The sequence below is a fragment of the Salmo trutta genome, chromosome 10 (genome assembly GCF_901001165.1).
Source record: "Salmo trutta chromosome 10, fSalTru1.1, whole genome shotgun sequence".
Classification (NCBI taxonomy): Eukaryota; Metazoa; Chordata; class Actinopteri; order Salmoniformes; family Salmonidae; genus Salmo; species Salmo trutta.
The window spans coordinates 29,487,536-29,596,853 of NC_042966.1; the positions used below are offsets into that span (position 1 = coordinate 29,487,536).

Genomic DNA, 109,318 nt, shown 5'->3' on the forward strand with positions numbered 1-109,318 from the left:
TCGAATTGTGCTTCTAACCCTAACGGTTCTCCCGCTGTCACCCAAAAGCACCTGCAATTTAGGGCCAGGCTTTATTATGGGCCTACTTTTTTCATGGTCGCTGCGCTCAGACCGAGGCATCTCGTTGAACTCGGCACAGCCTAGAGTGTCACGACTCCCGCCGAAGTCGGCCCCTCTCCTTGTTCGGGCAGCGTTCGGCGGTCGACGTCACCGGCTTACTAGTTGCCACCAATTGATGTTTCACTGTTCGTTTGGTTTTGTCTTTATTGTGTACACCTGTTTTGATTTCCCTAATTATGTTCATTATTTAAACTCTCTAGGGTAGGGGGCAGTATTTGCATGGTCGGATAAAAAACGTACCCGATTTAATCTGGTTATTACTACTGCCCAGAAACTAGAATATGCATTTAATTGTTTGATTTGGATAGAAAACACCCTAAAGTTTCTAAAACTGTTTGAATGGTGTCTGTGAGTATAACAGAACTCATATGGCAGGCAAAAACCTGAGAAGATTCCTTACAGGAAGTGCCCTCTCTGACCATTTCTTGGCCTTCTACACTCTCTTTATTGAAAACTGAGGATCTCTGCTGTGACGTGACACTTCCTACGGCTCCCATAGGCTCTCAGAAGGCGGCAGAACGAGGAATGATGATTTTGCAGGCCCAGGCTGAAAAACAGTAGCGCATTTGGATAGTGGTCGATCAGAGAACAATGAGACTGGGGGCTAGTGCACGAGCCGACACCATGTTTTAATTTTTTCGTCTTTGAATGAAAACAGGGTTTCCCGGTCGGAATATTATCGCTTTTTTACGAGAAAAATCGCATAAAAATTGATTTTAAACAGCGGTTGACATGCTTCGAAGTACGGTAATGGAATATTTAGAAATGTTTTGTCACGAAACGCGTTGGGCGCGTAACCCTTCGTCACCCTTCGGATAGTGTCTTGAACGCACGAACAAAACAGAGGATATTTGAACATAACTATGGATTATTTTGAACCAAACCAACATTTGTTATTGAAGTAGAAGTCCTGGGAGGGCATTCTGACGAAGAACAGCAAAGGTAATCCAATTTTTCTTATAGTAAATCGGAGTTTGGTGAGGGCCAAACTTGGTGGGTGTCAAAATAGCTAGCCCGTGATGGCGAGCTATCTACTCAGAATATTGCAAAATGTGCTTTTGCAGAAAAGCTATTTTAAAATCGGACATAGCGATTGCATGAAGGAGTTCTGTATCTATAATTCTTAAAATAATTGTTATGTTTTTTGTGAACGTTTATCGTGAGAAATTTAGTAAATTCACCGGAAGTTTGCGGTGGGTATGCTAGTTCTGAACGTCACATGCTAATGTAAAAAGCTGGTTTTTGATATAAATATGAACTTGATTGAACAAAACATGCATGTATTGTATAACATAATGTCCTAGGCGTGTCATCTGATGAAGATCATCAAAGGTTAGTGCTGCATTTAGCTGTGGTTTGGGTTTATGTGACATTATATGCTAGCTTGAAAAATGGGTGTCTGATTATTTCTGGCTGGGTACTCTGCTGACATAATCTAATGTTTTGCTTTCGTTGTAAAGCCTTTTTGAAATCGGACAGTGTGGTTAGATTAACGAGTCTTGTCTTTAAAATGGTGTAAAATAGTCATATGTTTGAGAAATTGAAGTAATAACATTTCTAAGGTATTTGAATATCGCGCCACGGGATTCCACTGGCTGTTGAGTAGGTGGGTCCCACATACCCTAGAGGTTAACCCTCTGCATTTCCTGTTTGTCTTGTCGGTGATTGTTTCCTGTTTTGTGTTGATGGAGGGGTTATTTCCCGATCCTGTATTTTTGGATTTGGAAGAAGTTTTATTATGAATTTTGGTGCACAAGTATTTTGTTTACACTCATTCCATGTGTCCTGCGCCTGACTCCGATACCTCTTCTAACTAGTGCATTACATAGAGATTATGGTAATGCCATTCCGGGCTCTGTGTGTCTTTAAGCCCCACACTGTGTCACTCCATCCTTTATGTGTGTGTGTGTGTGTGAGAGAGTTTTTTCTTTGACATCTGTTGGGAGAAATGACTGATTTACAGTTCATGAGGGTTGCTTAATCACACAAATGAAGTTGTGGAAAGATCTGACCTTTTAACTCATCGAAACAGCCCCTATGACACCATTTTAACTTCTTGGGGCTATTTGGGACGCTAGCGTGCCACCCGTGGCGCACCCTATCAACAACAGGTGCATTTCAAGAGCGGCAAATTTGAAACCAAATAAATGTCAAAATTCAAATTTCTCAAACATACAACTAACTATCTTACACCCTTTGAAAGATAAACATCTCCTTAATCTAACCACTTTGTCCGATTTCAAAAGGTTTTACGGCGAAAGCATAAAGTTAGGTTATGTTAGGAGAGTACATTGACAATAGCTGTGTGTAATGTATTGTCAATTCAAAGACAGGCGTCACCAAAACCATAAAATCAGCTAAAATTATGCACTAACCTTTTACAATCTCCATCAGATGACACTCCTAGGACATTATGTTAGACAATGCATGCATTTTTAGTTCTATCAAGTTCATATTTATATCCAAAAACAGCGTTTTACTATGGCGTTGATGTTCAGGAAATCGTTTCCCTCCAATAACCGGCAGTCAAGTCATCACAACAAAATAATTAATTAATATTAGAAAACATTGGTAAAATATTATATTGTAATTCAAAGAATTATAGATTTGCATCTCTTGAACGCAATCGACTTGCCAGATTTAAAAATAACCTTACTGGGAAATCACACTTTGCAATAATCTGAGCACTGCGCCCAGAAAAATACGCTTTGCGATACAGACTAACCGCCATGTTGGAGAGATCTAAAATCGAAAATACTATGTAAATAATCCATTACCTTTTGATTCTCTTCATCAGATGTCACTTCCAGGAATCCCAGGTCCATAACGAATGTAGTTTTGTTCAAAAAAGCTCATCATTTATGTCCAAAAAGCTCCGTGTTGTTAGCACATGATCTAAGCCAGCCGGACTTCACTTCACTTCACGAACGGAAAAAATATATTTACGTTCGTTCAAACATGTCAAACGTTGTATCGCATAAATCATTAGTGCCTTTTTTAACCAGAACATGAATAAAATTCAAGGCGGACGATTGGGTTCTCTTTTAAAACGTATTGGAACGAGAGTACCCAACATGAACTCGCGCGCCAGGTGTCTAATGGGCCATCACCGTTCCAAGGCTCTTGTTCGGTCAGATCTCACAGTATAAGACTCAAAACACTTTGTAAAGGCGGGTGACATCTAGTGGAAGCAATAGGAAGTGCCAAAACATTCATCAGCCCCTTTGTTTTTCAATGGCATAGGCTTAAAGTCAATTCAACACATCAGGTATCCACTTCCTGTCAGAATCTGTCTCAGGGTTTTGCCTGCCAAATGAGTTCTGTTATACTCACAGACACCATTCAAACAGTTTTAGAAACGTTAGGGTGTTTTCTATCCATATATAATAAGTATATGCATATTCTAGTTACTGGGTAGGATTAGTAACCAGATTAAATCGGGTACATTTTTTTTATCCAGCCGTGAAAATACTGCCCCCTAGCCCCAACAGGTTAAGGCACTTCTGGTTGACACTGGAAGCTGAAAGTGAACACATATCCTCCTTGGGTTAGACTCTTATAGAATTTTGAGTTTTAAGTCTTTACGTTAAGAACTGACTTATTTACAGAGGGTCGAAAGACTGTGTGTTATTTCACAAAATCACAGAAAATCACAGAAATCTCAAAGAGCTCCGAAACCCGCCTTAACGTATTCATCAGAACACGCTGCAAATGAATCTGTAACATTTTTGGGAAAAAACTCATTTTTTTGAACATCACCAATTGTACATTGTCCGATTTCTCCTAAATTCCGATAGATAAATGTCTGGTTCTTTTTTCCTGAATCCATAGGTTCATGTACTTTGACGTGAAGCAGTCAAATTAGCGCTCTATTGTTGTTTTTGACCTTTAACTTCGTGGGGCTATGTGGGACGTTAGCGTGCCACCCGTGGCGCACCCTATCAACAGCAGGTGCATTTCAAGAGCGGCAAATTTGAAACCAAATAAATGTCAAAATTCAAATTTCTCAAACATACAACTAACTTACAGCCTTTGAAAGATAAACATCTTCTTAATCTAACCACGTTGTCCGATTTCAAAAAGGTTTTACGAGGAAAGCATAAAGTTAGGTTATGTTAGGAGAGTACATTGATAATAGCTGTGTGTAATGCATTGTCGATTCAAAGACAGGCGTCACCAAAACCATAAAATCAGCTAAAATTATGCACTAACCTTTTACAATCTCCATCAGATGACACTCCTAGGACATTGTGTTAGACAATGCATGCATTTTTAGTTCTATCAAGTTCATATTTATATCTAAAAACAGCGTTTTACTATGGCGTTGATGTTCAGGAAATCGTTTCCCTCCAATACCGGCAGTCAAGTCATGACAACAAAATAATTAATTAATATTAGAAAACATTGGTAAAATATTATATTGTCATTCAAAGAATTATAGATTTACATCTCTTGAACGCAATGGACTTGCCAGATTTAAAATTAACCTTACTGGGAAATCACACTTTGCAATAATCTGAGCACTGCGCCAGAAAAATACGCATCGCGATACAGACTAACCACCATGTTGGAGGAATCTAAAATCGAAAATACTATATAAATAATCCATTACCTTTGATTCTCTTCATCAGATGTCACTTCCAAAGAATCCCAGGTCCATAACGAATGTAGTTTTGTTCAAAAAAGCTCATCATTTATGTCGAAAAACCTCCGTGTTGTAGCGCATGATCTAAGCCAGCCGGACTTCACTTCACTTCAAGAACGGAAAAAATATATTTCCGTTCGTTCAAACATGTCAAACGTTGTATCGCATAAATCATTAGGGCCTTTTTTAACCAGAACATGAATAAAATTCAAGGCGGACCATTGGGTTTTCTTTTAAAACGTTTCGGAATGAGAGTACCCACCATCAAATCGCGCGCCAGGGTGAATGATGGACCATCACGTTCCATGGCTCTTATTCGGTCAGATCTCACTGTAGAACACTCAAAACACTTTGTAAAGGCTGGGGACATCTTGTGGAAGCAATAGGAAGTGCCAGAATATTCCTAACCCCCTTTGTTTTTCAATGGCATAGGCTCAAAGTCAATTCAACACATCAGGTATCCACTTCCTGTCAGAATCTGTCTCAGGGTTTTGCCTGCCAAATGAGTTCTGTTATACTCACAGACACCATTCAAACAGTTTTTGAAACTTTAGGGTGTTTTCTATCCATATATAATAAGTATATGCATATTGTAGTTACTGGGTAGGTGTAGGAGGCAGTTAAAAATGGGCACATCTTTTTTCAAAAAATTCTCAATACTGCCCCCTATACCCTAACAGGTTAATAAACAGATCCCTGACCATTTCGAATCCCATCGTACCTTTTCCGCTGTGCAATCCGGTTTCCGAGCTGGTCACGGGTGCACCTCAGCTACGTTCAAGGTATTAAACGATATCATAACCGCAATACTGTGCAGCCGTCTTCATTGACCTGGCCAAGGCTTTCGACTCTGCCAATCACCATATTCTTATCGGCAGACTCAACAGCCTTGGTTTCTCAAATGACTGCTTCACCTGGTTCACCAACTACTTCTCCGATAGACTTCAGTGTGTCAAATCGGAGGGCCTGTTGTCCGGAACCTCTGGCAGTCTCTATGGGGGTACCACAGGGTTCAATTCTCGGGCCGACTCTTTTCGCTGTATATATCAACGATGTTTCCCTTGCTGTGGGTGATTCCCTGTTCCACTTTTACACAGACCACACTATTCAGTATACATCTGGCCCTTCTTTGGACACTGTGTTAACTAACCTCCAAATGAGCTTCAATGCCATACAACACTCCTTCTGTGGCCTCCAACTGCTCTTACGCTAGTAAAACTAAATGCATGCTTTTCAACCGATCGCTTCCCGCCCGCCCGCCTAGCATCACTACTCTGGACGGTTCTGACTTAGAATATGTGGACGACTACAAATACCAAGGTGTCTGGCTAGACTGTAAACTCTCCTTCCACTCATATTAAACATCTCCAATCCAAAATTAAATCTAGAATCAGCTTCCGATTTCGCAACAAAGCCTCCTTCACTCACACCGCCAAACATACCCTCGTAAAACTGACTGTCCTACCGATCCTCGACTTCGGCGATGTCATTTACAAAATAGCCTCCAACACTGTAAATTGGATGCAGTCTATCACAGTGCCATCCGTCTTGTCACCAAAGCCCCATATACCACCCACCACTGCGACCTGTATGCTCTCGTCGGCTGGCCCTCGCAACATATTCGTTGCCAGACGCACTGGCTCCTGGTCATCTTAAGTCTTCGCTAGGTAAAGCTCCGCTTTATCTCAGCTCACTGGTTACGATAACAAGACCCACCCGTAGCACGCGCTCCAGCAGGTATATCTCACTGGTCATCCCCAAAGCCAACACCTACTTTGGCCAACCTTTCCTTCCAGTTCTCTGCTGCCAATGACTGGAACGAAATGCAAAAATGCAAAAAAATTGGAGACTTATATCTCCCTCTCTAACTTTAAACATCAGCTATCTGAGCAGCTAACCAATCACTGCAGCTATACACAGCCCATATGTAAATAGCCCATCCAATCTACCTACCTCATCCCCATATTGTTTTTATTTACTTTTTGCTCTTTTGCACACCAGTATTTCTACTTGCACATCATCATCTGCATATCTATCACTCCAGTGTTAATTTGCTAAATTGTAATTACTTCGCCGCTATGGCCTATTTATTGCCTACCTCGTCATGCCATTTGCACACACTGTAACGGGGGTCGTCTAATGGGGACCAAGACGCGGCGTTTGACGTGCTCATATTCACTTTTATTTAACTCTCAAACAACAAAACAACAAAACGACCGTAAACAGTCCCGTCAGGTGCAACATACACAAAACAGGAAACAACCACCCACAAAACAGGAAAAAACACCCCTACTAAATAGGACCTTCAATTAGAGACAACGAGGAACAGCTGCCACCAATTGAAGGTCAACCCAAGAAACTTAAACATAGAAATTGACAGACTAGAATAAACATAGAAATATACTAACATAGAACATAAACCAAAAACCCCCAAACACATAAAACAAACACCCCCTGCCACGCCCTGACCAAACTACAATAACAAATAACCCCCTTACTGGTCAGGACGTGACACACACTGTATATAGACTTTTTTCTATTGTGTTATTGACTGTACGTTTGTTTATTCCATGTGTAACTCTGTGTTGTTGTTTGTGTCGCACTGCTTTGCTTCATCTTGGCCAGGTCGCAGTTGTAAATGAGAACTTGTTCTCAACTAGCCTACCTGGTTAAATAAAGGTGAAATAAAAAAATTATACATATATTTAACTCATCCTCTGCAGCAGAGGTAACTCTGGGTCTTCCTTTCCTGCGGCGGTCCTCATGAGAGCCAGTTTCATCATAGTGCTTGATGGTTTTTGCAACTTCACTTGAGAAAACATTCAAAATTCTTGAAATGTTCCGTATTGACTGACCTTCATGTCTTAAAGTAATGATGGACTGACGTTTCTCTTCACTATATATATATATATATATATATATATATATATATATACAGTATCAGTCAAAAGTTTGGACACACCTACTCCTTCAAGAGTTTTTCTTTATTTTTACTATTTTCTACATTATAGAATAATAGTGAAGACATCGAAACTATGAAATAACATGTATGGAGTCATTTAGTAACCAAAAAAGATTATTCAAAGTAACCACCCTTTGCACACTCTTGACATTCTCTCAACCAGCTTCATGGGGTAGTCACCTGAAGGACATTAAATGTGTGTGTGGCCATTCTAAAATGTGAAAATGGGTTTGGTGAATTCATTCTGAAAAAGAGAACATACACACATACACACACTGTGATGTCCCTACTCCCTAGCTGAGGGACAGCGCAGACTCACTCATTAATAATTATTCATTAAAAGGGTAGAAGAGTAGACGGGTGGCACATGGAAAACCGGTGTCTCAGACCAACAATCATTCATCACACTTCATTAACGGCTGGGTTAGAATGTGTTAGCAAACGCTCAGCCTCTTTGTTTCAGCTAAACACTGCAGATGAATTCTCTGTTCATACAGGCAATTAACTTGAATGTTATGCACAATTACAATGTCGCGTGCTGAAGCATGCACGGCGTAAGATAACTCTGTGTGAGCTTGGTAGTTTGGTAAGATTGGTACACTGTAGACTTGGTGGTAGTTTGGTAAGATTGGTACACTGTAGACTTGGTGGTAGTTTGGTAAGATTGGTACACTGTAGACTTGGTGGTAGTTTGCTAAGATTGGTACACTGTAGACTTGGTGGTAGTTTGCTAAGATTGGTACACTGTAGACTTGGTGGTAGTTTGGTAAGATTGGTACACTGTAGACTTGGTGGTAGTTTGGTAAGATTGGTACACTGTAGACTTGGTGGTAGTGTGGTAAGATTGGTGCACTGTAGACTTGGTGGTAGTTTGGTAAGATTGGTACACTGTAGACCTGGTGGTAGTTTGGTAAGATTGGTGCACTGTAAACTTGGTGGTAGTTTGGTAAGATTGGTACACTGTAGACTTGGTGGTAGTTTGGTAAGATTGGTACACTGTAGGCTTGGTGGTAGTTTGGTAAGATTGGTACACTGTAGGCTTGGTGGTAGTGTGGTTGCTGCTTTCCTCTTGTTTTATGCACAATCACAATGTCTCATGTTAGAGCCAGGTGTAGGTTAAGATTGGTAGTTTGGTTGTGATCTGGAAGTTTGCTTTGTTGCTTTATTGACTTATTTGTTGGATTTACAGATAGCTTGACTCCAAACGTTCTCTCTTTCCAGGATTTATCTACAGTGTCTATAAATATTGAAGCGACCAGTAGACTTCCTATTGACAGAGCACTATGTCTCTGTGTCATCCCTTTGTAGTGTAGGCTGACTGGCTGTGTGGGGCCATACATTTTCTGCCACTGTGTGTGATTGGCGGGGTAATGAGTTGTGTTGTATACCAGTATATTTGTCTCTGTTCAATCAGGTCATTATTGTAAAAGACAATGTGTTGTCAATAACTTATGTAAATACAACACTAGAGGGATTTGTGAGTGAATGGATTGTTTGTATAGAATGGAATGCATCAGAATGTTGAGGGTTCCAATAGTAATCATTATCTCTCTACTGTCACGCCCTGACCAGGGGAACTCTGCTATTTTGGTCAGGGTGTGGTATTTCTATGGTTTATTTTCTATGTTTTGTTATAGCCTTTCTTTGTGGTTTATTTCTATGTTGGGCTCGGGGGTGATTTCCAATCAGACAGCTGTCGCTAGTTATGTCTGATTGGGAATCACATTTAAGTTCCTTTCCCCCCCCGATGTTTGTGGGTTGTTGTCTCTTTGATTTTGAGCAGCTAACGTTTCGGTATTTTCTTGATTTTTGTGTACGTGTTTATTTCGGTGTAAAAGAATAAACATGTGTTCGCTCCCAGCTGCGTTTTGGTCCGCTTCCTCGTCACCAGACGCCGAACGTTACAGAACAACCCAAAGGAAAAACATGCTCCTTATGTGTGACTCCCAATCAGCAGCAACGAGCTTCAGCTGTGCCTGATTGGGAGCCACACACACGGCCCAAAACAAAGAAATACCAAAACATAGAAAAAGGAACATAGAACGCCCACCCAATGTAACACCCTGGCCTAACCAAAATAAAGAACAAAAAACCCCTCTCTATGGCCAGGGCGTTACAGTACCCCCCCCAAAGGTGCGGACTCCGGCCGCAAAACCTGACTCTGAAGGGGAGGGTCCGGGTGGGCCTTCTTACGGCGGCGGCTCAGGTGCGGGACGTGGCCTCTGCTCCACCCTTGACGTCGCCCTCTTAGGTGGCGCACCTGGCCGCGCCGAAGGTCTGGTGGGCGACGCTGACTGCGCCCGGCTGGCGGGCGACCCTTGTTGCGCCCGGCTGGCGGCCGGCGATGGTTGCGCCCGGCTGGCGGGCGACCCTGGCTGCACCCGGCTGGCGGGCGGCGATGGTTGCGCCCGGCTGGCGGGCGACCCTGGCTGCTCCGACGGCACTGACCCAGGATTCACCAGGCTGGGGAGACATGACAGAGGCCTGGCCCTAGGCGTAGGCACAGGACTCACCGGGCTGGCGGGCGTCCCTGGCCACTCTGGCAGTTCAGGACAGTCTGGCCACTCTGGCAGTTCAGGGCAGTCTGGCCACTCCGGCAGTTCAGCGCAGTCTGGCCACTCCGGCAGTTCAGCGCAGTCTGGCCACTCCGGCAGTTCAGCGCAGGCGGGAAGCTCTGACGACTGTTGACTGGCGGGAAGCTCTGACGACTGTTGACTGGCGGGAAGCTCTGGCGACTGTTGACTGGCGGGAAGCTCTGGCGACTGTTGACTGGCGGGCAGCTCTGACTGCTCTGGACAGGTGAGACCCACTGGAGGCCTAGTCCTGGGAGGTGGCACAGGACGGACCAGGATGGGGAGACCCACTGGAGGCCTAGTCCTGGGAGGTGGCACAGGATGGACCAGGATGGGGAGACCCACTGGAGGCCTGGTCCTGGGAGGTGGCACAGGATGGACCAGGATGGGGAGACCCACTGGAGGCCTGGTCCGAGGAGGAGGCACAGGATAAACCGGGCTGTTGGGGAGCACTGGAGTTCTGGTACGGACACTCTTTACCCACACTCCAGGCTGAATGCCCACTTTGGCCCGGCACAGGCGGAGAGCAGGCATTGGGCGAACTGGACCCTCCCAGCGCTCTGGAGACACAGTGCGCAACGCCGGCGCAGGATAACCTAGACCGAGGAGGCGCACTGGAGACCAGACGCGCTGAGCTGGCACCATCCGCCCTGGCTCGATGCCTGCACTCGCATGGCACTTGCGGGGGGCTGGTATGTAGCGCACCGGGCTTTGAACGCGCACTGGGGACACCGTGCGCTCCACAGCATAACACGGTGTCTTACCAGTACCACGCTGCTTCCGGTAAGCACGGGGAGTTGGCTTAGGTCTACCACCTGACTCTGCCAATCTCCCCGTGTGCCCCCCCCAAAAAAAATTGTGGGGCTGCCTCCCGTGTCCGTTGAGCTCCCTTGCCTCGTACCAGCGCCTCTCAGCTCTCGCCGCCTCGATCTCCCACTGCGGGCGGCGATACTCCCCAGCTTGAGCCCATGGTTCACCTTCGTCCAGTAATTCCTCCCATCTCCAGGAATCCTGAACGATCCTCTCCATCTTCTCCAAAGTCCATGAGTCCTTCTCCTGGTGCCTCTTCTTCCTCTGCTGCTTGGTCCGTTTTTGGTGGGTAATTCTGTAACGGCTGTCTGTAAGAGGGAACCAAGGTGCAGCAGAGGATGTGCTCATCATTAGAATTTTAATTCAAATAAACAAGAGAACACTTCAAAAGGAACATAGAACAACCCACCGAACCAGGACCAAGCAGCGGGAGGATAAGGAGCGTGAGAGATGGGCTCGCGAGGGGAAGGAGTTCTGGACCTGGGAGGAGATCATGTCGGGAAAGGACCCTGGCGGAAGGATTCCCAGGTCGAGGAGGTGATGCCAGCCGGTGGAAGGAGTCGCAGGCGGCGGTCGAGGAGGCCCGGAAGACACCCCCAAGAAAATTTTGGGGGGGTGCTAATGGGGTGGTCCGGAAGGGCAGAGGAAGAGCCCAGACCACTGCTCTCGTGGGGGATAACGGCGAAGGAGGAGGCAGAGATGTGGCAGGTCCTGGAGGACCTGCGTAGGGACAGCGTGGAGGAATAGCCTTGGGTGGCAGAGGTGCGCACGGTATCGCCAGTGCGCCTGCACAGCCCAGTGCGCTCTGTGCCAGCGCCCCACATTTGCCGGGCTAGGGGGAGTGTTCAGCGAGGACGTGTTGTGCCGGCTCAGCGCTCCTGGCCTCCGGTGCCCCTTCTCGGTCCGATGTATCCTGCGCCGAGGACGCGCACTGTGTCTCCGGTACGGCTGCACAGCCCAGTGCGTTCTGTGCCAGCGCTCCACACTTGCCAGGCTAAGGTGGGTGTTGAGCCAGAACGGGTGATGTCAGCTGTGCACTCCAGACCTCCAGTGCGCCTCCTCGGTCCAGGATATCCGGCGCCGCTTATGCGCACTGTGTCGCCGGTGTGCGGTCACGGTCCAGCACGTCCTGTGCCAGCACCTCGCCCTTGCCGGGCGAATGTGGTGCGTGTCCACAGTCCAGTCCGGCCCATCCCTGCTCCCCGCACCAAGCCAGTGGTGCGTGTCCCCAGTCCTGTCCGGCCCATCCCTGCTCCCCGCACCAAGTTAGTGGTGCGTGTCCCCAGTCCTGTCCGGCCCATCCCTGCTCCCCGCACCAAGTTAGTGGTGCGTGTCCACAGTCCTGTCCGGCCCATTCCTGCTCCCCGCACCAAGCCAGTGGTGCGTGTCCCCAGTCCTGTCCGGCCCGTCCCTGCTCCCCGCACCAGGTTGGTGGTGCGTGTCCACAGTCCTGTCCGGCCCATCCCTGCTCCCCGCACCAAGCCAGTGGTGTGTGTCCCCAGTCCAGTCCGGCCCGTCCATGCTCCCCGCACCAAGCCAGTGGTGCGTGTCCCCAGTCCAGTCCGGCCCGTCCCTGCTCCCCGCACCAGGTTAGTGGTGCGTGTCCCCAGTCCTGTCCGGCCCATTCCTACTCCCCGCACCAAGCCAGTGGTGCGTGTCCCCAGTCCAGTCCGGCCCGTCCCTGCTCCCCGCACCAAGCCAGTGGTGCGTGTCCCCAGTCCAGTCCGGCCCGTCCCTGCTCCCCGCACCAAGCCAGTGGTGCGTGTCCCCAGTCCAGTCCGGCCCGTCCCGGCTCCCCGCACCAGGTTCGTGGTGCGTGTCCCCAGGCCTGTCCGGCCCTTCCCTGCTCCCCGCACCAGGTTGGTGGTGCGTGTCCCCGGTCCTGTCCGGCCCGTCCCTGTTCCCCGCACCAGGCCCACGGCGCGTGTCCACAGTCCGGCACGGCCTGTGTCCGGTCCACCGGTGACCAGTCCTGTTCCGGTCGGCGGCTCCGCTCCGGAGCCTGAGCATGCCGCTCCACCGTGGTCCAGTCCGGGCCAGAGGGGTAGGGCTAGGGTGGAGGCAGGGGGAGAAACACGCCCGGGGCCAGAGCCTCCACCGAGGGTGAGGCGCCCACCCGGGTCCCCCCCCTAATAGACTTTAGGTTGGTGCGCCGGGAGTACGCACCGTTGGAGGGGGGGTACTGTCACGCCCTGACCAGGGGAACTCTGCTATTTTGGTCAGGGTGTGGTATTTCTATGGTTTATTTTCTATGTTTTGTTATAGCCTTTCTTTGTGGTTTATTTCTATGTTGGGCTCGGGGGTGATTTCCAATCAGACAGCTGTCGCTAGTTATGTCTGATTGGGAATCACATTTAAGTTCCTTTCCCCCCACGATGTTTGTGGGTTGTTGTCTCTTTGATTTTGAGCAGCTAACGTTTCGGTATTTTCTTGATTTTTGTGTACGTGTTTATTTCGGTGTAAAAGAATAAACATGTGTTCGCTCCCAGCTGCGTTTTGGTCCGCTTCCTCGTCACCAGACGCCGAACGTTACATCTACACTGGAAAACAGTGATGATTGTTGCTAAGCGGGCTAACCTGCTGTGATAAAATGTAAGATATGGGACCTGAGGTCTGATCATTATTTTGGCTAACTAGATTTAATCAGATTGGGTTTGTTCTTATTGTCAATTCCATTTCTATAGCCCTCTCTCATTTATAGTGAGAGATATACACTCAGTGTACAAAACTTTAGGAACACCATCATAATATTGAGTTGCAACCACATTTGCTCTCAGAACAGCCTCAATTGGTCAGGGCATGGACTCTACAAGGTGTCGAAAGCCTTCCACAGGGATGCTGGCCCATGTTGATTCCAATGCTTCCCACAGTGTCAAGTTAGCTCGAGATCCTTGGGGTTGTGGACCATTCGTGATACACACGGGAAACTGTTGAGCGTGAAAAACCCAGCAGCGTTGCAGTTCTTGACACACTCAAACCGGTAAGCCCGACACCCACTACCATACCCCGTTCAAAGGCACTAAAATATTTTGTCTTGCCCATTCTCCCTCTGAATGACAGGCATTCACAATTCATATCTAAATTGTCTCAAGTCTTAAAATCCTTCTTTAACCGGTTTCCTCCCCTTCACACAGATTGAAGTGGATTTAACATGTGACATCAATAAGGGATCATAGGTTTCACCTGGATTCACCTGGTCAGTCTATGTCATGGAAAGAGCAGGTGTTCTTAATGTTTTGTATACTCAGCGTACGTAGCTAATCTACACATCAGTGATCCCGATCTCTGCCTTTAGCAGGCTGTTTTCATATAGCTTTCGCCTAATGACCAAAACCCATAAACACATAAACAGACTAAATAGTAATACCACAAGCTGTGTCCCAAAACGCAGCCCATTTCCTATATAGTGCACTACTTTTGAGCAGGGCCCATAGGGTTCTGGTCAAAGTAGTGCACTATGTAGGGAACAAGATGCTATTTGGGATGAAACCTTGCTGTTCTCTGTGGAAGAACATGCAACATGTTCTACGGAGGGTACAGTAAAAATATGAGAGACACTTGGCTACCTCTCCCATTACATACAATAGTCTCTTGATTACATGTCCCTGTTCTGTGTGTGTGTTTGTGTATGTGTGTGTTTGTGTGTGTGCCTGCGTGTGCGTTTGTGTCTGTGCTTATGCATAATGACCAAAACACATAAATAGATTGACTAGTACAATGACACTCTTCTCTGGAAGAACGTGACACTTTCTGTGGAGAATATGTAAGTGTACGTTTATAGCAAATTAAGCTTGGATGCCTCTCCCATCACATACAACATTCTATTGATTGCATGTGTTTGTTCTCAGTATAGATCTATCTCTGACTTGATCATTACCGTTCTCCTGTTGTGTTGAGAATGTAGCACACTGTATACAGCCCAGATTCATTTACTGCCACTCTTTCTCTGTTTTATCTCTCCGCTATCTCACTCTTCTCTCATTTATGTCCTCTTCATCAAGCTTTCCTCTCTTATAGTGTATCTCTCTCTCTCTCTCTCTCTCTCTCTCTCTCTCGCTCTCTCTATAAATTAAATTAAATTCTAAGGGCTTTATTGGCATGGGAAACTGCTCTGTAGTACACTCAGCCTCAGTAGTTGTAATGCTTGATGTTCTGTCCTCTGTCATAGCCAAGAGAATGTCGTTCAGCTGTTCAACAGTCAGAAGTATTACGCCTCTGTAACGCTCGTCGTCGGGTGATAAGGAAGCGGACCAAAACGCAGCTGGGAGCGAACACATGTTTATTTAGACACAAATAAACACGTTACCAAAACAGACAAAGAATAGACGAACCGTTAACTTGCTCAAACAAAAGAGGCACCAACCCACAAACATCGTGGGGGAAAAGGAACTTAAATGTGATTCCCAATCAGACATAACAAGCGACAGCTGTCTGATTGGGAAATCACCCCCGAGCCCAACATAGAAATAAAACAAAGAAAGGCTATAACCAAAACATAGAAAATAAACCATAGAAATGCCACACCCTGACCAAAATAGCAGAGTTCACCTGGTCAGGGCGTGACAGCCTCAGCATCTCACTGGAAGACTAAGGGCTCTGTTTAATCTGTAAAGCGTTTTAAGATTCCGCGATAGAAATGTAAAGGTAATTTCAGTTTGAGACGACATATACAGTGTTTACCGTGAATGCAGTCTCCGCTAAAGCGGGAACATTGCTTTTAAATTTGAATCACACTGTAAAGCTGAACTTCCACAATGCGGATTGAATAGAGTCCTTAGATTGTTGGAATGCAGACCCGCGGTGTATTTTTTGTCTCTTCATTCTGTCCTGTCTTCTTCCTCCCTTTTTTGTATTGCTTATATAGGGACAGATAAAATTAATACCTTGACATATTGGATGCCCAACAGTCAGATGCATTACTATCATCGTACAGCAATTTACAGTGCTTTCCTCCAAAGCTTTAGCCATTAAAATACACAGCTGCTTCGATAAGATACAGCTCTTTTGGTTGGAGTTCCAATGCTCCAGAGTTATTTATTTGACAAATTCTAGGAGGGTTTAAGTCAAGGGATTAGTGTCCACATTGTCTATTAGTTTTACATAAGGGAAATAACTGGCACACTGCTTCAGACTTGATCCTGTTATTAGTTTCTACTGCTATCCCTTATCAGTGGACATACAGTATTTGGTTATAGAAGGCTACTTACTGTTACTACTCTTTTCTCATTACTGGTCAAATAACACAAAATCAAATCAAATAAAATAAAATGTAATTAGTCACACTCGCCGAATACAACAGGTGTAGACCTTACAGTGAAATGCTTACTTACAAGCCCCAAACCAACAATGCAGTTTAAAAAAATACAAATAAGATTAAGAAATAAAAGGAACAAGTAATTAAAGAGCAGCAGTAAAATAACAATAGCGAGACTATATACAGGGGTCAATGTGCGGGGGCACCGGTTAGTCGAGGTAATTGAGGTAATATGTAGGTAGAGTTATTAAAGTGACTATGCATAGATAATAACAGAGAGTAGCAGCGGCGTAAAAGAGGGGTTGAGTGGGGGGGAATGCAAATAGTCTGGGTAGCTATTTGATTAGATGTTCAGGAGTCTTACCATGCAGTAGCAGAAATAACAGTCTATGACTAGGGTGGCTGGAGTCTTTGACAATTTTTAGGGCCTTCCTCTGACACCGCCTGGTATAGAGGTCCTGGATGGCAGGAAGCTTGGCCCCAGTTACAGTGGGGGGAACAAGTATTTGATCCCCTGCTGATTTTGTACATTTGCCCACTTACAAAGAAATGATCAGTCTATAATTTTAATGGTAGGTTTATTTGAACAGAGAGAGACAGAATAACAACAAAAAAATCCAGAAAAGCGCATGTCAAAAATGTCATAAAATGATTTGCATTTTAATGAGGGAAATAAGTATTTGACCCCTCTGCAAAACATGACTTAGTACTTGGTGGCAAAATGCTTGTTGGCAATCACAGAGGTCAGACGTTTCTTGTAGTGGGCCACCAGGTTTGCACACATCTCAGGAGGAATTTTGTCCCACTCCTCTTTGCAGATCTTCTCCAAGTCATTAAGGTTTCGAGGCTGACGTTTGGCAACTCGAACCTTCAGCTCCCTCCACAAATTTTCTATGGGATTAAGGTCTGGAGACTGGCTAGGCCACTCTAGGACCTTAATGTGCTTCTTCTTGAGCCACTCCTTTGTTGCCTTGGCCGTGTGTTTTGGGTCATTGTCATGCTGGAATACCCATCCATGACCCATTTTCAATGCCCTGGCTGAGGGAAGGAGGTTCTCACCCAAAATGTGACAGTACATGGGCCCGTCAAATGATGCGGTGAAGTTGTCCTGTCCCCTTAGCAGAAAAACACCCCCAAAGCATAATGTTTCCACCTCCATGTTTGAAGGTGGAGATGGTGTTCTTGCGGTCATAGGCAGCATTCCTCCTCCGAGTTGAGTTGATGCCAAAGAGCTCCATTTTGGTCTCATCTGACCACAACACTTTCACCAGTTGTCCTCTGAATCATTCAGATGTTCATTGGCAAACTTTAGATGGGCATGTATATGTATTCTTGAGCAGGGGGACCTTGCGGGCGCTGCAGTATTTCAGTCCTTCACGGCGTAGTGTGTTACCAATTGTTTTCTTGGTGACTATGGTCACAGCTGCTTTAAGATCATTGACAAGATCCTCCCGTGTAGTTCTGGGCTGATTCCTCACCGTTCTCATTATAATTGCAACCCCACGATGTCACGAGCGTCTAGGACCAGTAGATATGTGAAATCAGGAGCAGGAGACAGAGGGCCGGAGCAACTGAGTTTTAATAAGAAATACCAGTCGTAATAGCCGTTGGGCACAGGGCGTGTGGCGAAGTCCGCCAGGAGAAAACACTTTTCTCAATAAAAACAAAGAAGCGCACTGAAAAAACAAACAGCGCGCGGGGCGCAGCCCGGCAATATAATGACTTCTTAATCGGATACAATACAACTGTCCTTCGTGAACAAATGAACAATCCCGCACGAGAACCCCAACTGAAAATACACATTAAATAACCCCCCACTAATGACAAACACAAAACAGGTGCGGGATAGACAGACAAAACCAACAGACACAGAAACAACGATCGGTGGCAGCTAATAGGCCGGCGACGACGACCGGCGAGCGCCGCCCGACCGAGGAGGGGCGCCACCTTCGTTAGATACTGTGACACACGAGGTGAGATCTTGCATGGAGCCCCAGGCCGAGGGATATTGACAGTTCTTTTGTGTTTCTTCCATTTGCGAATAATCGCACCAAATGTTGTCACCTTCTCACCAAGCTGCTTGGCGATGGTCTTGTAGCCCATTCCAGCCTTGTGTAGGTCTACAATCTTGTCCCTGACATCCTTGGAGAGCTCTTTGGTCTTGGCCATGGTGGAGAGTTTGGAATCTGATTGATTGATTGCTTCTGTGGAAAGGTGTCTTTTTTACAGGTAACAAGCTGCGGTTAGGAGCACTCCCTTTAAGAGTGTGCTCCTAATCTCAGCTTGTTACCTGTATAAAAGACACCTGGGAGCCAGAAATCTTTCTGTTTGAGAGGGGGTCAAATACTTATTTCATTCATTAAAATGCAAATCATTTTATAACATTTTTGACATGCGTTTTTCTGGATTTTTTTGTTGTTATTCTGTCTCTCACTGTTCAAATAAACCTACCATTAAAATTATAGACTGATCATTTCTTTGTCAGTGAGCAAACGTACAAAATCAGCAGGGGATCAAATACTTTTTTCCCCCACTGTATGTACTGAGCCGTAGGCACTACCCTCCATAACAGGCAGTGATGCAACCAGTCAAGATGATCTCGATGGTGCAGCTGTAGAACCTTTTGAGGATCTGAGGACCCATGCCAAATATTTTCAGTCTCCTGAGGGGGAATAGGTTTTGTCGTGCCCTCTTAACGACTGTCTTGGTGTGTTTGCACCATGTTAGTTTGTTGGTGATGTGGACAAGGAACTTGAAGCTCGCAACCTGCTCCACTACAGCCCCGTCGATGAGAATGGGTGGTGCTCGGTCCTCCTTTTCCTGTAGTCCACAATCATCTCCTTTGTCTTGATTACGTTGAGGGAAAGGTGGTTGTCCTGGCACCACACAGCCAGGTCTCTGACCTCCTCCCTATAGGCTGTCTCATCGTTGTCGGTGATCAGGCCTACCACTGTTGTGTCATCGGCAAACTTAATGATGGTGTTGGAGTTGTGCCTGGCCGTGCAGTCATGAGTGAACAGGGAGTACAGGAGGGGACTGAGCACACACCCCTGATGGGCCCCTGTGTTGAGGATCAGCATGGTGGATGTGTTGTTACCTATCCTTACCACCTAGGGGTGGCCCGTCAGGAAGTCCAGGATCCAGTTGCAGAGGGAGGTGTTTAGTCCCAGGGTCCTTAGCTTATTGTTGAGCTTTGAGGGCACTAGAGTGTTGAAAGCTGAGCTGAAGTCAATGAATAGCATTCTCACATAGGTGTTCCTTTTGTCAAGGTGGGAAAGGTCAGTGTGGAGTGCAATAGAGATTGCATCATCTGTGGATCTGTTAGGGCGGTATACAAATTGGAGTGAGTCTAGAGTTTCTGGGGTAATGATGTTGATGTGGGCCATTATTAGCCTTTCAAAGCACTTCATGGCTACAGATGTGAGTGCTACGGGTCGGTAGTCATTTAAGCAGGTTACCTTAAGTTTCTTGGGCACAGGGACTATGGTGGTCTGCTTAAAACATGTTGGTATTAGGGACTCGGACAGGGAGAGGTTGAAAATGTCAGTGAAGACACTTGCCAGTTGGTAACGCATGCTCTCAGTACACATCCTGGTAATCCGTTTGGCCCTGTGGCCTTGTGAATATTGACCTTTTTAAAGGTCTTACTCACATCAGCTACTGAGAGCGTGATCACACAGTTGTCCGGAACAGCTGGTGCTCTCATGCATGTTTCAGTGTTATTTGCCTTGAAGCAAGCTTAGAAGTAGTTTAGCTCGTCTGGTAGGCTCGTGTCACTGGGCAGCTCTCGGGTGGGCTTCCCTTTGTAGTCTGTAATGGTTTGCAAGCCCTGCCACATCCGATGAGCATTGGAGCCGGTGTAGTACGATTCGATCTTAGTCCTGTATTGACACTTTGCCTGTTTGTGTCACGCCTGCTCCCGCTCTCCCTCCCTGACGCTTGAATGCGCCAGGCTCCCCAGCATTATGCATTCCTGCCACCATCAGTACACACACCTGCTCCCCTCATCTAGCACGTCAGCGATTCATTGCACTCACCTGGGCTCAATCACCTGTGTTTATTTCCTCCCCTATATCTTTCTGTTCCCTAACTCTGTTCCCCGCCTCATTATATTAATGTTAGTTTGTCATTTTGTTACTTGGTTCTGACGTTGTTCCTGTCCTGTTCAATGTCTGTTCCACATTAAATGTTCAACTCCCCATACCTGCTTCTCTTTTCCAGCGTCGGTCCTTACAGAATCCTGAAGCCATCAAACAAAGCATCGGGGAGTGCTGGCTTTCAGGTTGGTGGTGACGTCAGGTTTGGGGGCCGCCGGCCAATGGAACTGGGGGTGCCTAAGCCAGCTCATCAGGCTTCCACACCCTAGCTGGCTCGAGAGGTGCTCCCACACTCCCTCCCGGGTGCTCGAAGGCGCCAGGCTCCCCAGCATTACGTACTCCTGACACCCTCATTACACACACCTGCTTCCCTTGTCATGCACATCAGTGATTCATTGCACTCACCTGGACTCAATCACCTGTGTTTATTTCCTCCCCTATATCTGTTAATTTAAAAAAAAATATTATTTCACCTTTATTTAACCAGGTAGGCCAGTTGAGAACAACTTGGCCAAGATAAAGCAAAGCAGTGCGACAAAAACAACAACACAGAGTTACACATAAACAAATGTACAGTCAATAACACAAAAGAAAAGAAAAATAGAAAAATCTATGTACAGTGTGTGCAAATGTAGAAGAGGAGGGAGGTAGGCAATAAATAGGCCCTAGAGGCGAAAATAATTACAATTTAGCATTAATACTGGAGTGATAGATGTGCAGATGATGATGTGCAAGTAGAGATACTGGGGTGCAAAAGAGCAAGAGGGTAAGTAATAATATGGGGATGAGGTAGTTGGGTGTGCTATTTACAGATTGGCTGTGTACAGGTACAGTGATTGGTAAGATGCTCTGACAGCTGATGCTTAAAGATAGAGAAGGAGATATAAGACTCCAGCTTCAGAGATTTTTGCACTTCGTTCCAGTCATTGGCAGCAGAGAACTGGAAGGAAAGGCAGCCAAAGGAAGTGTTGGCTTTGGGGATGACCAGTGGAATATACCTGCTGGAGCGCATGCTATGGGTGGGTGTTGCTATGGTGACCAGTAATATGAGATAAGGTGGGGTTGCATAAATTATGTAATATGCCAGGGAGATATGTATACTGTAGCTAAGAAAGTAATACTATGTGTATGTTGTGTAGCAAGATGTTAGTTACCCATGTGCCTCACCCTAATAATTTGGTCTATTTTCACCTCTTAATTTCACCTACTGTTCTGACTTGGTGGTGCCCATGTAGCCTAAAACCTGTTTTTGAGAAATGTAATCATTGAATATTGTAAGAGCTTTCATTGTCTGCTTATATGCCCCCTTTATTTATCCTACGGTTCTGACTTGGTGTACAGGGAGAACACTGTAAGAACGGCAAAGACATATAGATGACCTGGAGAAAGTGGGTTTGACGACGGATATATAGTGAGGGCCAGCCAACGAGAGCATACAGGTTGCAGTGGTGTGTAGTATATTGGGCTTTGGTGATAAAACGGATGGCACTGTGATAGACTACATCCAGTTTGCTGAGTAGAGTGTGGGGGCTATATTGTAAATGACATCGCCAAAGTCAAGAATCAGTAAGATAGTCAGTTTTACAAGGGTATGTTTGGCAGCATGAGTGAAGGAGGCTTTGTTGTGAAATAGGAAGCCGATTCTAGATTTAATTTGGGATTGGAGATGTTTAATGTGAGCCTGGAAGGAGAGTTTACAGTCTAACCAGACACCTAGGTATCTGTTCCCTAGCTCTGTTCCACGCTTCAGGATTAATGTTCGTTTGTCATTTTGTTACCTGGCAGCTTCATTAAATAGTACCCGCAAAACACCAGTCTCAACGTCAACAGTGAAGAGGTGACTCCGGGATGCTGGCCTTCTAGGCGGAGTTGCAAAGAAAAAGCCGTATCTCAGACTGGCCAATAAAAATAAAAGACTGAGATGGGCAAAAGAACACAGACACAGGACAGAGGAACTCTGCCTAGAAGGTCAGCATCCCAGAGTTGCCTCTTCACTGTTGGCGTTGAGACTGCTGTTTGTTGGTACTATTTAATGAAGCTGCCAGTTGAGGACTTGTGAGGTGTCTGTTTCTCAAACTAGACACTCTAATGTACTAATCCTCTTGCTCAATTGTGTCCCGGGGACTTTCTATTCTGTTTAGAGACAGTTTGTGCTGTTCTGTGAAGGAAGTAGTACACAACGTTGTACGAGATCTTCAGTTTCTTGGCAATTTCTCGCATTGAATAGCCTTCATTTCTCAGAACAAGAATAGACTGACTAGTTTCAGAAGAAAGTTCTTTGTTTCTGGCCATTTTGAGCCTGTAATCGAACCCACAAATGCTGATGCTCTAGATACTCAACTAGTCTAAAGAAGGCTAGTTTTATTGCTTCTTTAATCAGGACAACAGTTTTCAGCTGTACTAACATAATTGCAAAAGGGTTTTCTAATGATCAATTAGTCTTTTAAAATGATCCACTTGGATTATCTAACACAACGTGCCACTGGAACACAGGAGTGATGGTTGCTGATAATGGGCCTCTGTACGCCTATGCAGATATTCCATTACAAATCTGCCGTTTCCAGCTACAACAGTCATTTACAACATTAACAATGTCTACACTGTATTTCTGATCAATTTTATGTTTATTTAATGGACAAAATATGTACTTTTCTTTCAAAAACAAGGACATTTCTAAGTGACCCAAACTTTTGAATGGTAGTGTACATAGTCTGCCACCCCTTGTCTTACCAGACGCCGCTGTTCTATCTTGCCGATACAGCGTATAACCAGCCAGCTGTATGTTGATAATGGTCTTCCTCGTAGGCTGTCGATTTTATTTCCCAATGGTTGCATGTTAGCTAGTAGAACGGAAGGCAGTGGGGGTTTATTCGATCGCTTACGAAATCTCAGAAGGCAGCCCGACCTCTGTCCTCTCTTCACGCAAATGTCGGGATTTGGGCCTGTTCCTGGGAAAGCAGTATGCCCTTCACGTCTGGCTCGTTGGACTCATTAAGGGAACAAAAAGCTTCTGCCAGTTCGTGGTGAGTAATTGCTGTTCTGATGTCCAGAAGTTATTTTAAGTCATAAGTGACGGTAGCAGCAACATTATGTACAAAATAAGTAAAAAAATAAGTTACAAACAATGCAAAAAAAACGAACAAAAAAACACAGTTGGTTAGGAGCATGTAAAACGTCAGCCATCTTCTCCGGCGCCATGATACAGACTAGCCTCCCTCTGAAAGGCTTTTTACACTACTGAGCCAGTCCTGGCTGAGCAAAACCAGTCAGTATTTGTAATGTACTGAGCTGGCCTTGTTACACCTCCACCCTAGTAGCTGGAACTGTGCCTAAAGGGACAATGTGAAAAGATCTGAGCCAGCAGAGTTTGATAAGGCTCAACATGACTTTGTGAACAGGGTATTAGTATTCAACCATCTGGAACACCAAGTAGTCTCAACACAAGTCATGATTGAAACACAAGAGTCAGATGCCCTGTCAGACACGATGCTAGGGTCACATATGCTATCTGTCTCTTTCTGAGACAATTACACTATTTCTCGGAGACCTACTGGTGTGTGTGTGCGTGCGTGCGTGCGTGTGTGCGTGTGTATTTATGTGTACGTGCGTGTGCATGCCTGTGTGTATTTCTGAGTGTGCGTGTGTATTTGTGTGTGTCTATATAGTCTGTCTGTCTGTCTGTCTGTCTGTCTGTCTGTCTGTCTGTCTGTCTGTCTGTCTGTCTGTCTGTCTGTCTGTCTGTCTGTCTGTCTGTCTGTCTGTGGTGTGCTTGATAGAACCCCACAGTGCAGGCCCTATCCCGATAGCCTTTCCACATACTGAATACTATCTCTCTCTCACATCTAATTGAAGTAGTCGTGGGAGAGCGAGAAGGAGAACAAGAGAGAATGGGAAGAAGGAGAACAAGAGAGAATGGGAAGAAGGAGAACAAGAGAGAATGGGGAGAAGGAGAACAAGAGAGAATGGGAAGGAGAACAAGAGAGAACGGGGAGAAGGAGAACAAGAGAGAACAGGGAGAAGGAGAACAAGAGAGAATGGGAAGAAGGAGAACAAGAGAGAATGGGAAGAAGGAGAACAAGAGAGAATGGGAAGGAGAACAAGAGAGAATGGGGAGAAGGAGTACAAGAGAGGAAGGAGAGTTTTGAAGAATGGAGACAGCTACAGGGAAAGTAATTAAGTCGAGACTTTAAAAGGTATGATTAGATTATGTATGTGGCCCAAATGGCACCCTATTGGGCTCTGGGCAAAATAAGTGCTATATATATATATATATATATATATATATATATATATATATATATATATATATATATATATATATGTATTGGGGCGACAGGTAGCCTAGTGGTTAGAGCGTTGGGCCAGTAACCGAAATGTGCTGCTTCCTAATATCCTGGGTTTATAGGAGAGGATGTTAGCATGCAGACACACACACACAGCCACACACACACACACACTAACTACAGGTTAGGATGTAAGACTGTTCAGACTTTTCTATGCGGGCCCTGTTCAAAAGTAGCACATTTTATAGGGAACATGTTACCATTTGTGAGGCACCCAATGTGTCTTGATGTTTGACATTGACTTAGTAGATGCTCCAATTTATAATAACTGTCATTACTATTAAGATAAAATTATTGTAATTCTGACAGGCAGGTTGATGTGGCAATTTCAGCCTAGAGAGCAAGCAAGGGTTAGATATAACGTCCAAGTCATTTCAGGCTTTTCCCCAAAGGACCAAAAAACGTAATCTTGCCAGATAAGATGAAAGTCTGAAGTGCCTAAACAACAATCAAACTATTGATCTCATCATGAAAAATTACATAATTACTGAAACCAGTTGGTTATATTCTGGTTAAATGACTTTTTCTGAACCAGAAAAACAGTTTTAAGCATCAGCTTTGACACAGAGCCCGTTAGGTCTCAGGACACACACGCACACACATATACACACACACACACACACACACACACACACACACACACACACACACACACACACACACACACACACACACACACACACACACACACACACACACACACACACACACACACACACACACACACACACACACACACACACACTTAAAAGCTAGCACATACACTGACAGGCACAGAGTATTATACAGAACTGGCACTCTTAATAGCATTTGGCTTGTCTGAAAGAAAGCAATGCTTTGTGTGTTTATAATTCCATTCCCCTGGGACTGGGGAGTTGTAGAGTAGAAAAGTAAACCTGACAGGTCCGCTAGGTGTGTGTGTGTGTGTGTGTGTGTGTGTGTGTGTCTGCTTGCGTGCATTTGTGTGTGTGTGTCTGCCTGCTTGCTTGCGTGCATTTGTGTGTGTGTGTGTGTGTGTGTGTGTGTGTGTGTGTGTGTGTGTGTGTGTGTGTGTGTGTGTGTGTGTGTGTGTGTGTGTGTGTGTGTGTGTGGCATGACTGGACTATTTTCAGAATTGCTCAATGGTGAGAAATATGCTGTGGGCCCTAGTCAAAAGTAGTGCACTTTATAGGCAATATGGTGCCTTTAGGGATCCATACTGTCACACCCTGATCTGTTTCCCCTGTCCTTGTTATTGTCTCCACTACCTACAGGTGTCGCTTGTTTTCCCCAGTGTATTTATCCCTGTGTTTCCTGTCTCTCTGTGCCAGTTCGTCTTGTATGTCCAAGTCAACCAGCATTTTTCCCATTCTCCTGCCTTTGCTATTCTCTTTTTCTAGTCCTCCCGGTTTTGACCCTTGCCTGTTTCTTGACTCTGTACGCACCTGCCTGACAATTCTGCCTGCCTTGACTTCGAGCCTGTCTGCAACTCTGTACCTCCTGGACTGTGAACTGGTTTTGACCTTTTGCCTGTCCACGACCATTCTTTCGCCTACCCCTTTGGGTTATTAAACATCTAAGACTCCAACCATCTGCCTGTTGTGTCTGCATCTGGGTCTCGCCTTGTGTTATTTTACATACAAGGTAATTAGCTGCTGGGCTGAGTTCCATGAGTTCCAGTTCCATGAACTGTCTGTTGAGTTCTTGTCAGGCAAATAAGTGGCCACGTTTCAAGCTGACTACATTGCAGACGCTTGCTAGATTTCTTAACGCCTGGATAGGTGTTTAACATATCAGCTAACCACATTGTACAATATGGCAATCTGATGCTCGACTGTGCAGTCAATGATGTGGCACGCAACCATTAGTTACCAATGTAGTCTAGTTGCAGGCATTTCCCCAAAGGACCAAATAAAGGAATCTTGGCGCTCAAGAGGAAAGTACTGTATTAAGTTTAAATATTAATATTTACATCTCTGAACTGTTTTACTGCATGCCTAACAATTTCCCTTCTGATCAGAAATGAACTGTTACTGTAGCTAACGTCTCTAAATGGAAAAACTGGCACAACATTTATATCAGGAGTAGGTTGCTCACTTATTACAGTGAAAAGAAAATAATCTGAAAGCAATTCAGTGACCTCTGATTGTCTTGTTACAATCTCTGTAATGGCTGTCGTCGGATTTAGACCAAAATGCTGCGGGGAAATGTGCACTCATCTTCTTTATTATAATCGGACAAGAAGGAGAACCAAAATAAACAGGTACACAAAGAAAACACAACGACTATTCACAGGCTGGTAAGGCACAAAGCTATACACAGAACAATCTCCCACCAACAAACACACACCTATATATAGGACTCTCAATCAGAGGCAACTAGAAAACACCTGCCTCCAATTGAGAGTCCAACCCCAATTAACAAAACATAGAAATACAAAAGACTAGACAGAACATAGAAATACACTAACATAGAACAGTGCCCAAAACCCCCTGGAATACATAAATCAAATACCCTACTAAACAAACCACCACCCCAAACCACATAAAACAAATACCCTCTGCCACGTCCTGACCAAACTACAATAACAAATAACCCCTATTACTGGTCAGGACGTGACAATCTCTGCATAGAGAGAACGGTGCTCAGGCGATAGGGGTTAGATTCTACTTGTTCAGCTAAGAAATCATCATGTTTAATTACCGTGAACAAAGTTAGAAGATGTACATTACCGCCTATTCAGGATCTTTGTGTTACACACTACCCAGTGTCACGATCTATATGTTCTAGAAATGATTTTGTTTTACAGCATCGGCCGATTTATAGGCCTACAATATAATAATTCATATATGTTGCTTTGATATGCACACCCACTTAACGGTGAGTGATGGCTAGGGAATAGCAGCATATGCACACTAGGGGATGCAGTGGTTATCTTGATACAATAGGACTGATGGAAACCTTCCCTACCTCCTAACTCCAACATGCTATTAAACCACTTCCAGGATTCCCCCCCTAACAAGCTTATAAATCTAATTGCATCCTTTGAGGGCAAATTCATTTCTTTTCTGTGGTAGAAAAAATTAACAAAGGGGCTTTTCGCCAACCCCAGTAAATCGGATTATAGTTCAGTATTGGCCCGTCTACAATAACTGATGGTTTTTTGTCCGGGCGGCAGGGCACCGCTGTCTGACGAAAGCTCGGCGCAGGGATCAGATGGACTGTCAGAGTTAATTTGAAACAAGAACGTTCTTTGTTGGACAAAACGCGCTGATGCAGGCCTAGTTCAAGTAATTGATGTCCTGTCAACACTCCAGTTCTGCCAAAAAATCATAAGAATCACCTTGTGTTACTGGGTTAGTTCGTTTTTATTCATGTATCCAGTAGCAATTTAGCATGTAAATCTTGGTGGGGCAAAAAAAAAAGAAAGGTGGATTGCATGCCAGCAAAGACACTACACAACACAACACTGAACAATACATTGCACTATAACGGTGACAAACGGTGCCCACAAACTGTTAGGGCCTACATAAACCTGTCCCAGCAGTCCCAACATCTTACCACTGCTACACCTAGCTGTCAGCGGAGCCTTGTCTGGCAGCCAAACAGTTCATTCAGCCTCATTTACTGCCTTTAAAAAAAACATTGTTGACATGGCTGACTTGCTTAAACTAATGTGGTTTCTAATAACAATTGAGATGTGCAAACTATCGCATAAGGGGACGACAAGCGGATAAGAAGCAATCCGTAATTTCAATTTACGACAATGAGCAAGCTAGGACCGATTTAAGGTTAGTCAATATAACTATTTGTTTAGCAAAATATGTACAGCAACATCATTCAGAACATGGGCCGTTCTTACAGTGCTCTCCCTGTACACCAAGTTAGAACCATAGGATAAATAAAGGGGGCATATAAGCAGACACATATAAGCAGCTCTTACAATATTCGATGATTACATTTCTCTAAAACAGGTTATAGGCTACAGTAGAACAGTCAGAACAGTAGGCGAAATTAAGAGGGGAAATAGACCAAATTATTAGGGTGAGGCACATGAGCTACTAACATCTCACTACACAACATACACTTAGTATTACTTTCTTAGCTACAGTATACCTATCTCCCTGGCATATTACATCATTTATGCAGCAGCATACAAGACATTTCTGGACTCGTATTGTTGTGCTTGGCTCACTTGAACAGCAAGGTGGCGCGGGGGTCCTCCGAGTTAACAGTTGTTTTGAGCTCGGCACAAATCATGCTTCATTAACACATGGCCAATGTTGAATGTTTATCATTTTAAACTTGGAAAAGATCCCCATAACCCCATATTTGGGACCACACAGCCACTGTCATCGATTCCTTCCAAACCACTCGTTGAATTTGCAATTTCCAACTTGTTGTGTAATGTTTACGTCCAACGGCCGATGAGCATGTTTTATCAATAATTTCTCTTCATTATTTCTCTTCATATGACAACGATTAAAAAGGATTTGCCAGTAGATTGTCGACTTGATTCATGAGGATGACTAGAATTTTCAATGTCTCCTCTTACACTTGGCAGTAACGTATGGTCCCCATGAGTGACAAAACACTGAGCCAATCTGGCTTGCCCCACCACCACAGAAAGCACTGAGCTAGGCTGAAACACCTGCATTTTGGAGCTGCCTTACTCTAGAAAACGAAAAAGACACCATGTTTCTATGCGGCTTTATTAACTCAATGATATATATTATTTTTTACATTGTTTGCAAACTGATATGTGACACGTATTAATGCCAAAATAATATGCAAAACAGGCAAGCGCCCAGAAAAATGTGGGGCTCAAAACGCCCTGAATGACTGGTCGCCACTGCATGTATCACAAGTACATATGTGTATGGGCAGAGGAAATGCTAATCCTGTGTTTCTATTTTGACCAGAGAACTGTCTGATATTATCAAAGCCGACATGTATTTTCACCTTTTACTGGTTTGACAGATATTATTTCAGCACCATGGACAACGCATGTCATGCGCATGCTTAGCACCATGGACATTGACCGCAAATGACCACCTTTCCACGGTCTCTGCACGTAGTGCAAAAATAAACGACCTGACACTGACTGGAAATATATAAGATACTGCAAATAACATAACCTGCAAGGGCAATTTTTCTCTACTAGATGACGCAGAGGCCCATCCATGTGTATTCTGGTCGAGAGATGATCCATGGTTTTCTGTTATAGAATATTAAAAACATTTTGCTTCGTTTCAGAAGAGAGAAAATAGATTTTACCTGGTGGGAATTGATAGTACCATGGAAATACAATCTCAAACGAAATGGTATCAAGAAGATATTATTTCTGGCAACAGTTGTAAAACCTTGATCTCACGTGTTAAACAGTATCATTAATTATAGAAAGAGAAGAAGAGCGGTGCAAAAGGAAATGATTTCTAATGGCTATACATACAGATAATTAGGCACAGGTTTTAGTTTCCACTGTGGCTGAATAAGCTATTATTAACCAGGTTTCCATCCAACCTTTTATGCGAGTAAAGTACGGCAGATAATAAAATGCCATGACAGGCCTGATGGAAACAGAACATTTGTCGGTAAATTTTCAAAATGTCGACAAAACAAAATAGACTAGGCGAGGTGGGATCTTTTTGCGTCGGTAAAAGGAATTATGTGAGAAATATCGGTGAAAACGCTTTATTGTGCAAATATTGATTTAATAACCATCATATCGAAGTAAACTTGGAGTGACGCGATGACATGTTGTGTGGTACTCCCACTACAACTCGTCGGGAAAGCATGCAGTTTATTAGGTTAACAGATTAAATCAATTATGATTCATTTTACAGGGTGGTGAAAGTGCAAGGTGATGAGTTTGATGCTCATTTCCAATAAATATCGAGGGTCCTGTTCTAGTGACATGATCATCGATGCTTTGCTGCAATTTGATAAATAAAAATAATCTAGCTATTTTGTTCATAATAATCTCATAATGTAGACTGTATCTGCGAGCTGTTGTCTAGAGCAGGGCTTCACAAACTCTGTCCTTAATCTCAAAAGGTATTTTTATGTGCACTACATCATCATGCACAGCTTTTTATCCTCAACAAGTCAACTTGATGTGAACACATCTCTGGTGCAAAAGTGTTTTTATGCAGATTTTAGAATATTCTCAAATCCAATTGGATTGAAACCTAGCTAGTGACACATATTTTTCTGAATAGACCCTTGACCCTGATCTTAAGTGTTGCTTCCACTTCATTGGCTCTCCAGCGCCAGAGTGACAAATGAGATTCCAGATTCCACAGGATTCACAGTCTCACCTCTCCGAGGGTCGTTTTCCACACCATCGGCTCGTCAAATCAGATCACGATCAATATTCCTATCACACCCTCGTTCCACCCTCCCACTCTCACAGGCTTTACCAGCCATTATAACATGGCTGACATACTCCCAGGGTGGGACATGGGACAGGCTTTGTATTGTAATTGGAACGTAAAAGCCAAATTAAAGGTTTTTTGAAAGTGACATAACAAGATGATTGATGTCACCATATGTTCTCACTCTGCATGCCAAACTCAGCAAGAGCAGAAAGACAGTCTCCATCATCATTCCTCTGCCTCCCTTTCTCCCCTGTCTTGTAATGTGTGTGCTCCTTTCTCTCCTCTACTCCTCTCTCCTCTCCTGCTCTCTCGTCTCCTCTTCTCCTCCTCTCTGCTCTCCTCCCCTCCTCTCCTTTCCCCTCCTCATATGCATTCATACATAGTAGGCTTCCCCCTCTCCTCTCACCTCTCCTACCTGTGTGCATGTGTCTCCTCTACCCTCCACCCTCCCAGTACCCCCTGCAGCAAGACAGGCAGAACAGACCTGTGACAGTGAGTCAAGGGGTGTGTCTGAAATATCACCCTATTCCTTAGTGCACTACTTTGGACCAGAGCCCTGAAATTAGTGCACTCTTTAGAGAATAGTTTGCCATTAAGGATACAGCCAGTGAGTCAGGGTTATGGTCTATGGCACCCTCTCACAGCACTTACAGTAATGACTAAACTGCAGCACATGTGCTCAATGTTCAACACCTCATCATCATTCTCCTCCTCCTTCTCCCTGTTTCCTCTCCTCCCTTTATCATCGTAATTTTCACCATCCTTCTTGTCCCTTTTCTCCTCTTCATTATGATTGTGTGTGTGTGTGTGTGTGTGTGTGTGTGTGTGTGTGTGTGTGTGTGTGTGTGTGTGTGTGCATGCATGCATCTGCGTGTATGTGTGTGATTATAAAGTCTCTGTTTACTCTGATTAATTTAGCTAATGGTGCATGACTTAGTAGCAGGGGTCCCCATGGTATAGGTAAGACAAGCCACATATTGAATTTGCGAGAGTGGAAAGAGCCGAGGGACTCCCTCTTTCCCAGTCAGAGTATGTTGCCTGTTGTGTGTTAAACATTGAGGAAACATCTGTAATAACAGACTCAGAGTAATTGGTTAGTTTGCCTAAAGGAAAGGGCAGACCCAAGGCAAGGCACTGATTTTGACAGAAAAGGTCCCTGTAAGGGAGACCAAAGGATTTGGTGGTATATCCTGTATCTCTGCCATTATATCAGGCTTACTTTTAATTCCTTCTAAAATACTAAACACTTTCTTTTCTCTCCAGTCCTGTCCCTCCCACCTCTCTGATTCCCAGTAATAGGCCTTATAGAGAGATACACTATAGTAGCCCAAAGGGGTGAACTGATCTCCTGTGACGTCACTTACTTTTACATTTTAGTAATTTAGCAGAAGCTCTTATCCAGAGGAACTTACAGTAGTGAATGCATACATTTCATAGATTTTTCTTTTTTGCCATACTGGTCCCCCGTGGGACTCGAACCCACAACCCTGACGTTGCAAACACCATGCTCTACCAACTGAGCCACACAGGACTACACTGTTATGCAGCCTAGATCTCTAAGATCAATATGAGGTCCATCTTCAAAATACATATATATGGGTTATATAATATGGCAGAAAGGACAGTTCACATTTACATTTGCCATTAGCTGTAGATACATTTTATTATGTGAATATATAAAGGAAATTCCTGATGGGTAAAATGAAATATTTAATGACCAGGATCCATCTAAGTTCATATGACAGCATCAACACCTATGTATTTGTATTTGTATTTATTATGGATCTCCATTAGCTGCTGCCAAAGCAGCTGCTACTCTTCCTGGGGTCCAGCAAAATTAAGGCAGTTTATACTATTTTAAAACATTACAATAGATTCACAGATTTCACAACACACTGTGTGCCATCAGGCCCCTACTCCACCACTACCACATATCTACAGTACTACATCCATGTGTGTGTGTGTGTGTGTGTGTGTGTGTGTGTGTGTGTGTGTGTGTGTGTGTGTGTGTGTGTGTGTGTGTGTGTGTGTGTGTGTGTGTGTGTGTGTGTGTGTGTGTGTGTGTGTGTGTGTGTGTGTGTGTGCATGTGTCTGTGCCAATGTTTGTGTTGCTTCACAGTCCCCGCTGTTCCACAAGGTGTTTTTTTTAATGTTTTTTAAATCTAATGTTAATGCTTGTGTCAGTTACTTTATGTGGAATAGAGTTCCATGTAGTCATGGCTCTATGTAGTACTGTGTGCCTCCCATACTCTGTTCTGGACTTGGGGACTGTGAAGAGACCTCTTGTGGCATGTCTTGTGGGGTGTGCATGGATGTCCGAGCTCTGTGCCAGTAGTTTAGACAGACAGCTCGGTGGATTCAACATGTCAATACCTCTCATAAATAAAAGTAGTGGTGAAGTCAATCTCTCCTCCACTTTTAGCCAGGAGAGATTGGCATACATATTATTAATATTAGCTCTCTGTGTACATCCAAGGGCCAGCTGTGCTGCCCTGTTCCGAGCCAATTGCAATTTTCCTAAGTCCTTTTTTGTGGCACCTGACCACACGACTGAACAGTAGTCAAGGTGCGACAAAACTAGAGCCTGTAGGTCCTGCCTTGTTGATAGTGTTGTCAAGAAGGCAGAGCATCACTTTATTATAGACAGACTTCTCCCCATCTTAGCTACTACTGCATCAATATGTTTTGACCATGACAGTTTAAAATCTAGTGTTACGCCAAGCAGTTTAGTCATCTTAACTTGCTCAATTTCCACATTATTTATTACAATATTTAGTTGAGGTTTAGGGTTTGGTGAGTGTTTTGTTCTAAATGCATTGCTTTTAGTTTTAGAAATATTTAGGGATAACTTATTCCTTGCCACCCACTCCGAAACTAACTGCAGCTCTTTGTTGAGTGTTGCAGTCATTTCAGTCGCTGTAGTAGCTGACGTGTATAATGTTGAGTCATCTGCATACATAGAAACTCTGGCTTTACTCAAAGTCAGTGGCATGTCGTTAGTATAACTTGAAAAAAGCAAGGGGCCTAAACAGCTACCCTGGGGAATTCCTGATTCTAACTGGATTATATTTTATAGGCTTCCATTAAAGAACACCCTCTGTGTTCTGTTGGACAAGTAACTCTTTATCCACATTATACCAGGGGGTGTAAAGCCATAACACATACATTTTTCCAGCAGCAGACTATGATCAATAATGTCAAAAGCCACACTAAAGTCTAAAAAGACAGTCCCCACAATCATTTTATCATCAATTTCTCTCAGCCAATAATTTATGTAAGTGCTGTGCTTGTTGAGTCCTTCCTTATAAGCATGCTGAAATTCTGTTGTCAATTTGTTTACTTTAAAATAGCATTATATCTGGTCAAACACAATTTTTTCCAGAAGTTTACGAAGGGTTGGTAACAGGCTGATTGGTCGGCTATTTGAGCCAGTAAAGGCGGCTTTACTATTCTTGGGTAGCGGAATGACTTTAGCTTCCCTCCAGGCCTTAGGGCACACGCTCTCTATTAGGCTTAAATTGAAGATGTGGCAAATAGGAGTGGCAATATCATCTGCTATTATCCTCAGTAATTTTCCACCTAGATTGTCAGACCCTGGTGGCTTGTCATTGTTGATAGACAACAATAATTTTTTCACCTCTTCCACACTGACTTTACGGAATTCAAAAGTACAATTCTTGTCTTTCATAATTTGGTCTGATGTACTTGGATGTGTAGTGTCAGCGTTTGCTGCTTGCATGTCATCCATAAGTTTGCTTATCTTGCCAATGAAATAGTAATTTGAGTAGTTGGCAATATCAGTGGGCTTTGTGATGAATGAGCCATCTGATTCAATAAATGAAGGAGCTGAGTTTGCTTTTTTATTTGCCATACCTTTTGCCTCATCCCTCTCAACCATACACTTTTTCAGTTCCTCATCAATCCAAGGGGATTTAACCGTTTTTGCAGTCATTTTCTTAAGGTGCGTGCTTATTAGTAACTGGAATAAGTAGTTTCATAAATGCGTCAAGTGCAGCGTCTGGTTGCTCCTCATTACACATCACAGACCAGCAAATGTTCTTTAAATCATCAACACATGAATCACTACAAAACTTATTCTATGACCTCTTATACACTATATTAGGCCCAGCCTTTGGAACTCTGGTTTTCCTAGATATGGCTATTATATTGTGATCACTACATCCTATGGATTTGGATACTGCTTTAAAGCAAATATCTGCAGCGTTAGTAAAAATGTGATCAATACATGTTGATTATTTAATTCCTGTGCTGTTTGTAACTACCCTGGTAGGTTGACTGACAACCTGGTCCAGGTTGCGGGTACTGGTTACAGTTTGATGTTTTTTTCCTGAGTGGGCAGCTTGATGATAGCCAGTCAATATTTAAATCACCCAGAAAATATACTTCTCTGCTGATATCACATACATTATCAAGCCTTTCACACATATTATCCAGATACTGACTGTTAGCACTTGGTGGTCTATAGCAGCTTCCCACAAGAATGGGCTTAAGGTGATGTAGATGAACCTGTAGCCATATTACTTCAACAGTATTTAACATTAGATCGTCTCTAAGCTTTACAGGAATGGGGTTCTGAATATAGACCGCAATACCGCCACTGTTGGCATTTCTGTCTTTGCGATAGATGTTATAACCATGTGACATGGGATAGGAGAAGAGAAGAGAAGAGAAAAGAGAAGAGGAGGAAGTAAAGGTGCAAGCAAATAGTGTTTCCAATGAGATTGGCAAATGTTTCTGTCTTTCTGTGTCTCCCTTCTGGAGCCCATGATCCAATCAATAGGCTATTCACCAAACACTGTCTTCCAGTAGCAGTGCCAGGGTAAAATCAGCAGGGAAGCCAATCCAGAAGAAAAAGCCATATTACACATTTGTTTCATTACAAAACCGGAGAGCAACATCTGTTCCGATGAAGTGCACAAAACACATTGCATGTAACAAACAGTTACAGCATGGTCGAGCAAGTTCATTTTTCCGGCATTTTTGGACTACTAAACAAATATTGATGTAGCACCACAGAGTTACCGCAAGTCGCAAACAAAATAGGAGCTGCCTCCACTATTCCAGCACCATTTCAACTTCAACATTTCAACATCATCAAATCACCTCTGCTTAGTCTAATACAGCGACAACTACAAGATACCAAAAACAATTTAGTCCAATCAACGTAAGCTGCATATGATGTGGCTGTCCATGGAACTTTTTTCTGTGCGTGTGTGTGTGTGTGCCTGCATGCAAGTAGAATTTTTTTTTAGTTTTTGTTGTCCGAGGCTACCTGGCTAAAATACTTGCTCGCTAACCTAACTTCCACCAGGCCAGCTAACATTAGCATACTACATCTTGCTACATGTTAAACTTGCATCCCCTCAGGCTTGGGGCACAACAATGTATGAATGTATGGTTGGGTCAGAATTGTCATTATAACCATTGGCCAGTACAGAGAATTAAGTAAAACCACAAGTCCAAATCCCTATCTCTATCCTTGGCTAATTTAGGATAGGGACAATTTTAACTAGCTAGCCACCAGAGGACAACAACACAACTAGATGCAACAATTCAAGTTGCATTCTGTCAATAATGACATTTGGCTTGTGATGTGATTGGTCTGAAGCCAAATCCAAATTGGCTTCCCTTAAAAAAAAAAATTGGTGTGCCAGGACTGTTCACAGCTGAGCTCGCTCAAGCGAGGCCAAATGCTCGCTGGCTTCCTTTGCATTCTTGCATTCGATGGTACATTGCAACAATGTCATACTTTTTCTGACCAGACAGCATTAGATAGATAAGCTATTCATTCGCTCGTATGCTTTCTCCAGTGAGATACATTCAGCCTCTTGTGAATTGAAGGACATTTATGAATCACAGAGAGAAGAAAGATACATGATTTTGTATGTTTTTTTTTTTTGGTAAATGTTTTGGTGAAGCCTGGCTTCCATTGGAATCCATGAATACACACCACTGCTGGCTTTTGCGGGTCGACATTGATTTTGGTAGAAAGTTTATTTAAGTGAGCCCCCCAAAAAAGTATTTGGATATAGAACGATTCATGCAGTCAGATATATGAATTTTGGGAAAAATTAAAACTGTTAGATGGTCTTATGGCGATACTAATTGCCTCATATGCTATGCATTCCAGATATATAACCCAAGACCACACACAATGTTCTAATGTAGCCTCGGCTACAGTTGAAAACGTTTAGAAGAGAACGATTGCTGTTCCGCACAAGCTCGGACTATTCTGACGCGCGCAAGGACGGTTGGAGCTCGAACTGATCTGAGTGCAGCTCTCCGCATCCTTTCTTTCTTGCGCATTCGGGAACGGCTGTGGTAAATGATGCGCGCCGCCCCCAACTCGCCTCCCCCGTGTGTTGAAAGCTGTGCGGCAGCGACAGCGGCAGAAGCCAAGTCGGGGTCAGTGTGTAGCCTATTTGATTTAGTGTTTCATGGAGCCTCTATAATCGGACTTTATTTTCCTTTTTAATTTACGGTCGATATCGGTGTGTCAGTTATTCGACAAGCTGTGTTCTTGTACTCGTGCTGATAACTATCTGTGTCAAAGACTTTGGAAAGACACAGTAGCCTACTTTAAAAGTGTGTCGCACATCGCAGAGTATGGGCTAATTGTTGCTAGTAGGGACTCATGCGTTAAGCACCGGGAACTCTTTGTGGCTCTCCATAGACACTGCCTACTGAAGACGTATTGAAAAGAAAGACCAAAGGGGGTTACTATGAATCATGTCTCGGGAACATGTGTGTCCATGGGATTTGGTCAAACGATACTCAAGAAAAAAAAGTACAGCTGGCTTGTTGTCAGAGGGCCATAGACTCAAATATAAAATATGTACCCGTTCAACTGCCATCAACTAAACCGTCAACGAATGTTTTGTAACAGAATATCACTTCAAGTTTGAGTGTTGATGCTTCCTCGTTGAAGATTATTTTTCAACCGTGGTGTCCTCTCCAGGCTCCCCCCTCCTCCGCATAGCCTACCGTGACGGTGGTGGTAGCTATGCTGCATGGGACACAGCGGTCTTCGGGACAGCTTAGTTAGTATAGCATGATCTCAGCAGTGATCCACAGATCCGATGCAATGTGCTGCCAGTGTCTGTTCTCGACTATCACTGTCTCATTAGGACCGCAGCTCCGCGTTATACCCGCATCAGATAGCCTGTCATGGGAAGATAGATTGAGGAGTTGAATAGGCGAAGAGAAAGAGGAAATAAAATGACCGAGATGCGCCCGCAGGAAATCGCAATGACTTCTTTCTATGTGTAGTAATTCGACCGTGTCAAATGGTAGTGACAGAAAGTGATATAATAGCCCACCGGGGATGAGCGGTTTGGTGCAGCAACCCAGCGGAGGATACTGACTGCATATCCGGTCCTATAGCTTGCACAGTGGTCAAGGGGAAGAGGAATAGCCGAACATATGATTAGATTCACTTTGTTGCATTACCACTAAAGATAATTCGATTGTTTTTGGATTAAGGGTGATGGGTAGCCTATTGCACTGATGTGATATGCTCTGGATACCGCCAAAAAAGTAATCGGTCCCAATCTAAGGAATAACGAAAGGTTCTATCTGTTTGGCTGTTTGGCGTATCCACAATTGGGGTTGGTTCTTCTCGATTGTCCAGCTTAGCCTATGTAATTGATGAAAAGGGAGACTGGCTTCTGTAAATGTCCTATAACGTTGCAATATCCTTTGAGATTTTCTAAGGAGTCTAGAGTGGGGCCATAAAGTTATTGGATGCTCTGTCCAACGCGGGGCGGGTCGCTGTCCGTCGCGCTAGTGGTGCTGAAGTCTGGATAATGCCTGGCCCGCGACTGCAAGGCTGCCGCTCCCTCCACATAAACGAAGACAACGGCCGCTTCTTGCTGCTCGCCGTCTTGATTATTCTGTATCTGCTGTGCGGTGCCGCAGTGTTTTCCGCTATAGAGCGGCCTTCGGAGGTGCAGGCGCATGACAAATGGAACAGAACACTTTTCAACTTCAGCGAGACGTTCAACATCAGCTTGGAGGATCTGAACTCTTTTCTACGGGAGTACGAGACAGCTATTGCCGCGGGGATCCGAGCTAACGCGCTCAGGCCGCGATGGGATTTTACAGGGGCTTTTTACTTTGTTGGGACTGTGGTGTCAACTATTGGTGAGTATAAAAATCGAGCTCATCAGTGATTTAATGCATTAATTTAATTCAGACAGAGTGGTGAGAAATATAAGTAAGAAACAAACACATGCAGAGACAAGCGTCAGTCTAAATTCATTAATAAAGAATTATCCTGCTTTGCTCACAATGCAGCGTGTACAATATCACGCTCATCTTCTGGGAATTTGCTGCACTTACTATGCCAACATATCCTTCCATTATTTAGACATGAAATGTTTTGATGTACATTTCGATTACGGCTTAATGTAATGCAACGGCTTATCTTTGAGTTCAGCTATGCATGGTCAGTATCCACAGAAATGATCCAAATCGTTATGTTTTATTTACAGTTTAGCTGCATTGCTTTTTAATTGTTTAAGTGTGTGTGATATCACTGTAGGACCCATCTTCAGATCTCCATAACCAATGTGTGTTAGCAACAGTGAGACGTGTGAGAGTGCTTCCGCACTGCATATGTTGGTAAACATATGGAGAGATGATGTCTCATAATTTGGCAAGGTCAGCAGTCCTGAGCAGTCAGCGATGAATTATTGGTTGTTTTCCTCACTGAGGAGCAGGGGGACATTGCATTGGCATATAATTCTCATCATCCAGTTTTTCAGATTACAGATTTTACTCTCCTGTTATCTTGTCCAAAAGACAGCAAATCAATATGTGTGGCATCCAGTAGAGGCAGAAGGCCTGCCTGTCCTCATGATGACATATCATAGACCTGTGGGTGTGTTCATGAAGAGTCTCTTATTCGTTATGATCTACTGTAAAACGCAAAACTAATCCAAGATCAGCACTCCTACCTACTCTTATTCATTATGATCTACTGTAAAACGCAGAACTAATCCAAGATCAGCACTCCTACCTACTCTTATTCATTATGATCTACTGTAAAACGCAAAACTAATCCAAGATCAGCACTCCTACCTACTCTGACATGCCTTCATTAATACGGCTCTATATAAATTGCATGTACCATCGCTTATACTACAGCGTGTAAAATGCCCAGATCAACAGTCTCGGACTCCTATTTTTCCACAGGCTTTCCTTAGAATATTGTCATACTAGAGCCACTCTATTATTCATATCATCACTTACTGGAAGATCCTGTATCATCACTGATTCTGCACCATGTAAAAGCCCCACATCAGTCTCCTATCGTCTTTTGCCACTTGCTTTCACCCAGTAAATGTACCGTATATGCATCAAAATTAAATCTAATTTTATTGTTCACGTACACATACTTTGCAGATGTTATCGCAGGTGCAGCGAAATGTTTATATTTCTAGCTCCAACAGTGCAGTAATACCGAACATTACAAAACAATACACACAAATCCCCCAAATTAAAATAAAGAAATTAAGAAATATCAGAACAAGCAATGCCAGAGTATGTGTATAGGATGGTGTGTATAGACATTATGGACAGTATATGAATAGAATAGGTGTGTACTGCAGTAGTTATATAGGATGGTGTGTATAAACATTATGGACAGTATATGAATAGAATAGGTGTGTACTGCAGTAGTTATATAGGATGGTGTGTATAGACATTATGGACAGTATATGAATAGAAGAGATGTGTACTGCAGTAGTTATATAGGATGGTGTGTATAGACATTATGGACAGTATATGAATAGAAGAGATGTGTACTGCAGTAGTTATATAGGATGGTGTGTATAGACATTATGGACAGTATATGAATAGAAGAGATGTGTACTGCAGTAGTTATATAGGATGGTGTGTATAGACATTATGGACAGTATATGAATAGAAGAGATGTGTACTGCAGTAGTTATATAGGATGGTGTGTATAGACATTATGGACAGTATATGAATAGAAGAGATGTGTACTGCAGTAGTTATATAGGATGGTGTGTATAGACATTATGGACAGTATATGAATAGAAGAGATGTGTACTGCAGTAGTTATATAGGATGAGCCTGGACTAGAATACATTATATGCATATGAAGTGGGTAAAACAGTATGTAAACATTATTAAAGTGATCGGTGTTCAATGACTCTATGTTCATAGGGCATGAGTCTATAAGGTGCAGGGTAGAGTACCGGGTGGTAGCCGGCTAGTAACATGGACTAAGTTCAGGGCAGGGTACTGGGTGAAGGCCAGCTTGTAGTGACTATTTAACAGTCTGACGGCCTGGAGATAGATGTTTTTCAGTCTCTCGGTCCCAGCTTTGATGCACCTGTACTGTATCCACCATCATGTAGCCTGTCATCACTAGTCTTCCAGCAGTTACAATACCCAGATCAGCATCCACTTCAGCCTCAGAACGCTGTTTCACCAATGGCATTCTATAGGATATTATTGTCATGGATACTGCATGGACTCTGCATCATCCAAGTCCTACTTTCCATTGGCTTGTAGCCAGAACATTGTCATAGGCCTACTAGAAGACGGATCCACCAGTGTGTAAATTAACCAAATCATCAGCCTCAGACTAAACCTTCTGTACAGGCTGGTAACCTACACACACACACACACACACACACACACACACACACACACACACACACACACACACACACACACACACACACACACACACACACACACACACACACACACACACACACACCTCCTCCATGTAAAATGACTGCGTCATCATCTTCCTTCAGCCTCACAATTCTATTTTTCCACTGGCTTTCACCCAGAACACCAGATTAGCCATTTTTCCAGTCAGGTGTTACATCTTAGCTGTGGAGGAGTCTTTGGCACGCAGGTGACACCCTATTTCTATGCCATTTGGCTTGGCTCAGCTAGCCCTGCTCTCCATTCAGCAAGCTCTCTGCTCTCCATTCTCCATTCTGAGAGGCACTGCACGTAACTCTGTATAGGACAGGACCCATGGGTGCGTTTTGGGAACATTTTGAGCAATAGGAAAACAGAATGTCAATGAGAATCCCCCCTGCTCCCCCTCATTTTAACATTTGCTCCTGCGATATGTCACTAAAGAGCAAGTGTGCCTGCCAGTGCAGCCTGAGGGTTAGTGATGGGCTGTGTGGCATAGTTGATGGTGACTGAGGTCCGGTGTGTGTGTGTGTGTGTGTGTGTGTGTGTGTGTGTGTGTGTGTGTGTGTGTGTGTGTGTGTGTGTGTGTGTGTGTGTGTGTGTGTGTGTGTGTGTGTGTGTGTGTGTGTGTGTGTACCCTGAAGTAAAGAGCTGTGTGACAAACCTGATGACCAGTGGGCAAAATGTGGCTTAATGATATCCTTCTCTATGCTTTAAACGTTTTTCTGGTTTTCATACAAACAGTATACAACCTGTCCATTCCCAATTCATACCATCCTCGTTCAGCTCCCCTGCAGAGTCTTGGGTCCATTATGAGTGTTTGAGAGAGTGTGTGTGTGTGTGTGTGTGTGTGTGTGTGTGTTTAAATACTTATTTTCTGTGAATTTTAGTATTTTTAAATAATGTGGCTCAAATCAACTACTTCTATTGGCAATATTTAAAGTATTTTCAAATAATTTCCTAATACATCGCCCGCTGCACCTCTCTCTCTTTCTCTCTCCCTCTCCCACTGGTAACCCCTGCTGACACACACACACACACACACACACACACACACACACACACACACACACACACACACACACACACACACACACACACACACACACACACACACACACACACACACACGCTGCTGCTTGAGACACTCATGTTGAAGAGCTCTCTGAGCTTCTACTCTGACACAGATACACAGTGAGACATATAGACAGTGACACAGATACACAGTGACACAGATACACAGTGACACAGATACACAGTGAGACAGATACACAGTGAAACATATAGACAGTGACAGTGAGACAGATACACAGTGAGACATATAGACAGTGACAGTGAGACAGATACACAGTGACACAGATACACAGTGAGACATAGACAGTGACACAGATACACAGTGAGACAGATACACAGTGACAGTGAGACAGATACACAGTGAGACAGATACACAGTGACACAGATACACCGTGAGACATATAGACAGTGAGACATATACACAATGAGACAGATACACAGTGAGACAGATAGACAGTGAGACATATACACAGTGAGACAGATACACAGTGAGACAGATACACAGTGAGACAGATACACAGTGACACAGTGAGCCATATAGACAGTGAGCCATATAGACAGTGAGCCATATAGACAGTGAGACATATAGACAGTGAGACAGATACACAGTGAGCCATATAGACAGTGAGACATATAGACAGTGAGACATATAGACAGTGAGACATATAGACAGTGAGACATATAGACAGTGAGACATATAGACAGTGAGACAGATAAGTAGTGAGACAGGTACACGGTGAGACAGGTACACAGTGAGACAGGTACACGGTGAGACAGGTACACGGTGAGACAGGTACACAGTGAGACAGGTACACAGCGAGTCAGATTCACAGTGAGACAGCTACACAGCGAGACAGGTACACGGTGAGACAGGTACACAGTGAGACAGGTACACAGCGAGTCAGATTCACAGTGAGACAGATTCACAGCGAGACAGATTCACAGTGAGACAGGTACACAGCGAGACAGATTCACAGTGAGACAGCTACACAGTGAGACAGATAAAGAGACTAACATTTCCCTGGCATGTCTTTATAGTAACACTCAGTCAAGAAGGAAAACTAATTTCCCACCTGCTTAGCCTATCCCTTTAAAAACACTCTCCAGTACTCTTTGTGTCTCAAGAACTTTCTTGCCAGGTCTCCCTCGGAAAATAGATTTTCAATCTCAACAGATCTTTCCTGGTTGAAAAAAAGGATTAAGTAAAGGTACAAATATGATGACATTGTAGCCTAAAACACAGATGGAGTTGGTTTGTACATAGACCCCAAGAATAGTCTGTAGCAGTATTGTGGTCAGTTCCAATTCACTTCAGTCAATTCAGTTTACTTCCTGAACTGAAATGGAATCAGGAGGAATCTTCTGGAAAGTCAATGCACATGGAGTCAGTGTACTCAAATATTTTTTCCAGGAGTTCTTCTATCAGGCCTGTTGACAGACCAGACAGACCATTCATGTCCTGAATAACCGGACGAGGAAACTATGGTTTACACACACGCACGAATGCACGCACGCACGCACGCACACAGTGCCTGGTCAGCCCATTACAAAGAAGACTTGAATACAAACAGACTGACTTAGCCTATAATACAGTTTTTTACAGTTGCTAACGAGCGTTTACCTATACTTAAGATACTTTTACTAAACTCTTAACACAGCAACACACCTACATCACACAATTAGCCAAATAGTACATTTTCTGCTGAAAACCACATTTTGTTCATTAAATACCAACTCTACATTTCAAAATGCAAAAACACTTTCTCTACATACACTAACTCTATCAAAACACGGCAACCCGACTCAATATCTAATCATCCTGTCAAAACACTAACACATGTTTTCTATCCAAGAGGAACATATAGTCAATCACAGCACAATGACTTTCAAAATACTAACAGTTGATGGCATTACCAAAACTGCATCACTTTCATGTTTCAGTTCTACCTGCAGACAATAGACAATATGAAATCCATAGGTTTTTATAATTCTGTTTCCTTTTACTGTAAACCACTCCACATTTTTTTGGTTGAGCTACTCCTCTCCCTGGTCCAACTACTCCTCTCCCTGGTCCAGCTACAACTCTGCCTGGTCGAACTACTCCTCTCCTCTCCCTGGTCTAGTTACTCCTCTGCCTGGTACAACTACTCCTCTCCCTGGTCCAGCTACTCCTCTCCCTGGTCCAACTACTCCTCTCCCTGGTCCAGCTACTCCTCTCCCTGGTCCAACTATCCCTCTCCCTGGTCCAGCTACTCCTCTCCCTGGTCCAGCTACTCCTCTCCCTGGTCCAACTATTCCTCTCCCTGGTCCAACTACTCCTCTCCCTGGTCCAACTATTCCTCTCCCTTGTCCAGACATAATTTCTCTCTCTGCTCCTCTTTGTTGTTCTGTATCCACATTGAACAAAATCAATCCAAAGAGTCCCCTTTGTACTGTGTATGTCTATGTAATTGAAATAACTTCAACACCTGGCTATGTCTCCGATTGAGATTGGAATCAGCTGTGGTTGGTCTATTTTACACAACTTACAGTAAATCAGCTATTTCTGATCGTTTCAATGATCTGTTCATTCAAAAATGCTTATCAGCTGTTTCAATATAGCTTTTGAGATGCTGTTGTTGCAGAAGTAGAGGCTTTATGCTGTATTTAAGGTTTTGAATATTAGGTCTTAATTTCTGGAATGCTGTGTGCAAGCATTTGTAAATGAGACAAAAAGATCCATAATGTTGGTATTGGGTAAGCTTGTATGTAAAGAACATTTAAGCATTTTAGAAACGTGTTAATTGACTGCATATTCTGTGAAAACAACATGAATTGTGATAACAGACAGATGTTGTGCTAACTGTGAGTTTTGAAAATGTGACTACAGATTGGACAAAAGGATGTTAGCGATTGTAAAACAGTGTATTAGAACTGTCATTTTTAGCTAATAGAGCCACGTTGATTGATTGTTAATCGGTGTGTGTGTGTGTGTGTGTGTGTGCGTGTGTGTGTGTGCCAATAGAGCACACATTTATAGTTAACTACGGATAATTAGGACAATATTTTTGAGGCCAACAGTGCATCAATAGTTTGTCATCTTGTTGTAAGTGCCTTTAAGTTGCAGTGATGTGGTACTGTGAGTGTGTGCGTGTGTGAGAGAGTGTGTGCGTGTGTGAGAGAGTGTGTGCGTGCCATGATGTTGTATGCCATTAAGTTGTGTGCCATTAAGTTCCAATGCTGTGGTGCTGTGGTGGCTTGGTGCTGTGGTGCTGTGGTGGCTTGGTGCTGTGGTGCTGTGGTGGCTTGGTGCTGTGGTGCTGTGGTGGCTTGGTGCTGTGGTGGCTTGGTGCTGTGGTGCTGTGGTGGCTTGGTGCTGTGGTGGCTTGGTGCTGTGGTGGCTTGGTGCTGTGGTGCTGTGGTGCTGTGGTGGCTTGGTGCTGTGGCGCTGTGGTGGCTTGGTGCTGTGGTGGCTTGGTGCTGTGGTGCTGTGGTGGCTTGGTGCTGTGGTGGCTTGGTGCTGTAGTGCTGTGGTGCTGTGGTGGCTTGGTGCTGTAGTGCTGTGGTGCTGTGGTGGCTTGGTGCTGTGGTGTTGTGGTTGCTTGGTGCTGTGGTGACTTGGTGCTGTGGTGCTGTGGTGGCTTGGTGCTGTGGTGACTTGGTGTTGTGGTGGCTTGGTGCTGTAGTGCTGTGATGCTGTGGTGGCTTGGTGCTGTAGTGCTGTGGTGCTGTGGTGGCTTGGTGCTGTAGTGCTGTGGTGCTGTGGTGGCTTAGTGCTGTAGTGCTGTGGTGCTGTGGTGGCTTGGTGCTGTAGTGCTGTGGTGCTGTGGTGGCTTGGTGCTGTGGGCTGTGGTGGCTTGGTGCTGTGGTGGCTTGGTGCTGTGATGGCTTGGTGCTGTGGTGGCTTGGTGCTGTGGTGCTGTGGTGGCTTGGTGCTGTGGTGGCTTGGTGCTGTGGTGCTGTGGTTGCTTGGTGCTGTGGTGGCTTGGTGCTGTAGTGCTGTGATGCTGTGGTGGCTTGGTGCTGTAGTGCTGTGATGCTGTGGTGGCTTGGTGCTGTAGTGCTGTGATGCTGTGGTGGCTTGGTGCTGTAGTGCTGTGGTGGCTTGGTGCTGTAGTGCTGTGGTGCTGTGTTGGCTTGGTGCTGTAGTGCTGTGATGCTGTGGTGGCTTGGTGCTGTAGTGCTGTGGTGCTGTGGTGGCTTGGTGCTGTAGTGCTGTGATGCTGTGGTGGCTTGGTGCTGTAGTGCTGTGATGCTGTGGTGGCTTGGTGCTGTAGTGCTGTGGTGGCTTGGTGCTGTAGTGCTGTGGTGCTGTGGTGGCTTGGCGGTTCAGTAATGACGACAAATGACTAAGATGTTGGAATAAAAAAACTGACAGGGACTCAAATTGACCGTAAAGATTGTTTACTGGTGGTTTGAGTGAGGGCCTCTGCACGAAGCACAGTTAAGACCTATAGTTAGAAGGGAAAATAACATTGCCGCTATGTTACCTTCCTTCAAGGTGCATGACCAAAGAATGAAACGGGAGATGAGGAAGATATTGTACAACGTTTGGAACACATTGGAAGCACATTTAAATATATACGTTTCATTTTGTAAAACCAACAGGTGCAGTGGATTAAAGTGCCAACCCACTAGGCACACAACCCACTAGGCACACAACCCACTAGGCACACAACCCACTAGGCACACAACCCACTAGGCACACAACCCACTAGGCACACAACCCACTAGGCACACAACCCACTAGGCACACAACCCACTAGGCACACAACCCACTAGGCACACAACCCACTAGGCACACAACCCACTAGGCACACAACCCACTAGGCACACAACCCACTAGGCACACACATCACTTCAACATCTACTTTGGATTTACATTTGATTGAGTTGTCAACTAACGTGAACTCAAATTTACATTTTAACCATGTCATTAGATTTAGATTAAAAGTTTGCCAAGGAAAATACAAATTCTCTAAATCCCTTTACTTTACTTTTTGAAAATCAGTTTTCCACATGTTGTCAGAAGGGAATGATCCATATTGTCAGAAGGGAATGATTCATATTGTCAGAAGGGAATGATTCATGTTGTCAGAAGGGAATGATTCATATTGTCAGAAGGGAATGATTCATGTTATCAGAAGGGAATGATTCATGTTATCAGAAGGGAATGATTCATGTTATCAGAAGGGAATGATTCGTGTTATCAGAAGGGAATGATTCGTGTTATCAGAAGGGAATGATTCATGTTATCAGAAGGGAATGATTCGTGTTGTCAGAAGGGAATGATTCATGTTGTCAGAAGGGAATGATTCAAGTTGTCAGAAGGGAATGATTCGTGTTGTCAGAAGGGAATGATTCGTGTTGTCAGAAGGGAATGATTCGTGTTGTCAGAAGGGAATGATTCATGTTGTCAGAAGGGAATGATTCATGTTGTCAGAAGGGAATGATTCATGTTGTCAGAAGGGAATGATTCGTGTTGTCAGAAGGGAATGATTCATGTTGTCAGAAGGGAATGATTCATGTTGTCAGAAGGGAATGATTCATGTTGTCAGAAGGGAATGATTCGTGTTATCAGAAGGGAATGATTCGTGTTATCAGAAGGGAATGATTCATGTTATCAGAAGGGAATGATTCATATTGTCAGAAGGGAATGATTCATGTTATCAGAAGGGAATGATTCGTGTTATCAGAAGGGAATGATTCATGTTATCAAAAGGGAATGATTCGTGTTATCAGAAGGGAATGATTCATGTTGTCAGAAGGGAATGATTCGTGTTGTCAGAAGGGAATGATTCATGTTGTCAGAAGGGAATGATTCATGTTGTCAGAAGGGAATTATTCGTGTTATCAGAAGGGAATGATTCATGTTGTCAGAAGGGAATGATTCGTGTTATCAGAAGGGAATGATTCATATTGTCAGAAGGGAATGATTCGTGTTATCAGAAGGGAATGATTCATGTTATCAGAAGGGAATGATTCGTGTTGTCAGAAGGGAATGATTCATGTTGTCAGAAGGGAATGATTCATGTTGTCAGAAGGGAATGATTCATGTTGTCAGAAGGAAATGATTCATGTTGTCAGAAGGGAATGATTCATGTTATCAGAAGGGAGTGATTCATGTTGTCAGAAGGGAATGATTCGTGTTGTCAGAAGGGAATGATTCATGTTATCAGAAGGGAATGATGTGGGAACAATATTCATTCAACCGGTTTGTGCACAATATGTGTATGTGATCCCTGTGGGAATTGATCCCTCAACCTACTGTGTGATGCAGAGAATTATTTATGGCAGGAAGTGGAACAGCTCTCTACAGGATGTCCAACATGCAGTGTGTTGTGTGTTGTGTGTCGTGTATGTATGTGTGTATGCGAGTATGTGTTCTTTCTCTTTTGTAGACTATGCCTTTATCTTCACCCCTGACAGCAACAGCTGTCTCAGCCATTGTTGGCTTGTCTGCCTGTTTGCACAGGACCTGTTCTCACCCACCCAGCTAGCAATGGCACAGCCACACACCCACACACTCAGCCTGGCTGTTATGTTCAGTTTAGTCACAGGCTAAATAGAGCCAGCCAGCTAGGCAGTGAAAAAAATAACTGTTTTGCCATAATGGAAGTAGCAGCACAGCAACCCACCTTCACACATTTAGGTCTCAGTGCTTATGGTGTGATGTAAAGCTTGCTAGGGAGTTCACAGCCACGGAGCTGCGACAGTCAGCGTTCCATTGTGACATAATGTTCACGCTTCAAAAAGAGACAGTCAAATGAGGTTGGTAAATGTGTAATACTGCGCCGCGCGGACTATCACAGCTCTCTGCAGCTCTGCGGCTTTGAATTGGGCTGAGCAGTTCTGCTAGCCTAGCATTAACAACTATGCTTGTTACCCCAGGCAGAGTCAAGGGGAATCAATGGTGGAGTTTAGATGGGGGCAGCATTAGTAGTAAAAAAAGAGCTAGCTTGTCCTCCCCTTAACCCCAGGTTTATGGAGCTGTGGAGCAGGTCGGGATGATGGAGATCCCTCCTTCCTTTCCTCTCCTCCCTTAGTAAGCAGTAGTGAAATGGAGCTCCTCCCCTCTATTCCTCTCCTCTCCCCTCCTCTTGTCCTCTCATCCCCTCCTGTCCCCTCTCCTCTCCTCTCCTCTCCTCTCCTCTCCTCTCCTCTCCCAGTAAGCAGCAGCAGTACAGACTGAGGACCTTTACTGTACTGGCTGCTCTGAGCCTGGCTCTTCGACCAGCCAGCAACTCAGCCTACCCTGTTAAATCATCATTAATGAGGGTGTCGGCATTGTCACTCAGCTAGGGAGTAGGGACATCACAAGGAGACCAAGCCACCTAATCTGTGTGTGTGTGTGTGTGTGTGTGTGTGTGTGTGTGTGTGTGTGTGTGTGTGTGTGTGTGTGTGTGTGTGTGTGTGTGTGTGTGTGTGTGTGTGTGTGTGTGTGTGTGTGTGTGTGTGTGTGTGTGTTGCAGTGCAGTGGTGCTCAGTGGCCCAGAGGCCCTGGCTACATTAAGGTTCTCTCTCCCAGGTGTTGCTTCATCCTGCTTTGGAATGGAAATATATAGATTGGCTCTGTGCACTTGGGTTTGTGTTTGTGTGTGTAGATTTGTGTTTGCGTGTAATCATGCAAGTGTACGTGTACTGGGCACTGCTGGGCAGCAACAAGTACTCCAGGAGTCTGAGGCTTTACAAGACTGAAAAATGTCAAATCAACTCTGCCGGAATCTTCGAATTTCTTTCTGTCTGCAAACTGTGTTCTAAAGGTCACGTGAAGTCTGCCAGAGCTGTGATGTTGACTTCCCGGAGGGTATACTGTATGTTGCTGTATTCCTTGGCTGCTCCGTGGTGTTTTAATTTAGATAAAGTGCTAGCCTGCTGAGCTGGGTCAAAACCATCTGCGTTGTTGTTGTTAATAATGTTACTGAGATGGAGGAAGGAGTCTGGGGAGGTGGCTGTGACATACTCTCTTTCTGTTGTTGGAGGATTTAGCCCTGTAGCAAATATCCACCTCTTTCTCCCTTCTTTCCTTTTTGGGCTGCAGGTAGCCTAGAGGTTAGAGCATTGGGCCAGTAACCAAAAGGTTGCTGGATTGAATCCCCTAGCTGACGTTCTGCCCCTGAACAAGGCAGTTAACCCACAAGGCAGTTAACCCAAAGGTTAAATAAAAAAAGAAACAATTTCTGTCTGTCACTTCTCTTTGCTGCTGCAGTCTCCCACTCTGTCTCCACCTCCCACTTGCAAACTGTCTCTCAACCTCTCTCTGTCTCTCACTCTCTCTCTCTCCTCTCTGTCTCTCACTCTCTCTCTCTCCTCTCTGTCTCTCACTCTCTCTCTCTCCTCTCTGTCTCTCACTCTCTCTCTCTCCTCTCTGTCTCTCACTCTCTCTCTCTCCTCTCTGTCTCTCACTCTCTCTCTCTCCTCTCTGTCTCTCACTCTCTCTCTCTCCTCTCTGTCTCTCACTCTCTCTCTCTCCTCTCTGTCTCTCACTCTCTCTCTCTACTCTCTGTCTCTCACTCTTTCGCTCCTCTATCTCTGTTTCTCATTCTCTCTTCTCTATTTCTCTCACTTTGTCTCTCCTCTCTGTCTCTCACTCTCTCTCTCTCCTCTCTGTCTCTCACTCTCTCCTCTCTCTGTGTCTCCTTTCTCTATCTCTCCTCTCTGTCTCTCCTCTCTATGTTTCTCACTCTCTCTCCTCTCTGTTTCTCTCACTGTCTCCCCTCTCTCTCTCCTCTCTGTTTCTCCTCTCTCTGTTGCTCACTCAGTCTCTCCTCTCTTTCTCTCACTGTCTCCCCTTTCTTTTTGTCTCCTCTCTCTCTCTCCTCTCTATGTTTCTCACTCTCCTCTCTATTTCTCCCACTGTCTCTCCTCCCTCTTACTTTCTCTCTCTCCTGTCTCTCTCTCTGTCTCACCTCTCTCTGTCTCTCACTCTGTCTCTCTCTGTCTCTCCTCTCTCTGTCTCTCCTCTCTCTGTCTCTCCTCTCTCTGACTCTCCTCTCTCCTCTCTCTGTCTCTCCTCTCTCTGTCTCTCCTCTCTCTCTGGCTGTCCTCTGTCACTCACTCTGTCTCTCCTCTCTCTGTCTCTCCTCTCTCTGTCTCTCCTCTCTCTCTCTGGCTGTCCTCTGTCTCTCACTCTGTCTCTCTCTCTGTCTCTCCTCTCTCTGACTCTCCTCTCTCCTCTCTCTGTCTCTCCTCTCTCTCTGTCTCTCCTCTGTCACTCACTCTGTCTCTCCTCTCTTTTCCCATGGTGGATATGCAGTAGATGGCCTGTTATGGCCTTTGATTGGACCATGTTCATCTCTGGGATGAGGTTATACCATCTTGTCTAGGTAGGCTAAATTCCAAACCAGACTTCATAGGTGTAAACATCTGAAAATGAAACTATGAACATAATGCTTATATCTACCCATTCCTCTAGGGGTTGATTTGAGATTCAGCCTTAGTGTCTTTTACAGTGTTTATCCACTGTGTCCTGTATCTCCATCTCGGGTTCTCTGTCCTCCCATTCTCTCTCAACCACCCATTTTCTCTCTCAGCTTCCATTCCCTCTGTTCCTCTTATGTCTCCTCTTCTCATTCTCTCTCCTGCTCCCATTCTCTCATTCTCTCTCCTGCTCCCATTCTCCCATTCTCTCTCCTGCTCCCATTCTCTCATTCTCTCTCCTGCTCCCATTCTCTCATTCTCTCTCCTGCTCCCATTCTCTCATTCTCTCTCCTGCTCCCATTCTCTCATTCTCTCTCCTGCTCCCATCCTCTCATTCTCTCTCCTGCTCCCATTCTCTCATTCTCTCTCCTGCTCCCATTCTCTCCTTCTTTCTCCTGCTCCCATTCTCTCATTCTCTCTCCTGCTCCCATTCTCTCTCCTGCTCCCATTCTCTCATTCTCTCTCCTGCTCCCATTCTCTCATTCTCTCTCCTGCTCCCATTCTCTCCTTCTTTCTCCTTCTCCCATTCTCTCTCCTGCTCCCATTCTCTCATTCTCTTCCTGCTCCCATTCTCTCATTCTCTCTCCTGCTCCCATTCTCTCTCCTGCTCCCATTCTCTCATTCTCTTCCTGCTCCCATTCTCTCATTCTCTCTCCTGCTCCCATTCTCTCTCCTGCTCCCATTCTCTCATTCTCTTCCTGCTCCCATTCTCTCATTATCTCTCCTGCTCCCATTCTCTCATTCTCTCTCCTGCTCCCATTCTCTCATTCTCTTCCTGCTCCCATTCTCTCATTCTCTCTCCTGCTCCCATTCTCTCATTCTCTCTCCTGCTCCCATTCTCTCTCCTGCTCCCATTCTCCCATTCTCTCTCCTGCTCCCATTCTCTCTCCTGCTCCCATTCTCTCATTCTCTCTCCTGCTCCCATTCTCTCATTCTCTCTCCTGCTCCCATTCTCTCATTCTCTCTCCTGCTCCCATTCTCTCATTCTCTCTCCTGCTCCCATTCTCTCATTCTCTCTCCTGCTCCCATTCTCTCTCCTGCTCCCATTCTCTCTCCTGCTCCCATTCTCTCATTCTCTCTCCTGCTCCCATTCTCTCTCCTGCTCCCATTCTCTCATTCTCTCTCCTGCTCCCATTCTCTCATTCTCTCTCCTGCTCCCATTCTCCCATTCTCTCTCCTGCTCCCATTCTCTCATTCTCTCTCCTGCTCCCATTCTCTCATTCTCTCTCCTGCTCCCATTCTCTCTCCTGCTCCCATTCTCTCTCCTGCTCCCATTCTCTCTCCTGCTCCCATTCTCTCATTCTCTCTCCTGCTCCCATTCTCTCTCCTGCTCCCATTCTCTCATTCTCTCTCCTGCTCCCATTCTCTCATTATCTCTCCTGCTCCCATTCTCTCATTCTCTCTCCTGCTCCCATTCTCTCATTCTCTCTCCTGCTCTCATTCTCTCATTCTCTCTCCTGCTCCCATTCTCTCATTCTCTCTCCTGCTCCCATTCTCTCATTCTCTCTCCTGCTCCCATTCTCTCTCCTGCTCCCATTCTCTCATTCTCTCTCCTGCTCCCATTCTCTATCTTACTCTCACTCTCTCTCTCTTTCACTTTCATTTCATGTTAATCAGTCATACAGTTTTTGGCCTGCCACTGCTCATACTGAAATTGCATGATATTGCTTTTTACTGCATTGTAATATAGTCTTGTAAAATAGTCATATCAGATAATTTTTCCTAATAGAGGTAAATTACTTCGCTTGAATGAAGATCAATTTCAATTTCATTCAGTCATCTAAAGCTAAATGAAATTGCCTCCATAGATAGTCCATGTTTGTCCTCTCCCTCTACGTGTGTGTCTCTCTCTCTACTCGCTCTCTCCCTTCTTGTCTCGGGTCAGGTTTGACACAGAACACACACACACGAACACACACTCTTCCAGGTAAGCAGGGGATCCAAGCAGCATCATCACTCATCCATAATATCACATAGCTTAAGGCAGTGTAAACTAAACTTTGCCACTGTAGCATCATTGACCCTATTTCCTGGCCATAATTCAACTAGATAATAGTGTCCAGGGAGTAAGTGTGTGTGACTCGGGGTGCAGATTGAACACTACCATCTCTCACAGTCTCACGTCAGAATTAGATGTTCATCCATGTTTCTCAAACGTCAAATTTCAAAGTGTTTAAGGTTAAGTTTAGGCATTCATTCAAAATGTTTAAGGTTAGGATTAAGTTCAGGCATTAATTCCAAATTCCTAAGGTTAGGCATTAACAACGAAGGGTTACGGAAAGGGTTAAGGTTTGGGATAGGCTTAAAACAAAAATGTCAAATACAACTTTCCATCACTGGATTTGAACTTTTGGAATCAGAGGCAGATGCTTACACCCATTCACCATCCCTGTCCACAACACCCTAGCAAAACCGAAACCTACTTGAAGGTGAAAGCGCTCAATGTTGCCCCTAGTGGACGGTTTCCACGTCATCTCCCAACAAGAGCATGTGAGCGAAGTTGAGTTGTTGAAAATCCCGCTCATCCCGCTCCATGTCCTTTCCAACCGCTCCTCTAAAAAATGCTCCGTGCTCACAGGAATAAAACTGCCGCTCCAAATTCGCTGCATTCATTAAAATCCCTATTTAACCAACAGCCATTTATTTTTGTGACTGCCTGGACCTACCATTTGGCTTTGAAGTGTTGAAACCAAACCATATGAATTTGAATGAAAAGTATTTGAATAAACATGAAAAGGTGAATGTAAGAAGCACACATCATTTCAAATAGGCTACATGTCATATTAAACAGCATATAAACTCCCTGTCTGTCACGTCCTGACCAGTAAAAGGGTTGTTTGTTATTGTAGTTTGGTCAGGGTGTGGCAGGGGGTGTTTGTTTAGTGTGTTTCGGTTTTTTGGGGGTAATGTTCTATGTTAGTCTATTTCTATGTCTGTGTCTAGTTATTCTATTTCTATGCTTAGTTTATTGGGTTGACCTTCAATTGGAAGCAGCTGTTCCTCGTTGCCTCTAATTGAAGGTCCTATTTATAGGGGTGTTTTTTCATTGGGATTTGTGGGTAGTTGTTCCGTGTGTAGCTGTGTGCCTCACAGGACTGTTTTTCGTTGTTGTTTTTGTTTAAGTGTTTATTTTGGTTTTCTTCTGAATAAAGAAGATGAGTATTCACATTCCCGCTGCGTTTTGGTCCCATCTTTACGACGAACGTGACACTGTCTGGTAATGAGCCAGACAGGGAGCCTAAGAAGGAACACCAATTCTTTTTTTTGTCAATATTATTTCAAGGCTATAGCCTACAAAGAAATACATTGTGAAGCATTTGCGAGTGCGACACAATAGGCTGGTAGGGACATAAAGCGCTCAGCATTTAAACAACATTTTGTTGTATTAAATCATTATAGGCTGTGACTTAGAATTAAATACAAATTGAATGAAACATGAAAAATGAAAAATGACTTAAAGTGCATTTGAAATCATTTTTAGAATACATTTTTAGAAACACAAGTCTGGCCAGTCTGTGGCTTTAGGCTCATGCGATGGTGCCTGGAAATCCGGCCAGCAGTGGAGAATATCCTCTCCTCACTTGCAGAGCCGCTAGGGTTGCTACACACCCTTTTGGCCACTCTTGCCAGGCTGAGCATGGATTTTTTATATATCAAATCAAATTTCAAATCAAATTATATAGGTAGGCCTAAAGGTTTTTAGGCAAAATAACCCAATCAATCTTGTGGATGTCGGGGTGAGATGGAGGTGCTATTAATGCGCAGGCAGTTTGACATATGTTAAAGCTGGTTCCTGTTGTGAGTCTATATTGCGTTCATAGAGGAAACTGAGGACTCGCAGGTGTAAATCGATCCAAATATTGTTAGCACATAAAATGCAAGTTTCTTTATTGTGTTGTATTCCTCTGAGCATGCCGCCCAAAACGCACACAAGGACTGCACTTCTGAGCACATCCCCTGATTTGTCTGGAATTCAATCAGCTCAGTTTGAATTGCAGCCTCATCCGGCGAGGGTATCATTTTCTTAGCAGGGGAGGAGAATTCTCCACCTGGGCAGACTGTGAGAGGATCACGTACAAATCCAATGATATCCTTGGGCATGCTGTAATCTTCAAATCTGGTGGAGAAGTTGTCACTCAGCTGCTTGATGAAATCTTCCATCACCTCTGTGACAATGCTGTGGACCTGGTCCATCTGTCTGTCTTTTTTTGTGTACTGAAGTGCAGTAGCCTTTCAGATGATCAAAGTCCAAATCGAAACACTCAAGCTTCCGAGTAAAGGCCTCAAGTTTTTTCACCATGTACAGTACATGACCGTCTTCCTTGTAACTGCAGATGTAACCTGTTTAAGTGACAGAATATGTCGCTTAAATGTTTCTGGGTCAGGCCTCTGTCTGGGTCGGGCCTCTGTCTGGGGCGGGAAGGCCACTTTGAATTGAATTATTTGCAAACAGCGACATTTTCAGTGCAAATAAGACACACTGGCTTGGCATTGGGAAAAGATGGTAAGATGAATGAACGCATATCTCTCTCTCCATTCCAACCTGAAACTTCAATTTTCATTATTCACCTTTCTTTTGAGACTTTTTCAGAGCGACATTTTATCTTGCTGTCAAGCTAACTGTTCTGAACGAATGTTGACGTTTAAAAAGTAGCGTAGCCTACACTAGGCTACGTAGACCTGTTTTCCCCACCAATCAACACACAGAGAAATAGACAAAAATAGTAATTGAATAGAGACATTGGTGATTTTATGAGCATAATCAGATCGAAGGTATTATGTTATTATCACTGAATTTATTATGTACTAATCAGATGTGTTTAACATGTTGTTCAATTTGTAGTGTAGGCCAAATAGTTGTGCTAATATTATATGATAATTACAATATGTTCTGGCCTGCTGACTATTTGCTCAGAAAAAAATTGTCCCGGGGCCAAACCTGGTTCATGAACCCTGGTATAGATAATAGAATGAAAATGAACAAAATGTTAAAGACATTTGTTTATAAATACTTTGCTACAATGACACACTTAGTTACAGTTGAAGTCGGAAGTTTACATACACTTAGGTTGGAGTCAATAAAACTCTTTTTTCAACCCCTCCACAAATTTCTTGTTAACTATAGTTTTGGCAAGTCGGTTAGGACATCTACTTTGTGCATGACACAAGTAATTTTTCCAACAATTGTTTACAGACAGATTACTTCACTTATAATTCACTGTATCACAATTCTAGTGGGTCAGAAGTTTACATACACTAAGTTGACTGTGTCAGAAGGTGGGTGTAGCTGGTGCATGAAGTCAGGCGCAGGAGAACAGAATGAGTGAGCAACGTACTTCACTCAAAAAATAAAGGCACAAGATAACAATACACTTGACCAAAAACCAACGATAAATATGTCACAGCACCCGTCTAAAAACCAGCCATCATGAACCGAACTGAACATATAAATAATCACGCACAACAAACATGGCGGAAACAGAGGGTTAAATATATGAACATGGAATTGGATAATGAAAACCAGGTGTGTAGAAGATAAAGACCTAACCAATGGAAAATAAAAGATGGATCAGCGGCTAGAAGACCGGTGACGTCGAGCGCCGAACGCCGCCCGAACGAGGAGATGGACCGACCTCGGCGGAAGTTGTGACAGACTGTGCCTTTAAACAGCTTGGAAAATTCCAGAAAACGATGTCATGGCTCTAGAAGCTTTTGATAGAATAATTTACATCATTTGAGTCATTTGGAGGTGTACCTGTGGATGTATTTCAAGGCCTACCTTCAAACTCAGTGCCTCTTTGCTTGACATCATGGGAAAATCAAAAGAAATCAGCCAAGACCTCAGAAAAAAATGTGTAGACCTCGACAAGTCTGGTTCATCCAATTTACAAATGCCTGAAGGTACCACGTTCATCTGTACAAACAATAGTGCGCAAGTATAAACACCATGGGACCACCCAGCTGTCATACTGCTCAGGAAGGAGACGCATTCTGTCTCCTAGAGATGAACATACTTTGGTGCGAAAAGTGCAAATCAATCCCAGAACAACAGCAAAGGACCTTGTGAAGATGCTGGAGGAAACCATTCCAAAAGTATCTATATCCACAGTAAAACGAGTCCTATATCGACATAACCTGAAAGGCCGCTCAGCAAGGAAGAAGCCACTTCTCCAAAACTGCCATAAAAATGCCAGACTACGGTTTGCAACTGCACATGGGGACAAAGATCGTCATTTTTGGAGAATTGTCCTCTGGTCTGATGAAACAAAAATAAAACTGTTTGGCCATAATGACCATCGGAAAAAGGGGGAGGCTTGCAAGCCGAAGAACACCATCCCAACCATGAAGCACGGGGGGTGGCAGCATCATGTTGTGGGTGTGCTATGCTGCAAGAGGGATTGGTGCACTTCACAAAATAGATGGCATCATGAGGGAGGAAAATTATGTGGATATATTGAAGCTAGATCTCAAGACATCAGTCAGGAAGTTAAAGCTTGGTCGCAAATGGGTCTTCCAAATGGACAATGACACCAAGTATACTTACAAAGTTGTGGCAAAATGGCTTAAGGACATTAAAGTCAAGGCATTTGAGTGGCCATCACAAAGCCCTGACCTCAATCCCATCGAAATTTGTGGGCAGAACTGAAAAAGCATTTGCGAGCAAGGAGGCCTACAACCCTGACTCAGTTACACCAGCCCACTTATTGTGGGAAGCTTGTGGAAGCTACCCGAAACATTTGACCCAAGTTAAACAATTTCAAGGCAATGCTACCAAATACTATTTGGGTGTATGTAAACTTCTGACCCACTGGGAATGTGATGAAAGTAATAATAGCTGAAATAAATCATTCTCTCTACTATTATTCTGACATTTCACATTCTTAAAATAAACTGACCTAAGACAGGGAATTTTTACTAGGATTAAATGTCAGGAATTGCTCTTTCTTGCTCTTGATCCTCATCTTTGTAAGTCACATTGATTTAGCACCTGTGTGTTCTGTCAGTTTCTTTATGAAAATATTTAGTGAACTCCATGACAGTAGCTAAAGCAAGGGGCTATAGCAGCACACAAGTAGCCAACAAATACATGCTGGGCCGTGCATGCCCTGAACTTGTGAAGTGAGCGATGCTGGAGCGAAATTGGAGCAGGCGAGAAGGCCCACGCTCCAGTAAAATTGGGCACACTCTGCTCCTCACTCCACTCCAGCTCCGCTCCGCTCACACACTCTGCTGCTCGCTCCACTCCAGCTCCGCTCCGCTCACACACTCTGCTCCTCGCTCCATTCCAGCTCCGCTCCGTTCACACACTCTGCTGCTCGCTCCACTCCAGCTCTGCTCTTCTCTCACACTGCTCCTCGCTCCACTCCAGCTCTGCTCTTCTCTCACACTGCTCCTCGCTCCACTCCAGTTCCGCTCACAAACTCTGCTCCTCGCTCCACTCCAGCTCCGCTCCGTTCACACACTCTGCTCCTCGCTCCATTCCAGCTCTGCTCCACTCACACACTCTGCTCCTCACTCCATTCCAGCTCGGCTCCCCTCACATACTCTGATCCCTGCTCCACTCCAGCTCCTCTCTGCTCACCCACTCCGCTCCTCACTCCACTCCAGCTCCTCTCCGCTCACATACTCTGCTCCTTGCTCCATTCCAGCTCTGCTTCGCTCACATAATCTGCTCCTCTCTCCATTCCAACTCCTCTCCGCTCACATAGTCTGCTCCCGATGGCTCAGTCATGGATGGGTGTCGAATACTGACTTGTATCACAGGTGACCTGACTGATTGAATAAGCCTGTTATTATGGTTAAGATGTCCCAGCTCAGGTGTGTGTGTGTGTTTGTGTAAAGCAGGTGGTTTTAGAGGAAGTAATGAAACAAGCAGACAGGAAGTTTGACAATTAGTTTATCCTCAATTAGGATGCAACTCTCTCACAACACTGAAAATATTTGCTTAGATATTCTTCGTCCGTACGCACTTTGTTGTGTGGATGCACAAACACACACACACACACGCACACACACACACACAAATAAACATACACTGTGTGCAAATAAATCCCCATCTTAGTTAAGTGCTGCTGTCTGGGCTGGCTTGAATTGAGAGTCCACACCTCCACATGCCCACAGATTTGAGCATCAAGCACACAACGCATGCTCACACACACGCATGTGCACACACACATACACACAATCAAAAAAGAGGACAAGGTCGAGTGAGCAGGATTGGAAAGAGGGGATTTCATCCCTCCATTTATCGCTGTCTTGTCCACCCCACTCCACTCCACATGTCTTTCTTCCTCTCTATCTATCTCTCTCTCTCTATGTAACTCTCTCTCTACAACCATATCTCACAACCAGGGAGAAAGGCTTGAGGTGAATCCATCAGACCAAAGAAACACCAACCACCGACTACAGAGATCATTACAGAGGCTCTCTCTCTCTCTCTCTCTCACACACACACACACACACACACACACACACACACACACACACACACACACACACACACACACACACACACACACACACACAGAGAGTGTGGAGCATCAATCTGTCCTGAGATGGGGATAAGGGGTAACTCACAACCAGGCGCTCTCTCTCTCTCTCAGTCTCCTGACTAGTCTCCCAGTCCTTGCCGCTGAAAACATCCCCACAGCATGATGCTGCCACCACCAAGCTTCACCCTCGGGATGGTACAGGTTTCCTCCTGACGTGATGCTTGGCATTCAGGACAAAAAGTCCAGAAAATCTGTTTTCTCATGGTCTAAGAGTCCTTTTGGTGCCTTTTAGCAAACTCCAAGCAAGCTGTCATGTGCATTTTACTGAGGAGTGGCTTCCATCTGGCCACTCTACCATAAAGGCCTGATTGGTGGAGTGCTGCAGAGATGGTTGTCCTTCTGGAAGGTTCTCCCATTTCCACAGAGGAACTCTGGAGCTCTGTCAGAGTGACCATTGGGTTCTTGGTCACTTCCCTGACCAAGGCCATTCTCCCCCAATTGATCAGTTTGGCCGGCGGCCAGCTCTAGAAAGAGTCTTAGTGGTTCCAAACTTCTTTTATTTAGAATGATGGAGGCCACTGTATTCTTGGGGACTTTCAATGCTGCAGACATTTTTTGGTACCCTTCCCCAGATCTGTGCCCTGACACAATCCTGTCTCAGAGCTCTACGGACAATTCGTTCGACCTCATGGCTTGGTTTTTGCTCTGGCATTCACTGTCAACTGTGGAACCTTATATAGACAGGTGTATGTACCTTTCCAAATCTTGTCCAATCAATTGAATTTACCACAGGTGGACTCCAATCAAATTGTAGAAACATCTCAATGATGATCAATGGAAACAGGATTTCGAATTTCACAGTAAAGGGTCTAAATACTTATGTTAATAAGGTATTTCTGTTTTTAATTTGTAATACATTTGCAAAAATGTCTAAAAGCCTGTTTTCGCTTTGTCATTTTGGGGTATTTTGTGTAGATTGATGAGGAAAAAGTTGTTCTTTAATCCATCTTAGAATAAGACTGTAACGTAACAAAATCTTGAAAAAGGGAAGGGGGTCTATTTACTTTCCGAATGCACTGTAGTGCACCACTTTCGACCAGAGTTAGAAGGGCCCTGATAAAAGGTAGTGCACTTTGTAGGAATAGGGTGCTATTTGGGATGCAACATTAAAGAGTTGAAAGAGGATGGTGGGTGTAAAGATGCCTCACAGCTACTGAGTGAAAGGATGAAATATAATTAATTAATTAAAATAACGTTTTTAATGAAAATATTTCAATCATTATTTGAATATGTTGGTAGCCCGTTGTATAAAAGTGATAATGCTGGCATTTCTAAAAGAGAAACTGAAACAGTGCATGTTATTATTATATCACTACAAAAATGTTATATTTTCATTTATGGGAAAACCATGTGATTTCACATTTTGCACGTGTAAATGTTGTGAAATGGGAAATTTGTCATGAAATCATGTGAAACCATGTGATGATATTTCACATGAAGTTTCAGATGTGGGTTTTCACATGATCACATAACCTTTCATATGTTAAATCATGTGGTTTTGGAACACTTCACATGTGATGATATTTTATGTGACATTTCACATGCGGATCATTTTCACGAACAAACAAAAATGAGTTGTTAGGTTGTTCCCGGAAGTCTCAGTGTTTCCAACATAGATATTTGACACACTTTGCCATTTATAATTGCATTGTGTATGTTTATTTCTACAGTAATTATTATTCAACATGTCCTCACCTGGGATTTGAACTCACAACCTCTTGGTTCACATCTTCCTGCCACCATGTCTGTGTCAATGACAGATTTTTCCTGTATTCCTTCACTTTGCACTTCAAAGTAAATCTCAGCTTTGTTAAAAATACACTCAAGAAGAACAATTATATTTATCATAGTGATTCAGGAGTAACATTAAAACAGAATAATATTCCCCAGCAACATTAGACAACTATACAGAAAACCCTCAAATTGATGAAATAAGTCAATTAAATCAATGAGAGAAAAGTCAGATGAACTGATCACAAAAAAATTGCAGCGCAGACAGCACTATTTTACTAATTGCAGAGATGTATTATACAGTAGGTAATACATGTGTAGGGGACTTCTGAGAATGCTACAGATTTTGTGGCACAGCAGAGGGTTCAGTATTTCTCAAATCCAGAGGTGGCAGTTCAAATCAGGTGGGGTCATGTTGAAAAGTCAGCACCAGGTGATCATGTCAAATGTAGTCTTACTGATTAAAGATGTTTACACTATTTTAGCTGAACACCATATCCCTAACGCCAATCATTTATAGAACTAACTCAAGATAGACTACAGCCGGTCATTTCCAATGGGAGTAAATTCATCATAGTGGGCAGAACAAGCAAGGAGGTGGGCAGAGCCAAGCACGAGCTAGTGAGAGCCTATTGTTAGGTTTTGATATGAGGTAGGTGAAGGAGTCAAGCGCAGGAGAGCAGAGATGTCCAAGGAGCGTCTTTTAATAGGCAAGTCCACAAAAAACAGGTACAATACCAATAACAACGCCCACGACAAAAAGAGAATACAGTTACTCACGGAAGGAGGAAAAAACAACGCTCCTCAAACTTACACACAATCGGTATATACGTGAAATAAACTTAGGCGCAACCTCAACGAGCAACCTGAGACAAATAATCCTGCACAAACCTAAGCAGGCAACAAGGGTAAAATATACACACAGAAATTAAAGCAAATGAAACCAGGTGTGAAAAAAATAAAGACAAAACAAAGGGAAAAACAAAAATGGTTCGGTGACGCCTAGTAGGCCGGCGACGCCGAGCACCGTCCGACCAGGGAGAGGAACCACCCTCGGTGGAAGTCGTGACACCTATTGCCTCGTTCTAGCATGCATTTGCATATTTCCGTTAGGGAACACCTACTCTGTGAAGTGCATGTGTGCAATAACTAAAGTTGCCCTTGCGCTCTTAAACAACGCAATTTTTAGAAACAAAGGGTAAAGTCTACAAATCTGTAAGTAACAGATTTTAGTTTTGAGAAGAGGAAACTGTATTGAGATCAAATGTTTCATCGATGTGAAAATTAGCAGAATGTCGACCAAAATCCATCTCGCTCCATCTTCTCCCACTGCCAGCCACTGGGCTTTCTCTCCTCACCATATTTGGAAGTGAGTGGAAATGCCAACCGGATGCTTCAGATTTATACATCCGGTGAAACATCTGGCTCCTTGTTCTATCTGTGACTTACCTTAAAACCACCATACGATTTAATTACTTCCCTTACAACAACAAAAAAACATGTGAAATGTATAGTTTCACATGAAATAGCTGTTTTCACATGTTGAGCTGAAATCTTCACATGTGAAAACAAAAGAGAAACATGTGAGGTCAGTTGTTCACATATGAAACCATATGTTCCCAATCACATGTATTACATTTAGAGAACACATGTTAATAGCACAACCTTTTCACATGTGATTAGAATACTTTGTTTCACCTCGCATGTGAATTGCAGATTCACCTGTGAAAACTTTCAAATGTTGTCACGTTAGTTTGATGGTATCACATGTTGAAATGTTGCATCCCATTTTATTTCATTTTCACGTGCTCAAATATTTGTACATATATCATGTTTTCACATGTTGCTTTTATATGGTGTCACATGTTATAACATTAACTTCACATAAGATCACATGTGAAATTTAAGTTTCCCCACAAAGTTATTTCTTACAAATCTACTGAGCCTCAATGAATCTTTGCAATTGGTGCATTTAATGTGCTGAGTAACAACATTCGATGTAAGTCAGGACAGGGGAAACTTTCCACTAACCCACATTTTTCCAAAAGTATTGTTTCTGGAATACTTGTAGATTCTGGAACACTTGTAGATTCTGACCAACATTCATAGATTCTGAAACCCTCATAGATTCTGGAACACTTGTAGATTCTGACCAACATTCATAGATTTTGTAACCCTCATAGATTCTGGAACACTTGTAGATTCTGAAGCATTCATAGATTCTGAGAAACACTACAGCAGGCTACAGCACTGCATGTCTGAATGGATTTCATCTGCCAAAAGAAAACCCTACAAAGTTCCCCTGTGTGATCTATGGTATCAATCCTTGCCAAGTACTTCCAAAAAAGCAGTTTCCTTTCCAAAACCCTGAGGTTGTTTCAAAGACTCTGGGAGGCCCTGAGAATAGAAAAAGGTAGCTGGAATGAGAAACTCACACCAGACTTGGGCTCCGTCTTAAGCCCCCTAGTCTAAAGGCCTGGGGCTGGGTTTCTACTAAGCAAACATATGCAATTGTTTTAAGACGGTCATACCAAGGTTAATTCAGCTATTGAATTAACCTTGTGTGTGAGAGTCTCAGCTTTCGATTGTGGGGTCATATTAGTTCTTAGCCATTCGGACACTGCAGATGTTTTCATGAGTGGACCGGTTTTCGGGAAGTCTCCTGGTCTGACAAACACCACTGTAGCTCTGCCACCTTCCACCACAGATGCGGAAGGCCGACATTGGTGGATGTAGTAGATTCAAATCAAATCAAATATGATTGGTCATCTACACGTGTTTAGCAGATGTTATTGCGGGTACTTACTTTGGTGAGTAAAAACTCATGCTTCCTACCCTTTAAAGTCTGTGTAGGATGGGTGGGAGGCAGCGTAATGGGTGTGTGCAAGAACACAAGGAGAAAGCAGTCTTTGACCACTTTATTAAAACAGGTTTGTCTTTGTCATTCGGGTAACATATTTTAGTTAGATAAAAAAAACGAGAGTCTATTGATGCACCGGTGTGTCAATTTTAGTAACATAATAAAGAAAATCCTCATCAAAATCCTTCAGTTTAAGCTGGAGATATCTGTTTTTGCATGGTTTGTGTATTATGCTAATTCGATTGACTATTGGTTCCATTGCGCCAGGCACACTCAATCAAGCCCAGATAAAGTATTTGTAATTATTTCAAACAGTATTTTGAACCCAGGTATGCCTCTGTCATTAGTAAGACTATAATATGATACAATAGATATGATAAAGATAATTTCATAATACTGTATGACCCTGACTGAGTACAGTAGAATATGTGTTGAATCAAACAGGTGTGTTTGCGCTGGTGAACAATACAAGAGTCCTGCTAGGCTTTTATTCAAACACAGCCTGGGCTGTGGAATAATACAAGAGTCCTGCTAGGCTTTTATTCAAACACGGACTGTCCTGTACAAACACTGTTATGAGCAACCCAAGGACACAGACTTGCCTTCACCTCACTGTATCTAGAGAAGCTCACCCTCTCATAAGAGTCCCATTTCACCAACATATCGTAGGACCACAATACATTTGTCTGGTTTTGCACTACAGTACAGGCAGACAAAGCAAATGGAAACATGAACGACAAAATGTTTTTTGTTCATTCATCATCATATGATTTTGATGTACAGTAGTATTACTTTTGCTCTACAGTTCAGGGCCCGGTTACCTGATAGTGATGGAACTTATGCTTACGAGTGTTTTAACAATGTATCTTTCCTACAATGGCCGAAGATGTAACATGCGTTTCTCAAAACGCCATGCAGAGAGAACAGTCACTAAGTGTTTCGTTGGAGCATGTGTCAATACTGATAGGATTGAAAGAAAAGCAGCGGTGCTCTTGGATTTAACAATGCTCCTACGAAGGTTCTAATGATGAACTTAGCCGCAAATGCTTTTGGGAAACCAGGCCCTGTACAGTAAGAGAGAGTGGGGTAAGTTGAGCCAAAGGGGTAAATTGAGCAACCCTTCTTTCTAGGAAACCATACACAAAATTTATAATTTGACCAAATATTTAGGAAGAGGTGATTGTTTCATGGAGTCTGTAATGGAAGAAACCATGGAAAAAGTGGTAAGCAAGTTAGGTCAAAAGATTTATTATCACCAAGTCATATGAATTTATTGTGTTAGAGGTTTCATGATACTTGTATGTAAACCAATGTAGATAATGTATCATTTGGGGGTCTATATAAGCTTCAATATGAGATCCAAAACCTAGCATGACAGTGCATCCTTCTAGCTACTCTGTGGGCTATAGTCAAAATGTTTGCCTTGGTTGATCCAATGGCCATGGGGTAAGTTGAGCCAATGCAAAGTTGTGCAAATTGAAGTGTTTTCTTCCCAGGCGTAATGCAAGGCATTGGCGCTGGGATATGACGTAACAACAGGGCCTGGACTATGTTAAAAGTGTTTTTAAAAAAGCACTAATTGTTTGATAGGTGTTAAGCCTGTGTTAAAATATGCTTTAAATTATTTAAAGATAAACAAAAAAAAAAGTGATTGTGATTGTGTTGAATTGTGTTTGGGAAATAAAGATAGATATGGTTTTTAAAAGGTAGTGGTAATTGAAAAAGAGTGCCACCTGGTGATCAGTGAAGTGGTGGTTTAAAGGGATAATGGCGCAGCAGGAGACATACTCAAGTCACTCATTTATTGCCACAAACACACACACGGTATTGAATTATAGTACTAAGGTTGGTAATGGTGGAAGTGGAAGTGATAGTGGTAGTGGTTTTCTATGGATAAGAAACAGAAAGAAACAGGTTGTAATTACAATACAATAGCAATGTAGGCTAGTACGCTAATATATTACCAGCAATGTACATAAGGTGCTAACAGGAGCAATGGAACATAACACAACAATGACCAGTGAACAGATGGTTACATTAGCGATGGAATTAGCAGTGCAATATTAAGTTACCAGTAGATAAATAACAGTAAATATCATATAAATGGCATATAAAGTGCAGTAAACGGCATAGCATTAGCCTAACAGCATAGGCACACAAAGGCTACAAAAAATAAACAACCAATAAACACAATTTACAGTGGCAAGTAAGTATGCTAATCATGCTAACAGCACCGGTGATGCTAGCTATGCAGTTAGGCAAACAGAACACACTATGTACAATGTGGAGTTAGCAGACCATGCTAATGATGCTAGCATGCTACCAAGGAAATTAACCAGAAACCAGAAGTAACACCGGAAACCAGAAGTGATGAACCGTGCCAACTATTTGTAGTCTTTTAGCGGTTTGGGACTCAAAAGACAACCACCATCTTAGGTCACATAGAATCCTATGCTATGGGGATACCACATGGAAAGACTCAAACGCTAAGAGCATGAAATGTCATGGGAAACTAACAGAACCACACTAACAATATGCACAGCACACAAGAGAGTCCGTAGTAGGAAGTGCAAGTAATTGTAACACAATGATAACATTGTAATAACACTATAATATGGTATAATAGCAAATTTATTGGATAATTACACATGTTTCAACAGTCCAATTACTTTGCATTAGCACCACACCATGTTGGGAAAAAGTGTCCAGAATTTGCAGTCCAGTGTGTACTCTTCAGCTACAGTGTAAATCAATTGGCTGAAAGTATCCACATCACTCTTGGAAGATCTCTGCCCTAAGGACCAGTAAGGGGGACTATAGTTGTCCTGGACCCACTTGCCGATTGGCCTGGGGCCAGGTTGGCTGGGTCAAAGGTGGTTATGGACAGGTCAAGAGTTCAAATGAGAGGTCACTGGGGAGAAATGTCCTAACATGTTCTTAGAGCATAGGGCAGCCCATCCCCCCTCTAACAGGCCTTGCACCTCAAAAGAATACACAAGCCCTGACTAGAATGAGGCTTTTATACAGTAATAATTCATTCAGTACAGAAAATTGTAGGCGATTCAACCTACCCTGTCCCACGGCTGGACTTACCCCATACCCGAGGTAAGTTGTGCCAAGAGACCATTTATTTTGTTGGAAAAGCTGTATTGTTCACATCAATTCTGATTATTTCCAGGGATAAACAACATCCTGAAAAATATGTAGATATATTGCCTAGTTAAATAAAGGTTAAATAAAAAAATCTAAAAATCTTTGCTTGAAATAATATTATATTCCCTTATTTCCCTTGGAGTAATGCTCAATGTAAAAAATGGCTCAACTTAACACGCCGTATTCATCGACATGGCCAAGGCTTTCGACTCTGTCAATCACCACATTCTTATCAGCAGACTCAACAGCCTTGGTTTCTCAAATGATTGCCTCGCCTGGTTCACCAACTACTTCTCTGATAGAGTTCAGTGTGTCAAATTGGAGGGCCTGTTGTCTGGACCTCTGGCAGTCTCTATGGGGGTGCCACAGGTTTCAATTCTCGGGCCGACTCTTTTCTTTGTATACATCAATGATGTCGCTCTTGCTGCTGGTGATTCTCTGATCCACCTCTACACAGATGACACCATTCTGTATACTTCTGGCCCTTCTTTGGACACTGTGTTAACTAACCTCCAGACGAGCTTCAATGCCATACAACACTCCTTCCGAGGCCTCCAACTGCTCTTAAATGCAAGTAAACTGCTCTTCAACCGATCGCTGCCCGCACCTTCCCGCCTGTCCAGCATCACTACTCTGGACGTTTCTGACTTGGAATATGTGGACAACTACAAATACCTAGTTGTCTGGTTAGACTGTAAACTCTCCTTCCAGACTCACATTAAGCATCTCCAATCCAAAATTAAATCTAGAATCGGCTTCCTATTTCGCAACAAAGCATCCTTCACTCATGCTGCCAAACATGCCCTTGTAAAACTGATTATCCTACCGATCCTTGACTTCGGCGATGTCATTTATAAAATAGCCTCCAACACTCTACTCAGCAAATTAGATGCAGTCTATCACAGTGGCATCCGTTTTGTCACCAAAGCCCCATATACTACCCACCACTGCGACCTGCATGCTCTCGTTGGCTGGCCCTCGCTTCATATACACCTGTACATAGCCTATCTGTAAACAGCCCATCTATCTACCTACCTCATCCCCATACTGTATTTATTTATTTATCTTGCTCCTTTGCACCACAGTATGTCTACTTGAACATTCATCTTCTGCACATCTACCATTCCAGTGTTTTAATTGCTATTTTGTAATTACTTCGCCACCATGGCCTATTTATTGCCTTAACTTATCTAATTTGCACTCACTGTATATAGACTTTTTGTTTTCTTTTGTTCTACTGTATAATTGACTGTGTGTTTTGTTTATTCCATGTGTAACTCTGTGTTGTTGTATGTGTCGAATTGCTATGCTTTATCTTGGCCAGGTCGCAGTTGCAAATTAGAACTTGTTCTCAACTAGCCTACCTGGTTAAATAAAGGTGAAATAAATAAACACTCTCCCCTACGGTAATGTGGATGGGCATTTGTAAGTTATGTTTTCCTTACACCAGTGATAATGTATAGTGTTGGATGTAATGTAGCCTATAGAATGTATAGTATGCTGAAGACAGATGTTATGCCTGTCACGTTCTGACCAGTAAAGGGGTTATTTGTTATTGTAGTTTGGTCAGGACGTGGCAGGGGGTGTTTGTTTTATGTGGTTCGGGGTTTGTTGGGTTATGTTATTATGTAAGAGGGGTGTTTGTTTAGAGTGTTCCGGGGTTTTTGGGCTATGTTCTTGTTAATTTATTTCTATGTTAGTTCTAGTCTTTCTATGTCTATGTTTAGTTAATGGGGTTTACCTTCAATTGAAGGTCTTATTTAAGAGGGGTGTTTTTCCTATGGGATTTGTGGGTAGTTGTCTCCTTGTTTAGTGTTTGTGCACCTGACAGGACTGTTTCGTTATCGTCGTTATTTTTGAATACGTGTTTGTTTCGGTTTTCCCTTCTTTCTGCCATTAAAAAAGAAGATGAGTATACATATTCCCGCTGCGTTTTGGTCTGATCCTTACGACACCCGTTACAATGCCGTCATACTGTACCCTACATCATCCTTCTGAGATGGAAAGTAGATGTTCTATAAACGTCCAAATAAAATAAATAAATGTTGGGATAGATTCTGAGGCAAAGCAACAACAGTTCCTTGACAATAAATCATTGTAGGGGTTGACATTGGTATCTTTTATTTTAACCTTTATTTAACTAGGCAAGTCAGTTAAGAACAAATTCTTATTTACAATGACACCTACCCCAACGACACTGGGCCAATTGTGCACCACCCTATGGGACACCCAATCACGGCCGGATGTTATACAGGCACTGTAGTGACACCGTTTGCACTGAAATGCAATGCCTTAGACCGCTGTGCCACTCGGGAGCCCTGTCAATCTTATATCGATCTTATACTGTTTGGCGCCAGTTTCTCTCTAGCAGTGAATTAAATACAGACAAACAATAGCTAACACTGGGATGGACTGCATGCTCAATACTTGATCTGGAGATTCAATAACAGGAGAGCCAGGACAATAGATCGTTATAGAGAGAGAAAGAGAATTTGTTTTAGCTTTTTTTGTGCGTACTGTAATTGATCGTTGTGCTGTTGTTGTGTGTGTGTGTGTGTGTGTGTGTGTGTGTGTGTGTGTGTGTGTGTGTGTGTGTGTGTGTGTGTGTGTGTGTGTGTGTGTGCGTGTGTGTGCGTGCGCGTGTGTGTGGGTTTGTGCCTTTCTATATGTCTGTCAACACACACAAAAATGCACACACACACGTCAACATGCATGTGTGTGTGTTTGTACATGTTGTGTGTTTATTAGTTCCTTACAACAGTCTAGTTTCAAGGCAACATTAATGAGATGGTTATCTTGTACTCTGTTTGCTTCACTGCTGCAGAGTCACTTACATACTAGTAGACTAGCAACACTGTTAATTTTATGGCTCATTCCTCAACCCCTTTGTGTGTGTGTGTGTGTGTGTGTGTGTGTGTGTGTGTGTGTGTGTGTGTGTGTGTGTGTGTGTGTGTGTGTGTGTGTGTGTGTGTGTGTGTGTGTGCAAGCATACACTACCGTTCAAAAGTTTGGGGTCACGCAGAAATGTCCTTGTTTTCTATTAAAACATACATGAAATGAGTTACAAAATGAAAAGGAAATATAGTCAAGACATTGACAAGGTTATAAATAATGATTTTTAATTGAAATAATAATTGCGTCTTTAAAACGTTGCTTTCGTCAAAGAATCCTCCTTTTGCAGCAATTACAGCCTTGCAGACCTTTGGCATTCTAGTTGTCAATTTGTTGAGGTAATCGGAAGAGATTTCACCCCATGCTTCCTGAAGTACCTCCCACAAGTTGGATTGGCTTGATTGGCACTTCTTACGTACCATACGGTCAAGCTGCTCCCACAACAGCTCAATAGGGTTGAGATCTGGTGACTGTGCTGACTACTCCATTATAGACAGAATACCAGCTGGCTGCTTCGTCCCTAAATAGTTATTGCATAGTTTGGAGCTGTACTATGGATCATTGTCCTGTTGTAGGAGGAAATTGGCTCCAATTAAGCACCATCCTTCTTCATGATCCCTTTTACCGTGTACAAATTTCCCACTTTACCACCACCAAAGCACCCCCAGACCATCACATTGCTTCCACCATGCTTATGCTTGACAGATGGCGTCAAGCACTCCTCCAGCATCTTTTCATTTTTTCTGCGTCTCACGAATGTTCTTCTTTGTGATCCGAACACCTCAAACTTAGACTCGTCTGTCCATAACACTTCCTCTGTCCAGTGTCTGTGTTCTTTTGCCCATCTTAATCTTTTCTTTTTATTGGCCAGTCTGAGATATGGCTTTTTCTTTGCAACTCTGCCTAGAAGGCCAGCATCCTGGAGTCGCCTCTTCACTGTTGACGTTGAGACTGGTATTTTGCGGGTACGATTTAACGAACTGCCAGTTGAGGACTTGTGAGGCGTCTGTTTCTCAAACTAGACACTCTAATGTACTTGTCCTCTTGCTCAGTTGTGCACTGGGGCCTCCCACTCCTCTTTCTATTCTGGTTAGAGCCAGTTTGCGCTGTTCTGTGAAGGGAGTAGTACACATTGTTGTACGAGATCTTCAGTTTCTTGGCAATTTCTCGCATGGAATAGCCTTCCCTTTCTCAGAACAAGAATAGACTGACGGGTTTCAGAAGAAAGTTCTTTGTTCTGGCCATTTTGAGCCTGTAATCGAACCCACAAATGCTGATGCTCCAGATACTCAACTAGTCTAAAGAAGGCCAGTTGTATTGCTTCTTTAATCAGGACAACAGTTTTCAGCTGTGCTAACATAATTGCAAAAGGCTTTTCTAATGATCAATTAGCCTTATATAATGATAAACTTGGATTAGCTAACACAACGTGCCATTGGAACACAGGAGTGATGGTTGCTGATAATGGGCCTCTGTACGCCTATGTCGATATTGTGTGTGCTTGTGCTTAAAAATCAGCAGTTTCCAGCTACAATAGTCATTAAACAACATGAAGAATGTCTACACTGTATTTCTGATCAATTTGATGTTATTTTAATGGGCAAAAAAACTGTGCTTTTCTTTCAAAAACAAGGACATTTCTAAGTGAACCAAACTTTTGAACTGAAGTGTGTGTGTGCATGTGTGTGTATGTTTGCGTGTGCGTATGGCTAAACTGTGTGAAATTCAAATCACTATAATTATAAAGATGCACCACCACACCAAAACACACTAGACAGTTGTTACTAACTTCCACATATAGCATCAGCTACGCAATTCACAAACTAACACCTCTAAATATATGATGCTATTTGTCTACTGAGACAATATGCTGCAAGATTATGTAAACCTGTTAATGTGGTGAAGTGTTGACATTGTTAATCACAAATCACACACACACAAATACACACACCCAGGCAGCTCGCTTAAGATGAACTTTAAAGTTGAAGTCTCTCCATGTCTTCAGGACGTCAGGAGATGCCTTCTAAACCAACAACTAGGGGAAACTGTGAACGCTATTACCATCAAGTAGGCATGATCGTAACTCCAGATCCGAAGGTCCCGTTTTCAGTCCCAATGGTAGACCATTTTTTTTTTTTTTTAAATCTTTATTTTAACAGGGAAAACAGACTGAGACCTGGATCTCTTTTACGGCTGTGCCCTGTGTAAACATGTTGACATATACAGTTTTAGGCATACAGACAAGAACATTTCAAACATACAAAACAAAGACACAATTCAACAGAAACAATCACAGATAACATCATATTGATCCTCCATAACATTTTTAAAATGGGCAAGGGACACCAGAGTGTCTAACTTAAGTTGGATCTGCAGTTTGTTCCATAAATAAGGCGCAAAGGAACTAAAGGCAGTCCTACCCAACTCTGTGGAGACCGCAGGAGTCTCTAATGTAAACCACATCTGTGATCTGGTTTTAAAATGTGTATATCTAGTGGAAATTAATGATGATATATATGGAGGTAGTTTTAAAAGAAGCGCTTTATAAATAAACAAGAGAGCATGTTGCTCTCGCCTCACAGATAGAGAGGCCCAACCTACATGTTGATAAAGGATACAGTGATGAGTTTTGTAACTATCACCCGTGATAAACCTGAGTGCACAATGGTAAATAGCATCCAGTGGTTTTAATGTGTTTGCCGATGCATGCATATAGATAATATCACCATAATCTAAAACGGACATAAAAGTAGCCTGCACAATTTGTTTTCTATTTACAAAGGACAGACAAGCCCTGTTTCTATAAAGGAACCCTATCTTGAATTTGAGCTTTTTTCCCAATTCAGTAACATGTTTTTTAAAAGAAAGCCTATCATCTAACCATACCCCTAAATATTTATATGCAGAGACCTGTTTGATTTGAGTACCATCCAAGCTAGTGATTACAAAAGTGTTTCTAACTGAGAGTTTAGACCTAGAAAAAAACATGACATTTGTTTTCTTAGCGTTTAAAACAAGTTTAAGCTGTAAAAGAGACCCCTGTAGTATCCTAAAATCAGACTCCAACTGCATTTAAGCTTGGTCCGCTGTTGGAGCAATAGAGTACACCACTGTGTCATCTGCATATAAATGGAATTTACAATATCTGACATCATCACCAATGTTGTTTATATAAAGTGAGAACAATAGTGGGCCAATTATTGAACCCTGAGGGACCCCTTTAAGTAACTGTAAGGAGTCAGACTTGACCCCGTCGACCATGACGGCCTGAGTTCTATCTTTAAGATAGTCATAAAACCATCGGCAGGCATCCGTGCCCACTCCTATAGATGACAGCTTACTCAAAAGGGAGTAGTACACAAAGGATAGCATGGTCTACAGTGTCAAAAGCTTTTGACAAATCTACAAACAACGCAGCACAGTGCTTTCTATCATCTAAGGCATTTGCAATATCATTTACAACAAGCATAGTGGCCGATGTGGTACTGTGTTTAGATCTAAAACCAGATTGATTGGTGCTAAGAATACTGTTAGCAGAAAGAAAAGACTGTAACTGTTTGTTGACTATAGATTCTAGGATCTTTGCCAGACAAGGGAGCCTAGAGATGGGTCGATAGTTATCCAAATCACTACCGTCACCTCCCTTATGTAATGGCAGAACAAAAGCTGCTTTCCACACCTTAGGGATAATTCCTGTGCTTAATGTTAGATTAAAAATGTGTGTCACTGAACCAGCAATGATAGGTGCAGCACACTTAAGTAAGAACGGGTCTAAATTGTCAGCGCCTAAGGATTTCTTAGTATCAATGGCACACAGGGCAGCTAGAACCTCTGCTTCGGTTATTTTCTGGAAACTAAAAACAGGGTTACCATTTTTCAGAGTAACGGTTGAAAAGCAAGACGAAAAATCAACTAACTGGCCAGTGCCACAATGGCCACTTTTCCTTTCAAATAAAAAACCAGCAGAGATGAAATGCTTATTAAAAGCATCACAAATATCATTTTTTTCACTTAGGATACAGGAATCTGAGGTAATTTGCTTAGGAAGAGAAACAGCAGAATTCCCCCGTTTCAGTGAATTAACGGTTTTCCAGAATTTTGCAGGATCTCCAGCAGAATCTGTCATAGCATTAAGGAAGTAATTTGATTTTGCCTTTTTGACAGCTGCAGTACATTTATTTCTCAATTGCCTAAAAAACAGCCAATCAGCTGGAGTACCTGTTTTCCTCGCCAAGGCCCAGGCCCGATTCTTTTGCAGGAAAAGACCTGACAATTCAGGAGAGAACCAAGAACTGGTTCGGTTTCTTACTCTGTGTTTCTTAAGCGGGGCATGTTTATCAGACATAGAGGTAACAATAGAAGAGAAAAAAGCAAGGGCTAAAACCGGGTCCAGAAAGCAGCAAGTGGATAAAAACTCAGAGTGATATAAGTCAAGGGTAAAAGCTTGCTGTGAGAAATGTTTATAATTTCTCTTAGAGATTATATAGGGATCAGAGTGTTTCAGCCTGGTATCTCTAATACAAGCAATAGGGCAGTGGTCACTGATATCATTTGCAAAAACCCCACTGGCTGTGTATTTATGGGGGGTATTTGTTAGAATAATGTCTAGTAGAGTAGATTTTACTGGGTTCTTAAAGTTGGGACGGGTTGGTTTAGTTATCAGCTGAGTTAGATTTAGCTCAGTACAAATGTCTTTTAATTTATCGGATACTGGTGAAAGCCAATCCAGGTTAAAATCTCCCAAAATCAGTAATTCAGAGTTTGCATAATTAGACAGTATATCAGATAATTTGCATAGAGTACAAGGAGGAGCTGAGGGGGGGCGATATACCCCTCCTAGAGTTAAACGAGCATTATTACCAAGTACCAAATTTAAAACTAGACATTCATATTGCTTTGGGACAGAGGTTGATATGGACACAGAAACATTTAGGCAGTGATTTAGACAATGATTTCTTTAAAAATAAAATGACCACTATCCCAAACCTTAACCCTTAACTTAACCGTTCAAGAAACGGAACGGCACTGCACAGGAGGAGTCAACCCAGGGTGTCAAAAACGCTTCAAAATCTGAAGTTGCGACCAACTTCAAAAGTTGACGTTTGGAGAAACGTGGATAAACATCAGAATCTGAAGTCAAATTGGTAAAATTGTGAGATCTTGTGTGTGTCCGTGTTTCTTTTTCCTCCATTCAGATGTCTCCATGTTGCTCTATGACTAATCATTACCTGCTGTCACAGAGACAGAGCCATCACAGAGCCATTCTGGTGTGTGTGTGTGTGTGTGTGTGTGTGTGTGTGTGTGTGTGTGTGTGTGTGTGTGTGTGTGTGTGTGTGTGTGTGTGTGTGTGTCGGAGAGGGATGAACAATGTCCGTGCATGTGTACGTTCGCCTGGCTATTTCTACTGTCAGCCTGTCAGGTCACAGTGCACACACACACACACAGTCTTGCGCAGCTAACCTTGTGGCAACATACAATTATGTCCCATTCAAAATCCTATTTTCCTTAACCCCTAACTCTAACCCGTACCCTTACCCTAACCCTAAACCTAAAACTAACCCTAGCTCCTAATCCTAACACTAATTCTAACCTTAACAATAAACCCCCTAGAAATAGCATTTTACCTTGTGGGGACCAACAAAATATTCCCAGTTGGTCAAATATTTGTTTGTTTACTATTCTTGTTGGGACTTCAGGTCCCCATAAGTATAGTTAAACATGTCCGCACACACACACACACACACACACACACACACACACACACACACACACACACACACACACACACACACACACACACACACACAGTCTTTCAGTCATTTAGTCAAATGTGTCTACACAGATCAGAACAGACACTTGTTCCTCCTCACAGATATCCATTAGCTCCCACTTTATACACTGACTGACCTTGCTCTTATTGTATCCAAACAGCGGTGCCCATACGGTGTACTCATAATAAAAGGTGTCTGACCTTGTGTTGAGCATGTCTGTCTTTTCTCTATATAGTGGATCAGAGGGCTCTCAGTCTGCAGCACAGGCACTTTGCCTAGGTCCCAAATGATACCATATTCCCTATATAGTGTACTACTTTTGACCAGGGCCCATAGAGCTATATAGGAAATTGGGTGCCATTTGGGATGCACACAAAGACTCTCCCTCCTCAAGAAAGAGCTGTCAGATGGACAGGAGTCGGTGGTCTGTTCTCTACTTGTCTTTCTTGTACTCACACTTACCTGTCTTTTCTTATAGCACTGGTTTTGCAGATAGTGGTTATTTTTGATGAGGGTTTTATTGGCAATGAATGTGATACTGCATATGATTGTTTTACCGACCTTAGTTGAATGCACTGACTGTAAGTTGCCTTGGATAAGAGCATCTGCTAAATTACTCAAATGTAAATGTTAAATGTAAGCAGGTGCCTCACACTCTCCTTCGCTGACTACTGAGTTTATGAAGGAGTTTAGTCTTTGGACAGGTGTGGAAAATCGTCTTAAGATATGCAGTGTGCTCATAACTGTTACATCCTCCAAAAATATACCATGGGTCAACTGTTGCTAAGTCTCTGAACTTAACTCGTTACCCCTATGTCTCTCTCTCTCTCTCTCTCTCTCTCTCTCTCTCTCTCTCTCTCTTCTCATCTTCCCACTGTCTGGCATTGGCCTACTGTATTGGTGGGGAGCAGTTATGGTCAACTGCCAGGTTTGTCTCCAAGCTAGTTTGCTGCAGGGCACTTTCTTTCCAGGAGAAATGCATCCTTCCATCCTCTCAGTATTTGTATACTTCGCTGTTCTCATTCCACGCTGCATCTCTGCCCTTGGATATAGGTCAGCTTTGGTCGATACTAATGCTATTGTGATTGCTCACAAGTTGACCTTTTCAATTGCGCTACTGTTTTTGTATGCATAGGTAGCCTAGGCACTATAGAATAATATGATTCAGTATATCAATTAGATTGTGGTAGTTTACTGGAAGATATAGTAACTTTTTTTTGTAATGTTGTGTCAATGAAGCAACTACATCAAGAGACCATTCAACTACAGTCCCAGGGGGGCCATAACACTTCTAGTTTTCATTCTTTCCATCCAATCAGTAATTCAATTGACTCAGATCTGCCAATCAAATGCATTCATTGATCAATTAACTGGCAGGTATGAAAGTAAACTAGCAGTACTTCAGCCCTCGAAGTCTGGTAGTTGAGTAACCCTACTGAGGACACTTCTCCTACCCCAGGCACTTCTGTAGATTAGCTCTTTTCAGCTGTTAGCTTTCTTCTAAAGGCTCATAAATTGAAGTACTCTATCACAGAATTATTCAGCTAGTTTTGTGTACGAATTATAGAATAACAGAAAAGGCATTAGTGAATGGTGTATTAAATCAAGTTGTCCTCTGTGTGTGTGTTTAGTGTGCTCTGTATTTCCCTGCCTGCCCTACTTTACTCTGCTCAATGAGCTGTGCTTATTTGTAATTGGGGCACAATGAGAGCCATTCAATCTAAACGGTGTCAGCTTTCTGTCTGCGTGCTTCCACTGAATTAACTACTACTTGTTTTATTTAGGGGAAATCTACTACACGTAATATACTGTACACTAAAACCAATCATCATCCCAAGCATTAGACATAATTAAGATAGAATCAACCTACTTACTCCTTCTTCTTCTTTCTCTCTGGTTTTCCAGAAATCCAATTTGGTAGATTCCTGGAAATAGGAGGAATAAGTAGGAAATATGCAGCTAGCCTCCAACCGGCCTCCAACCGGGATTTCTGGAAAACTGGGGAATTTGAGAAAAGTTACTGAAATTTTGCAACCCTAGTCTCAGGGGGGTTGGGATAAAAAAAAAAGACAAAAGACAAGAAAGTAATGTTCTTCTTATTATTATTCATTTGACTTTACTACATCACCTCCTGCTTTTACCCCTCCTAAGACTGTCAAACACATTCAAATGATTACCATCATTACCATTTTGTTCCCTCCGCTTGAGTCCTACAGGTATAATCAAGCATTTGACCATTGTTAGCCAACAGAGCATAATATACTTTCAGTATGCTTTATTGAATTTTAATTAATACTCTTCCCTAACCTCTGTGGTAGAATTGGATTAGTGGAGAGAAGATGGTTACCTGCATTATCAGTTTTCATTGTCATTCTGAAAGTCATGACTCATTTGGGCTACTGGCTAGAGAGTCATAATGCAGAGATAAAATGTCTGTGTGAGAAAGAGAGAGAGAGGGAGAGAGATCGAGCGACGGAGAATAAAATGAGAGTGAGATTGACTGTCTTTAGTGGGTTTAGACATTAGGTTGTTTGGGTTACAGACAAGTTGGGACTCCTTCAGGACAACAAGTGGTAATGTAGTTAATTTTTAGATTCATAACAAATATATTCAATGTGTTAAAGTCTTCAATTGGCCTGAAGGGATGAGCTCAGTGTTTCCAAGGCCGGCATTAGGTTTGGGTTGTAGAAAAGTTGGGCTTTAGCGATTTGGACAAGTGCTTTTAATTTGAGGCTTGGTAATGTTCCTTTGGCTCCATGCAGAACCAAGAGAGCAGTGGGAATCACACAAGGAGGCCTCTTGGTTCGGAACTTTCCTCTCTTCTTCTTTGCCTTTCATTACTGTCCTGTTTCAGTGCACTACTTTTGACCAGGGCCCATAGTGCAATATATAGAGACTAGGGTGCCATTTGGGACGCAATCTGAATCGATGCCTTGTGCCTCTTCTGCTCTCTCAGGTCATTTAGTTAGTAATGAGAGCCGAAGAGGAGAGCCATTCAGTCTTTCGGAATACAAAGAAGATTGAATCTGGTTTCCCCTGGAGTTTCTTCAGGGCCAGGAAGAGAGGGATAATTAATTAACAATGAAACACTGAGACACTCAGAGACATGTTTTCATTGACGGTCTTAATTTGGGCTGCCCCTCTACTCTCTACCCACTCATCCTCTGCTCCCAGGTCACAGCCACACCACTGCCCTGTGGAACTCCACGACTATTTGTGGAGCTTTAACATCACCAGTGTGCTGGAGTTTCTTTTCAATTCAGCATACAGTTTTTCGCCATGCATCTGGTAATACGATAGGTGTGTGTGTGTGTGTGAGAATTATACTGTTTTCGAACTCGCCTGTCAGAGAGAAAGTGGCAGTGGTTGTGGGTGTGCGTGTGCGCGTGTGTTTCTGCCTGCTTCCATGAGTGTGTGTATTTGCCCTATTAATAACAATCTTTTCAACGACAAGATCAAAAATCCCATTGTGAGTGTCGTAAAGGGTGAAAGCTCATCACATTGGTATCATTTATTATTCTAATGACTAGAGGGGATAGTCGCAGAGGGCTTTCTGGGAGAGGGATAGAACAGAGAAAGAAATAGCTTGTGTTCTAAATGGTATCTTATTTCCCATGTACAGTGCCTTCGGAAAGTATTCAAACCCCTTGACTTTTTCCACATTTTGTTACGTCACAGCCTTATTCTAGAATTTATTAAATCATTTTTTCCCTCTATAATCTACACACAATACCCCATAATGAAAAAGCAAAATCAGGTTTATAGAAATTTTTGCAAATGTATAAAAAAAAAAAAATTAAAATGGAAATAATACATTTACATATGTATTCAGACCCTTTACTCAGTACTTCTTTGAAGCACCTTTGGTAGTGATTACAGCCTTGAGTCTTCTTTGGTATGACGCTACAAGCTTGGCACACCTGTATTTGGGGAGTTTCTCCCATTCTTCTTTGCAGATCCTCTCAAGCTCTGTCAGGTTGGATGGGGAGTGTCGCTGCACAGATATTTTCAGGTTTCTCCAGAGATGTTCGATCAGGTTCATGTCCGGGCTCTGGCTGGGCCACTCAAGGACATTCAGAGACTTGTCCTGAAGCCAGTCCTGTGTTGTCTTGGCTGTGTACTTAGGGTCGTTGGCCTGTTGGAAGGTGAACCTTTGCCTCAGTCTGAGGTCCTGAGTGCTCTGGAGCTCAATGATCTCTTTGTACTTTGCTTCGTTCATCTTTCCCTCATTCCTGACTACTCTCCTAGTCCCTGCCGCTGAAAAACATCCCCACAGCATGATACTACCACCGTGACGCTTGGAATTCAGGCCAAAGAGTTTAATCTTGCTTTCATCAGACCAGAGAATCTTGTTTCTCGTGTCTTTTACTGAGGAGTGGCTTCCGTCTGCCCACTCTACCATAAAAGCCTGATTGGTGGAGTGCTGCAGAGATGGTTGTCCTTCTGGAAGGTTCTCCCATTTCCACAGAGGAACTCTGGAACTCTGTCAGAGTGACCATCGGGTTCTTGGTCACCTCCCTGACCAAGGCCCTTCTTCCCTGATCGTTCATTTTGGCTGGGCGGCCAGCTCTCGGAAGAGTCTTGGTTTTTCCAAACTTCTCCCATGTAAGAATTATGGAGGCCACTGTGTTATTGGATACCTTGGGGCAGCAGGTGGTTAGAGCGTTAGAGCATTGGGCCAGTAACTGAAAGTTTGCTGGATTGAATCCCCGAGCTGACAAGGTAAAAATCTGTCTTCTGCCTCTGAACAAGTTAACCCACTGTTCCCCGGTAGGCCGTCATTGTAAATAAGAATTTGTTCTTAACTGACTTGCCTAGTTAAATGAAGGTTACATTTAAAAATATTAAATATTGCTGCAGAATATATAAAAAATATTGCTGCAGAAATGTTTTGGTACCCTTTCCAGATCTGTACCTCAACACGATCCTGTCTCGGAGCTCTACGGACAATTCGTTCGACCTCTTGGCTTGGTTTTTGCTCTGACATGCACTGTCAACTGTGGTACCTTATATAGACAGGTGTGTGCCTTTCCAAATCATGTCCAGTCAATTGAATTTACCACAGGTGGACTTCAATCAAGCTGTAGAATCATCTCAAGGATGATCAATGGAAACAGGATGCACCTGAGCTCAATTTCGAGTCTCATAGAGTCTGATTACTTCTGTAAATAAGGTATCTGTTTTTTATTTTTAATACATTTGCAAAAATGTCTATAAACCTGTTTTTGCTTTCTCTTTATGGGCTATTGTGAGTAGAGTGATGAAGGAAAAACAAATATTTAATCAATTTTAGAATAAGGCTGTAACGTAACAAAATGTGGAAAAAGTCAAGGGGTCTGAATACTTTCCGAATGCACTGTAGTGCATTACTATTGACCAGATACTGTGTGGGGAATAGGTTGCCATTTGGGATGCAACCATAAAAAAACAATGAAAAAATAATGTAAAGGTCATGAACAATCAAAATCATGTTTTCATGAAATTGGATGATATTTGGATGAAACCAGGTCAAAGTATGATGACCAAAGTATGAAAAATGACTTGCTTCTACATTGATGAAGTTTGATCATAAAGTTACTGGTCCCCTCCCCCATGTCAAACACTTGGATTCAGGAGGTGGGATTATTATGGGGATAGGGTGATATTATCCTAGTGCTGAGCGATAAGTGCTTTTCTAGGTCGGTTCGATTTCGGTTTCGATATTCATTTATTTGACATTAAATGCATTATGAAATAAATGTTTTTTTTTGTAGCTTTTTAATGGAAATTCCAAAGCCCAAAATAGTGAAGTTTCAATTGCCAAAACATTGAAAAGATTCCATTGTCTCTGTCAGGTCAACATTGGATAGACATCAATAGAAACATAGGAAGTTACTATGAAATAATAAAATATTACAGTTGCATATATTACTTTGTTTTTATTTGATGACTTTCTTATTTTTCATTCCTTAAAGTAATCTCATCTTTGCTCAGGCAGTAGCAGTCAGCCAGCAAGACAACGTGCTCCCATACTGTATTGTCTTTAGTGATCTTACTGTATTTAGCTAGGCTAGCTGCAGAGCTGTCTGATGAAATCATTTTACGAGTTCTTCAAAGAAGATAAGGCATACTTTCACAAACTGCCTCTATCCCTCTCTCTGTCAATGTGTTGTGTACATTCCTTTCTCATGTGGTCTATGCGTTCTGTGTGCATCTAACCTACAGTAACACAGCTGGCGTAAAAGTCTATCCATCTCTGCTGAGACGGAAAAAACAGGCCCAGTGGATTATGGTCATTGTGGTTAATAAACACGTTTCTGCACTGAACTAGGTTGAATATTTGCTTAAAACTCCCTTAATCAAAACAATTAACATGCAGCCCCAAACTGAAACACGTTGGCCAAAATGACACATTTAATTTGCAAAATGCATTAAGACTCTCAATATATGAAATACATGACACAAAATCAACTATCTTCCCTGGGCTAGGTGGGACGCTTGTGTCCCACCTAGTCAACAGCCAGTGGAATCGCGTGGTGCGAATACAAATACCTCAAAAATGCTATAACTTCGATTTCTCAAACATATGTGTCACGGTTGTCGTTGGTTAAGGAGGACCAAAACGCAGCAGGTATGTGTAAGCTCATCTTGACGTTTATTAACTCCAAAATGAACACCAAAATAACAAAAAGAGAACGAACGATCAACAGACAGTCTGGCAAGGCACAAGGCTAAACTCAGAACAATCTCCCACAAACACACAGACAAACACACCCAACTAATATAGGACTTCCAATCAAAGGCAACACCACACAGCTGCCTTCAATTGGAAGTCCACCCCAATTAACTCAACATAGAAACAGACTAGTGCCCAAAAACCCCGGAATACTAAATCAAATGCCCTTACTACAAAAACACACCACCCTGAACCACATAAAACAAATACCCTCTGCCACGTTCTGACCAAACGAAAATGACAATTAACCCTTATACTGGCCAGGACGTGACAATATGATTATTTTACACCATTTTAAAGACAAGACTCTCGTTAATCTAACCACGTTGTCCAATTTCAAAAAGGCTTTACAGCGAAAGCAAAACATTAGATTATGTCAGGAGAGTACCCTGCCAAAAAAAATCACACAACCATTTTCAAAGCAAGCATATATGTCACAAAAACCAAAACCACAGCTAAATGCAGCACTAACTAACTTTTGATGATCTTCATCAGATGACACTCCTAGGACATTATGTTATACAATACATGCATGTTTTGTTCAATCAAGTTCATATTTATATCAAAAACCAGCTTTTTACATTAGCTTGTGATGTTCAGAACTAGCATACCCACCGCAAACTTCCGGTGAATTTACTAAATTACTCACGATTAACGTTCACAAAATACATAACAATTATTTTAAGAATTATAGATACAGAACTCCTTTATGCAATCGCGGTGTCAGATTTTAAAATAGCTTTTCGGCGAAAGCACATTTTGCAATATTCTGAGTACATAGCCCGGCCATCACGGCTAGCTAATTTGACACCCACCAAGTTTGGCCCTCACCAAACTCAGATTTACTATAAGAAAAATTGGATTACCTTTGCTGTTCTTCGTCAGAATGCACTCCCAGGACTTCTACTTCAACAACAAAGTTGTTTTGGTTCCAATTAATCCATAGTTATATCCAAATAGCTCCGTTTTGTTTGTGTGTTCAAGTCACTATCCGAAGGGAGACGCGTGAGCGCATTTCGTGACAAAAAAATTGTAAATATTCCATTACTGTACTTCGAAGCATGTCAAACGCTGTTTAAAATCAATTTTTATGCTATCTTTCTCGTAAAATAGCTATAATATTCCAACCGGGTGACGTTGTATTCATTCAAAGGCTGAAAGAAAAAAAATTGACAATTCTTATGAACGCACATCTCCAGTGTCACTGTTCCCAGCCTGACCACTAACAAATATCCTGCTGTTCTTCGCCCAGAGACAGGAGACACGTCATTCCACTTTCTGGCACCTTCTGAGAGCCAATGGAAGCCTTAGAAAATGTCATGTTACAGCAGAGATGCTGTATTTTCGATAGAGATGCAACAGAAGGATAACAAATTGTCAGACAGGGCACTTCCTGTATGGAATCTTCTCAGGTTTTGGCCTGCCATATGAGTTCTGTTATACTCACAGACACCATTCAAACAGTTTTAGAACCTTTAGAGTGTTTTCTATCCAAATCTACTAATGATATGCATATTCTCGTTTCTCGGCAAGAGTAGTAACCAGTTTAAATCGGGTACGTTTTTTATCCGGCCGTGCAAATACTGCCCCCTAGTCCCAACAGGATATTATCTAACGAAAAGTTATTTCAATCAATCATTATACAATGGCCCAATAAAAACGAACTACAACTATCAATATACCCTAACGTGGTTAACCCTATTTTATATGTCCGTGCCATTGGTTGATACTATAATTATAGTATGCACCATAAAAGGCAAGTAAACATACAGTTGAAGTCGGAAGTTTACATACACTTGGGAGTCATTAAAACTCATTTTTCAACCACTCCACACATTTCTTGTTAACAAACTATAGTTTTGGCAAGTCAGTTAGGACATCTACTTTGAGCATGACACAAGTAATTTTTCCAACAATTGTTAACAGACAGATTATTTTGCTTATCATTCATTGTATCACAATTCCAGTGGGTCAGAAGTTTACATACACTAAGTTGACTGTGCCTTTAACCTCTTACATCTAGATGTTCCGCTAGCGGAACGTCTGCTCCAATATCCAATGATGGGCGGGGCGTGAAATACAAACTCCTCTAAAGCCGAAAACTTCCACTTTTCAAACATATTACTATTTTACAGCTATTTAAAGACAAGACTCTCGTTAATCTAACCACACTGTCCGATTTTGAAAAAAAGGCTTTACAGCGAAAGCAAAACATTAGATTATGTCAGCAGAGTACCCAGCCAGAAATAATCAGACACCCATTTTTCAAGCTAGCATATAATGTCACAAAAAACAAAACCACAGCTAAATGCAGCACTAACCTTTTATGATCTTCATCAGATGACACACCTAGGACATTATGTTATACAATACATGCATGTTTTGTTCAATCAAGTTCATATTTATATCAAAAACCAGCTTTTTACATTAGCATGTGACGTTCAGAACTAGCATTCCCACCGAACACTTCCGGTGAATTTACTAAATTACTCACGATAAACGTTCACAAAAAGCATAACAATTATTTTAAGAATTATAGATACAGAACTCCTCTATGCACTCGATATGTCTGATTTTAAAATAGCTTTTCGGATGAAGCACATTTTGCAATATTCTAAGTACATAGCCCGGCATCACAGGGCTAGCTATTTAGACACCCAACCAGTTTAGCCTTCACCAAAATCACATTTCCTATAAGAAAAATGTTATTACGTCAGAATACACTCCCAGGACTTCTACTTCAATAACAAATGTAGGTTTGGTCCCAAATAATCCATCGTTATATTCCATCAACGACGTTTTGTTCGTGCGTTCTAGACACTATCAGAATACTAAATCGCGGTCACGAGCATGGCGCAGAAAGTGACAAAAAAATTCTAAATATTCCATTACCGTACTTCGAAGCATGTCAACCGCTGTTTAACTTCTTGGGGCTATGTGGGACGTTTGCGTGCCCCCCGTGGCGCACCCTATCAACAGCAGGTGCATTTCAAGAGCGGCAAATTTGAAACCAAATAAATGTCAAAATTCAAATTTCTCAAACATACAACTAACTTACAGCCTTTGAAAGATAAACATCTCCTTAATCTAACCACGTTTTCCGATTTCAAAAAGGTTTTACGGGGAAAGCATAAAGTTAGGTTATGTTAGGAGAGTACATTGACAATAGCTGTGTGTAGTGTATTGTCGATTCAAAGACAGGCGTCACCAAAACCATAAAATCAGCTAAAATTATGCACTAACCTTTTACAATCTCCATCAGATGACCCTCCTAGGACATTATGTTAGACAATGCATGCATTTTTAGTTCTATCAAGTTCATATTTATATCTAAAAACAGCGTTTTACTATGGCGTTGATGTTCAGGAAATCGTTTCCCTCCAATACCGGCAGTCAAGTCATGACAACAAAATAATTAATTAATATTAGAAAACATTGGTAAAATATTATATTGTCATTCAAAGAATTATAGATTTACATCTCTTGAACGCAATGGACTTGCCAGATTTAAAATTAACCTTACTGGGAAATCACACTTTGCAATAATCTGAGCACTGCGCCAGAAAAATACGCATTGCGATACAGACTAACCGCCATGTTGGAGAGATCTAAAATCGAAAATACTATGTAAATAATCCATTACCTTTGATTCTCTTCATCAGATGTCACTTCCAAAGAATCCCAGGTCCATAACGAATGTAGTTTTGTTCAAAAAAGCTCATAATTTATGTCCAAAAACCTCCGTGTTGTAGCACATGATCTAAGCCAGCCGGACTTCACTTCACGAACGGAAAAAATATATTTACGTTCGTTCAAACATGTCAAACGTTGTATCGCATAAATCATTAGGGCCTTTTTTAACCAGAACATGAATAAAATTCAAGGCGGACCATTGGGTTCTCTTTTAAAACGTTTCGGAATGAGAGTACCCACCATCAAATCACGCGCCAGGTGTCTAATGGGCCATCGCTGTTCCAAAGCTCTTCTTCAGTCAGATCTCACTGTAGAAGACTCAAAACACTTTGTAAAGGCTGGGGACATCTTGTGGAAGCAATAGGAAGTGCCAAAACATTCCTCACCCCCTTTGTTTTTCAATGGTATAGGCTTAAAGTCAATTCAACACATCAGGTATCCACTTCCTGTCAGAATCTGTCTCAGGGTTTTGCCTGCCAAATGAGTTCTGTTATACTCACAGACACATTTCAAACAGTTTTAGAAACTTTAGGGTGTTTTCTATCCAAACCTGAACAATAATATGCATATTCTAGCTTCTGAGTTGGTGTAATAGGCAGTTAAAAATGGGCACATATTTTTTCAAAAAATTCTCAATACTGCCCCCTATACCCTAACAGGTTAAAACCAATTTTTATGCAATTTATCTCGTAGAAAAGCGATAATATTCCGACCAGGAATCTGCCTGTCTGTAAACTGGGGGAAAAACCGAAAGCCGGGGGCGGGGCAGGTCGCGAGCGTAAGGCTTACTCCACTGATTGACCACTTAGCTTTTGATCTCCTTTGTTTCAGCCAGGGCATTGAATTACGTCATTCCTGTTTTTCCCGGGCTCTGAGAGCCCATTGGAGACGTGGGTATTGTCACGTAACAGCAGAGATCCTTAGTTTTTGGAAGAGATGTCAAAGAAAGCAAATAAATGGTCAGACAGGGTACTTCCTGAACAGAACCGTCTCAGGTTTTTGCCTGCCATAGGAGTTCTGTTATACACACAGACACCATTCAAACAGTTTTAGAAACTTTGGAGTGTTTTCTCTCCAAAGCTAATAATTATATGCATATTCTAGTTTCTGGGCAGGACTAATAATCAGATTAAATCGGGTACGTTTTTTATCCAGCCGTGAAAATACTGCCCCCTAGCCATAAGAGGTTAAACAGCTTGGAAAATTCCAGAAAATGATGTCATGGCTTTAGAAGCTTCTGATAGGCTAATTGACATAATTTGAGTCAATTGGAGGTGTACCTGTGGATGTATTTCAAGGCCTACCTTCAAACTCAGTGCCTCTTTGCTTGACATCATGGGAAAAACAAAAGAAATCAGCCAAGATCTCAGAACAAAATTGTAGACCTCCACAAGTCTGGTTCATCCTTGGGAGCAATTTCCAAATGCCTGAAGGTACCACATTCATCTGTACAAACAATAGTACGCAAGTATAAACACCATGGGACCACGCAGCCGTCATACTGCTCAGGAAGGAGACGCGCTCTGTCTCCTAGAGATGAACGTACTTTGGTGCGAAAAGTGCAAGTCAATCCCAGAACAACAGCAAAGGACCTTGTGAAGATGCTGGAAGAAACAGGTACAAAAGTATCTATATCCACAGTAAAACGAGTCCTATATCAACATAACCTGAAAGGCCGATCAGCAAGGAAGAAGCCACTGCTCCAAAACCTCCATAAAAAAAAGCCAGACTACGGTTTGCAACTGCACATGGGGACAAAGATTGTACTTTTTGGAGAAATGTCCTCTGGTCTGATGAAACAAAAATAGAACTGTTTGGCCGTAATGACCATCGTTATGTTTGGAGGATAAAGGGGGACGCTTGCAAGTCGAAGAACACCATCCCAACCGTGAAGCACGGGGGTGGCAGCATCATATTGTGGGGGTGCTTTGCTGCAAGAGGGACTGGTGCACTTCACAAAATTGATGGCATCATGAGGATGGAAAATGATGTGGATATATTGAAGCAACATCTCAAGACATCAGTCGGGAAGTTAAAGCTTTGTCGCAAATGGGTCTTCCAAATGGACAATGACCCCAAGCATACTTCCAAAGTTGTGACAAAATGGCTTAAGGACATCAAAGTCAAGGTATTTGAGTGGCCATCACAAAGCCCTGACCCCAATCCTACAGAAAATGTGTGGGCAGAACTGAAAACATGTGTACGAGCAAGGAGACCTACAAACCTGACTCAGTTACACCAGCTCTGTCAAAAGGAATGGGCCAAAATTCACCCAACTTATTGTGGGAAGCTTGTGGAAGGCTACCCGAAAAGTTTGACCCAAGTTATACAATTTAAAGGCAATGCTACTGTCACGATTGTCGTCGGTGAAAGAGGACCAAGGCGCAGCGGAAGTGTGGATACTCATGTTTTTAATGTTGAAAACAAAAGGAGTAGAGCATCCACTGAAAACCAATAAACAAAACAATGAACGGTACTCACAATGTGACGGTGTGGCAGGCTATACCAAACACAGCAGTGCTCACAACAATTCCCCACAACCCCAAAGACAAACACCTATATAGGACTTCCAATCAAAGGCAACTATACACACACCTGCCTTCAATTGGAAGTCCCAATCATCCAACATTAAACAAACACAAACCACCTGCCACATCCTGACCTAGACTAAGCAATATGCCCTCTGCTGGTCAGGACGTGACAGTACCCCCCTCTCAAGGTGCAGACTCCGGGATGCACCTAAAAAAGAAAAACACAAGAAAATCCCCAATACCCCAACAAAACCAACAAACAATACCCCCTAAACAAAAAGGGAGGGAAGGGAGGGTGGCTGCCGTCACCGACGGCACTGTGCTACACCCTCCCTCCCCAACCCACCTATCCTGGAGGTGGCTCAGGTGCTGGCCGTTCCAGGCAGTCGGGGCAGTCCGGCCAGTCTGGCGGCTCGGGACAGTCGGGGCAGTCTGGCAGCTCGGGACGGTCGGGGCAGTCTGGCAGCTCGGGACGGTCGGGGCAGTCTGGCAGCTCGGGGCGGTCGGGGCAGTCTGGCAGCTCGGGGCGGTCTGGGCAGTCTGGCAGCTCGGGGCGGTCTGGGCAGTCTGGCCACTCCGGCAGGTCAGGGCAGTCTGGCCACTCCGGCAGGTCAGGGCAGTCTGGCCACTCCGGCAGGTCAGGGCAGTCTGGCCACTCCGGCAGGTCAGCGCAGTCTGGCCACTCCGGCAGGTCAGCGCAGTCTGGCCACTCCGGCAGGTCAGCGCAGTCTGGCCACTCCGGCAGGTCAGCGCAGTCTGGCCACTCCGGCAGTTCAGCGCAGTCTGGCCACTCCGGCAGTTCAGCGCAGTCTGGCCACTCCGGCAGTTCAGCGCAGTCTGGCCACTCCGGCAGTTCAGCGCAGTCTGGCCACTCCGGCAGTTCAGCGCAGTCTGGCCACTCCGGCAGTTCAGCGCAGTCTGGCCACTCCGGCAGTTCAGCGCAGTCTGGCCACTCCGGCAGTTCAGGGCAGTCTGGCCACTCCGGCAGTTCAGGGCAGTCTGGCCACTCCGGCAGTTCAGGGCAGTCTGGCCACTCCGGCAGTTCAGGGCAGTCTGGCCACTCCGGCAGTTCAGGGCAGTCTGGCCACTCCGGCAGTTCAGGGCAGTCTGGCCACTCCGGCAGTTCAGGGCAGTCTGGCCACTCCGGCAGTTCAGGGCAGTCTGGCCACTCCGGCAGTTCAGGGCAGTCTGGCCACTCCGGCAGTTCAGCGCAGTCTGGCCACTCCGGCAGTTCAGCGCAGTCTGACCTCTCTGGCGACTGTTGACTGACGGGCAGCTCTGACGACTGTTGACTGGCGGGCAGCTCTGACGACTGTTGACTGGCGGGCAGCTCTGACGACTGTTGACTGGCGGGCAGCTCTGACGACTGTTGACTGGCGGGCAGCTCTGACGACTGTTGACTGGCGGGCAGCTCTGGTGATGGTTGACTGGCGGGCAGCTCTGACGACTGTTGACTGGCGGGCAGCTCTGACGACTGTTGACTGGCGGGCAGCTCTGACGACTGTTGACTGGCGGGCAGCTCTGACGACTGTTGACTGGCGGGCAGCTCTGACGACTGTTGACTGGCGGGCCGCACTGACGACTGTTGACTGACGAGGCTGGGTTCACGCACTTGAAGCCTGGTGCGTGGTGCTGGTACTGGGCGTACCCGATTGTGACCACGCACCTCCATGCTAGTGCGGGGAGCTGGCCTGGGGCTCCATACTTGCCCCGCAACACTCCCCTTGTGCCCCCCCCTAAAAAATTCTTGGGGGTGCCTCTCGGTCTCCCTTACCTCGCCAGCCTTCTTCCGCTGCTTGGTCCTTTGTAGGTGGGGAATTCTGTCACGATTGTCGTCGGTGAAAGAGGACCAAGGCGCAGCGGAAGTGTGGATACTCATGTTTTTAATGTTGAAAACAAAAGGAGTAGAGCATCCACTGAAAACCAATAAACAAAACAATGAACGGTACTCACAATGTGACGGTGTGGCAGGCTATACCAAACACAGCAGTGCTCACAACAAGTCCCCACAACCCCAAAGACAAACACCTATATAGGACTTCCAATCAAAGGCAACTATACACACACCTGCCTTCAATTGGAAGTCCCAATCATCCAACATTAAACAAACACAAACCACCTGCCACATCCTGACCTAGACTAAGCAATATGCCCTCTGCTGGTCAGGACGTGACAGCTACCAAATACTAATTGATTGTATGTAAACTTCTGATCCCCTGGGAATGTGATGAAAGAAATAAAAGCTGAAATAAATCATTATCTCTGCTATTATTCTGCTATTTCACATTCTTAAAATAAAGTAGTGATCCTAACTGACCTAAGACAGGGAAGTTTTACTAAAACTGAGTTTAAATGTATTTGGCTAAGGTATATGTAAACTTCCCTCTTCAACTGTATCACAGCATGGGCTGTAATTTTATTTTTTACCAAAGACTACCAATGCAGAAAGAATTTCACTCAAGAATATGAATATCCAGAAACAAACGGCTTTATTTGATCTGAGAACTGAACTTTCCTCTATGTGCTCCTCTCCCTCTCCCTCCCTTGTCCTTTGTCCTCGGCCTCTTACTTGGTCCATTCCTGCAAATAGTAACTCAGAGGTAACCTCTTTTAGGCATGAATAAGAACTGTTTGCTGATTGAACAATTGTGCAAAGAAATTCACATTCATGGGATTAATTTGTACCAGCTGTGACCAAATGTTTTAATTTTGTTTGTCGTGATTTACTCAACTGAGTTTTGCTCTTTTGTAGAGAGTTGTGTTAACTGTTTTGCAAAAATGTGCTTTGCATTTGCATTGTGTGTGAAAGCATTGAGAAATGACTTATAGTTTTGCAAAAAACAACACTCTTCTGCTCATTAGCAGTGATGTAAAGTACTTAAGTAAAGATACTTTGAAGTACTACTTAAGTAGCTTTTTGTGGAATCTGTACTTTAATTTGCTATTTATATTTGCGACTACTTTTACTTTTACTTCACTAGATTCCTAAAGAAAATAATGTACTTTTTACTCCATACATTTTCCCGGACACCCAAAATAACTCGTTACATTTGGAATGCATAGAAGGACAGGAACTTTAAAATCTCTTGCCGCTTGGATCCCGTTAGCGGGATCAACAGCCAGCAAAAAAATCTGAGCGCCATATTCAAAACCAATAATAATAATTTCTATTTCTCAAACATAGGACTATTTTACACCATTTTATAGATACACTTCTCCTGAATCGAACCACGTTGTCCGATTTCAAAAAGGCTTTACAGCGAAAGAAAAACATTAGATTATGTTAGGAGAGTACATGACAAAATAACCACCATTTTCCAAGCAACTAGCATGCATCACAAATACCCAAAACACAGCTAAATGCAGCACTAACCGTTGACGATCTTCATCAGATGACACTCCGAGGACATCATGTTACACAATACATGCATTTTTTGTTCGATAAAGTTCATATTTATATATAAAAACAGCATTTTACATCGGCGCGTGACGTTCAGAAAATATTTTCCCTCAAATACTGCCGGTGAATCAGCGCCACAATTTACAAAAATACTTGTCATAAACATTGATACAAAATTAAACTGTCATTCAAAGAATTATAGATGAACATCTCCTTTATGCAAACGCTATGAAAGATTTCAAAAAAGCTTCACGAGGAAAGCACTCTGCAATAATCTGAGTACTGAGCTCAGAAAAATACACTAGGCTATACAGATACCCGCCATCTTGGAGTCATCTAAAATCAAACATTGCATTAGAAATATTCCCTTACCTTTGATCATCTTCATCAGAAGGCAGTTCCAGGAATCCCAGGTCCACAACAAATGTTGTTTTGTTCGATAAAGTCCATAATTTATGTCCAAATAACTCCTTGTTGTTCGCGTGTCCAGTAAGCTACTCCAAGTGTAGGAAGCGCGTGGACGATGTCGCGACAAAAAGTTTAAAAAAAAGTTGTATTTACGTTCGTTCAAACATGTCAAACGTTGTAAAACATCAATCTTTAGGGCCTTCAGAACGTGAAGATTCAGTAATATTTCAACCGGACGGTTCCTGTGTCTTGAAAAAGGTTTTGGAACGGGAGGATCCATCCTCATGAACGCGCGCCAAGAAGTGATGTCACCCCCTGCCTCAACAACTTCCCCTCCTTCTCATTCGGTCTCTGTTTATCGTAGACGCTTCAAACAACTTTCTAAAGACTGTTGACATCTAGTGGAAGCCGTAGGAAATGAACAATTATTACTTCGTCACTGTGTATTCAATAGGAAACGACTTGAAGAGAGCCCATGCATCCAGATTTCCACTTCCTGGTAGGATTTCTCTCAGGTTTTTGTTTGCCATAGGAGTTATGTTATACTCACAGACACCATTCAAACGGTTTTAGAAACTTCAGAGTGTTTTCTATCCAAATCTACTAATAATATGCATATCCTAGCTTCTGAGTTTGAGTAGGAGGCAGTTTAATATGGGCACATATTTTTTCCGAAATTGTCAATACTGCCCCCTATCCTTAAGGAGCTGTAAGAGGTTTAATTTGCGATTTATGTTTGCGACTACTTTTACTTCACTTCATTCCTAAAGAAAATAATGTCCTTTTTACTCCATACATTTTCCCAGACACCTTGACACATTTTCCCGGACACCCGGACGCATTCTACCACCACGTGGTGGTCGTCTTTCAGTTCTACAAAAACAAAATAGCATTCACTACAGTAACACTACAGTAATATAGCATACAACATAAACATGTTACAAACTAGTATAGCTCCCAATTTCATACATACAGTAATACATTAAATATTTACTTTGGTTCCCCTTACAGCATGTATTGGAATCTACAATCTTTACTGTGCTTTATATTGAACTACTGTCAAGTAGTAAAATCAGCAGATAGGTCCAATGTCTGCAGTACTATTCTAACTTTTGTAATGTCTGGATGATGGATGCTATGGTGAAGTGACTCAGCTTGGGCTATACTCTCTGCCAATTCTCTCTCAAGGTCAATGCAAGGTTGACCACATGGTCCACCACAGTCGCCCGAATATCATCAGAGACTACTCTCCTTGTTCTTGGTCTTCCTCCACCTCCACCTCTCTCTGCCAAGTTTGCTTCCATTGTTCTCCAAACACAGGAGTTCTCACCTGTGGCCTTGTTATCAAATCAAATCGTATTTGTCACATGCGCCGAATACAACAGGTGTAGACCTTACAGTGAAATGCTTACTTACAAGCCCTTAACCAATAATGAAGTTTTAAGAAAATACCTAAAAAAAAGTAAGCGATAAGAATAACAAATAATTAAAGAGCAGCAGTAAATAATAATAGCGGGGCTATATACAGGGGGTACCGGTACAGAGTCAATATGCGGTGGCACCGGTGTCGAGGTAATTGAGGTAATATGTAGATGTAGGTAGAGTTATTAAAGTGACTATGCATAGATAATAACAGAGCGTAGTAGCGACATAGAAGGGGGGGGGACAATGCAAATAGTCTGAGTAGCCATTTATTTGATTAGATGTTCAGGAGTCTTATGGCTTGGGGGTAGAAGCTATTTAGAAGCCTCTTGGACCTAGACTTGGCGCTCCGGTACCACAGTCTTTGACTAGGGTAGGTTTTTAGGGCCTTCCTCTGACACCGCCTGGCCCCAGTGATGTACTGGGCCGTACGCATTACCCTCTGTAGTGGCTTGCGGTCGGAGGCTGAGCAGTTGCCATACCAGGCAGTGATGCAACCCATCAAGATGATCTCAATGGTGCAGCTGTAAACCTTTTGAGGATCTGAGGACCCATGCCAAATCTTTTCAGTCTCCTGAGGGGGAAAAGGTTTTGTCGTGCCCTCTTCACAACTGTCTTGATGTGCTTGGACCATGTTAGTTTGTTGGTGATGTGGACACCAAGGAACTTATCCATACCCAAGTCTGATTGCAAATTGAACATTTACGCAACTAGTGATTGCACATGTGAAGAGTGAAAGGTAATTGGTAATGGAGCTTAGCTTGTTAAGCAGTTTTGCTTTTCATTTGCAGACAAGAGATTTTCATTTTGAAGGTTGTGCCAAAGGTAGAGAATTGTGTCTTGTGTTTTTCCAAATGTTTGTTATAGAATTGCAATCTGAATGTAAAGTAAAACATGTGCCAGTAGTATTGCAGATTTGGTGTATGGTTCTGCTAAATTAGTTACAGGTTTTAGTGTGTAAATAATTGGGAAAAACTGCAATACACCAATGGTAACATAATATTATCTTACCTAATTTAAATAAGTACTGCCTTCTAAACAAGATCAGAGAAGGCGTGTTCACAGAGAGGCGTGGTGTTTATACAGGGCATTCGGAAAGTACTCAGACCCCTTGACTTTTCCACATTTTGTTACGTTACAGCCTTATTCTAAAATGTAGTAAATTGTTTTTTCCCTCATCAATCTACACACAACACCCCATAATGACAAAGCAAAAACAGCTTTTTAGAAATCTTTGCAAATTTATGATAAAGAAACAAAAACAGAAATACCTTATTTACATAAGTATTCAGACCCCTTGCTATGAGACTCAAAATTGAGCTCAGGTGCATCCTGTTTAATTCAATTGATTGGACATGATTTGGAAAGACACACACCTATCTATATAAGGTCCCACCGTTGATAGTGCACGTCAGAGCAAAAACCAAGCCATGAGGTCAAAGGAATTGCCCGTAGAGCTCCGAGACAGGATTGTGTCAAGGCAGAGATCTGGGGAAGGGTACCAGAACATTTCTGCAGCATTTAAGGTCCACAAGAACATAGTGGCTTCCATCCTTCTTAAATGGAAGAGGTTTGGAACCACCAAGACTCTTCCTAGAGCTTGCCGCCCAGCCAAACTGAGCAATGGGGGAAGAAGGGCCTTAGTCAGGGAGGTGACCAAGAACCTGATGGTCACTCTGACAGAGCTCCAGAGTTCCTCTGTGGAGATGGGAGAACCTTCCAGAAGGACAACCACCTCTGCAGCACTCCACCAATCAGGCCTTTACGGTAGAGCGGCCAGACGGAAGCCACTCCTCAGTAAAAGGCACATGACATCCCAAAGGACTGTCAGACCATGAGAAACAAGATTCTCTGGTCTGATGAAATCAAGATTGAACTATTTGGCCTGAATGCCAAGCGTCACATCTGGAGGAAACCTGGCACCATCCCTAGGGTCAAGCATGGTGGTGGCATCATCATGCTGTGTCAATGTTTTTCAGTGGCAGGGACTGGGAGATTAGTCAGGATCAAGGGAAAGATGAACGGAGCAACGTACAGACGGATCCTTGATGAAAAACTGCTCCAGAGTGCTCAGAACCTCAGACTGGGGCGAAGGCTCACCTTCCAACAGGACAACGACCCTAAGCACACAGTCAAGACAATGCAGGAGTGGCTTCGGGTCCTTTGTGTGGCCCAGTCAGAGCCTGGACTTGAACCCGATCTAACATTTCTGGAACATGAAAATAGCTGTGCTCCCCATAAAATCTGGCAGAGCTTAAGAGGATCTGCAGAGAAGAATGTGAGAAACTCCCCAAATACAGGTGTGCCAAGCTTGTAGCGTCATTCCCAAGAAGACTCGAGGCTGTAATCACTGCCAAAGGTGCTTCAACAAAGTACTGAGTAAAGGGTCTGAATACATACGTAAATGTGATATGCCAGAAAGACACTCACTGATCTCCCTGTTCTCTGTTTATTGGTTGACTGAATACACCAAGCCAATCCCTTATCCAATCAGTTATGTACTGACTCACATAATTCAAAGGTGTGTGTGCGCGCGAATGTGTGCGGGTGCGTGAGTGTGTGTGAGTAAGCTGCAGTCTGTCTCTAACCTCTGACCTGCCACTTTCCAAGATAGGAAGTGTTCCTGTTCTTGTTCCTGCATAACTTAACACATGCTGCACACACACACACACACACACACACACACACACACACACGCACGCACACACACACAACCCACGAATGTTTGACAGCTAATCCTCTTCTCTCGTCACCATCTCCACTTAGCTTTCACACTGACCCGAATTGACCAGGAAATGAGTAGACAGAACAAAGGGGCAGATCGTGCATCAACAGCAGAAATGTCAATCAGTTACAGAGCTGAGCTTCATTATTGCATTACACACACAGCCTCCCAAATACTGATGACCTTGTCCAGAGAAGGTACGTTTTTAGTAGAGTAGAATGCTAATTGAATGACGTTGCCAGATATTTAAATTGTGAAATATCACTCACTTCATTGAACTCCTCAAATGCTGGTACTGCACCAAAGTCTTTTAATAGACAGAGTAGAGCCTAACCTAAAAAACATCTTACCCCATGCCAGTAAAAGGAGCAGAAATGGAGCGTTCAGATGCCTGTAGGGATCTTCGAGGTTTATTAGGGATGGACAAATAGACACAAATACTAATGCTGTGGTGTGTTAGACACCTTCCTCTGAGCCTTTAGTAGTTTCATCTTCTGGAATTAATCAGTCAATCAATAAACCACTTAATCAATCCATCAACCTAACCCCATCTTTCTCTGTCTTCCCCTGTAGGTTTCGGGATGTCCACTCCGGTGACAGTAGCAGGGAAGGTGTTCCTGATCTTCTATGGTCTCCTTGGCTGCGCCGCCACCATCTTGTTCTTTAACCTCTTCCTGGAGCGCATTATCACCCTCCTGGCCGTGGTAATGAAGGCCGTGAGGGAACGGCGCATCCGGAACTCCGGCCTCCTCCCGCCGGGTATCCGCCATGACTTCTCGGCGTGTTCTTTCCCGGGGTGGAAGCCGTCGGTCTACCACGTCATGTTGATCCTGGGGCTGTCTGCCATCATCATCTCCTGTTGCGCCTCAGCCATGTACACCCCTGTGGAGGGATGGGCTTACCTGGACTCACTCTACTTCTGTTTCGTCACATTTAGGTAAGGTAGCCTACTAGAGGTCAGAGGTTGGAGAAGTGGGCCAGCCAGCAACCGGCTGGAAGGCTATCTGTATGAATCTTGAGCCTGACTGAGGGTGAAATCTGGTGGGGAGTAAACCAGAGAAATGCTGGCATCCTAGAGTATCCATGACATCATATCATGTGCCCATGAGCAAGGCACTGCACTGTGGCTGGCCTGTTCTTCAACCTCTCCCTGGGTGTGTGTATTTGTGTTTCTCAGGTAGGGTCGCATAATTCTGGCAACGTTCTCAAAATTCTCTGCTTTTCCAGAAATCCAATTTGAAGGATTTCTGCAATTAGGAGGGAATAAGCCGGAAATATTCAGCTGTCCTCCGACCTGGATTTGGATTTCTGGAAAACTGGGGAATTTGTGGAAAGGTACTGGAATTTTGCAGCCCTAGTCTCAGGGGGGTTGGGATAAAAAAAAAGACAAAAGGCCAGAAAGTAATGTTATTCTTATTTTTATTCTTCCCCTCCTCCTCTTCCTTTTCATCTTCCTCCTTTCCCTCTTCCTCCTCCTTCTCCCTCCTTCTACTCCTCCTCCCCTTTTTTCTCTACCTCCTCCCCCGTCAGCACCATTGGCTTCGGGGACCTAGTGTCAAGCCAGAGAGCGGACTATGAGTACCAGCCGTTGTACCGTCTGGCTAACTGCCTGTTCATCCTCATGGGCGTGTGCTGCATCTACTCTCTGTTCAACGTCATCTCCATCGTCATCAAACAGGTAGATGTAGAACAACGAGCACAATGGAAATAAGTCTGTCGACAATATTGTATTTTTAATCCTTGATCAATGTTTATGTATGCATTGTTGTATTCAGTTAGCTGAGCCACCTCTATCTTTAACTCTATCTGTATTTTAAACATCTAATCAGATTCCTTCCTTCCTTCAGGTGCTCAACTGGATGCTTCAGAACCTGTGCTGCCAGCGGTGTAACATCAGGTCAAACTCTTTCCCGTTGGGACGCCGCAATGCCATCCGGCCCGGGTCGAGAATCCGTAAGGGCCGCTTCAGAATCGGACGCCCGCCGGACTCTGGGGATTCGGGACCCTGCGACAGCGACACGGAGGGGGGAGGACGCAGACTCTCTGGAGAGATGATTTCAATGAAGGACCTGACGGCCTCGAATAAGGTCTCACTGGCACTCATGCAGAAGCAGTTATCAGAGTCCGCTAACGGTTATCCCAGGACGGTGTGTGGCGGCTCGAGACATAACGGGTTCTCTGGAGGAGTGGGCGCTCTGGGGATCATGAACAACAGACTAGCAGAGACCAGCAACTCCAGGTAGACCTGTGTAGTGTTTCTCAACTTCTGGTCTATGGACAGGCTCTGGTCCGTGAGATGTGGACTTTCGGTCGGTGAGATGATTGACTGACTTAATGTTTGCAGTCCCCCACGGAGTAAAGATCATAGCTCGTCAGTCTCTGACACAAGAGAGACCATAACCTGCTGGTCTCTAAGATAATAAAAAGGTTGGTATGAAAGTTTGAGGAACACTGGAGTAGACCCCTGCAGGGTGGTAGAGCATGTGCTTAAGGAGACTGAGACTGATGGGGAGAGAAACTGAGAGGAGTTTTATGGTCTTACGTGATTAACTTTATTTGCTATCACTCTTGTCATGCTTGATTATGTCTTGTTGTTCAATGGAAGAGCATAATGATATGCATGAAACTGTTGGACATTTTTGGGGATGGAATCAACATCCTGTGATGATGATGATGATGATGATGATGATGATGGGACAGTTGGAATGATACTATGGGAAGGAAAGGAACCTTCTTGTAACTGTGCTTTTGAAGGTCAAAACACTTGAGACAACCATGGAAGGAATTAGTATAACATGAGGCCATATTGCTCTCTTTGACTCGAAGCCAGAAAAAACATTTTCACTGATATACCATTGGCATTCTTCAGAATAATTAGTTAGCCATACCTGAGTAAATCTCTGAGGCTGTGAGTATCAAACGTCTCAGAAGAATTAGTTAGCCATATGTAGCAAACGTCTCAGATAAGAAGTGCTGATCTAGGATCAGTTTAGCCTTTTAGATCAAATTGAATACAATGAACAGGAGAGACCTGATTCTAGATCAGCAATCCTTCTCCAAGATGCTTGATACGTACTGCCCCAGATCAATTTGACTTCTACAGCATACTGCACTGGAAGAGGCAACTCTGTGCGATCATTATGACATTATCACCATTATCGCTTTGGAGCTTTTTCACTAAGTATGTCATTTATAAGTAGATTTGAATGTATAGGTTGAGTTGGTACTGTACCTATCGTTTCAACACAAAGATAACTACAGTATGATATAGTACATATATAGCTATGCATTCCATGTCTCATTGTGAAGAACAATAGGAACTCATCGACATATCAGATCCATTTACACACCAGGCCTGAAGTATGGAAGCTGAACCATAGAGAGAGCATAACGTGACCTTAGTGATGGCAAAACTAGTCTCTACCATAGAAATAGAATGACTAGAATGAACATTCAAGCCATTCATGTCAATCCTCTGTGATGGGTGGACCGGCACCCATATTGATTGTGCCTATGCGAGGAAGCACAAGCAACAAGTCATAATATTACAATGGTCTCCACCGATCATCTTGTACAAGTCTAATCTTAAGCTCAGGTGACTGATTATTGTGGGGGAAGAGGAGACCGGTTCAGCACATCCCAAATCTCTTGTAAGGTGGAAGAAATATGGTGGAAGCTCCAACACTATACTGCTTATACCTGCCCAGACCCTTGGGATAGATCTGCAAATGTTGAGGGGTTAGGGACAAGGGGGAAGGGTAAGAAAATAATTCAGACTGGCTGGTGTTGTATCGGGTTGATGCTACTGCTGTAGTGTGTGATGTAGCCTGCAACCCCAGCTCAGTTATGTCAGTCAGTTCAGTGAGCTCCTAGTTAGAGATTCAGCACTGAGCCTGACTGCAGGGCTTCAAACAGTCATTTCCTATTTCTCAAGATGGACGAGTGCAGAGAAGAGAGTGAGGGAGAGAGCGAGGGAGAGGTGGGAGAGGAGAGAGAGGGAGAGAGCGAGGGAGAGGGGGGAGAGGAAGGGAATGAAAGTCGAGGGCCTCCTAGGAAGGTAACTAGGGTTCTTATCAGCTCAGAACATGTTTTAGGGCAGAGAGTGTTTGACTTACTTTATGGGTGTATGTCGGCTAAAACTCCTCTTTTCTTCTCCTTTTCTTTCCTCCTCTTCTCCTTTTCTCTTCTCCTCTTCTCCTCTCCTCTCTTCTCCTCCTCATCTCTTCTTCTCTCCCCCTCTTCTCCTCTTCTCCTCTTCTCTTCTCCTCTTCTCCTCTTATCTTCTCTCCTCTTCTCCTCTTCTCTTCTCTTCTTCTTTCCTCTCCTCTTCTCCTCTTCTCTTCTCCTCTTCTCCTCTTCTCCTCTCCTTTTCTCTCCTCTTCTCCTCTTCTCTTCTCTTCTTCTTTCCTCTCCTCTTCTCCTCTTCTCTTCTCCTCTCCTCTTCTCTTCTCCTCTTCTTCTCTTCTCCTTTTCTCTTCTCCTCTCCTCCTCTCCTCTTCTCCTCTCCTCTCCTCTCCTCTCCTCTCCTCTTCTTTTCTCCCCTCCTCTTCTCTTCTTCTCTCCTCTCCTCTCCTCTCCTCTCCTCTCCTCTCCTCTTCTCTCCTCTTCTCTTCTCTTCTCTTCTCTTCTCTTCTCTTCTCTCCTCTTCTCTCCTCTCCTCTCCTCTCCTCTCCTCTCCTCTCCTCTCCTCTCCTCTCCTCTTCCTCTTCTCTTCTCTTCTCTTCTCTTCTCTTCTCTTCTCTTCTCTCTCTCCTCTCCTCTCCTCTCCTCTCCTCTCCTCTCCTCTCCTCTCCTCTCCTCTCCTATCCTCTCTCAACTGAACTAAATCTGCCCGTAAGAAAAAGAAAACAGGAAAATTAGCAAAAGATAAAAAAGTGTGCAACAATGAACATGAAATAAGATGCATTTCTATAAAAGGACTAATGAAGAGGAGGCTGATAGCCAGACGAAGGTATAGCTTGGTGAATAAGGGGATCGTATACACGTACTTTACATGTTAAATAGAGCAAATTTGGGAGAAGGAGAGTCGATTGAAGACATTAAAACGAGTTTCTTTTGTAGCCTTTCATCTCAAAGGATTCTCACACTTGACTGTCATTGATTCTCCTCGTTACAGATTTGCAAGTCTTTGAGAGTGAGAGTGAGAGACAGAGTCCTTGAAAGAGAGAATAACATGAGTCCTGCAGGCATGCATGTAAAGGTAAATAGATAAATAGAGATGGAAAAATAGAGCGAAACACAAAGAGAGAGAAAGTGAAAGAGAGAGAAAGAAAGGACTAATGCAGAGAGGAAGAAAGAGATTGATAAACTGAGCAGACATAGAGAAAGAAAGAAAGAAAGAAAGAAAGAAAGAAAGAAAGAAAGAAAGACGGACGGATGGACGGACAGAAAGGACAGAAAGGACAGAAAGGACAGAGAGCAGTTAGGAAGAAAGAGATACACAGAGCAGACATCGAGAGAGAAAGAAAGAAAGAAATAAAGAGAGAGAGAGAGACAGAGAGAGAGAGAAAGTGAGATAGACCCCTTCCCAGATCCAGATACACAGAATAGCACAGCCAAGAGCTCAACTCTCCCTGGCGTCCATCATTACCATCTCTCTCCCTAGTCCACCCACGCCTGCTATTGCTCGCGGGCTCTGCCATCTCTGCATTCAGCTCAGACACAGACACACACACACCGTACCCTCCTCTCCGACCATCCTGTTAGATTTGGCTTTTTTCACAGACTTATCGATCAGACATCTCTCTGTATATAACAACATCATGACTGTAAATATAACACTGGAACGTCTTATGAAAACGCAACTTGAAAAACCGGTTGGAAATTACAAATAGATCCTTTGTTCTCAGTGGGTGCATCTTAAATGGCATCCTATTGACTATTTTCACCCTATTCCCTATAAAGTGCACTACTTTGATCCCAGGCTCAAGGGTTCTGGTCCAAAGTAGTGCACTATATAGGGAATTTGGAACACATACCATGTATTTTTGCCTATTGATAAAACATCTATAGGTTGGAATGTTTTCATTGCTCTGTCCTTATCCCCGGGTTAAAAAATAACTAAAGATAATTACTCAGGTACTTGAGGCTTCAGGCTTGTTGTAGTTACCTGCATGCCGTTATGGTAAAGCCATACGAGATAGTTGTATGTAAAACAGAGATTAGTCCATTTGAAATATATTTTTCTATAGCTGTAAATAACATACAGTATAAAAGAGAAGGCGAATGACACAGTCAGTTGGCTTTCCTGTGTAGAGAATAGCTGAATATGATATGAATGTGTGTACCCTGCTTTTAGTTGTATACAGTATAGGATCTCCAGATGAAGACATATTAGTGTCCAGGGCCATCTCTTTCTGAGATAATCAACAATGACACAATGGACACTGAATGGCAAATGTAGTGAGCACAGCCAGCTGCTACAATACACTATATTTCTATGACAACGAAAGTGGTTAGACTTTCAAGGCTACAGGCTGCATATTCATTTGTTGCCGGCCAGAATGAAATGGTGACAATGAGAAGTTTGGAAAATGTAGTGTAGCATTTCAATAGCACAGGATTATATAACACAACAGAACACACAGCAAATGAAATACCTAGATTGTAACGTCTCAGCTAATTGGAATATCAGCACGTTGTAGCAATGTAAAGATGTACATCTCTGTGAGTCATTTGGCTAGTTATCCTCAACATTGTGGACTTCAATTCCTGGCTCATGGGCCACATCTGACCTGCAAGTCAGAATGTGCTGGCTTGTGAAGTGATTAGTAATTCCTATCGGAATCCACCCAGAGGGAGGATAGCCAACCATTTTTACATTTAACACCCACAACCTGCCCTCAGAATGACTGCAATTGTTAAGAATTGAACAACTGAGACATACTAAACCTTATAAACTGGAACAACCATCTCTGTAATGAGTGCAATAAGTCAAACCCCTTGCAAATTGGATCAGTTTAGATACATGTAAATGATTTACCTCTGTATACTATAAGATCAATGAATCAATCAATGTGCTTGAGGAAACAGAGATAGAAAAAAATACGTTCTAAAAATCTACCTGCAATAAAGCTTGCTGGGAAATATGATAATGAGACCCCTCCCACATCTTTTTCACTCTGAGAGAGTTAACGGAAACAACAACACCACGCGATTGAAAACATTTTTTGAATCAAATGTCTTGTTCAGTTGTACTGAAATGTGGCAAACTTGACAGACATTCCTAACACTGATCTGAATACATTTCTAATGAGTAAATGCGCTCAAAACAGGATGATAGGAAAGTAAACACTAATGTTTGAAATCTGAACACAGATATAGGTGTTCTCCTGGTTGGAAACTTACTGGAAAACGCAGACTATCATGTTCAATCTTCCATTTTAAACGCCTGTTTTTATGAAGATGAGAACACTTATTGGCAAAAGCGAACTGCCTAATGTTTATGTTTTAAAGACTGACATTTAGGTTATAACCGTGTCACGTTTCATGGTTTTACAGTTCAGAAGTTTATTATATACATTCTAGAAGTCCTCTGATGTAGCCTCCTACAGCGTTGTATGCAATCTGTCCTGGTCCCCTGGGAGAAGAGGGCTAATAGCGTACACTACTGCTGGAGGCATTGCAATTACTTAGTGACTTTACTGAACCTGTTTTGTCCCCTTCAGAACATAGCGGCTAGGGGAGAAGGAAATTAAATAGTTAAATCTTTACCTTTCCAGGGGCAGGAAACCTGTGTGTGTGTGTGTGTGTGTGTGTGTGTGTGTGTGTGTGTGTGTGTGTGTGTGTGTGTGTGTGTGTGTGTGTGTGTGTGTGTGTCTGTGTGTGTGTGTGTGTGTGTGTGTGTGTGTGTGTGTGTGTGTGTGTGTGTGTGTGTGTGTGTGTGTGTGTGTGTGTGTGTGTGTTCAGGGAGAGAGATTTACTGACAGTCTTTACATGAATTGCATCTTGCAACTGCTGGTATTGATCCCGTGGATGCATCTAGATTAGAATGAAATAAAACATAAAATGTATTTTAGCATAAAGCTGTTACAACAATAGAGATATAAATAAATATATTTAGAGTAAGGTTTGCTCACTTACAAATGCATGCATGGCTTTAATTCAATCACCTTACTTTTGTCCTTGCATATTATACGGAAAATATTACACATCCAAATGTATGTATAGCTTCTATATTGTACAATACCATCCTTTTGCATTTTGCAAACTTAAACTCCATTGATGTCAATGGCTCTATCTGTCCTGATGCCCTCTGTATCTTCTGAGAGGAGACGGGAGACGGGAGGTCTGTCTGGGGAAATGTAGATTGCATCCCAAATGGCACCTTATTCCCTATTTAGTGCACTACTTTTGACCAGGGTTCATAAGGCTCTGGTCAAAAGCAGTGCATAGGGAATAGGGTCCTGTTCGGGATACAGCTGTATTGTTTGTCAACAGCAACATCAATGCTTCTTACTGAAAGGTGATATATCTATCTATTACTTTTCTATCAATACTTTAATGGAATAAATGTATTCTCATGTTGTCATCTATTCTTCATACAGCAATATGAAAGCCAAATAAGTCTGAGATATTTATTAAAGTTGTCAAATAAATTATTACTAATGTATGTCACATTTTTCAAAACGACACTGTTTGTACACACTGTTCTGAAATATCACTGGCTTGACCATCACATAACAGAGGTGGATCACAGTGTAATATAATATCACGGGATGGCCATAACAGAGGTGGATCACAGTGTAATATAATATCACGGGATGACCATAACAGAGGTGGATCACAGTGTAATATAATATCACGGGATGACCATAACAGAGGTGGATCACAGTGTAATATAATATCACGGGATGACCATAACAGAGGTGGATCACAGTGTAATATAATATCACGGGATGACCATAACAGAGGTGGATCACAGTGTAATATAATATCACGGGATGACCATAACAGAGGTGGATCACAGTGTAATATAATATCACGGGATGACCATAACAGAGGCAGATCACAAATCATCACTGTGTGACTTGTGGTTTTCTCACCTAGCTATTGTGGTTGTCTCACCTAGTTATCTTAAGTTGAATGCACTGACTGTAAGTCTCTCTGGATAAGAGCGTCTGCTAAATGACTAAAATGTGGCTTGTTAACAGAAGGATCATATAGGATAATGTCTGCGTATCAAATGGCACCCTATTCCCTATATAGTGCACTGCTTCTTTCGAACAGGGTCAAATAATGCATGTAGAGAACAAGTTACCATTTTGGACACATCCCATATCTTCCATGCTTCTCAAAGGCCCATAAATATAGGATGCTATGAAGGGAATAACATGGCAGCCAGCCACACATCAGTGATAATGACCACAAGTCCTGTGATTTATAGTCTTATAGTGTGTATATGGCCGGAAGCAAAGACTGATCTCTCCAAGGGACTACAGATGTTATGAATTTGAAGCTTGACTTACAGTGTGTATAAGACTGTTAGCAAATCCTTGTTGAGCTTGCCAGTTGGTGTTGGTGATGCTGACAATAGCAGCAGCACTGCATGAAGCTTGGAGCTGTGAGGTGAAGTCTCTGTGAGGTGAAGTCTCTGCGGTGCAATGCGCAAGGCCATCTGTTTTGTCTTGGCTGAAACTTGGCTTTTTGACAACAACAAAAAATCTTGAAACAGGAACCACATCTTGCGTGATAAGTCGGTCACAGGAGACTGGATTAAGAGGCTCCAACAGCTTTGTTGACAGTTTGGAATAAAAAGCATAGGGGGATTCATGCTTAATGGTCCAGCAATGGAATTATCATGTGATCATTCGGTCAGTCAGTTTATATGATTATCATGTATCTTGTTTGAGACAGTCAGACTCCATCAATCATGACAAACCACATCTTATTTTATTACCAGGCAAACTGTGTGTGTAAATAGAGCAGTTATGTACTGGGCTTCTCTCTGTGACTGTTTCTTGGCTGTGCCTGAACAAAGTCCATTTGAAAGACATTACACATTATTATAAGATATTATAAAGGGTCTTAAATGCTTGGAACAAGTTGTGAAGTATTACACCTACAGGCTTTATGTGTAACCCAAAGGATCCATAAATTAATTTGTTGTTTTACACTTGCAATGGGCTGTTTAAACTAGCCTTTCAGCAGTGAATGGAACAGCTGAGTCACTGGGCTTGCATCCCATATGGCAACCTATTCCGTTTAGACCAGACCAGAGCACCTCTATTCCCATAGGCCTCTGGTCAAAAGTAGTGCACTATATAGGGAATAGGGTGCCATTTGCGATACAGCCTCTAAGTAATAACTCCAGCAGAGTGAAGCTTTTTTGTTCTGCTAGTCAGCAAGGCTGTTAGAGGAATCATTGATCGAAAGCTTGACTTTCTGCATTCACAGGATAAGGTGCTCTGCTGTTCACCCAACCCAAGGCTTTAGTCACAAATAGAATGACTCATTTGAAATGTAGGAGAGTACTTGAGTCTCCGATTTCAAATATATAAATTCTAATGGTCTTAGGTCTGATAGTTTGACTCTATCTGTACTGACTGTCACTCGAGGGACTTAGCGTAGTGTAAAACTGATGCCACCTCTTGTAAGACAATGTACAAACTCTAAGGGGCAAATCCTCAACTCAAATGTTCAGCTAGTCTCCCATTGACATCAATAAATGAATAGGTGAAAATCAAGTTAGGAGGCATCCTTAGTTGTGTTGCCCCCCCCCTGCCCTGCTCTCCACACTGTCTAAAATATATTCTACTTTTAAAAAATGATTTAACTATTTGCATCAGCTTTTTTAATATTTCCAACATGACGTATTCTTATGTATAATATACTTAACTTTTGGTGTTTTACAAACACTAAGATATTAAGTCCAGCATCCAAAAAATTGCTTAGATTGAACTTCATTTGATCAATTCCAAAACTGTTTTTATTGGTTAGATCTACCTCCTTTTTATTTGTTACTTTCAGTGATCGTGTCTATCGTTTATCATTATGTTTTTGATTATTAGCCATTTTCACCCACTTTTGCAGGCATTGTTGAGCACAGTGCTCAATCCACTAGCAGTAGCCTAAGTGGAGGAAGAGCTCCAAGCATTGTAGGATGTTGTATTTGCCTTTTTTA

The 109,318-nt window shown here is 43.1% G+C and overlaps 1 protein-coding gene across 1 annotated transcript; it reads left to right on the top strand.

Moving 5' to 3' along the window:
- The first annotated feature begins 38,975 nt into the window (after positions 1-38,975).
- Positions 38,976-101,914, top strand: LOC115201545 (potassium channel subfamily K member 12-like). The gene is made up of 4 exons (XM_029765259.1): positions 38,976-39,326; positions 98,770-99,133; positions 99,727-99,874; positions 100,044-101,914. Exons 1-4 carry the CDS (start codon positions 38,990-38,992, stop codon positions 100,437-100,439), a joined length of 1,245 nt encoding a protein of 414 aa, XP_029621119.1. The 5' UTR covers positions 38,976-38,989; the 3' UTR covers positions 100,440-101,914.
- Positions 101,915-109,318: the final 7,404 nt, after the last annotated feature.

Coding starts and splice junctions, on each gene's coding strand:
- LOC115201545 (XM_029765259.1), top strand. CDS start 38,990: ATGCCTGGCCCGCGACTGCAAGGCTGCCGCTCCCTCCACATAAACGAA. Junction 99,134..99,726: donor TTCTGTTTCGTCACATTTAG/GTAAGGTAGCCT, acceptor CTCCCCCGTCAG/CACCATTGGCTTCGGGGACC. Junction 99,875..100,043: donor TCTCCATCGTCATCAAACAG/GTAGATGTAGAA, acceptor TCCTTCCTTCAG/GTGCTCAACTGGATGCTTCA.